Source organism: Ambystoma mexicanum, chromosome 3q (assembly GCF_040938575.1).
Source record: "Ambystoma mexicanum isolate Mex_15411 chromosome 3q, UKY_AmexF1_1, whole genome shotgun sequence".
Classification (NCBI taxonomy): Eukaryota; Metazoa; Chordata; class Amphibia; order Caudata; family Ambystomatidae; genus Ambystoma; species Ambystoma mexicanum.
The window spans coordinates 117,398,577-117,542,755 of record NC_090926.1 but is presented as its reverse complement, the minus strand read 5'-3'; the positions used below and the strand labels follow the sequence as shown (position 1 = coordinate 117,542,755).

Genomic DNA, 144,179 nt, shown 5'->3' with positions numbered 1-144,179 from the left:
AGTAGAGGGACAGGAAAAGGAGGAAAAGAGGAACACAAGAGAGTGCGAAGGGAAAAACAGAAGGCAGAAGCGTGAGAGCGCGGAAAGCGGGAGATGCAGAGACAGAGAGATATTGAGGATATGACGAGGAACAGGGCAGAAGAAGAAACGGAAAAGCAAGTGCAGATAAAAAGGAGAAGCAAAAGTTAGAATTGGAATAGCTCATTAGAGAGTGACAGTGCAAGGAAGAGGATGAGTGCACTGTGAGGGAAGTAAGAGTAAAGTTGGGTTTAGCATGTTATTGTGACAACGAGGAACAAGGAGAGCGAGACCGAGACGGGAGAGAAGGTAGGACAGTCATACTGCAAGACAGAAACAATACCGGGCCCTCCATGGGGGGGAGCATGGGAGCATGATTGACCTAGGAGAAGGAATGCACAGTAATAAGGAGGTTAAGCTACCAAGATAACACTGACAGCGATGGTGAAGATACTGGGTCAGACGATGTCAGTAGGGAGTGAGGACGAGGAGGTAGGGCGACCTACTCAGACGTCTGCAGGGAGGAGCCCAGATCATGACATGCTATGGGGAGTGGACAAGGACACGGCTGGTCTATGGGGTGACAAGGATGAGAAGGCACATCGCTCCAGGGCTATATTGCACAGAGCGGATAACATTACTCCGTATACGCAGAGGCTCAGTGACCTTCGGGCACGAAGAAGAGGAGAATTGGTGAGGGCGTTCACTACCACATAAGACACCGGGAGACAGGGTGGGAAGAGCGCACTGACGCAATTCCCCTTATTGGAAAAGGGAGGGGGTTAACCTCCATACGTACCATGGCAACAAATTGACAAAGACAACTTGAGTTGACAAAGACAACTTGAGGTGTAAGTTACCCTTGTTGACCATGGGTGCAGAGAAGTTGATATATGAAACAGAAAGGCTAACAGCAGGTATGATACTGGCAGTGGGGGATATGAAATGTTTACTTTCGGCGATTCTCAGGGAGGTTGCCGATGATGTATGGAAAAGGGACGGCAACCCCGGAGTAACCACACAGAACATGGTGCACAATGGTTCTCCGTTTAACAACTGCTCAACGGCCTGGTGGAGTGCTCTATGGGTACAGTATCCAGACACCTCAGACATTAACGCAATTCTGGCATGCAAAATGGGGGAATATTAAGACCCCTTACAGTACATTAAAGCTATCCAAAATAAATTGAGACTTGAAATGTGACAACAGTGGGACAAGACAGTGGCATTATTCTACCGCATATTATCTCAAGAGTTGCTGGAGCAGGTGCAAAGGCAGCTCAAGACGTTAGTGGGGGTGGAAGCCAAACCCTGATCAGAAATGTAACTCACTATAGAAAACTATTGTAGGCTAATGCAAGAAAATGCAAAAAAAGAAGCATTAGGAAAGGAAGCAGGAGGAGGCAAAGTTAGTGCAGAAGAAATTATTAAAATATGCCATGGAAGGGGCGATGTTAACAGGCACAGAAGAACAAGGTACCATGCATGCGCAATATGGACTGCCGCCCACAGGGGGAGGTTTAATGGGGCAGAGTGACGTGCCTCATGGGTTCAGACGACAAGGGGGCCACCTAGGGGCAGAGGATATGGGCACCAGATGTAGTACGACCAACAGGGATTTTCAGGAGGATACCTGAAAAAAATAAGGGAACCACCCCAGTTCTGGGTGTGTGGACAGATAGGACACATTACCAGAGTGTGTAGAAGCAGAGGGGGAATGCAACAGAATGGGGGATGCCATTTCAGCCCAGGTATCGGGGGAGCGGACCGAGTACTATGCTCAGGACAAAACACGACAGGTGCAGAACGCAAATGCATACCCGCAGGCATACCAACCCATGACACAGACAACCCAGATGCAGGCGCCTGCACAGCAATATTCACTAGCACCACCTGCACCGCAGATGCAGAATACGACGCGGGCACCATACACAGCACAGCAAAATGACAGGACACTGGCACGCACAGACTCCATGGGAATGACTTCCATTTGGAAATTGGGGGAGGGGTGACTGTGATGGGAGGCAACCCATTCACAGGAAAGGTAATGTCATTCTATCCAAATTAGGACAGCCCACAGACAGACCTGATGCATTACATCGTATCGATTACACCCAACCCGGCAGAGGAACCATGTACAGGGGTGACGATAGGTGACAAGACCTTCTCCTTTCTTGTAGACACAGGGGCAACTAGATCCTGCATCAGGGAGCAAAGGTTTCCAAAGTCAGGCAATGCCATGAATGTGCAAGGATTTTCTTGGGCAAAGGATTTGGTTCCTTTGACAGGCGATCTTACACTTTCTATAGGGTAACATGACTTAGCTTTACCCTTGCTGTATTCCCGATATACACCAGTAAACATAATGGGAAAAGACATCATGGGCAAACTCAACATGACCATCTCATTAACTGACAAAGGGATACGGTGTTCCACACCTGGGATTCACCTCCTAAACGTGAGGCAAATTATTCAAACCTATTGCAGACCCACGGTATGGAAGGGAGTGCCAGCAGATGAAGAGTTATTCTGAAATGGAGTGGAGGTAATATTAGCATGGCTCCCTGGGATTCAGGGAAAACTATAGCACCTACCGAATTCATACATTTTCAGACTAGAACCATCATTAGTTGAGAAGAACAAGTTACTTACCAACTGTAACGTTCTTTCGACTGTATGTTCCTCCCACATATTCCTCATCTTAGATATATTCGGCAGCTTGCTGCACCTTTCGGAAATTTTTTCGCCAGAGGGTGCTGTGCTCGAGGCCGCATAGCTTGGTCCCTCAAAGGCCGCCATCGAGCGTCAACGTCATCCGTCGTATAAAGGGCTCGAGCCGCGCCCATTAGTTCAGTTCTGTTTTTTCGATGTTAATAATCTCATCATTTGCATTCTGTGTCGGCAGATGTCAGGCTCTTAAGGAAGTACAAGTGCAACAAGCGTAAGAACTATACGGAGAGGTAGGTTGGGAGGGTCGATGAGGAATACGTGGGAGGAACATCCAGTCGAAAGAACGTTACAGTTGGTAAGTAACTTGTTCTTCGAATGGATTGTGTCCTCGCATGTATTCCTCATCTTAGATAGACTCCCATAGCAGCTGTAATTTAGAGGAGGGGGGAGTACCATAGTTCTTCATTTATGCACAGAATGAAGGACAGCTTTTGCAAAAAGGCCTCCTTGGTAAGAAGTGGTGTCCAAACAATAATGTTTTGTAAAAGTGTGTATTGATGACCAAGTGGCCGCAGCACAAATGTCTTGCACTGGGACACACCTCTGACGAGCCGTGGAAGTAGCTATGATCCTGGTTGAATGAGCCCTTAAACCATCTGGAGGCTCCTTCCCAGCCAATTTGTAACATTCAGATATTGCTAGGATAATCCATCAGGATATAGTTTGCTTGGACACACTAAGGCCCAATCTGTGTCCAGTATAACCCACAAACAATTGATATGTTTGTCTAAATCTTTCCAGTCTAGATATGTCGAAACTCAGAGCCCTTTTAGGGTCTAGTCTGTGGAATCTTTCCTCCTCTTTACTAACGTGCGGAGGAGGATAAAAGGATGGTAAAGTGATTTTCTGTGACAGATGGAAATCCAAAACTATTTTAGGTAAGAAAAAAGGGTTGACCTTTAAAACAACTTTATCCTTATGGAAAACCGTGTGAGGAGGCTTGCAAGAGAGTGCCTGCAACTCACTCACCCTGCTGGCTGAAGTTACAGACACTAGTAGAACCGTTTTTAAAGTAAGGAGCCTTAAAGCACAAGAATGTAAAGGCTCAAAAGGGGCACACATAAGAAACGTTAAGACTAAATTTAAATCCCAAATGGGAACTTGGAATGGTGTAGGAGGGAACGTATTTGTTAACCCTTTAAGAAATTGGATAACTAAAGGCATTTTGAAATATGAAACTTCTTCTGAGGAGCGCTTGAAGATAGATAGCGCTGCCAAATATCCTTTAATAGTTCCAACTTGGAGCCCTGAGTTGGCTAAATGTAATAGAAAGGAAAGCACCATGGGAGTGGTACATTGAAAAGGATCCACATTCTTATCCCTGCACCAGTTACTGAATTTCTTCCAATGACAACGGTATAAGTATTTTGTTGCTGGCCTTCTGGCCGAAAGCAAAATCTCAATAACGTCATCTGGGAGGACCCAATCCTTATATCTCAACCTCTCAGAAGCCAGGCGTGAAGGTTGAGTGTCTTGACCTCTGGATGGAGAACCCAACCTTCCTCTTGCGAGAGCAGATCCTCTCTTTGTGGAAGACGTATTGGAGGACAGATGTACCACGTCCTCCTAGCCCAGTCCGGGGCAATTAGGATCATGGTTCTCCTGAACTTTCTCAACCTCCTGATTACATGAGGAATCACGGAGACTGGAGGAAGCGCTTAAAGTTGTGGATATACCCAGTCCACTACGAACGCGTCCCCTAGAGCTCCTCTTGGAGGAAATTCCCTTGAGCAATACAGTTCGCACTTCCGGTTGGCCCCGGTCACGAACAGATTCACTTGAGGGGTTCCCCAAAGGGTGAAGATCTCTTGAAGGATTTCCTGAGCTAGCTCCCACTCATGGGAGACTGTGCTCTGCCTGCTCAGAGCATCTGCCGCCGCGTTCAGCTCTCCTGCTAGGTGAACTGCCGACAGAGAGATTCATTCTTGTATTGCCCAGAACCAGAGCTGCATTGCCTCTCTACACAGTGGGAGTGATCTTACGCCTCCTCGTTTGTTGAGGTAGTACATGGCCACTGTGTTGTCTGTCATTATCAGGACATTCTTTCCCTGTACAGAGGGCAGAAAGGCCTTGAGCGCTAGTCTGATTGCCCTCAGCTCCAACAGGTTGATGTGTAGTTTGAACTCGGATGGAGACCAACGACCGCTGATTGACAGATCATTGGTGTGGGCTCCCCATCCTGTGAGTGAGGTGTCTGTCACTACAGTTATCTCCGGCCATGGTTGCCAAAAAGGTTCCCCTCTGAGAATATTTTCCTTGTGAGCCCACAATAGGAGATCTTGAGCCACCTTGGACGGGACTTGTAAAAGATCTGACATCTCTCCTGAAAACTGGGACCTTTGAATCCTGAGGGCTCATTGAAGGGATCTCATCCCCAGTCGAGCCTCTGTACCAGAAAAATGCAGGATGCCATGAGGCCTAGCAACCTTAGAAAGTTGAATGTCGGTAGATGTCGGGCCTTCTGAAATTTTGTTACCGTCTGCAGAATGTGGTGAGCTCTTGCCTCGGGAGGCGAAGCTTTCCCTGAGGTGGTGTCCAGGACCGCTCCGATGAATTGGAGTCTTTAGCTCGGAATCATTTGTGACTTCTTGTAATTGAGGGAGAAGCCCAATTTGTGTAGGATGTGACAGGCCATGGCCAGATGTCCCTGGGCCAGTTCGGGTGAACTTGCCGTGATTAGCCAATCGTCCAAATAAGGGTAGATGTGAATCCCCTCCCTCCTGAGACTCGCTGCCACTACCGCCATTAGTTTGGAGAAGACCCTCGGGCAGAGGTCAGCCCAATTGGCAGAACTCGAAACTGATTGTGAGATCAGCCAATTGCGAACCTCAGGTACTTTCTGTGTTTGAGATGGATTGGCACATGAAAGTAAGCATCCTGAAGGTCCAATGAAACCAGCCAGTCCTGAAGCTGAAGAGCCTGAAGGATCTGAGAAAGGGTCACCATCTTGAACTTGTACTTCCTGAGGAATTTGTTCATATTTCTCAAGTCCAAGATGGGTCTCAATCCTCAGTCCTTTTTAGGAATGAGAAAATAAGGGGAGTACCAACCCTTGTTCCTCTCCGCTACAGGTACATGTTCTATTGCACCTTTCTCTAGCAGGGTTAAAATCTCCTGCACAAGGAGCGGGTCTGGAGTTTTTACAGAGTTGGCTCCCAGTGGATGATCTTGAGGCCTTTGATGAAAAGGAAGACAGTAACCATGGGTCACTATCTCTAGTGCCCAGGCATCCGACGAAATGCCCCGCCATTCGTCCAGATACTGAGTGATTCTGCCTCCCACTGGGGTTTTGTGGGTTAAGGCCTCAAAGTGGCTTTGCAGCGGCTGCAGCAGTGGCTGAGGAGGTAGTAGCCGCTGCTGTGGCTGATCTAGCACCTCTCCCTTTTCCACCATGAAAGGGTTTTCTTTGTTGTCCCCTCTGACGGGCATGCCCTCTCCCTTTTCCAAAAGAGGAATAGAAGCGAAAAGGGTGACTCTTCCAGGAAGATGACCCTGCATAAGAATGCTGCTGACGTTGCCTTATAGCAGCGCTGAGTGATTTTGCTGCCGCTTTCGAGGTCTGCAGCTTCTCCAAGCTCTCGTCTGCCTTGCTGCCAAACAACCTCAAGCCGTCAAAGGGCATATGAAGTAATCTGGATTGTACATCAGATGCAAAACCAGATTTTCTTAGCCAATGCGAATATATGCAAGACTGCGCTAGATGCCATGGATCTGCTTATACTCTCTGCAGTATCCAGTCCTGACTTGAGGCACTCCTCCATAGCCTCCTTCCTATCCTTTACTATCGCCAGGAAACCATCCCGCTCCTCACCCTCCGGGATGTGATCAGCCGCTGCATCTAAACAGCTCCACAGGGTGTAAGTGAACCTAGCTAATGTACAAGTCACATTTGTAGATTTAAGGGCCATACTACCAGAAGTAAAAGCCTTTATCGCCCAGGCATCAATCTTTTTGTCATCCCTGTCAGGGGGCATAGAGGGATAAGCCGACTGTCTGTTCGCAGTCGCAGCTTGAATCACCAAGCTTTTAGGCGAAGAGTGCTTAGATAAATATTCTGGATCTGAGGGAGCAGGTCTATACTTTCCTACAAATTTCTTATTTACAGCTGGTAGAGATTCAGGTATCTCCCAATTTGTCATAACTCTCTTTTCAAGAGCTTTTGGAAGGGGAGGACTGGGTCTTTCTGAGGTCCCTCATCAATAATATCTGTTAAGTCGTCCTTGTCATATCTTGGGGACACTGACTTCCACCCCTTAAAATCTATCACTCTTCCCATGAGGTTCCTATACCCCGGTTCAGCATGGTCTGTGGGGTCACGCCTTTCAAAATCTACCTCAGGTGCAGTATCAAGGCCACTGGCCGATTGTAAGCAGTCATAAAGTTCTGACAGTTTTTAATTGGGATCTACCAGTTCCTCAGGGACTTCTCTTGTCCCAAATCGAAAACCAGCTGATGTAATTTCCTCATCAGAGGTTTGTTCCTCAAATATAGAAGACATAGATTTAAAGAATTCTTGCCTGGGCTGAGGGTGGAAACATTTTTCTGGTAAAGGTGGAACAGACATAGCCTTAGCCATAGTTGTCGCCTTGGGAACCGGTATGAGAGATTTCCCAGACAGAGGTGTCGACGGCGTTGGCGGAATCAACACCGGCTTCGACACACGCGAAGGAATCCCCAAGGTTATCGAGGAGGGCTTCGATGTCGAGTAAGGCTTTGATGCTGAGGCTGAAGGTATCAATGCCATTTTTGGCTTCGACGGTGTCGTTGAAGGACGCATTGAGTCGACAGCCGACTTCGATGATGAGGACGCCATTTTGTCCACAGGCAACCTCGATTTATGCACCAAAGCTTTCTGAATAGTCTCATGAGGAGCTGGAGAATCATCGTCCGAGGACGCCCTCGACTTTTTGTCAGATTTAGCATGAGACGTCTTGGATTTCCCTCTGTCACCTTTATAGTGGACAGGGGCATGCTCTTCACACAACTTTTTAGAGGGGGTCGGCCGCCTTCTCAAAAATGATTAACATTGAAGCCCCAAAGGCCTCCCAATTCCTTGGGGAATCATGTTTCGAAGGACAAGAAATTAACCTTCTGTCGGGCGAGGAAGAAGAGGACGAAGATCTATGATGTCACTTTTTTTATTTTTTCGATGATGAGGAAGAGGACTTCCTTGAGAGACTTTTCGACCTGTATCGCCTCAACTCATGATGAGATTTAGTTCTCGATTCTCTCGAGCCTTTTGCAGACTTGAAAGATTCTTCCCCCGCGGCTAGCTTACCTTGGCGTTCCTTAAGAGCCTTGTTCGACATCGCCTGACACGACCCACACTCGTCGACTCTGTGATCAGGACTAAGGCACCAAAGACAGTTGCGGTGAGGATCCGTAACGGACATCTTTCTTCCGCATTTGAGACACTTTTTAAAACCCATCCTGGGTGTTGTGGGGTTCAGGAAGAAGACATTTCTCGAAGAGAAAGACTACCGCGCCGTTTTCGATACACGAAGCAGAAGCTCGGAAAAACGGAACTGAACCAACGGGCACGGCTCAAGCCCTCTATACGACGGATGACATCGACACTCGACGGCGGCCTTTGAGGGACCAAGCTACGCGGCCTCGAGCACAGCGCCCTGTGGTGAAGAAATTTCCGAAAGAAGCAGCAAGCTGCCGAAAATACCTAAGATGAGGAATACGTGGGAGAACACAATCCATTTGAAAGAGGTGACAGTGAAACCACTAGAATTAGAGGCAGTGATAGTATGGTAAGACAGAATAACACTAAATGGGACAGAAGACACTGGACGAGCATGGAGGACAGTGATTGCAGTGGCAGCAGGGTACAGATTGACTACAGTCACTGATGAGGATTTATTCAAAGACAACCGCTCTGATCATGAACTGGTGCTCAATATTAGCATTATGTACTGGGTGAAGATATACTACAGAGAAGTACTGCAGTGAATGGCGATGATGATACAGGCACCACCATCATTTCTCAAGGAGGACTTGGCCAAGGTCCCCAGTGTCTTATGGACCACAAGTCCCTATGACGTGGGGCTTTGGAAAGGGATAGGAGCTGTGAAGATAAAACTGAAGCCAGGAGCCATTCTACCAAGAGCAAGACAATACCCTGTATTGAGGGAGGCAGATGAGGGCATTAACGAAACCATTGTGACCCTAGTAAAGCAAGGCATTTTAATACCATCAGAGTGACTGTGTAACACAGCAGTGTACCGTGTGAAAAAGGCAAAAGGGGGGTTGTGGTGTTTTATACAGGATTTGCCCCCTTTGAACCATATTGTCGGGGCAGAATTTTCTCTAGTTTCGGATCCTGTTATAATTTTGTGTAGCATCCCAAGGGAGCTACCCACTTCACGGTTATAGACGTGAAGAATACCTTCTTCTCTACACCACTCCATCCAGACTCACAAGATTTGAGTTCATTTCTATATAGAAATAAGCACTGGAAACACACTCGTCTTCCACAAGGGTACTGCAAGTCCACGTCCATATTTAACAGGGTCCTCCAGATGTACTTGTAAAGTTAGAAAGTGTTGTTATACAATACGTAGACGACAGCTTGATCTGTAGCAAAATGGAAAGAGTGCAGAAATGACTCAGTGCACATGTTTACTGTGCTCGCAGAAATGGGGTACAACGTGGACAAAGCCAAACTAAAATATTGCCAAAAGGAAGTATTATACATTGGGCAACTGATATCACAAGAGGGATGAAAAAGTGACACCACAAAGGGCAGAGGCAATTCGTAAGACACCAAAACCCACAACCATAAAACAAATGAAGCAGTGTCTAGGACTATGTAATTACTGCAGAGCATGGGTGTTCGACTACAGCACATATACAAGACCCTAGTTGAGTGCACTGAAAGAAGCACAGAGAGGGGACGGTACATTACAATGGACAGAAGAAATGACCGAGGCATTCGAAGAGCTGAAGGTAGAAATATGCACAGCTTCAGTGTTCGGGATCCCAGACTATCGAAAGGGAATTTTGCTTATTCTCACACACCAACGGAGTAGTAATGACTGCAGTATTGATGCAGAAATCCTCCATGGATCACAAACCATTAGCATATTACAGCAGGAAATTAGACCCTGTGATGAGAGGAGACTACTCATGCGAGCAGGCTCTAGCTGCTGCCGCATTTGCAGTGGAGAAATCAGCAGGTATTACCATGGGATGCAGCATCACTCTTTTTGTGGAGAATGCTCTTTTTGCAATACTAGCGTGACCTAAAAGCACGCTGACCACACAAATGGCTTCTGTTTTTGAGGTGATACTGTCAAATCCAGCTATTAAAGTAGTGGGGTGCCGACTTGTGAACCCGGCGACATTCGTCGCTGAGTCATAGAGGAGGACGACTATGTACATGACTGCACCGCAAACATAGAAAACCATGATGATATCCCGAAGGTACAGAAGGATGTACTTAATAGGGGAGAAGTACTTTATATTAATGGGTCTTCTAAAATAGACCAGACCACCGGAGAAAGACATACTGGAACGGCAGTAGTGAAGCTAAAAGAGGTGATAGTAAGCGCACGCTTACCGCCACATTTCTGAGCACAAGCTTCGGAGCTAGTAGCTCTAATACTGGTGCTAGAGCAAAGCAAAAACAAGGAAGTGACAATATATACAGATTCTGCCTACCCGACGTCTACAGTGCATTCTGGGCTGTCACGTTGGCTAAGGAGGGGCTTCTGACATGCTGACGGGTCACCGGGGCAGCAAACACTCCTTTTGGGTAGACTGATAGAAGCAGTCCACATTCCACTGTGCATAGCGATTGTGATGTGCCAGGCCCACACAAGAGGGGAGGATCTTGTCTCCAGGGGCAGTTAGGCAGCAGACGTGGAAGCAAAACGCACTGCATATTTTAATTACATCTTAGACATGAACACTCCATCCCAGGCGTGCAGCCATATATGAACAGTGATGCTGAAGGAGGGTATAACACACCAACAGTGACACAAATTATGGAATTGCTGGGAGCTGCACCAAAAGAAGAGAAGAAATTATGGTTGAAAAGGGGATGTTTCATATCTCCGTCAGACGCCCTATCGCAGCATGGAAACACAGGGAAGGTGGTGATGCCATTATCACTATTACACACAGCACTGATACAACTATAGCATCCAACCCATATGGGGAAGGATGCACATGCTGCTCATATTGAAGAACAATGGTTCTGTCCCATTCTGGTGGAACATGTGGCAGAATTCATGACTAATTGCCTCGTTTGCAAGCAATTTACAGCAGGCCATTCATTAAGGGTAGTGCGAAAAGTTATACCTCCCAATGAGTCCATCCCAACACCTTCACGTCAACTATGTTGACATGCTCCAGGTATGTCAGGGTTACCGCTACATGATAGTGGTTGTGTGCCCATTTTCCAGATGGATCGAGGCCGGTCCCTGTTCCCATCCTGATGCCATTAGAGCAGAAAAATTCCTAGTTCAGGAAATGTTTCCATAATGGGGCGTGTGTGAGGTCCTGCGGTCTGACAACGGTCCTCACTTCTCCAATGAGATGTTTCCTCACATCGCAACCTGCTAGGAATAAAAATTCTCATGTGCGTATCACCCACAAGCAAACAGAATGTGTGAGCACCCCAGCGGGCTACTCAAAGAAAATATAGCCAAGATAAAGAAAATGATGAATAAAAGCTGGCTCCACTGTTTATAGTTGGCTTTATTCACATTGTGAATTTAACCCCACATGGAGTGTTAACCGGGCGGTGCCTGCAACTTCCCCTGACTCCTCCCACTAGGACATTGACCGATGCTGAGAAAATTACTGATATATTGGGATAGGAAATGGGATAGGAAATGTATGAGTACACTGCTGCCTTCATGGCTAGTGCCTCTTTTTTTTGCCAACTCCAGGGACAATGTGAGAGGCCCAAAGGTAAAGAAGAAAACAACAATACGGAAACAAATGAGGAACGACTAAAGCCTCCACAACTTTATCCTGAAGAGAAAGTCCTTTTGTGTGACTTTACAAGGACATAGTTTAAGCCCAGATTCAATGGCCCTCACACTATCAAAGAGGTAACAGATCGAGCAGTGAAGCTCCAAGGCAAAAAAGCATTGGATTACATCGGGGACATCAAGCCCTGTCGAGCAGCGGCCTCTCCTAGCAACGACAGCGAAAGGACCAACGTTCCAGAAGAAGAGCAAAATGATCACCTAGGAGCGCCACAGCCCAGCAGAAGCCAACCCATGCTTACTAGTTCCCGAGCGGGAGAGATAGAGAAGGGACTTCCTCACATCCAGGTGAGGGTATACTGTTTGTTTATTATTTTTCCGTTTGCACACTTACAGCATTCATCGTGAAAGTTGCGACTGTTCTTGCCTTATTCCAACTGTGCAAGACTCTCTCCCCATTTATTTTTTTGTTTTTTTCTGACCTATTTGTACCAAATATACCCACAACTTCATCAAGGAAGTCCATCTGTACTTGCAGTACTTTGTGACACTACAATACTCATTGGGTCGAAACAGTTGTTCTTTATTTCACTAGCACAACATCATGACTGCAGAGCTCAAAGGTAATAAGTACTAACAACATAATAATGCATGTCTAGCGCATTTCTGATGGTTCAACAATATCTTCAAAGCTGCACAAGGTTCTGAGTAATTTATTAATGCCATTATGAAAAGTGTGGTAATGTTGTCTTGGGTCTTCTTTTCATTTAGTATTTTTGCCCTTATTTTCTGGTGAATGTATTTTGTTATAGGAAATAAAGCTGTGACTCCTACTAACACAACCCCAATTCTGGTGGTGTGGCTACCATGTCAGGTGGGGAGGTAAGCACTGTAAAATCAGTAAGGAGAGGTAGACGCAGTGTTGATGTAGATGTAGAGGGGTTGACCTCTATCTCACTGATACTGCTTGAGTATTCAATAACATGTGGTACAAGCACATGAATAAAGTAGGTAAACAAACTGCTGTAGAGAGCTGCAATGTCTGCTTTATCATCTCCCATGCCATGAGTGCCTCCAGAACATGTGTGCCAAGGGAAGACGGAAACCCTAAAATGGATGTCCAAAGCAACATGTCCCTATGAAGACAGCTATATAAAGATACTAGACGTGATGGACAGTTATTGGAAAAAGGATCAGGTTATACAATGTATAACTGAGGGCCCACAGAAAGGGGAGACGAAAACAATAACATTGAAAGAATGACCATGTCTAAGAAATGCCGAGTAGAGATAGGAGGAGAACCAGAATGATATGATATGATATGGCATTTATAAGGTGCCTATGTTGGTAAAGACCACAGATGCTTGTATATGACCAGGTATACACAGCCGAAGGTTGGAAAGAAGGAGTATTGGGGAGCAAGGCACATACGCTCCTAATTTTTCCAGTGCGTAAGGTCCAAGAAGAAAATGACAAGTGCCTGAAGGAATGGGAAGCAAGTGCAAGGTTACTGACCTGGGTGGAGAATGAAGCTGGGCCAATGCCCATAATACCACTGAAGAAAGCAGCATTATGTTTCCAGAATGATGGAGCAGTGGAAGTTGGAGAAAACTAGAAATGCAAGCAGACAGTAAAAGTTCCAGGCATGAAAGTGGGGACAGCAGTATTAATAGATCATTAATGGGCATGCAGATCCAAGGCATATGAAAAACTGCCACGCAACTGGGGAGGAATATGCTGACTGGCACACATCAACATGCCAGCATTAGTAGTTTCACAGAAAGACATCAAAACAGAGGACTTCCCTAAAATGGACGATGCCAGAAGAAAGAAGAGGTCAGTAGAATTAACTAGGGCGAAAAGCAGGAACTACATATCCTCAGCAATGGAAGACTGTCTGGACGACATACCACCTGAGCACCAGTTGCTCAGTATGACAGAGATGTTCTTTGCAACAGTAGTTCTTGCAGTACAGATGTACACAAATGCCGAATGGCTCCAGATTACGAGATGGGAGCTGATGCAAAGAATAAACTCAACAGTTTACGGCTTCAACAAAATAAAATAAGAGCTCCGAGCAGTAAGGTTGATGGTCCTCCAGAACAGGTATGTTCTGGATGTCCTCACAGCAATGGAAGGAGGAGTTTGCAACAAGATTGGATCTTGTTGCTGCACTTTCATTCCAGCAAATGATGAATCTAATGGAACACTAACTGAGGCCGTTACAAGATTATCACAAATGAATGCCAAAATGGAGGAAGAAGCAAAAGGGGCAGGAAGAAAATGAAGGTTGGCTGTCATATATATTCTAATGGATACCTACATGGATGGAGAATGGACTGAAGGTGTTGCTGGCAGCACTAATACTGGTGCTACTGACCCTGTGTGTGCTCAGAATATGTATCACACAATGCCGTAAAACTACAGAAAAAACAGTAGGAATTAAAGTATTGGTAGAAACAACCTACAAAGAAGATAAGATAATAGAAGCTGGAAATACCCTGAGGACCCAAATAACAGGGTGCCCACTGTTCTGGACTGGAGTAGTGTTCGAAGATCCCAACAACTACAAGGAATATTGGGGAAAATGGGTATGGTGCAACCCCGAAGGGGACTGCTGTTACATGACATGGAGTTTAGATGATCATGCAAGGTTCTATGGACAACTGGGAGGAGTGACAAAGATTTGGCTGCAAAGGGCAATGTTGAATGGGTTTTCAGAAGTGGTCGACAGGTCGACACAAGGGGGGCTGAGGAGAGGGCCCCTGGAATGGCCCTGGTGTCCCCTATGTCCATGTCAGTCTGAAGGATGAGAAACAAGAGATGCCAGTCGCTATTTGCCCAACCCGCAGGTGGACCAGTGTATTCCACGTGTGTGAGCAGATATTCACTTAGACAACCATGCAAACCCTATCCAGCTGATGTCTTTGTGGATACAGGTGTCCCATCACTGGACCAGGTTGACTAATGATAAATGCCAGCCATGCTGATATCATTAGTGACATCATGACATAGTAATATTAGTCACAAAGTAAACTCACATCCCTGCACAAGGTTAAGCAGACACACACATGCACACATGAAGAACATGCATACACAGTTCTGTAGATAGAGGACACATACATGTATATAATGTCAGAAGCATTTTCGTTTCACTAGCCAAATGTAGAAATGCGAGAAAGCAAAATGTTATACAGACCAAGCTTGCAACCGCTTTATTGAACTAATCATATGGAGCTACAGGGACATATAAGGAACCTGGAAGAGCTGAATACTAACATCTAAAGAAAATAATGCTATATATATATGAAAACCACAGAAAGACTGTAGTCATTTTTCATGTAGCCATAGGCCTCAGAATAATGGAAGAAGTGATGCAGACTCCACAGCACGAAACAAAGGTCCAGTGCTTGCAGCCAAGGACAAGGGTGGGAGGATAATTCCTGGCTCCAATGGCAGGGAGCCACCTGCAAAATAACAGAATAAATCCTCCCTAATTGCAGACCTAATAGCTCAGTTTTGCGGTCCTCACCCACGTGACTCAGCCAAGCCGAACAATTACCATTTACCCGCGGTGAGAAGAGAAGCAGTTCCCAGAGAAGACAGACACAATTGTTACATGTGTTGTCCAACAGACATTGCAACCCGCAAGCACTCTCGCAGGCTATGTGGCTATACCAGTGGAGACAATGGGGACACACAGTCGTTCTCATTACCTTGAAAAGGTACCCTGAGTGCTGTGAAAAGAACAGGGTCCCAGGCCTGGGGAGACTCGCTCCAGCCAATTAGGGAGCACAAACCCTGGGGTGGTGTGTAATGGGGCAAGGGCCAATGGTCATCCTGCGTCCATGAAACAATGTAATAGATCGTTTTTGGGGATGTGTCAGGTGAACCCACTTGACATGGAAGGACCTGTTAGACAAATCATATAGGGGATAGCTATAGGTGCTACTACCCAAGCTACCCAATAGAGTCCGCTCTTAGGTTTTTCGGGAAGGGTTAGAGATTGTGATGTCATTACTGGATAAAAGCTCATGACACGGGCCCAGGAGTTGTGAACGCTGGAGATTTTTGTGTTTCCTGTACGAGCCCTACCTGTCTGGAAAATAAAAGACAATTCTGCTTTGCCCCATGGCGGAGTCCTCCGTCATTGCCATGGGAGAGTTTGATGGGCCTTGGGTACTCTGCTAAGCTGTGATTTTGTAGCGTGAACCCCAGGTCCTCTGGCATACCTTTTACATTGTCTTTCTGTGGCATGGCATTATTTACTCACATAAGAGGCAAGGCCAATATGATGTGTGTTCTTACGTTCGGAGGTTGGGGCACTTGCGCCGTCAGCAAGTAAATGTTTCCTTACTGTAGCATTGCATATTTTACTGGTGTTAAGGACAAAGTCAACATGATGAGTGTTCTTACGTGGTGGGTGGAGGCATGTGTGCAGCCAAGCAAGTAAATGTTTCGATATTGTATAGCATGTCTTGTTTTGCTGATGTTGAGAGTAATGTAAATATGAAGCGTATTCTTACATGGAGTTGTAAGGGGTTGGCAAGCATTTGTGCAGCCAGCAATAACATGTTTTCTTTCTGTGGCAGTAGTTTTTTACAGGCATTAAAAGCAAAGCCAACAAGAGAAAGTTTGTACATGGGGATACTCAGATTTAGTGACAGTGCCACCATGAACATGTTTTTTTTGTGGTAACATGAATGTGCATAATATTACTGGCCATTAATAGAGTTGGCCAGTATATTTGGGTGCAAGGAGCCAGGTACAGCCCCTTTGTTTCTGCACTAGGTGAAAGATTTATGGTTTGATTACGGTATAATAAAAAACAAATACATCTTTCACCGGTTGTCCATGAAATAACCGCCCATCTTAGCTCCGCCCCGCGCATCGCCCATCAGTCCTTTTCTCTGCTTGTTCGAGACTGGACCCACTTGCTTCTGTGGAAGCTTTTTCTTCCAATTCCCTTCTCTCTGGCTCTCACTTGCGAGCGTGTGATAGTCTTTCTATGCCGTTTCAGCTAGACTTCCCGAATTGTTCTTCCTGTCAGCGACGCTTCGCTAGGGCGGATCCCCATCCTCTTTGTTTAGAGTGTTTGGGTCCTGACCACCGGTGGGACAGGTGCTTTTATTGCGATTCCCTTTTGGTCCAGGCACTTCAACATCGGTTAGAGCGGTGGGAGGAGGTGTTTCAACGTACTCCTCCTATGCATTTCCAATCCTTCATCGACGAAAAGAAGAAACGCCGGGTAAATTCCTTACTTTTAAGGGCACCCCAGCCGGGGTCTCCTTCCCGGGGTCTTCCCGGTCTGGGAGGAGCGTCAAGAGCTCTGTTACCGGGGCTTGCCCCAAGGTGCCTTCTGGGCCTAAAAAGTGTACCAGAATTTTCTCTGAGGGTCTCCGTAAGGGGCCTGTTGACACCAGATCACATTCTGAGGCCCCTACTGTGGCTTCTTGATTGGAGCTTCCCTTAAAAGTACCAGGGTGCACCCTGAGGCCTCGGCTAAGATTGTTGATACTGAACGAAGGTTCGAGGCCCGGTGTGTAGAGGCTTCTACCGGACTCAGTTCCGAGGTCCCTTGTTTAGAGGCTAAGGTGACCACCGGTTCTGAGAGGCCTATTAAGGCCTTGTCGGTGAAAGCTGTTCCTCATCGTTTCCGCTCTTCCAGTGATTCCAGAACTGTTGAGGGGGCAAGGAGTGAGGTTACGAAATGTAATTCCTCCTTTACCGGCAGTGCCGAGGTACTTCCTGCGAAGGCTAATCTGGCTATTAGCATGTCACAAAAACATCCTAGGCCACACAGTACCGGCTCAGCCAAGGTTCCTTGTCTTAAAGCATAGATGAAGACCACTGATCCGACGGTGGAGATCCCTGCTTCACTTCCACATGTGTCGCAGTTCTCAGTTGCTGAAAAAATGGCAGCCGTTCCCACCAAGACCACGGCGGCCATTTCGGATACATCCCTTACAACTATGCCATCGGCTTTGGGAGTAGGGGTTGGTTCGGTAGGTGAACATCGGTTTCCTTGTGCACATCCGTTTCATCCAGTTTATGACTGGAAGCCCGGATGCCCCTTCCGCACAATGTCTCGCTGCCTTCGGGATCGGCGCCCTTGATTTATGTGGACACCTCAGGGGATGGACCTTCTTGGCAACCCTCTCCCCTGCGTCCCTGGAATTACTCCCCTCATGAGAGGCCTCCACCGGGCCGCCCTGAAATCGTCGGCGGAGGATGCCTTTTTCGGCAAGTTTCAAAAACATATGCATTCCGACCCCATGAAGGAGTACTTTCGAGGCTTGTTCAGGGAGATATGCCCGCCTGCGCCGTCGGTTCCACCTGCATCGCCGGTGGTTCCGCCGATGCCGCCTTTGCCTGTGGGGCCCTCCCCTACTCTCCCACCCTTGCCTCTGTTGTCCCCAGTGGACAAGGCCATTGTGGTGCCCGATGTGGTTCAGCTTGATCCGGATCTGTTGGACGACGCGCAGGGCGATCAGGACAGCGAAGACCAGCCCCACTCGATCAGAGCCTTTTACGACCGGGTGCTGGACATGATGTGTCTGTTGGATGTTCCAGTACCCGAGGCACCCGCTCTGCAGGAGGGTGTGCTTTCGGGGGCGTTCACGTTGTCTCCTTTGGAGCGTACCGGCTTTTTCTTGCGGAAGGAGGTTTGGCCGAGATCCGTAGAGTCTGGGAAAAACCACACTCGGGGCTGTTTGTTAATAAGAAAATCGACGCGTGCTACAAGCTTCATTCTTCGGAAGAGGTGGCCTTAGCGTCATGTCCGCCCCCCTCCTCTATGGTGGTGGCTGTGGCCACTTTGCAGTCCAGACCTGCGGCATCCTCTTTCATGATAGCTACACAGGTCCTGGGTAAGGAGGATAAGCTTCTTGACTCCCTTGGGAGGATGATTTTTGCTAACTCGGCCCTGCAATTGCGTCAAGCCAATGCAGAACTGGTGTTAGCGGGGGCGAGTATGAAGATGTGGAAAGGTCTGTCGGAGTTTGAGGAATTCATCCCTGTTGAAAAGCTTGAGGATTTCAAGGCGGGATTGTCAGACGCCAGGGTCCTGGCTCAGGATTTGCTGGAGGCTGCGGGCCTTATGCTTGGAGTGGATACTTCTCGCAAGGCTTGGCTGCACGTCAACAAATTCTCTAAGGAGGTGCAGGACAAGGTTTTGGACCTGCCGTTTGGCGGCAAGTAGCTTTTTCATTCCTCAACAGATGTGGAGCTGACCAAAACGAAGGATAGCACCCAGACCGCGAAGTCCTTGTCTGACCTGGTAAAACCACCTTTTAGGACACAGAGACCGTTGTCACAACCTCGGCCCTCCTCTGGTTTCAGGGGGTTTCTAGATCGAAAGTCCCGCAGAGTTGATAACCCTTCAGGAAATTCCCACCGGAGGCAGCAACGGAGTCAGTTTTTCTCCCACTCCTCAGCCTCCTCCTCAGGTTCAGGTGGCGCCGCCACCGAAAAACCCGCTAAATGAGGGTTCTCTGCGCTCGCACGAGACCCCGGTAGGAGGACATATTGCGTCTCATTGGGAGGCGTGGCAAACTATCACGAGGACCGGTGGGTCTTGTCAGTCACTCGAGCGGGCTTCCGCTTACCCCTTCCCCCTACCCGACCCATCAATCCTCCTTTCCAGCAGTCGGGGTCGCCCTCCCTCAGAGCCGAGATTCAGAAGTTACTGGATCTCAGAGCGGTGGAACCTGGTCCCCTCGGGGAGCGAGAGGAGGGCTTCTACTCCCGGCTGTTTACGGTGACCAAGCCCAACCAGGCTGGCCTGCGCACCATTCTAGACCTTTCCCAGTTCAATCTTTTCCTACCCCAAGAGAAATTCAAGATGATCACGGCCAGCCAGATATGGTCCTCTTTGCAGATGGGCGATTGGCTCAGTGTGGTGGATCTTCAGGATGCGTACACGCATATATCCTGATTTGGAATCCACACAGGAGATATCTCTGTTTCTCTTTGGGAGAGGAGCACTTCCAGTTTCGAGTGCTTCCTTTCAGCCTCAGCTCTGCGCCGCGTGTCTTCACAAAGATGATGTCGGTGATTGCGGCCTATCTTCGTCTGCAGGGTATCCATGTGTATCCGTATTTGGATGACTGGCTCTTATGCAGTCCTTGCCCGCTGAAAGCAGCGGGCAATCTTCAGTCTCTCCTTCAGCTCCTGTTCCATCTTGGGCTGTCGGTGAACTGGCAGAAATCTTCCATGACGGTCTTGCAGGACTTGATTTTCCTGGGTTTTCGCTGGAACACGATCGACTGCAGAGTGTACCTGACCGGGGACAGAATGGCGGATCTGTTAGCCATGTGTCACATGTTTGCGCAGTCAGAGAGCATGTCGGCCTGGTGTTCCAGAGGTTTCTGGGCCTCATGGCCTCATGCGTGTTGGCTCTTCCTCGTCTCAAGATGAGGTGGACTCAGATGGCTCTTCGGAGTTCTTGGCGTCAGGTTTTGACCCGGATTCCAAGCTGATAATGATTCCGGCTTCCATGAGAGTGGTCCTGGAGTGGTGGTCATCTCTCAGCAACCTGTCGTAGGTGGGGGGTTTCAGGACCCTGCCCCTACGGTGACGATCATGACGGACTCCTCCCTCCTGGGGTGGAGTGCGATATTAGATCTTTTCAGGTCTCGGATCTCTGGTCGCCTCAGGACAAGCTCCTCCACATAAATCATCTAGAGCTTCTGGCGATCTTCCTAGCGCTCAGGGCGTTCAGACCGATCATTGCCAACAAGGTGGTCCGCATACGCACGGACAATGTGGTGTTGATGCATTACATCAACAAACAAGGGGGAAACAAGTTTCCCCCCCTCGTGGACCTGTCCATCCAGATTTGGGAGTGGGTCGTGCTTCATGGTGTTTGGCTGCTTGCAGTGCACATCGCGGGCCAGCTGAATGTCACAGCGGATGCCCTCAGCCGGCGGACAGTGGTCAGCTATGAGTGGGAGTTGAAGGGAGAGGTCCTCTCATGGATTTTCTTGCGTTGGTGTACACCGGAGGTGGACCTCTTTGCTACGGTGGCAAACAAGAAGCTTCCTCAGTATGCCTCCAGAGGGGGGCTGGGAGCCTCCTCTCTGGGGGATGCTCTCGAGATTCCATGGCACAACATGAGAGCTTACGCCTTCCCGCCTCTGCCTCTAGTCCATCGGGCAGTTTGGAAGCTGAAGAACTCAGTGAACTGTTCCCTCTTACTTATAGCCCCGTGGTGGCCGGCCAGGTTTTGGTTCTCAGAACTTCAACACCTGTCGATGTGTCCACCGATTAGGTTACCAGTGACCCCCGATCTTCTTTATCAAGGGCAACAGCAGCTGAGGTACCCCTCCCACAATCGCTCAGCTTGGAGGCATGGTGCCTGAGTTCAAGTCTTTAGAACATCTTAACTTGTCTGCGGATAACATGCGTATTATCCAGGCAGCCAGGAAACCCTCGACTAGGTCCCAATACAGAAGTAAATGGCTCAGGTTCTGTCATTGGTGTTTGGGAAAGCAGTTGGACCGAAGGGAGGCTACGGTTGAAACTGTGCTGTCCTTTGTATCCTTCCTAGCAGAGTCGGGTGTTCACGTTCTGTCATGCAGGGCTTACCTTTCAACGTCCTCTGCTTATCTTTCTACGGACCAATGTTCTTACTCTTTGTGTGATCCAGTGGTTAAGAGGCATTTTGCAGGCCTGACACGCCTCTACCCTCCAGTTCATACTGCGCAACCGCCGTGGGATCTAAATGTAGTCCGCATGGTGTTGTGCCACAAGCCGTTTGAACCCATGGCCATAGTGGACCTCAAGTACCTATCCTGGAAAGTGTCCTTTTTGGTCGCCGTTACGTCAGCAAGGTGGGTGAGTGAGTTCCAGACCTTGTCGGTGGAACATCCCTTCTTGGTCTTTCACAAGGATAAGGCAGTCCTACGGACGAATCCTGCTTTCCTGCCGAAGATGGTGACTGAATTCCATCTGAACCAGTCGATCTCCCTTTCGGTCTTTTTTCCGAACCCTACCTCAAGAGGCAGAAAGGGTTCTGCATTGTCTCGATGTCAGAAGGGCTCTTAAGTTCTATCTGGACAGAACATCTGAGCTTAGGAGTTCTTCTCAACTATTTGTGACTTTTGGTAACCCTCAGGGTAAGCAGGCGTCTAAGGCGACTATTTCCCGGCGGAGCGCCGCCTGCATTACGGAGTCTTACACCGTCCAAGGGCTGAAACCTCCTAAAGGTATTCATGCACATCTGGTGCGGGGCAAAGCAGCCGCAGCTGCTTTTCAGAAATATGTCCCCTGGGAGTCCATCGCTAGGGCAGCTACTTGGGCCTCTCCATCTGCTTTATGTAAGCATTATTGTCTTGACATGAGCTCAAGAGCTGATGCTCAGTTTGGTCAGGCTGTGCTGAAGAACTTTTTTCAGTAATGGGTATTTCCATCCACCCGTAGTTCTTGATAGGAGTGCTTGGGCATCTCCCATAAGTATGGAGGAAAGGGGAAGGGACGTAGGAGTATAACCAGGTTACTCACCGTAGTGACCACCTTACTCCTAGTCCATAGTCCCCTTTCCTCCATACGCCCGCCCGCCGTCCCCTCTAATAAGGTTCCTCTGTTATTGCTAATAGGTCTTTGACCTGGAGATAGAAAAGGACTGATGGGCGATGCACGGGGCGGAGCCAAGGTGGGCGGAGTTACGGACGCGTGCTGGGCCCCACGCAAAAAAGAGTGGAAGGACACATTTTTGAAAACATTTTTGTATGCTCTTTACAAAGTGCTCCAGTACCATCTCACAGGACGGAGAGATGTCCCATAAGTATGGAGGAAAGGGGACTATGGACTAGGAGTAAGGTGGTCACTACGGTGAGTACCCTGGTTAATCCACTCTGCGAGATTTCCGGTCTAGGAAGCCCCTAAAGCCAGAGGAGGGTCGGCTTTGCGACAACGGTCTCTGGGTTTTGAAAGGTGTTTTAACAAGGACTGACAAAGACTTAGCTGTCTGAGTGCTATCCGTCGTCTTGGTCAGCTCTACATCTGTTGTAGAATGAAAGAGCTCCTTACCATCAAACGGAAGGTCTAACACCTTGTCCTCCACTTCTTTTGAGAATTTGGTAGCATGCAGCCACGCCTGCCGTGAGGTATCAACCCCCAGCATAAGGCCCCGAGCCGAGGTGTCTACGTGATGAGCCGCAGCCTCCAGGAGATCCTGGGCCAAGACTGTGGCATTGGATAATCCCGCTTTGAAGTCTTCCAGTTTCTCGACCGGAATGAACTCCTCAAACTCCGACGGACCTTCCCAGATCCGAATATTAGCCCCCGCTAACACCAGTTCGGCATTGGCCTGCCTGAGCTGCAAGGCCGAGTTGGCGAAAATCTTTCTCCCAAGGGAGTCAAGGAGCTTATCCTCCTTTCCCAGAACCTGAGTAGCCGCCGTGGAAGAGGATCCTGCAGGCCTGGACTGCAAAGTGGCCGCAGCCACCACTGTGGAGGAGGGGGGTAGAAGAGACGACAGGGCCACCTCTTCCGAAGAATACAGCCTGAATCGTGCGTCAATTTTCTTATTGACGAAAAGTCCAGAGTGTGGCTTTTCCCAGACCCTGCGGAGCTCGGCCAGAACGTCCTTCTGCAAGAACAGGCTGTTACACTCCAAAGGAGACAGGGTGAACGCCCCAGAAAGCACGCCCTCCTGCGGAGTGGACCGGAACATCCAAGAAGCACATCATGTCCAGTACCCAGTCATGAAAATCTCTGATAGAGCGGGGCAGGTCCTCGTTGTCCTGATCGCCTTGCGCTTCATCCGACAGGTCAGGATCCTGCTGAATCGTGTCGGGCGCTGCCTTGTCCACAAAGGATAAAGGGGGCAAAGGCGGAAGAGTCTGGGAAGGCACCGTAGGCAAGGGAGGCACCGGCGGAACCACCGGAGGTACAGGTGGAGCCGGAGGCGCGGGCGGACATATCTCCCTAAAAAGCCCTTTGAAATATTACCTCATGGGGTCGGTACGCATGAGCGTTTGAAATTTGCCGAAAAAGGTGTCCTCCAGGGACTGTTTTGGAACCAGAGGAGGCCTCTCATGAGGGGAATAATTCCACTGACCTAACGGGGAAGGGTGCCACACCGGCCCCTCCACTGACGTATCCACATAAATCAAGGGTGCCAACCCAACAGGCAACGAAACATTGTGCGGAAGGGGCATCCGGGCATTCCAATCGTAAGCTGGCCGATAAGGATGCGCACAAGGAACTCTATGTTCACCCACGGAACCAAGCCCTACACCTGAGGCCGATGGCGTAGTTGTAGGGGAGACACCCAAAATGGCCGCTGCGGTTGTGGTGGGAATGGGCGCCATTTTGTCATCGCCTGAGGGGAACTGTGGCACGTGAGGAAGTGAGGCAGGGGTCCCTGTCGATGGATCAGGGGTCTTAACCTTAGCCTTGACACAAGGAATCTCGGCAGAGTCGGTACTATGAGGCCTGGAATGTTTCTGCGACATACCAACCGCCAAAAAAGCCTTCCAAAGAAGGACCTCGGCACTGCCGGTAAAAGAAGAATTTTCCTTCTTTGCCCCTTCAACAGATCTGGTGTCGCCGCAAGATCGGGAATGGTGAGAAAAACCCTTCACAGTTAAGGCCTTGTCAGGCCTCTCAGAAATGTTGGTAGCTTTAACCTCTGTACGAGGGACCTCGGACCCAGGTCCGGTAACAGCCTTATTCACGCGGGCCTCGAACATCCGTTCGGTGACACTAAGCCCCACCAAGGCCTCGGGGGCACCCCGGTCTTATTTTTGAGGGAAGCCGATAGAGAGGCCTTAGAGCTAGCTCCGGTACCCGACGACTCAGTAGAACTGGGCCTACAAGCAGCCCCCAAAGGAGGGGCCTTGGAGCGTACTCCGGTATCCACAGGCCCCTTACGGAGACCCTCGGAGAAAACTCCAGTACAATTATTAGGCCCAACGGGCACCTCAGGGCAATCCCCGGTGACAGAGCGATCAATGCCCCTCCCGGCCCTGGAGAAACCCAGAAAGGTATCCCCCGGCCGGGGTGCTCTGAGAAGTAAAGAACTTACCGGGTGTTTCTTCTTTTCGTCGATGAACGCCTGAAAATGCGAAGGAGGAGTTCGTCGAAACACCTCCTCCCACTGCTCCAGCTGACGTTTAAGTGCCCGGACCGAAAGGGAATCGCAGTAAAAACAGGAGTCCCAACGGTGATCCGGACCCAAACACTCTAAACAAAGAGGAGGGGGATCTGCCCTCGCGAAGCGTTGGTGACACGATGAACAATCTGGAAAGTCTAGTTTGAACGACATAGACAGACTAGTACACGATCGCTAGCGAGAGCCAGAGAGGGAAAAAGGGAAGAAAATCTTCCGCGGATGCAAGTGTGTCCAGTCCCGAACGAGCGGAGAAAAGGACTGATGAGCGATGCGCAGGGCGGAGCCAAGGTGGGCGGGGTTAATGTTAAGATGGATTTCTGAACTCTGACCTGGGGGGGCAGAGGTTCAGAAGGCCAACCTAGTTTCTTGGAACAGGGTAACCTCTGGACAAGCCAGACCAATCAGGGTAGCTATGGCAGGCGGTCAAGACTAAGGGGGTCATTACGAGTCAGGTGGTAGGGGATACCGGTCACTGGTAAGGAGACCGGTGCTGGTAATCCCCTACCGCCCAATTCCAAGGTCCCCTAACGTAAACCGCAAGGGTTGTGTGGTCGGACCACACGTCCCTTACGTGTCCCGTTCGGGGACCAGGCCGCTAATTACGGACCTGCCACTAGCAGGCCCGTAAATAGCACCTTCCCCATTCCCATTGAGCCCTATAGGGGCTCAATGGGAATGGGGAATGGTTGGTGCAATGGGGACATAACGGTCCCGCCAGGGTCGGACTAGACCGGTAAGTCCCCATTGCACCACACCAGACTTGGTCCCGTTATTGGAGGCAGTCATGGCGCAAATAGCGCCATGACTAACTCCAATCTCGGAATGAGGCCCTGAGTCTCAAGAGGGGTGAGGGTGACTGAAAGACCTCAATGAGCACACAAAGCAAGGACAATTACAAATTACTCCAGACAGGTGTTATATTAAAAATATAGACACATTTATTACAAGGCCTTTGTAACATAGACCATAGCAAAGAGTCACAATAATACTGAAGTAAACCAACACATCCCAATCAACACGATATATATACAAGACCAGAGGGGTCTAACGGATTAAGAAGCACGAAACATGTAGACCACCTAGATGGGGGGGAAAACAGGCAGTGCAAGTAATCTTTAGACCCAGTTCCACATCAAGAATACACCTAACTAAGAGGCAGTCCAAGCTCTACGAGGAGAGGAGCCTTATGCTCAATAGTACATGCACACGCTTGTGCCACTGAACAAAATAGGGTCTCTTCAAGGGTCACTAGCAGCTCAGGAAGGTGGATGCGGTCGATGAAGAACAAGTCCCCACTATTCAAGCAGGACCTCCACTTGCGGGCAGAGGCAGGTTGAGAGTACGGGATAGAGTCGCTATTTCGCAACAGCGGTAGAAAAGAAATGGGCTCCTGCGCTAGGGGCCACCGGTTGGGGTATGGACTACTCACCGGTCCCCGACGCAGGCAGACCCAGACTTCGCCAGTTCAGTCCACTTCGCTGGCAGGTTCGATTGCGACAATCAGGACGCCTCGACACCGTGTAGTTTCCGCGGTAGCATTCTTCAGGGTCAAGAGGGTCACAAGTGCACCGAACTTGCACAGGTCGTTGCCACAGCAGGGCAACACGGTAACCGCGTTTACTCCGGTCCGGGGCACTCGTCTAACTTCAGACCTGGGAATGCCAAGTGTACGAAATTCGATGTGAGCGTGCCGTGGACACAGAGCAAGCGGTTTACCAATATTCAAGGGCTTCCTCGAAACCACAGCGATAACAGAGCAAACGTACTGCGTAAACTGGTCAGCCCACTGGTTGGCCCAGGGACACTTCCGAAGAGGCTTACTTGCAGGGTTTGATGAAGGTGCTGAGAATAGTTGGTCCCACTATTCCAATGGGTCGAAGCGCCTTCGCAGACCTTCTAGGACGATCAGATGCAGAGGGGTCTCGCAGGACGACAGCGGGCTCAGGGTGCCAAACCTTCCAGCGGGCCACCAGCGGTTCCTCAACTCGGCTTCTTGTTGCAGGATGCTTGGCTCCTTATCCTTTGTTCATGTGAATTTAGGAGATCGACATGGTAGTGGTGCTTTCAGCCTCCTCTTATCCAACGTTCCCTTTGCGCCAAAACGGAGAGGACCCAATGGGAGATCTGCTCACAAACACTCACTCCATATGTGGACCAATCACGGACCACGGTGGTCCCAGGCATTCATAACACTCCAGACTCTCTGGCACCCAGGATGTGGATTGGGAACAGACATCCCAGCCCACATCCTGGAGGCAAACACACAAGGCATGCAGAAGCCTGCGAAAGCTTTGGGTTTCGTGGGAAAGTGCATGACCAAATAAGGACTGACTCGGGTCGGCTCGAACTGGGGAAGGTGAAGGGGCAAGATGGCCAAAGGACAGGACAAAGAACCTTGTGGCATGGCCATTTTGGAGCCAGGCCAACTATTCGTGCCAAATGCAGTAAGCGTGGATAACATGGCAAAAAAGGGTTCAAAACATAAGAAAAACGATAGCTGCCACCAGTCCTGTGCGTGATACACCTGCACAGTTCCTAATCGGTCCAGCGAGAGTTTCTAGGGCCTTTGGAATGACTAGAGACCCAAGGGTGCTGTAAAGTAAGTTACATTGCACTCTTGTTACATGTTGCACAAAAGCTGTAACATGAGGACATGAGGAAAGGACTAAGGGAAACAAAGTCTCCCAGTACTGACTGTCTTAAGGGCATGTCAGTTTCCCCATAAGAAGTGAGCGAAAGCCCAGAGGAGTGCGGCTGAGGGCTGCGCTTCTCTGTCAAAGGTTAGATCAGGGTGTAAAACAGCAGCAAAAAGTTTAGGGGTTGACACATGGAGGGAAAATTATATTCAAATATGAAATCTTTCCTAACAGTTACGGCCGCGTGCCGGGTCCCGCGCAAGAAAGAGAGGAAGGATACATTTTTGAAAACATTTTTTTGGATGCATTTTACAAAGTGCTCCGGTCCAGTCCCACAAGACGGAGAGATGTCCCATAAGTATAGAGGAAAAGGGACGGGACGTAGGAGTATGGTAGGCTGCAAACTGAAGAAGGAGATCTTGTGCGAGGTGCACTTGTACGATGACCACCGATCAAGTTCAAGGACTATGTGTTAAGTTTGTTTGGTTGAGGGGGAAGGTGTATAGTGGGTTGCTGTGTTTGAGCAGCTGGGTCCGCATGCTCATTCTGGCTCACCGACGCTCATCGCTGTTCAATGTGCGTTGATATGCGCAGAAGCATCCTTTGAATGGTCCTAGGTGGTGTGCTGTGCGGGGGAGGGGGTCAAGTCAGGTGGCCCGCAGCAAGCCTGGTGTATGGTGTGACTCCCATGTCGGGAGTTAGGCTTGGATGAATAAAGCCTTTCAATATACCTGCAGTGCCTCTGCCTTGTATTTCCTCCTTCTTCTCTTCCTCAGTACGTCCTCAGGATGCAACATATTCCTCCTCTGTTAAGTCACACTAAGCTAAAACCTTAATTGAAGACAATCATGAGTGGGAACTAAGCCAAAAAACATGCCTGTATTCTTTTTCTCCGTAGAAGGACTCTCACATTTTTAGCAACACTATTCTTATATTTGGTGAATTATTCTTATTCTTATTCTTAATATTATTATTATTATTATTATTATTATTATTATTATTATTATTATTATTATTATTACTGTGTGTTACTTATGTGTCACATGCCCATCAGCCTCAGGGCGCACATAAAACAATGACAAGCAACAAACAGCAGTCAGGGAAAAGAGGGAAAACAAGCAACTGCACTTATACTTAATCCGGATTTAAGTTGGAAAGGCGAGTTTTCAAGGCTTTCTTAAAGACAGGAAAGGAAGGAGACATCCACAATGGCAGGGGAAGGGCATTCCATTCCCTTGTTGCCTGCATGTCAAAACTAACTAACTAAATCTAACCAACTTGAATTGTGGTTGCAGCAATTTGTGGGAGTCGCTGGAGCCGAAGGATCACCTAGGCTGAGCTGCTCTTAGTGAGCTTGTTATATAGAGTGGAGACATACGCGACTAACATTTGTAGGTTAGTGTGAGCAACGTGTGGGTTATCCTGTGCTCAACTGGGAGCCAGTGTAGGGTCTTTCTTGATGGTGCGACATGATCATTATTAGATAAGCCGTGAATGGCCCCAACGGCCTCATTTTGGGCAATCTGGAGAGAATTTAAGTTAGCACGAGATGTACCTATCAGGAGGCTGTTACAGTGATCTAGTCTAGTGTTAACCAGAGCAGATGCAAGTAAGGATACGTTTATGTCAGAAAGAAAGGTCTTATTTGATACAAAAGTTTGGTCATGTAGTGACAAGAAGAATGAAGATAGTAAGCCTGAGATTCCAGAGAGAGTTCAGCATGTAAAGGTTTATTGAGAGGCCACCCTCAACACAGGGATTTCCTTCCCTCCCCTAGCACACAATAAACGGTTAATGTCATTTCTTTTATTCAGCCCTATCACAGCCTCATATTATTCCCCTTGGATCCCTCCCCCTGAGCTACTAATGAGCCAACAACCAGATCGGTCTACAGGAAATATATTTGTATTTATTTGAATCATAGATAATGGATATCACACTAAAATTGCACAAACCACCTTCTTTGTGGGTCACAATTAAACTTCTTGTTACACAAATAAATCACCCAAGTTTTTTGGGGAAAAACACAAATCACAATACTTTACTTTATACAGAGTTCACTTGAAGAAATAATTAGCACTGGTCAATGACCAAAGCCATTTACATATTCAATGCTTTACAGTTTTGCTTTTCCAGTGCGCTTAAAAGGCTAGCAGTTTAGTTTTACAAATTTGTGCAAATGCATATAGCAATTATTATTTCACCCACACTTTTGCTTCTTTAAAATAAACACAGGGTGATTTAGCAGTTTGTTTTTCATATCCCCCTACTTTGGTCTGTGTTAGGGAAGTTGGAGAGAAAAATTAGAATAATTTGGGAATTTTGGATTTCAGACCCCCTTCCACTTAAAGGCCTGTGTTGGGGAAGCTGGATAGAACAAAATGAGATTATTAGAGAATTTTGGATTTCAGACCCCCCTCCACTTAAAGGCATGTTTTAGGGGGCTTTGGACACATAATTACCCAATTCAATTACAGTCTATAGTTTTCAGCACACACTGGAATGAGCTTTGTTAATTTTGAATTTTAACAAAAATCAGCCTGTGGTGTCCTGCCAAGGGTAATTAATAAAATTATAATGTTTAGTTAAATAGGTTAAGGATCTACACAGTTTTGCCCCTCACCCACTATAAAGGGAAAGGATTTAAGGCAAGCAGACTCCCCCATATTTTAGTTTCAAATGGCGCAATTCTACTTACTTTTAAAATCTCTGTTTAAAATGCAGGAAAGCCAGCTGCATTTCAGGACCCTCTGGAATGACAGGGAAGGGGTCTGGTCACTCCACTCTCAAGTATGGCCACCTGCTCTCCACCATAGGACCCAGTCAGATTGTATGCCTCCCCAACAAAAGACAGCTCCACCCAGATGCAATCTCAGAAATCTCCTTTGGTGTTTCCTTGTGGATGTCAAATGGTAAGTTTCAGCAGCTCTCACCGATAGTAATTTTAGCAGCTCTGTCCCCTCTTCCATAGTGCATCCACTTTATATAGCAGTGATGACACCATCAAGATGTCCGTTTTGGCCCGTGCCCCGCAAGATTTCCCGCAACCAGGATTGGACAGTTACCCTTCTCTCCCCAACCAAGTCCAGCCTCGGTCTATGGATTGGTTTAAGAGTCTGGAACAGACATATATATGGAAACTTCCATTTGAAATCCCCTTTTGCTCCCAGGCCATTTTTTGTCAAAAATCCAGTTTTGTGTCAAAAACTTTGTGATTTACTAGTAACTGCCATAATAGATATATATTCAGATTCCGCTAACCACTGTAACTAAAATAAAAGAACTGCCAGGTCTGCACCATTTTGCACGCCCGTTTGGCAATTTTCCGCCGTTTTTACAAAAATCATGATCATTAGGAACATGCAATGTATTCCCCAGATACCTAATTTTATTCACCAACAGTTCACCAATTCTTAAATATAGGAGATGTTTATAGCAGCCAGGAACACCTTTTGGCTCGCCATTGCAATTCCCTAAATCACAGTGGATGAATTTTAATGTAACAAAATCGCCTTGAAATTATATTTTAAATGATACAAAAATAATGCAGTACGACATTTGGTTGCTGTTAAAAAAAAGGCCTACACTTGTGATAGTCCATTTAAACATAAGGGGGAATCTTCATATGTGCAAATATGAGTTTCCCTTCCTCTTGGCAACCTGTCACTCTTGGCCCGTGTCTTTCTTATTCTCCTTATTGTTTGAAGTTTGTTGCAGATCATAACTACCTGGGAAGCACCGGCCAACACAGTGATTCCCCACTGCAGATATATGGCATCCTGTCCGCTTATCTGAAGGAGACCACTATTTTGATCTGAAAAGCTTCTATTTCTTGTATTGCTTTCAATGTTCCAGCTTCCCTTGATTGTAGTCCCTTTTTTCACACCTCCACACTACATTTCCTGGCACTGCAGATAAGCTACATGTTCCAGGATCTTCAGAAGTTACGTGACATTGGTAAATGGACGATAGTTTTTTACCATGCAGGGGTCCAGATTACTTTTTTTAAACAGTGGGGTGATCCAGGCTTGCTTGAGACACGAATGCATGAGGCCGTCTCTAAAGGAAGTGTTCATGATCTTTGTGAACCATGGAACCAGAAAATCAAGAGACTCCTTAAGGATGTTGGCAGGGCAAGCATCACCAATGCACGAGGTTGGTTTCAAGTTAGAGATGATGTTAAAAATGCCTTGCGTTTTGAAATGACAACATGTTTCTTCATAATGGATGAAAAAAGAAAATCCTCACAATTCCAGAGAATAATCTGTAAGTTGTTGCAGTTCTTTGTAGAAAACATAATCATTCATGTATCCCCCATCAGCTCCGTTATGTGTGCTTTTCCTTGCTAGCCACATTTCAAAATCTCTCTGCGTGTTTTGAACTGCCCTTATGGTGTTGCTTAGCAACTAGGCATGTCCAAATGACAGTCTTTGTGATGTCACAGTTGTTTCTCCTGCCCCATTTGCTTTTAATCGTGACTTACATAGGCATTCACAGAGGCTCCCTTTTATTGGGCGGTGACTGTGCAATTACCCATTAAAATGTATCATTCCTGATGATGTCACTGGGTTTAATTTACTATTATTGTCAATTGTAATATCATCATAGAGAGGGGGTAAGAGAGGCAGAGGCACAGAGAAAAAGAGATCAATAGAAAATGTACAGTATCTTCATAATCTACACTGTTCCAAGCACGTCGTTGGGAGATTATACCCCGGTTCAGGTGTAGAGGCCAAGGTGTGCAAATGGGAATCATTTACTGTAATAGGAGGATCGAGACAGAACATCTGGACTCTGATTAACTGCGTGAAATAGTGGCATGAGGTTGCACCAAGATAGTGGGTGTGTTTTCGTTCACGTGGAATATATCTTTTTAATTGCGCTTTTCAATGGATAGTTGGTTATCAATGTGCATGCACCATATGACGTAGGTTTCTATGCTTCATCATGTATAAACAAAAGTAACACGATTAGAGTCTCTTGGCTTGACCTACAAAGCATTTTTCTATGGGATTGTCCCATCGAAAAACGCTTTGCGAAGCAGACTCAGAATTGTAGTAGATATTTTATTTATTTATTTTTATTTTTTACATTTTTTTTTTTTAATTTACTTGTGTATAATCAAAAACATTTGATTTTTACAAAACGTTAATAAACAGTAAGAAAAACACATTAGATATAAGTAGAAAAGAATCAGCAATTTTGAAAAAAGATAAATAGAAAAAGAAGCGTAAATAACCAGAAAACTAACACTTGACCAAAAACAAAGGATCAGAGAACGATGTTCATTGAGTCACGCTTGAATGGATTGTAGATTCTGGTTTAAAGTCAGAGCCGCTTCTAAAATCTTTACAGTCGCTATCGACCACCTAGTTCTGTCTCCTGCAATCAGACGGCACCACCATGTGTTTTCCTCTCGTAGTGATACGTCGTAGAACAAAGGGAGTAAGTAGGCTTCCCGCAGAAACGCGGTTCTGGGGCAGGTCATGAGTAAATGTCTTAGAGTTTCCACTGTTTCTGGGTTTGAACAGAATCTACAGGTTTTTACTTTAGTTTTCGTACGAATTGCTATAATTTCTTGCGTTGGTAGTTGGTTGAATCTTATTTTCATGAAGGTTTTCTGCATTTTTTTGTTGGGAAATTTTATGCAGTAGCTCATTGGTTGATTAAGTTTATTTGTTGTAGCTGGTAAATGAGCCAGGAGTTTGTTTCCTGTTGTTAATTCTCCAGTTTTGATCCAATCTGCTTGTGCTATTTTTTCCTTGATTCTGTTTGGGTTCTCAATAAGATCTTCGACTGAACAAGCCAGATCTACTAGTATTTTTGTAAGTTTTTGAGACCAATGGTTTAGTGCTCTACAACGTCCTTGGCTGAGCTCGATCTGTACCAGTTTGCAAATTGGGAGGGTATCTGGAAGAATAATTTTCCAATAAAGTCGCATCCGACTTTGATCAACTGATGCTTGCAATGACAGTAAGCCCAATTCGCGTCTAACCGCTGCAATTGAAGAAGATTTCGGCAGACCAAGCACCGCTTTCCACAAGTAGCCTTCCAGCTTCGTCCATATGGTATGGTCGATGTTCAACGCAGCGTCATTCCGTAGATTATTGATGGCACTACCTTTTTTACATTTATAAAACGCACAAAGCAGTCCTCAGGCATTGTGGCGCTGTTACAAGCAAGGTTTACATCGTTACAGGAGACAGAAGGAAAGACAACATGAGAAGACCGTCTGTCTGTGGTTCCTGATTACAGTGAACCTAGTACCAGACAGGTAGCAGTTGAACGTGCAATGTAACAAAAAGGGTGAGGGACTCTCCGGTTTAGAGGTTACAGGGTAACCAGGTAGAACTAATATCTAATGGAGCAGATATCTGGGTGTAGCTAACTGTGTACGGAGGGCTATATAAAGAGCCTTGTTTTGAGGGCTTTCGGAAGGACATGTGAGAGGTCTCATTTCTGAGGTTATTTGGGAGGGCATTCCATTGTTTTGGAGCAATGGAGGGGAAGCTCGCGCTGCCTGCTTTGGCTCTTTTGATAATGAGAATGTTCAACTGGTTGGAGTAATTGCTTGGGTCTGGAAGAACTGGCTCTGACAAATTTCTCTGAGAGATAGGAAGGGGCTGTGAGAGCGAGGCACTTGTGGGTTATGGCTAGAGTCTTGAATATGATGTGTTCTTTGACGGGGGGCCAGTGTGCAGCGCACCTAGCATGGGAGATATGCATTCTCTTGGGAATGTTAGGGAAGCAATGAACGCATTGTTTTGAATAATTTGAAATCTGTTCAGATTTTTGGCTGAGGTGCCAGCAAAGAGAACGTTGCACTAGTCAAGGTTTGCCTCAATAGTGGCTCTGACGATTGAGATATGATATAACATTGCTGACCCAAATTTTTACAAAAGTGCAGAGGGATAAAATATAATACCATTGTCTATTGGGAGAGATTTGGTGTTATTGGGTTGTCAAACGTGTGGTCACCAGGCAGTGCCTACTACAGAGCTACGGTTAAAAGGCAAAAGCCACAGGAAATCCAGCTTTTTATTTGCAACATCTTTGCCAAAATAAGCCCTTCTTGATGAAACTTGAGGAACATAGCAGGCATGTTGTGCATGCCAAATTTGGAGGCGAATTTGCTCACAGTTATGTGGGCGAGTATGAAAATAGTGTGTAAACAACTGTGGATCTTATTACAAATGTTTTTTTTTTCAAAGAATCAATGTGCCAAGGGAGAAAGGTGTGTGTTTGAATTTGATATGCGCTACTCGTTCTTTTTTCGTCCGATAAACAACGGTGTTCAAACAAACACACACATGCACAAAATGCGATCACACACAGCCCACGTAAGAGCAGTGAACATGTTCACGCACAAACACACACAGAAACAAAAGTCGCACTTAACAATACACAGTCCCCCACTGAAACACGTACAATCCATAGGACACACGCAGAAAACACTAGCACAGAGAACTCCTCCGGCCTGTCTGTCCGTGATATCTGGAGACTTGGGGGGTGCTAGAGGGGAGGGGGGCACAGTAGGTAGTTGGCTGTATGCAGAGAAACCCGGGGAGCGGCCATCCAGAACCAGGGCTTCGGTGCCCTCCCAATCTTTGATCGTGTAATCGACTTGAAAGAGGCGCAAGGCTGTCTTTTTCTGTGTGGATCAGCATATTATTGGTGCAAAATATTCATCACATCTGTAAAACTGTTCAGCACCATTATTAGTTCGATTACTGAGTTTCCACTGAATTCATATTCATATGTAAGTGGTCGAATGATATGTACTGATTTCAAACACTTTTCTTTATGTAAAAGCACTTTATGATTTGTTCTTGAACATGCATCCCGTACTACAGTAAACTTCGCGGACCCGATCTCAGATAACGAACGGGGATTTTCCGAAGCATCTCGGGTGTTTTTCCGCTCTGGCGTCCGGGGGTTCCCGATGTTGAGGATATGTTGGCTGCCGTGTGTGGGTGAGCTGCTGAGGCGTGGGGACAGATAGAGAGGGATGAAATGTGTAGCAATGCAGACACTGGTCTTACAAATAAATGATGATGAACACATCATCATTCTCGAAAATGCCAAACGTGCAGAACGAAAGGACTTTGGATGGCTGTGTGGCACGGAAGGCTTTGACTAAAGCCCTCATGTCTTTTTATAAAATCCATCTGAATCCAAAAAACGAAGGATTGTGTGAATATCGATGATGCAGCTCCTTTGGTCTGAAAAATCCAATCTAATCCACCCGAATTCGGATGAATAGGCAAGCTTCTATCAATGCAAATGTATTCACACAGTCGGACATGAATGTAGAAAGCACGGGGATACGGGATTCGCATTCGGGGGCGGATTGTTTAAAATAAAAATGCCCCCCAAATTCGGATAGACGCAAAACTTCAATGATGCTTTTATGAATGTAAATATGTGCACGCAGGCGGATACGGGTATAGGACATGCATGTATTGTGGTGCGGACAATTTTAAGAAAAACTGGAGCAAGAAATAGGAACCGCTTTTATAAATGGAAATCTACTCGCGGGCAGCGCCATAGAAAATGAATGGCTTTAGCGACCGCATTCAAGAGCGGATCCTTTAAAGTGAAAATGCCACACACATTCGGATGGACGCATATGAGAAGCTTTTATACATGCACACATGTTCACAGAGTCGGACACATGGAATGGCGACATGACTTGTGTTTACTGACATCTCTAAAAACAATGGACCCCTAGGTGATTTCTGGTGTGTCCAAATAATTGTACACAGCTGATGTGCGTCGTCCAAAGACGGATCTTGAATTGAAGTAGGTATGGAGCTGCATACAGAGTGCAGCCCGCACTGCCTTGAACCTTATAAAGTCCCCCAACCACCATGAAATGAACGCCATGTAAGGCCGCATCCGTGTGCTTTGCATGGGCTTGCGGTCATTCGTGGGCCTGAGGCTGAAAAGAAAAATGCGGGCTGTGTGTCTGAGCACCCGCTCAGTGTAAGGTTTCGTTTTCAGGTGGGAAACAGCGTGTAATACCATGTTTTCTAAATGTACTACAATACTTATTCATGTTATGTGGTGTGACAATGAGAAGAAACCTACACTAGAAAGAAGCATGGCAATATGAACCATCCCGCTTCTTGGGTACACTCCAATATAACATTCGATTATGTTTTCGTGAGATGAAAGAAAGAAAGAAAGAAAGAAAGAAAGAAAGAAAGAAAGAAAGAAAGAAAGAAAGAAAGAAAGAAAGAAAGAAAGAAAGAAAGAAAGAAAGAAAGAAAGTTGGGTCTTTACATGGGCAGTGGTCATAGATAGAGAGCTTGATCGATAGATTTTGTGCGCTGAATCAGGCGGGTACTTTGCGCCATTTCTAAAAAGCAGTGGCGGTATTCACTGGAGCACTCGCTATTTCGTGGGCGTCCTATTTTGGGGAATTCCCCGGACCTATCCCCTCTTTTTCAGGCAGTGCTATGAAGAAGCATTCACTCGGCCTCAGGCCATTACACTCCTATCTGCCAAGTTCAAATAGGAAAACAGTGCCGAGGAATAACGCGCCCGTCGCCGTCTCTATAAAATGAGGTGCGCAATAAATAAACAGCGGGAAAAGAAAGCATGCTTTGCTTGGTATGGATCCTGGCAGCGCCCAAAAAAGCACACCAGGCGCCCGATTTGCAAAGCGTTTTTGAATGTAAGGACTTTTACCCTAGTGTGACCACACGAAGGGAGCACGTGCGTTCCGACCATTCATTATCGTGTATTTTGAAGTGCATTAAACAATACGAACGGGAAGTTATTCAGTGTGACCCCCTACTTCTAATAATAATAATAATAATAATAATTAGGCTTTTATATAGCGCTACAAACCCTCAGGTATCTGAGCGCTGCTTATTATTACCCACGGTGTGTGGTGCTCATTTATCGACCTCGGAAGGATGAAAGGCTGAGATTGGCCCCGCCGGGATTCGAACCTGCGTTAGCAGGCTCTGCACGGATGTCAAAGCGAGCGCTCTACTCGCTGTGCCACTTGACCGATTCTGTTCATCCTTCAGAGCCGTTTGCTTCTTCTAAACTGATTAACTGTGTGTTTATTCGAGCTATCGATTACGTGGTTTATACTGGGCACCGTGTGAAGAGGGCAAAATCTTTCTAGAATTCACTTCTGCTGCTCCTTGGGACAACATAACGCTTCTCGAAAGACCAATCTGTGTAATTTAAAATACCATCTGCTATTATTCCGAGCGATTCGAATGCCCTTTTTCGATGTCATTATTTGCGCTGTATGGAGCCATGGAACTAGGGGGTGTTTTATCCTGTCACCCTGGATCGAGCCATTATGGGTTGCCTTCATCTCAGAGATAAATGCCACGAACCCGTTCACGAATTCTAGTTTTGGGGACATTCTATGTTTCTAAAGCTTGCAAATCGACGCTCCCTGGAGAGAGTGGGCCCATCGACCGTTCCGATTTCCCAAGAGAACCCCCACTCATAATGCGTGATCCCCAGGGCGTACGTGGGATCCGCGGGCACTGGGCCCGGCGCAGGCGGTGACGTCACGCCCGAGCTACCCTTGACATTGACTGTGCCTGCCCAGCTGTGTTGACCTTGACATCACGTGAGTGACAATATGATCCGGCGAGCAGCCCTGCTCTTCTGGCGCAGAGAGGAGAGCGGACCGCTCAGCAGGCCAGCGTCCCCTGTTTACAGACAAACAAGATGCCCCCCATCCCCCTCCCTGTCTAGACAGGGCGTCTAATGGCCAGCCATAAAGGCTCGGAGGAAGCCCCCCCTAAAGTTATGTCCTTCCTCCCCTTTGTCTGCAAGTCGCCCCTCCAGACCCCGCTCCCCGAACTCACCCACTTTTCTCAAGGCACAGAGAAAACACGGGAAATGGCGACTTGACACCTGGCGAGCGAGCTGTCTGTGGGAGAGGCTTTGCGCGTCCGCGGGGTGAGTACACTTGCCATTGAAGGCCTTTCCGCCGCCTGCCCGCAGATAGCCAGCAGCACATTAAACTTAATGATTCTTTACCACTCCGTGCGAAATGGAGTCTGGGAAATAATAGGCAAACGGCTCTGAATTGCACCCAGGCCACACGCGCATTTCCTGACATTAGCGTGTGTTGGCGCTTTCAAAGTCAAGTTATCTCGCCCCCCTCAAACGAATGTGCCGGCCTTTGTCTCTAGCTGGTCACTTGTCTGTCTGTAAACACACGAGTGCTGTGAGCCTAACGAAGTGCATTTCAATCGTCGACTTATTCTTGCAAAAGGCCCTTTGCAGTATTCGCAAAAGCCACGTCGCAACTATAAAGCGCTGTTTCTAATTACATCAGTGTCATACCTGCTACTTGAAGAGGGTGGGGGGGGGGGGTTAGGGGCGGGCTGGGGGTTAGGGGCGGGCTTTGCTTTAAATGGAATTCAGCCGAGGAATTCAATATCGCCACAGGAAAAAAAACGGATCCAGTGGGCATGTGACGCGTCTGGCACTGTTGACATTTTGGCACAAACGAAAGGGCCGGTCTGCTACAGAAAAGAGATGGTAGCATTTTCTCTTCGTGCCCTTAAAGCACGGGGTGACGGCCCGCGCAGGGCACTCGGGCGAGCATCAGAGACAAGGGGGCCGAGTCTTTGGGCAAGGATGTGTTTAAGGAGCAGGGGCTGCATTTAAACCGCGCCCACGCCCAGCCCTGCGATAACGAATGGGGGCATTGACCAATGCTAAATAATGGCATATTGTGTTTCCTGCTGGATGAGGCTGTAGAAGTGCCCAGGGTGGATATTGTGTGTATCGTGTGTTCGTGTATTTGCATGCACATGAATGTGTGTTTCTGTGTGTTATGATTAGTCGGTGATATTTACTGGAGGAACGTGTCGTTGTGTATGTGCCCTCCCTCTTCTTGCCTGAATCCGCGCCGTCGGCCGCTCCCGCGCACACAGGCTCCTGAAAAGCACCCGGAAACACGCAGATTTCCGGTACATGAAGTGAAAGATACCCCGTCCCACTTCCAAAAGATAACAGTAGCGATCGGTCTATAATGGGCGGGTCACATTCACACCTGACTCTCGGTGGGCGCACTGGGACGCCTCTCGTGCCCTGATGCCCCACGCCAAGGCAACATGAGAACATATACCCGGGGCCTCGCCTCCGGCATCACAGTGGTGCTGCAGTCATCGCGAGTCTGTGCCCAGAAATGGCAACTTACGTGAGTCTGCGGTAATACCTCGCATACAACGCGGAACTACACTTGAGATGAGTGTAAACATTAAAGTGTACACATTAATTTCACACACCTGTGTGACCCCCTCCCTAGTTACATATCTAAGATATGGGCAATAATAATGATTTATAAATATGGCAAGGATGTCTATGTGCTGTAATCCGCTTCCCGTGCACACACACACACCACACATCCAGTTGGACAAGAACACACAAAGGGAGGTATATCTTGAGGAGCGAGGGGCACTCTCTGTTAGCGTCTCTGCCTGGCCCTGGACGCTTGTACCATCAGGCCATCCTCCAGTCACCGGTAAGTGGCCACGTCTGCGGTCAGTGCTGCCGAGCGACATAACGACCGAGTGAAGCTGGCTGAAGGCACAGGCTCCTGGCCGTCACCCGCGACATCCGCCCGGCGTCTCTCAGCCCGAGACGCCGCTCCCTCTCCCCCCACGCCAAGACAATGACCTTGAACTGCGCCCCGCGCCACTGAATTACATATCCGAACCCTGCCAGGAAGGGCGCCCCGTGTTTAAGGTTACGCCGTTCCTTCCGAGCACCGCTCAGCCTGTAACTTACTACAGCAAACGTGCCGCAATGTTGTCGGCATCATATTTTTCGAAAGCCACTTTTTACGAAATGAACTTCACAATATTTTCTTGTTCGGCGGAGCGTTAACTTTAACCCGCAAATAACGGGAAGTCAGGCGCCGATGGCGCATTCGGTAAAACACGTGACTGCGCGCTATATTTTGCTTTCTTTCGTAGTTTATTAGTTCTGGTGAGTATTAGATATTTCACAATGGTGGGGGGCTGTATGGCCCTGTTCCTTGCCATGAAGTTAACGGAATCTTAAGGTCAGGCGTGAAAAGGAAAATATCTGCCTTGCCAGCGAGTTCCCTTCACGCTGTTAGCGGGAGAGCCCGTGCCACCTGGCACCGATGTGTTGGCATACACATGGCAACGTGGAGCTCGAGCCGAGGGGAGAGGGTCAACATTCCGATCAGAGGTGCGTGCCTCTGTCCTTGCCTGTTTCTCAAAGGTTTCACAAACTTGGGGAAGGAACAGAAGAGGAAGCCCAGAGCCAAACACGCATGCATGAAAAGGATACGGCCTGCGGGCATGTTCTTTAGTCCCTTATTTTAGGATATCTTGTGATATCACCGAGAGACACCCTCCTGCAGCGCAGTGTGCTTTCATAACCGAACACCCGCTTCGCACGTCCCCGGACGATAAAGAGACTCGCGCATCTGTGACATGTGTGCAGGCTGTGCCATACATGATGCCTACAGGCACAGACTCGCAGCACATGTTATTTATGGGGTGGTAAAGGGTTGTGTTGCTGCAGCTTCGCAAAGCATGGACCTGAACGGCCATAAAGCAGTTTCAGTGGCGAAATAAATTCACCGCCTGTGACTTTTGTTTGGTGGCAAGTATGAATAGTAAGAGAGATTACAAAGGAATGCCTTTATTAAGAGATTGCACGCCATCACAATGTTTACCGAACACAGGCAGCGAGACGGAAACTCCGGGCTGGGCCTCGGGTCGGACATCACTGCCTGGTTGCGTTTCAGATGTGATTTTATTTATTTATGTATTTGTCATTTGTAAAGCGCCCACCTGTGATGTAAAGGCAACCTGAATAAACGAGTGCCGGTTTCAGAAGCCAACTTGCAGGACACCGATGGACGTTGCCATTGCATCTCACCACTGTTCCTCCCCGGCTTTGGCAGAGCTTTCTACAGGCCCTGGCAGGCATGCCAAGCGTGCAAGCTGCCGCGAGCTTGGTACCTGTAAAGTACGAGGGGGGTTAGCAGAGGCGGGAGGCAAGCAATACAGGGCTGGAGTATTGGGGAGAAAGATGTGTGAGCCGATGCAATGCTAAGGAGCAGGAGCGTGCGCGCGCGCTTTGCGCATTGCCATGGGGCGCATTGTGCCATGTGTAACTCTCCAGTGACGTCCACGAGGACGGGTTCTTTCTCCCCGGCTCTCTATCAGCCTCCTCCGACTCTTCGTGTATCTACACCCCTGTAATGTGTGTTTCAGGGCTGTGTGTCTGTTTGTGTACATTTCTGAACAAAGCTTTAACAGTTTAGCTCGAATTGCCTGATGCAGTCTTTGTGTGCGGTTGTGTGTTTACGCCGGGTCCAGCTCAGGTGTTTGTGCACATATGCTCAGAGAAAGGCGGCGTGCCGGACGTACACCGCATAGCGAGACTCCAAGTCCGGGATGTCGGTATGACATGAATAAGCATCTATGTAAAATGTAAGGCCCGAGGCTGCGTGGAGGCCTCCAGGATAGCTGCGCCTGGGCTAGCCTGTAGCGGATCCTATGGATAGCTCTCCCTTGCCCCCCCCCCCCCTCCAGGGTCCCAGGGCCACTGCAGGGGCTGCAGAAGGGTGCCACCGCGGACATGAATGCGCCAGAATGAACACCCACCACTCCTATTGGCAGTCCCGGCCCCCAACGTGCCTGTGTTGGCACTGGCGTTCGCGGGGCTTTGCGGACTTGGGGCGGTGGGCGGTGGGGGGGACGGGGGTCTTGATGAGCCTGGCGGTCTAAAGGCAAGCTTTAGCTCTGCCTGAAGGCTCCGCTGTGGCTGGGATGTTTACCGTGGCCCCACAGGCGTCACCTGGGCTGCAGGGCCGGCTCCCGTGCAGCTCCATGCAGACTCCGAAATCTAGACTGCCCTTACAGATCGGATAAAGGCTCACATTTAAGCAAAATGCCTCTCTGGCCAGAGGCGGATCTGCGGTGCTTTGCGCGCATTTATGGAGACTTGAATGTATCCAATTTGAATAGGACAGAAAATCAAGGTTGGGGCGTCTTAATGTGGCCGCCGCCTGGAGTCTGTGAAGGAAGGGGGCCGGTGGGCGCCCACAGCGCTCTGCCCGGGGCGCGAAAGCAGGCTACTCCTTAAAAGCGCATTCTTTTATTTGCAGGAATCTTGTTAAAGGCTTTAAGATGCGCGAAGGGCAGCGTCCTGTTGCGGTCGGGTGCCTTCGCCTGCCTGTTAAGGAGCCCTGTTAACTTTATATGACATGAGACCTAACGCTAATTTATTGGCAAATATTCTGGATATCCACTGTTTTTAGTTAATCAGCGGGCTAATTAATGAGGAGCCAATGCGCCCTCAGGCCAGCTGTCAGGGAGGCTCCGATGAGGGAAGGGTGGAGGGGGCTGTGCATTTTTATAGTATTACATTTGGTTGCTGGTCGTGGAGACTTCTATTTTGTATTTATTAATTGTTAAATTGTTGTCTGGTCAAGGTCCTCTTTTAAAAAAAAAAAAATGTCAGAAAGAGGCAGAGCCTAACGCCGTGTTTGGTCTCAAATTGCCAAGAAGGGGGAGGCGACCTGGCGTCGAAAGCAGGCAGAGGCCCACGTGAAGCCCGGGAGCCAATGGGGCGCACCCCTAGGTTTAACTATGTTTAATGTCAGATAGCAATAAACTAGAAGCTCTCGGTCAGGCCCGCGGAAATGGGCGAACATAACCTGCTTAATCCCGGGTTTGTGGGACCGCTGGTAAACATCCACACGGGGGACACCTTCTACTTCCCCAATTTCCGAGCATCGGGGGGCCAGCTGTCCGGTCTGCCTCCCCTCTCCTATCCCCGCAGGGACAATGTCTGCTCCCTGCCCTGGGCGCCCCCCGAGCCCTGCAACGGCTACCCCCAGTCCTACCTCGGCAGCCCGGTGTCCCTCAACCCGTCCTTCGGCCGGGCCTGCGAGCTTGCCCGGGTGGAGGAGAGCAAGTGCTACTACCGGGACGCCTGCTCCGAGAGCCCCGGCCTGAAGCGGGACGAGAGGCTGCGGGGCGACAACGTCCTCATGCCCCTGGAGCCGGGGCTCCTCAGTGGCATGGCCGGCGGCTTCAACAAGTACGACTACCCGACGGCCGAGGGGGCGCCGCACGACCCGCCCTCCTGCCAGTCCCTGGAGTCGGACTCCAGCTCGTCCCTGCTCAACGACGGCACCAAGAACTCGGCCAACGAGCCCGGCTCCATGGCGTCCCCCCTCGGCCAGGGAGGCGGCATCCCCGGCGGCGGTAAGTGGGGGCGCCCCCCCGTTCTTCCAGGTGTGTGTGTTGGGGGTTCTGGGGGCGGGGAGTCTGGGGGCGGGGGGGATGCTGCTGCAGGCAGCTTTGGATGTTTGCATTCAGCAGGACTGCCAGAATGCAGGATCTCTTCCCTGGCTCGAGCGCCTGATTGAGGCGTGCAAGTTTGCCGCAGGCCGCTAGGGGTAGCAGTAAAAAATGCCTTCATCTCATAGTAGCTGCTGCCTCTTGTAAAGGAGGGTGAGGGGGAGACAGGGAAACAAGCCATAAACATGTAAATATCCAATAAACTAGATCAGGGCACCCATATGCGCCTGGGGTGGTGGGTGGTATTCTGCCCATTGCATAAAACGCGCTGAAACTCGCGGAGTCAAAGTCACAGCCCTTTGTGTGACGAGAAAGAAGCAGGCGCAGCGCTCCGGTCCCCGCATGTGGCCTGCACACCATAGCTAACGGCAGGATGGCTCCCATGTGGAATAAATAGGGAGCCGACGGCACCAGGGTTCCCCTGTACCCCATTGGCGCACACACCTAAAGGCACCGGGCTTTCCTTTTAAACGGCAGGGTTATATATTACAAATAACTTCGACATGTACCTGATTGCGGACAGCTGGCATTAGCCACGCTGGTTTCCGCATAGCGGGCACACATGCTGACTGCAGTGCTGTTTTATTTTGGCATCTAAGACACACACAGCATTGCCTATGCTAGTTCCTGTTGCATATATACATATCTAAGCCATGCTGTTTGTCCCCGGGAAAGGCACACAGCTATAGCTGTGCTGGTTCCTGATGGGAGATGTGCTTACAGAAAGTGTAGTGTTTCCCATCAAGACGACACACACAGCAGTAGCTGTGATAGTTCCCAGCTGGCTGGCCCACATATCCAATAACGGGCCCAGATTGCTGCAGCGGCGATAATTCCTTCCAAGAGCTATGCATTCTATAGGGGATGGTGCTTTCGAATAACACACCCATACCTATAGTTCTGATAGGTCACACGTGGCTGCCTCACACACACTGCACGCCATGATGCTTTTCCGAATAGCACACGCACACAGCTCCACGTGTGCTCCTTCTATAAAAAGATATGCCTGGCCAAAAGCACGGCGTTTTCGGATGAGAGTTTCACGTACCCAGGGCTGTGGTTGTTCACACATGTCTGCCACACGCACTACATGGCACACAGTGTTTCCGTATCTCAAGCACAAGTAGCTACTGTCCTAGCAGTTCTGTATGCAACATATACGCGGAGATGAAGGGATGCCGTTTTCGCATATCAGACACATATAGCCAAAGGCAGTCTTATTTACATATAGGAGACACGCATATGCATATCTACGCTCATTTCCCTATGGGTGGCACATGAAGCATGACATATGATGCTTTGCATTTAACATGCGGACAAAGCTACGGGCTTGTGTCTTTCCTTCTAGTGAAAAGATCAGGGCTAAAGCGGGATGCTTACCCTATAAGAAACATACATTCCGCCTGTGGCCATTCCCCCATGGCTGGCACACATGGCTTAACGAATGGCGATGTTCTTGTATCGCACACACATGTCGACATGTTGCTTTCCCTACAGCAAACAGCCACAGCTAAAGGCATGAAGGGGTCCCTCCCTGTAGCACACGCACATACCCTCAACGGTGGCCATTTCCCCGCAGCTGGAACACATTGCTTAACGCATGGCGATTTCCATGTACTGGACACACATATGCCGACATATGTCGAGCATGTTGCTTTCCCCACAGCAAACAGCCACAGCTAAAGGCAGGATGGTTTCCCTACAACAGACGCCCGCGCCTCGGCCTCTCATATCTTCTGTAAAACATGCACTCACATACCCGACTCACATCAAGTAATGCATGACATGTGCTATAAAACCTGTACCCGTATCTAAGGGGATTATTATTTATTATTGCAAAATAACAATTGCTAACGAGTGTACTGGCGGTTGGACCAGACGCCCGTTCCTGAGGGGGGGCGCGGCTTTTTTTCCTAAACACTTGTGACACGGGGATGGATCGGAGTCCGTGGACATGGAAATGTAAACAAAAAAAAATAAAGAACACCAGCTAGAGACCATTACATTTATTTGAAAAGCAGGTGTTGCTTTAAAAGAGGGTTTCGCTTTAAAAGAGGGAGTCATGAAACCAACATTTGCTGCTATTCACGCAGAGATTGGGGGCGCAAAAAAAAGCATGCAGCATCGACATGAGATACTGGCATTATAAACACGAATGTTAAAACTCCCGAAGGCGGACGTGGACCCGCATATCAACTGTGCCAGCAGCAGACTCCTCGCCCCGCGTACTCGTCTCTCTGCATGCAGTGAGATATCTGAGCCTGATTTACAAACGCGCTTTTCAATGGCGCAATCCCATTGGAGAATGCTTTGTAAATCAGGCCCTTCCTTTAATACTGAAAATGACATTGGCATACGCGTGTGTGCTCGTTTTTGTGATATGCATAACTAAATAGGTGCCTGCACATGTGTGCATAGATGAACACACATGCAATCATGGTGTAACATTCACATCCCTGTATTTAATGGATGTTTTGATAACGGCTCTGCTTCAGTTTCATCAATTCGTGTGCGGGAGGGAGGAAAGGAAGGAAGGAAGGAAGGAAGGAAGGAAGGAAGGAAGGAAGGAAGGAAGGAAGGAAGGAAGGAAGGAAGGAAGGAAGGAAGGAAGGAAGGAAGGAAGGAAGGAAGGAAGGAAGGAAGGAAGGAAGGAAGGAAGGAAGGAAGGAAGGAAGGAAGGAAGGAAGGAAGGAAGGAAGGAAGGAAGGAAGGAAGGGGATACATTTAATATATGGGATAGTGAAATATAGAAAGAGGAGATGGGAAGAGAGAGGAAAAGTACAAAAGCAATCAAGAGAGCGGCGAAGGAGACAGAAAGCGATAGTAACAGAGAGCTACAGCTACAAAAATAGGGCCCGATTCCCAAAGCGTTTTGCAATAAGAAAAATCCCATTGTAAAACGCTTTGTGAATCAGACCTATAGAATGCCATAGGCATGGTGGGGGGAGGGGTGAGAGAATGGCAAAGAGATGAAGGATGGGTGACGGGCCAGGGAATACAGAGAGATGGGTAAGGAGGGGTGATGATGGATTGTGGGCAGAAGCGGGTTGCAGCGGCACATTACACGCGCGTTTATCATGTGCTAATGATTTGCAATGTAAGCACGCTCTTCTAACGCCCCCATTTTGTCTTGGTCCTCAGGGGTCCCCTGGTACCCGATGCACACCCGCTCGCGGAAGAAGCGCAAGCCCTACTCCAAGCTGCAGCTGGCCGAGCTGGAGGGCGAGTTCATGGTCAACGAGTTCATCACCCGCCAACGGAGGAGAGAGCTCTCCGACCGCCTGAACCTCAGCGATCAGCAGGTCAAGATCTGGTTCCAGAACCGGCGGATGAAGAAGAAGCGGCTGCTCCTGCGAGAGCAGGCGCTCTCCTTCTTCTGAGCCCCCCCGCCAGCAGGACCCCATCTTCTGCCAGGGACGCCCCCAGACTGTGTCCAGGCCGCGGTGCAACGTCAGTGATGTTTTCCGTTTGTTTGTACTGTCGAGAGAGAGAGAGAGAGCGAGTCATGGACCCTTTGGCGCAGATGTTACCGACACGGGGACCCAGTAAGGTGTCACACACACACACACACGGACCAGGTCATAGTGCCCGGAAATCCGGCTGCCGGGGTGGAGGGGTCCTGCGCCAGCCTGGCTGGGCAGAGCCCGAGGGGGAATCGCGCAGGCATCGTCCCGGAAAACAGCTGTCAGCCTGCTCCCCCTCGGGTCTCAGTGTGTCCCCGTGCATGTTCCACCGATGCCTTTGTTCCCCGTGCAGGGCCTAACGATCAATAAATACATGCACGCACGCCGTGTAAGGGGGTGCCGTGGGCTCGTGAACTGCAGTCACCCCTTTGTGGGGTGCTTATTTTCAGTATTAGGGGCGCCTGTTCGTCTTTCCACAGCCACGTGGCCCAGGGTCAGTCCCCCGAGGCCTAAGCAATGAGAATGTAAGGGCAGGACTCGCTGGAATGAATGCCCCGGGGGTAGGTACATGTGTGCTTGCGCCCTCCCTGCACACCCACCGTGCTCCCTTTGATGGACACAGCAGAAGGCGAATGAAACGAATGCGAAAATATAGCTCTCTTGTGTCGTGGGGCGGGGGTAGCTTCGCCCCTACACCCGCCTCGCAGCCAAACATTGTTTACACATTTCATATGCACACAACGGACATTGCCGAGGTGTGGACGCCACGTCCTTTTTCTTATTTCGAATAACGTGACTCCACAGCAGAAGACGAGATAAATGAACACCCTTTTTGAATGTGTACAGCCTACCATAAACTCCAAAATGAGGAGAGTCTCGAAACTGTAAAAAAAAACAAAAAAAAAACCCACCGATATCCTCATGGCACAAAGAATGTCTTTTTGCGGATCCGCGGGACTCAGAAAAAGTAGCATTTAATTTGACATTTATAAAGGACATTTTATTTTGTTAACTGTGTGCTGGTAATTTTCACAGGCGCGATTAGGCCTTCAGCTTGAGCTCCTGTTAAATGCGGCCCCCTTCTCCGCCGCAGTAAGTGAGTCTACAGAGAAACATTAGCTCGCTGCGTTTTTTTCCCTCCCTGTCTGTGTGCGGAGGGAAATAACCATTAGCTGAGTAATAACTGTCAGGTATGTGTGTCATAAAAAGGTTTATTGCAGTCCGGGAAACGCAAAGAAGGAACGCTGCGTTAAAGAAAGAGATGGGGAGGGGCGGGGGTGGGGGGGATTGCTGCAATGCACAGTACACACGTTAATAAGTAGCCGGCCAAGAATGCAGGACAGATAAGATGAGACAATTGAAATATTAATGTACGGGCCGCATACATCCCCACGCAGCAGGGAATGAGTAAGAACAAGACCATCGACATTAAATAAATATATACAGGACAACACGGTGGGCTTTGACGCTCTGCTTCACTTCTTTTATTTCGAAGGGGGATTCATTTTATTACAAAACGCGGGTGGGGGGTTGTCATCACGTGCTACCGGCTACTAGTGGTGGGGGAAATGAATCGTTAACGAGCTGCTAAAAGGGAGCACATCTTTCCACAACACTGCGCCTTAGCAAAGGCAAAAATAGCACCCAAACACCCCTCTCTCTCTTCAGCATGTGGATTAGTCCCTAGGCCGCGCTTTGAAAATGCTACCCGAGCCTGGTTTACAGTGGGAAAGTCCAATTAACAAAGGCTTTGTAAATGAAATGGGCCGGTCCTTCAAACCTCGACAACGGCATATGTATTTCTACGCTCAGAGAACGTGGAAAAGGGTTAACTATGAGTTCCTCGGGCAATGCACAGCATTTCAGTGCAAATTACATTCGGGCCTCGGCTGGCCGTTTGGACGAGCTCAAGCCATCCAGGGGGTGGGTGTTTTCAGGCTCTGCCGTGGAACGCAGCGGCCATGTTCGAAGATGATAAGACACCATTGAGCGCTCATTGGCACTACTCGTCAGAATACCGTGATTTCAAAAGCTCCGTTCCGTGCCGCGTTACTATTCGAACACCACCTGGCCTGCTGCAGGAACCAGCACAGGCGTCGGGCGAATCTTCTGTTGCCAAATGAATGTTTTCGTGTATTATAAAAACAACAGTCTTTTTTCCATTTCTCTTATTATTCCCCAAAGTATGTGAAAGACACTATGCACTCGGCCATTCTGCCCACATGCAGGGCCAATTTAGGAGGCGTGGGTTTAAATGTAACTCAAACAATATTTGTGGATTTCTATACTAAAATATTTACGTTATTGTTTTTAACTAAGTAGTTATGTATATTTTTTGTATTTGTCTCAGTTGTATCGGAGGAATGTGACAAAAGTAATCGACATATCCTAAATACACGAATAAATAAATACATAAACCACCAGCAAATAAATGCAACTTTAAATGTGTGGGCGATTAAAAAAAAAACATCTTCGTGCTATATCTTCAGAGGAACATGTAACATAAAAATATATATAAATGCCAAATTCTCTTTCCGATTTTGTTGTGCGTGCCCTCGACGGAGGACTCTGCTGTGCTCTTGTGATAGCGTCTCCCTTGTGCGTGACATCCGTTTTATAGCCTCTGTATAATTGAGTTTATTGCTATTGTGAATATGCTGCTGTCCACCATATAACTCCCATGTCTTGTTTACTGCTAGCTGTAGAATGTTAGTGCTCCTGTCTGTCAAAGCACGCTCGAGGCTTTATATAATAGCTCTGTACAAAACGTTTGTTTCATGGTATATAAAAATAAGAATGATGATAATATTGAATGTATCATGATGTGGTTTCTGATAATAAACGAAATGTCTCATAGCTTGTGTGGTTTTCTGACGACCGAATAGTTTTTTTTTGTTGCTGGATATTTGCCAAGAGAGGCACTATAACATTCTTTCTTTACATGTGGCTGGGCACATCTGACTGCCATTCTTATAAGAAAAGACCTTCAAACAGAAACACATGTATGTATAGTTGCAGAGAAAAAAGGGGGGCGAGTTCGGAATTTGGGATGAAGCACTAAGCTGGAGACTAGTTAGGGTTTGCAGTGCTCAGACATGGTGATCGAATTGAAAGGTAGGGATCAACGTTTATATCTAGGAACCCTGGGCATGGGGGTAAGAAGAGGGCAGTTTGAAGGTTACCAGCTCTGCCCACCCTCACCCGCCCTCCCACAAGTCATGTGACACATCTTACAAAACACTTCAGAACGGCCTTAAATGTATGCCAAAATGCTGCCCGATTCGCAGGGCGTGGGCCTAGCGCAGTCTGAGACCCGGAAGTCACATCTTTGAGCAGCAGAGGGGATGGGGTCACTCAGAGACAGTGCTTCTCTGCTCCCCAGAATGGAGAATGGCCACAATAACACAAATCAGAAGCCTTAACAGGAGGGCTCACACGCGGAAGGAAACTCCAAAACATCGACCATGTGTTGAGTGTACGAGAGGCTGGTCTGTAAGGAGATTGCTTAGCTTAATCTCAGCATATGTACCTCTCCTTGACATATGATGCGAAAGGGCGCAGGCAATATCCCCGTCACCTGTATTTCCCGCGCCCTGCTCGCTTGGGGGGGCGGGGGTGGGGGATGAAGAGTGCTTTTGAACAGGCTGATCATGAGAATTAAGCATTATTGAAACTGGAAGCTAGGTAAATGTTTCTTGTGTATGGGACCTGCGCTGTCTGACCATACATACACACGTAAACCGAATAAACACGTTACACATCTGTACCTTTCTGTTCAATTTTGAAGCGCAGAAACATAACCAGCATTCACAGAGTTGTAAAATACACGCACATTCCTGGCACGAGGCTTGGTATGCTGCGTTTTCGGACCTTTTTTAAAATTAATAATCATAGAATTTCTTAAAAAGGGCACATAAACCATAAACCATCATACTATACGTTTACAAGCCAAGCTCCATTATTACGCAAGAAACCCCAGTTTATGCATGAATGCCAATAATATTCATATGCACAGGCATGTATGGATACCCCGCAAAGTGCAAGTGCACCAATCCACACATCCGCACATGTATACCCTGCAAAATGCAGGGGCATCCATTCATATGGCAGCATACGTATACCCTGCAGAGTTCAAGTGCATCAATCCATACTGCAGTATATGCATACTCTGCACAGTGCAAGGGCCTCCATCCTTAAGCAACACACGTATACCCCACAGAGTACAAGTGCACCAATCCATACAGCTGAACATGTATACCCTGCAGAGTGTAAGTGCACGAGTGCATACAACAGCGTATGCATACCCTGCAACGCTCAAGTGCCTCAATCATGCAGCTGCACACGCATACCTTTCAGAGTGTAAGTGCATTAATCCATTTAGAAGCATACTCATACCTTTGTGAGTGCAAGTGCGCCAATCCATATAGCAGCCTATTCATTCCCTGCAACGCTCAAGTTGCTCAATCATGCAGCCGCAAACAAACATCCTGCAGCATGTAAGTACACGAGTGCATACAGCAGCATATGCATACCCTGAAAAACTCAAGTGCATCAATCATTTAGCAGCATATGCATACTGTGCAATGCTCAAGTGCCTCAATCATCAGCTGCACACGTATACCCTCCAGAGTGTAAGTGCATAAATCCATATAGCCAGGGCAGTTTCTAGTCCATTTGGTGCCCAGGACGAAACACTAGGAATGCACCCCCACACACCTCATCCCATACGCCACTCCCACTGCACCCCGCGCGCCACTCCCAAACTACACCGTTCAGCAACTCCTACCCAAAGTCAAACAGTCCGTCACACAAAGAATTAATTGCCATCTGCAACTGTGGGCCACTTTTTCATTGGTGCCCAAGACAATTGTATGCCCCAGTCCCACTTAGGCTGCAGATAATGAGGACTGGGCACATCAAGAGACCATGAATATGGCACAGGATGCAATATATACAACCAACAATGAACACAAGATGCGGAAGGGGGTTTGCAGGCAACCGAAGCCAAAAGGGCAATGACAAGGAGACACCTGAACCCAATAAACTATCAATTTAAAATTCTTTGAATGGGAATCAAGTGTATGCTTTGATACAGTAAAATCTGACTTGTTATGGAGCCGGATTATTTATTTATTCATGCAATGTTTGTCGAGTACCTGTATATTTATTTATGCAATGTTTGTCGGATGCAGGTATCCGACAAACATTCCATAAATAAATAAATAAACCAGGTCGTGGCTTAAAGAATATTTACTGAGCAACACTGGTCAAAACTATTATCAGCATAATGAAGTAACTCATCACCAATGCCATGGAAGTGGTTTAAAGTGTAATTGATGTAGTTTGGCAAAGAAGCAGCATGAAAGAAATAGCGCCGCTTTAAACTATTATTTTGGCCATTTTCTGGGCTTGCAGGGACGCAACATGGGCCTAAACGGGTCTCTGTTTGTACCGTGTCGGGCCCACGTTGCGTCCCTGCAAGGCACGCCCACTCCTCACAGCCCATGCACCTCCCCTCCCATCACGATGCCAGCAAGAAACCATTCAGTGATTAATGGCCCACTATTAGCAGTTTCCTGCTGGCATTGTGATTGGAGGGGCTGTCCTTACCTGCAGGGGGACCTCACGTGTTTCAATTGTGCTTATGCCGCCACCACGCCCCTCCCTCCCTGCACTAAAGTGGTCAGAGTGAGCCTCTGACTCATGTAATGTCAGGGCAGCGCCACCACCTGACATGCAGAACTTTTCCCCCGGAAATGTGCCGCCCCACAAAATGGGGAATTTGATCCCCTCCAGAGGCTCCAGGGACTGGGGCAATTGCGCCCCCCAGGGCTATTGCGGCCCGGGCAGCTGCCCACCTCCCCCGGGCCAAGAAACAGGCCTGCATATAGCTTCTTATGCATACCCTGCACAGTGCAAGTGCATCAATACAAATAGCAGCATAATCATACCTTGCACAGTGCAAGTGTGCCAATACGTATAGCAGTCTATTCATACCCTAGAGAGTGAAGTGCACCAATCCATACAGCTGCACATGCATAGCGCAAGGGCTTCAATCCATATAATGCCAGGTTGATCAACCCCTACTCCCTTAACTCCCAATCTTGATGTGACGCCCTGTTGAAACACTTTCACAACATCGCTATCGATAGACACTCTGCCATCCTTTCTAACATAGCCATGATGCCACTCGCCCGTCCCGTTCTCCACCCAACCCTATACCCACCTCCCTCCCTATGGCAGCCTTCTCCACTTTCTCCCCCAGCTCACACTATGAGCTCCTCACGCTCCTAGCGCAGAGCCGTGCTTCAGGCTCTCCTGGAGACCCCTGCTCCACCCACACTCCTCATGAACATCCTAACATCAACTGTGCAGTCAGCATTGCACGAAGAATCCTTAACCAGCCCCTCTCTTCAGGTATCTTCCCGAAAGCCTTCAAAACCTCCTACATCAAACCCCTGCCAAAAAAAAACTCACCTAACCCACTCAATGCCCAGAACTACAGACCCATTTCCAACACCTGCTTCATTGTCAAACTCCTTCACTGCACAGCATATAAATAGCTCTGCCTCTTCACAGAAGCCAACAACCTTCGTAACCCAGCCCAAAAAGACTTTAGTCCCCTCCAAGGAACTGAGTCCTCCCTTGTGTCAGTTTGGGATGACCTAAAAAGAACAGCAGATGCAGAAGGATGAGCAACGCTCATCCTTCTCGACCAATTTGCCGCCTTTGATACCATTGACCACACCATACTCCTAGACAAGCTACACTCCTTAGGAATCATGGACACCGCTCTAACATGGATCTCCTCCTTCATTTCGAAGCACACTCAAATCATGCTTCTTCCCCCTTTCTCCACCCCCTCTCGCCCAGTGCTGGTAGGGGTGCCGCAGAGAGCGTCCTTGTCTTTCTTCTTCAAATCTACCTTAGCCCTCTCCCTGCTCTCATCCAATTTCATAATCTCATCTGTTACAACTACGCAGACAACACCCAGATCATCCTCAAAATCCTGAAATCACTCGGTGCCACCCGCCTGGACCTCTCATCCTGCCTTTCTGATATGGACCACTGGATGATGACAACCACCTCCCCCTGTACCCTTGCAAAACAAAAATACTAGTATGTGGCAAAACCGCTCTTCTTCCACAATCAATCCCCTGGCCACACTCCTAAGAGGCCCCTGACCCTCACCCCCGACAACTTCCACTTCGGTGAAAAACCTTGGATGCACACTGGACTCAAATCTATCTCTCTCCCAACACATCAACTCTGCGGCCAAAACCTGCTTCTTCCACCTACGCATCCTCAAGCATATCTTCCTGTACCTCACCTACCCACATTCAATCTCTGCTGTTCCTGTCATCATCTTCTCCCGCATAGACTATGCAAACTGCCTTTATCTAGGCACCCCGGCATTCCAGCTCAGAAAACTCCAAAGAATCCACAACGCTGCTGCCTGTCTCCTCATTGGCCTCTCAACTAGAGCACCTGTTAGCCCAACACTCAGAGTCCTACAAGGGCTCCCTATCGGTTGACTACCCTTAAAGCCATGTGCATCACTCACCCAAATTCCTCGAGGATAATCTCATATGTTATCAACCTACCAGAAACCTCAGATCTGGGTATGCTCTTCTCCTAGTTATCCTTCACTGCACCAGATTGGGAGGATCCTCTTTCTCCATCCAAGTCAGGGCCATTTGGAACTCACTCCCTCTCCACATCCACTTTGTGCACTAGGACCCCCAAACCTGCCCATAGAGCTGGGGGTTGCCCAATAGAACTTTAAGATGAGGCAGCAGCACCCATGAGATGGATCGGGATGCAGATTCATACTCTAGCATCACATCAATAATGACAACTCAATAGTTTGGCAAAGGGAGTCCATTTAATGACAAGTACAAAAAACGGAGAGTTCATGAACATCAGCTATTGCTTGATCTTCCTTCTCGCTTCAACAACTCCAACAGACGTCATAAAAAACACATCTTTGTGGGATGTTTTTATCCACGCATCCAAGCCCTACCTCAAAACTGTGCAGTACTGACATGGAAAACATCATGATGGCCAGAGCTTCCCAGAAAATGCACAGGGAAATGCATGAAGAATAGGCTGCCACTCATTTTTGCCGATGTTATGGGCACAGAAGGGCACTGCCTAAAACCACCATTGGACTACCCACACAGTAGTCTGAAACCATTGGGAATGGCAATGCTGATTGCCAAAAGCAAACCCATAACTGTTGGGAATTCTTTTTCTTAAATCCCAAAAAGGGTTGCAGTACCAGTACTCACCACTATCAGAAAGCCGGCGTTTTAAAACCACCAGATTTTGTGTAAAACTGAATAAATGAACCCAAAGCAGGCCAAAGAAAGACTTACTGAGAGGTGGATCCAATGTAAAGTTATATTCTGAAGTGACTTGAAGGTTTATACAAGACTGGCTGAGCTGTGGATTTCAGCAGTTTAAGTAAATTTGGACTGAAAGACACTAAAAATCTAAATGTTTAAATTGACTGAGTGACCTACTTTTGAGTGTCACATAGGTTTCAATTGTTTAAATGTCATAGTTTTAAACTTAGAATCAGCATTCTAGCTGCATATGTAAAAATGTTTAGTTTTATTTGAATGCAGAAAATTGGGGAACAGAAATGACATGTAGCTAAAAACTGGCTTAAAGAGATTCCAATTTTGCCTGGCAACTACCCCCCATCAGGAGTGAAACTTGAGTCACAGCTGTGTTCCCAGGCCTATCTGCCTTTTGCTGGCCACACTAAGGATATGCCATCTCTCTGATAATTGAATTAAGGGGAGCCCCCACAGAATACAGGAGCTCTGAACAAAGCCCTGTCCTGACTCAGGCAAATGTTTTATTGGCGGGAGTCGTAAATGGAGCTTCCTCCTGGAAGGACAGGGGAGGAGCACTGCCTGTGAGAGCAAGCTGGCTTGGCAGAACTGGAAAAACCAGAAATTCAACCTTGTGCTGGGGGGAAACCACACCCCTTTGGGGCCAGAACATAACTCTAAAAAGATGAATAACTCATAGTACGGACTTGTGAAAATTATTTAAATGATACCATAATTCTTGTGATTTTTCTGCCCACATTTTAAGACGTGTTAGGACCCGGTGGTATGTTCAGGGGGGTTTTAGCGGAAAAGAGGATATTACTCAAAATGTGTGCATGTGAAAAATCTGACACTTCATCAACTAATGTCCATATTCCTTGCGCACACGTGTGTAAATTTGGGTTAATGTCCGACATTGCAAAATCAGTTAAAAAGTGAAATATGTGCCATTTCTGAATGCAAGCTCCCAGGAAGAGCAGATTTGGACAGGGTATACCTCCTGTAATGCATGAAGGGTGCATGTAATTTTAAACAAATGTGTACCTGTGCAAATATGTTTTTTGAGCAAATATAGATTGTGTGTAAAGTTGACAGGGGTGGGTTCTCTGTATCATAAACAGACCTCATCATGATGACACTTCATTTCATTCCCCCAATCAAGTGGAAGCGGATGAAGTGGCCAATGACAAGTGGAGAGGGGTAGAGCCTAGTGATGCTGCACACACACCCATTTTAAAAACAGATAAAAGCAGACAGACAGGACAGATAGGGACCTTCAAATCCATTTGCAGCTGGCCGGGAAAATCCATACTTTACCTCCCTCAACCTTCAGAGACCAGACCGCTGTTAGCAGAACCAGAGAGCTGACCCAGATCACTGTGAAGTGCAGAGACCAGAGTCCAGTCTAAAACCTGACCAGATCCGTGGCGAGGCCCATTTAATTCAAGAATATAGTGTGAGTACCTAGCAAGACTGTGCAGAACCAATCTCTTAGTTAAAATAATATAATCCAATCTATTTTAATCTAAGTAGAACTGCCTCCTAACTGTCACCTGTCATTTTCTAGTTGCAAGCTGCACTTGTCTTTTTTGAACTTTAAAATTTCAAATCTGAAAAACGACCTTTATTTAATCGCTCATATCTCTGTGACCGTTTGTCCTAGAGACTTGCAGTAACTTTCCTCTGAAGGCTGAGAATCGTGGCTTTTCTGCGAACCTAGAACTGCATTCCTACCCCCTATAGTTTTGCCGCAATCGTGAAAAACGCACTCGGAAAAATCTGCCGCGATTTGACATTTTGCCGCGATTTGCAAGTTTCTCCACGTGTAAAAATCTGCTGCTGCTTGCCTTCCGTTAAAGAAAAAATTTGTTTAACCTGCCAATCATTCCTAAATCATTGCTAGGGTGAGCCTGGACTAATATTAACTAGATACCACTCACCCTGAACCTCCTAGAGGGAATTAAAAGCATTTTAGTATATTTTTCACTTCATTGCCAGCACATATAAAAGCATTTTGGGCCTGTGTTTAAAACTCCGATCTGTAATCTAAGCTTGCTGGGGTGAACTGAATTACATTTGATTGCATTTCTGAGAACTGTGTGCTTTCCTTCCATTTCCTTGCATTGCATTAAGGGGGGAGGGGATTGCCAGAGAAAAGTGATTACATTGTTTTGTTGAAAGCATATTGAGTATTTTCTGTACTGCATTTTCATTCCACCTTGCATCCATTTGAAACCATAAAGTATTGTTGCTATCTTATCCATCCTATAACCACTCATCATTGATTATAAAGAAGTGTGCTAGTTCCAGACCATCCATTATTGATTACTGCTCAGATTCAGTGTGATATTCAATTATTAATTTATTATAAAGTGTGATATATATCTATATTGTTTACATTTTTTTCAAATAAATCTTTTAAATTTGCAAAACAAACCTACTTCTTGGCTCAGTGGGGTCAGGGGGATTCTAAGAGAGGGGTGTTATATAGGGGTAGTCATCCAGAACGCATGAACTGGACATAAAGATATATCAATAAGGGTTTCCATTCAGTATCCCAGACTAGGCATTGACTTAGCTGTAGTGTTTAATTGAATCCTCTTACATCTTTTATACTAAAAACTTGTCATCACTGACGTGTAACGCTTAAAATGTTGCATGCAATTCTATTGTTATAGGAAGGTAACTTTAATATAGATGCTATATCTGTATATGGTAATGGAGTGAGGGGATTGGATAAGCAGTGTCAGGTGGGGCATCGAAGCCCTTCCTTCAAAATGGCTACTGTAGATGTCACTAAAAGTACGACGTCTCATTGGTTCTTCTAACTATAGGACCCTAGATTACTTGGTCCACTATGATTGGGTTGGCATCAATCCCACTCATACTTTTCCACCAGCCTAGCAGCGTGCAGAGTAGCCGGCCAGGTGCGGGGAGCTCGTCTGCTCCTGCAGTTTCCCTCCAATTATTGCAACAATCACTCATCACTTCAGTGGTCATGTGTCAATTATTTCTTTGTATTTTGGCCTCGAAACTGCTTCTAGGTCTGGAAAAGTTTAGATATCTGTGCATGCCACAAGGACACGCGTAGGTGTGAAAGTTTCATTCCTTCTTGCTTAGCTAGTCACGTGATTCAGACACCGTGAAATCATCTTATGCTCCATGCAATTCGTGTATTTGGGGTTTCTTATGTGCAGGTACTTCAGTAGGTGCTGTCAGTCTGATATGTACTGGGCAGAGCCCCACTGCGCCCCTCTGCTGGTTTGTTTGCTCGTCATACGTCACATATTTTGGCGTGAATGTTCTGCTGGTACTTCAAAATGAGCGGGAGGAGTGTGAATTGGGCTTGGGACCGCCTCTACAACTGCATTGATAACCACCTCTCATTCAGAAAGGCCCTCAAAGCCTGGCTATTCCTTACCACAACTTGAAATCCTCTTCCTGCCACACTCCCATGACATTTCCTCATTCACAAGCACCACCCTCCGACTCATCAAAACACCAACAAGCCAGGTTGCAGCGGATGCCAGCCATTGTCATGCTAGCCTGCCCTGCTGAACTCAACTCCTACTCCACTCCCTGCACACGATCAAACATCAGCCCTCGGGCCTTCCTTCGCTCTGACTGGTGCGCTTTGGTTAACGGTATACAGCACAGCCCCTGACAGTCTGATGATAGCTTGAACATTAACGTTGAAATGTTTCAGGACAGCTGGTCAGGTCATGAAACATGCACAGAGGTGCTGTCCACACATCTGCTGTGGCTGCACACTAAGAGGACCCGTACTGGTAGCCCCTCTCATATCAAATATCTAAGGGGCTTGCCAAAATAACTCAGAATGCTCAATTAGATGGATTGCTGGGGGTAGGAAATGTGGTGTGCCTAGTAGGATTTTGGGAGTAGGAATTGTGATGCACTTAGACAGATTGGGGATATAAATGGTGACATACGTAGATGGATTTTGGGGGTACAAATCATCATGCACTTAGATAGTTTTGGGGGTAGGAAATATGAGGCACTTTGGTGGTAGGAAAGGTGACGTCCTTCGATTGATTCTTGGGGGTAGGAACTGGTGTGCACATGGTTTTTGGGAGTAGGACATGTGACACACTGTGGTGATTTTGGTGGTAGGAAATGTGACACACTTAGATGGAATTTTGGGGGTAGGAAAGGTGGAACACTTGGGTGGATTCTGGGGGGGGCAGAAAATGTAACACACTCAAAGGATTATAGCAGGGGTAGGCATGCTGTAGCACCGTCTCACCAGCCTCTCCTTTCACACAGATGTATTGGGAGGATATTCGCTAACACCTTGAGGATCATAGGGAGATCCAGCCCAATGCACCCAAATTCCTTTGAGGACAGACTGCTACTTGTTCCAAGAAAAGGAATGTAAATTGCCCCGGCTGTACTTAAAAAAACTGTCAGGATAGCTTGTGGCCTTAGTTTCTGGATACCAACCCACTTATACGCTTACAACACCTGTAAGGACAGTCATGGGTTTTTACCTAGATATGCGGGAGAGCCCAGCATTGTAACTAGATGAAACAAATGCAGGTTAACACATGTGTCACACTTAGAGCATCTATGCCTTATAATGTTTAGCCCACCCATGATGCTCAAAACACATGTTGTAACTCGCCATTGCACTTATTACTTCTTAGGTTAGCCATTATATCGCACAATGGTTGTATGCAGGTATCCTTGATATCAATCCTAGTACACTCTTATTATCAGCATTTGTAGAACCTGGAAGAAATGTAGTAAGACTATAAAGGTAACCTGTTGATTCTGCCTAAGAGATTCCCACTATCCTAGTTTCTAGGGCCACCTTTCTGTCCTACCTAGAAGAAGCTCTAGGTCTTCCAGCCTACTGCACTTGGCAGACCTAAGAGCAGCCTGTCCACAGTGCAAAGAAAAGTCTACAGAGGTAGCTGGCTTTTTTCTTCCCCACAGAAGATTGGACGACAAAGCAATATGAAAGATAAGCTCCACCTGAGCTTAAGGTATGTATAAATGCACCACTTCAGTGGACATCGGCCGCAGGCACGACTAGCCATCCATGCACTTTAAAATGCAGCTACGACTATGACATATTCGGTCTAACTGGTCACATAACCGATTCACACTGAAACAACAAACTTACCTCAACACAACTGCCATTAGAATACAGTGACAACCTACATCAAATTCGGTCTAACTGGTTGCATATCGACTCACTTGCACTAGCGCCCTGTCGTGACCTCCCTCAGCACCTGTCAACATGCCTAGCTTCTTGGGTTGCTTAATGGAGGCTACCCTAAATCCTAACTCTGGCCAAATGCACACACGCATCCTAAGCCTCCTCTTAGAACTTTCCCATACCTGCAGTTCGGTCATGAGGGCGTTATATGATATGATAAGGCATTTATAATGCACCTATACACAAGTGTTTCAAGGCACAAGTTTCTACCACAAAGCGCTTTGAGGCCATACAAATGGAAAAAGGGACTATATAAATGACTACTACAATACAATACAATACTCATACCTCGCAGAGTGCAAGTGCAGCCATCCACACAGTTACATATGTCTACTATGCAGAGTGCAAGCACATCAATCTACACAGTGCATATGTATGCCCTGCAAAGAGCAAGCTCTTCAATCCACGTACAAGCATACGTATACAATGCAAAGTACAAGTGCATCAATTCACACAGAAACATATTTATACCCTGCATAGTGCAAATGCACCAATCCATACAGCTACACATGTATACTCTGCAGAGTGAAAGTGCATCAATCCACACAGTCGCATATGTATATTCTGCACAGAGCAATTGCATCAATTCACACAGATGCACATGTATACCTTGAAAAGTGCAAGTACATCATTCCATGAAGCAGCATATGTATATCCTTCAGAGTGAAACTGCATAAATCCATAAAGCTGCACATGTATAGCTTGCAGAGTGCAAAAGCAGCAATCCATGAACTGCAACGTATATATACCCTGCAAAGTGCAGGTGCATCAATCCACAATGCCTCATATTTATACTCTGCAAAGTGCAACTGTATCAATCCATACTTCCTCATATGGAAACCCTGCAGAATGCAAGTGCATACATCCAACAAAAGCCTATGTATACCCTGCAAAGTACAAGGGCATCAACTCGTACAGCAGCATATTCATGCCCTGCAGAGTGCAAGTGCACCAATCCATATAACTTCACATGTATACATTGAAAAGTATAAGTACAGCAACCCACAGAGCAGCCTATCCACACCCTGCAAAGTGCAAGTGCATCCACCCATAGCAGCATATATATATATATCAAGGTTCAGAATTAAGATTCAATGACCAAGAACTTGTGGGGTTTAATGGCGGCCTCAAATTATATGAACTGAAAGGCCAAGTAGGCCTCTACTGTGAGAGGCATTGCATCTATTGGCAAGGCATCCTATCGAAAAAATGACATGCCTAAAAAACGTAACACAGTGAAAGGGCCTGGTGAATGAATATATGTGTCTTGCTGAAGAGGACACAAGGAATAGTGGATTTAGGAAAGTGTGTGTCTTTCTGAAGTTGGAACCAAGAGAATGCTGAAAAGTATAATCAGAGCTCAGATTGGAAAGGCACATCACATTGCTGGCTGAGAGATAAAGGCAACATTTTCACTGAAACTGCCACACATTAAAACGCTGTGTACACTGAAAAGTAAGGGAAACTGGGCCTCACATGTGAGAGTTAAAGCCAAGTAACATGTTCATTTAAATTGGATGAGGCCCACCTTCCAATACAGAAGTCCTTCACTTTCAGTTTTGCCACAGTAAGAAAAAAATACTGGAAGTGCAAAACAAAGAAAATACCCTGATTCAAAAATACATTTCACCATAACAGAAAGATGCAAACTGCTTAAATATGTAAGATGCAGCTTTGAGAAAAGAAAGCCTCCATTGACGAGGCTATTTTGTTTCAGATACAATAAGTGAATCTCCTTAAACACAGACAAATGTACTTCTTGATGTTGGGCAGATGCTTAAGGGACTACCTGACTCCTTATCTGGAAGGGAAATCTCTGTGAAGCTGATATACACCAAGATCACGACGGGCCAGATCAACACACACCCAGCCGTGGGTGGGTGAAAATGCTTGAAAATATACTGTATTAGATCAAAATTGTGGTCGACTCAAGATTACCAGGACACAATGCCAGATGTCAGCATGGCCTCATGACATTACAGGGCCGGTCTGACTCCTTCTCTGCAATGGGAGATGTCTGTGTGGCGGATGCATACCAACTATTTACAACCAGCAGCCCATTCACTTTTAAAGTCCAAAAGGCTAGAGGATGTATTGCAAACAGTGTCAGCATTGCTGCCCAACATACTCTGTATCATGTAGGTTTCATGAAATGAACTCCTCAGAGCTCAAGTGAAACTAGGTGTGGAATTAATTTAGAAAAAGGTAGCAGGCGCTCCTCTCCAGAAAGAACATTGCATGATGACCTGTTCTGAGATGAGACTTTGCAGCACACGCTTTTTGCTCAATGTACCTTTCACAGATGGGAAATATCCATTTGCATATCAGTCTTTGTCCCACGCACATGGGCAGTCTAGCACCGAAATGCTATGGCAATTCCCTTCTGAACAAGAGTACCAACAGCAACCCCATACACATGTTTCAGCCTTGTTGGGCTTCATCAGTGAGGTGGAGCTGTGCCTCTCTGAGCGCAGTGAGCAGGGAGTCCATGTCTGGTTGCCCCCAGGTAACTCAGGCTGACCAACCCCAAGTTCCTTGCAAATATTTCAAAAAAGGTAGCAGGCCCTCCTTTCCAGAAAGAACATGGCATGATAACCTGTTCTGAGATGAGAGTTTGCAGCACACGCTTTTTGCTCACTGTACCCTTCACAGATGGGAAATATCAATTTGCATATCAGTCTTTGTCCCACCCACATGAGTAGTCCAGCATCGAAATGCTATGGTAATTCCCTTCTGAACAAGAGTAGGTGTGGAATTAATGAGAGAAAATATGCATTATGTATTTTGCCAGTGAACTGCTCACAGGACCCCATTTTCATGATTTTCACCATCATCTTAAAGGTGAGAAAAGCCTTTGAGGTGTCATTTCAAAGCTAATTTCAACGTGGTTATGTGGGGGTAATTTGCATAAAAGCTAGAATATCAGAACTCTGGTATCTAGACAAAAAGTGGTCACAGCTCCCCAGAAAGTGGAAAGATGCTGAAACTTGGGACAATAGTGTCGATATGTATCACATAACTGGTGATAAAGTTTGATCATAATCACTGCTATAGTTTTCATGTAACTGAGAAAAAAACACCAATTGAGCAGGCAACATGGTGCGAACATGAGAGACGTCTAAATATATTTGTCACTGTGCTCTAGTACCTTGAAGCATGTGTTGTGCTGGATGGAATTACCAATAAAGCACTTTTGGACCCAATAACTGGACATACTCAAAGGAGATGGTAAAATACTGCTTTAATCTCAAGAAGTAAAGCAGGGCGAATGAACACTCATCAATTCAACTCAAGCAGGATAACACTGTCTTTTCATTTATTTGTAGCTTATATAATGCTAGATGCATCATCTATGATGTTGTGGTATGTGACAAACTTAAAAAACCTATCAAGGGGTGGGATTGGATTAGGGGATCATGTCTACTTAAAGAAAATGGGCCTAATTTAAGTTTGCCGGTCCAGTAACTACGGTACCAGTAAGCTTGCTGGTACCGTGGTTACCGGACCAGCAAACTACGAGTTCTGCTCGCGGGTGCCATTACAGCCGCCAGGTCTGACCTGCTGGCTGTACCGGCACCCACGAGCAGAGCATGTCAGAGGTAATGGCACCATTCTGAATGGTGCCGGTGCATCCAACTCCCCATTCCCATTGAGACCTATGGGGCTCAATGGGAATGGGGAGCATTCCATTCCGGCGCCCGGGAATGGGCAATTACCGGGTCCGGCAGGGCCGTGATAACTCTGTAATTGCCCATTCACAGGTTTTACTGACAAGGCTAACGCCAAACTTATAATGAGGCCCAATGTGTGTGTTAGTTCCTCATTGGTGGTCTCTGTTCTGTAAAACACACCCTGAGCTACTTCTAATCACATGGTTTAGGGTACTCGTTATAGCAGAAAATGTGGCAGCGGACTAATACTTTACAGCATTGTATGTAAAAGTGCATGGCAGGCTATTCTTATTGGTTAGTAACCCAAATACAACCTTGGACATTCGGCTTGTTCGTAGCATGTACATAGAAATAAAATCCAGGTGGTTGGATATATGTAAGCTTTCCCTTTGTTTCCCAATTAGGCCACCCTCTCTCATCGGTAGGCCTCATGCCAGTGTCTTCTGTTTGAATACTGACCTTGCCAGTCTGTATTGTCTCGGGACATTCAAGGGAGTGTAGATACACCACTATTTTAGCTCCAGACCTAATGAATAGCCCTTGTTTGCAAGCTCTTTGTCACTTGTTACAATACTATGGATTTGTCCATATGGCCAGTGATTTTAACATTAATTGATTCAATTTTTGCTGGGTGCAGTTCTCCTCTTAGCCTTTAGAGACTTGCTCATTCTATCCCATATTGACTTTATGCCTTTTTAATTGTCCAATATTTGGCATCAGTAAATATTCTTATTCCTCCTAATCTTTGGGAAATATGTCCTTGCGCATGGTCTGCTTATAGACTCTCTTCATGCTTTTCCTTAATCTCTCGAAATAGCATCCTTGGTTTAAAGCCAAGATACTCCCCTATTTCAATGCTCTGGGTTCAAATTTTTAGGTAGTTGCGTTGATTGGCATGAGCCGTTGTTTATCTTGTTCTGATGGTAGCCCTAAACATTGAATATATACCCTCATAAACTAGCATATATGTTTTCTTTCTAGCTTGCGTTTCAGTGTATTTGCAGTTATTGACCAGTGAACATTTAATTCTTCTTTGTACTTTTAAATACTGAATCACGGAGTACGTGCTTCTCTTAGTATTCCAATTACATCATCATTATTAAGTATTTTTCACATTGTTTCAACATAGGTTCATATATCTTTTTTCAGACATTCTCTTGTTTTTATTAGACTTTGTTTAACGTACATCCATGTTGAGCACCATTTTATTAATGGCTGCTTTCTGACAACTCGCAAGAGACATCTTTCTTGATAGGTTTCCTCCACTGTTTCAAAGTGAGGGTATCTTCTGAAAGGCTGCATGAGTGCATATTGTATTTCATATAGACGACGTGGTATGGACATGTCACATAAACTTATGCATGTGTTCCCAACTGTGACTCCTTGTCTGTGATTCCAATAGAGTGGGGCCACGGCGGTGTTGATTAGGGAGAATGTGTCCACTTGCTCCTCTACATTTCCCCTCTGGTCGCATTCTCAATCAGGCTCTTCGCCTCCTCCTTTGCAATTTCTGGTTCATCTTCTTCAATCATTCCATCATATTTTCCTTTCTTTGGAACCCATATTTTTGTCAGTCCCACTCAGGTGGCCAGCATTCTTTATGTGTTCATCCACACTCCAGGTGATCAAACGACAATCAACTGCTGGTGCACAAAATATCCACCATCCCACATGTTCGTTCCGATGCAGGGTATACTAGAACTTTGTTCCTGGAACTCTTCTTTATATTTTCTTGGGTACCTTCTTGTGTTTGCATCTGTTTCCAGTATGCTTTTTAATGTGAATCATTATTTTCATTCCAATAGCTTTCTTGGCTGTTTTCTGGCATAGTCCTAAGATAATCGTTATAAAACAGAATCCCAACATTACTAATAGTAGTACTGCTCCAAGTAATTTAAAAGCATTTGCCAACCAAGATGGAATCCATCCAATCAATGATGAAAACCAGTCGTCTCCTACTGTTTTATCAGCTTCATCTTCCATCTGTGTGTGCAAGGTCATCAGCATTGATTGTCATTGCTTCTGTCAATATCCTATTTTCTGCATAATAAAAAGGTATACAAATGTACAAAAAAAATCTGACCTTGGTGTACACGCCACCTTACATTGCTGTTATCAGATCCAGAACATACTTTTTCTGGATAGTCATCAGACTGATGGCTCTCAACTCTTCCTTTTTTGCATTGAAACCTTTTATTATTGCATTGATCATCTGCAGCAGCTCCCATCTTGCAATCTGGAGCCACTTGGCATTCACTACAGCTTGAAGACCTGGTATAAAAATAGATGTAATTATCATGGTGGTCTTGCTGAATAGTTTGTACTCATCAGGAATGTTGTTGTAAACCTCCATTGACTTTGATGAGAAGTAATTCTCTCTCTTTAGTTGGCGACGATGAAGTGATCTCTTCCTTCGGTTATATTCATTCATTTTTGGGAACTCTTCAATATGGAGTTCGATTTGGGGAATCACTAGTGCTGGGACATGTGCATTTACTATGGAACACACTCCTCCCCAACACATAGCCAACTGCATGTAGCCTCTGGATCCACATGCCCAATATCGATCCATCAGAACTACAGTTCCTCCATTCATTCCCGGTACTTCAATTGTTTCTCCACATGCTTTGTTCTTTCCAACATAGACTTTGCCATCATTCTTGAAGCAGGTTGTCACATGCTTCACTTGCAATATGTGCACTGGTCCTGCTTCGTTCTCAACCCAGGTTAGTAGTCTTGCATGCTTGGCCCATGATTCTAGGAATTCATCATTCACCTGCACCTCACAGATTCCTTGTTTCTTCAATAGGTGTGCAGGGCATGATATCAGTCCATCGTCCTATCCAGTGCTGGTTGCTACGTGCCCATACACTAACAGTGTTCTTTCCCAGCATCCTGACTCTCCTGATTTTCAGTCATGTCGGAGAAATTCATTTTTTTCATATCAACAACTTGTATCTTCTCTCCAAATTGGGATGGATACATACGTTTTTTGTTTGTCCACCCTAATCCATCCTCCATCCTTTTTGTCTTTACATATGTATCTTCGTATGAAAAAGTTTGTCTTGATTGGCACCTTAAGGTTGCCCACTTCCCTTCGAATTAGCCTCTTGTAGTGCAGACTGCTAGATGACTGAGATATTTTGGGTTGTGTGTAGACATTTCTCTTGCAATAAATGTTCTTGCTGCATTCATGACATATGGCATTAGGGAACAGACATAGCAACTTCTTTCTGAAATACTCGCCCACCTCTTTCATGTGCTGATACCATTGTTATTTGCCAAATTAGCCGATTCATCTAACTATGAGTTGATACTTTCATTATCTTCCCCAGCATCTCTCTTTACTCGGGGAAAGTGTTTTTTAAATATCCGAATGTAATGGGGTTCTTGGTCTCTTAATCTAGAAAATAGGAATAGTGGGGCTGGCGGAGGATGTCTCATTTTCTGGTTTCTCGCTGCTTATAATATTTGTGAATGCCAACGTTATATGGAGAATAGTCAAAATCAGAATGGCACAGAAATATCCACAAATTATTTTACGTTTGGCACATCTTTTTCTTGGAGCACCAGCTGTTACCTCTTGGAACATTCCCATTGTCACCACTTTTTTTGTGGAGTGACCTTCTTTCATCCACAAGCTCATGGGCTAGCTCATTCCTCTGTCTAGCCCCACTCCAACTTGTCAAGCCCTCAAGTAATGCCATTAACCATGACAACAATGTGATCATCAACCGACCTACCGAGGAGGCATACATAGTCAGGGGCTGTGGGTGTAACCAAGTTCTTGCAGAGCTGGCAGTTATCAGTGAACTGCTACTAACACTGCTAGAGGCCCAAAGGAAGGGAGGAGGAAATGCACAGGAGGAGCCCCTGGTCACCACAACAGCCGCTAAAGGGTATAAGATCCCACCCCCAGAACGCCACACTGAACAGGCCCCCATGGATCCAGCCATCTTCGAAGGGATTCCTGCCTGCCATAACTTGGCATCTAAGGAAACTCTCTCCAACAATCGACCCTGTGATTCCATGCAAATGTGAGATCGTGCAACAAATCAGACAAATCTACCATTGGCCTAGCCCCTTGTGGGCGACCATGTATCAGTCTTAGACAATCTCCTAGGGGAGTGTGGATCACTATGCCCCCCCTGCTCTTGTATCTCAGGGCCTTTGTGCACTGTGTTACTCCTAGATTACTCCTATCTTACTCCAATGGACATATTAACATAAGACACAAAGAAACACATGAATCGATTCAACAATAGAAACACTTTTATTCATACATAGCAACGCATGATGCAAACACTACTATAATGCAAATCACAAATTTGCACCTTTTATTCTTTTGGTGCAAATCTACCAGCAAAGTCTTACAGGCCTCTAGTGCAAGCATAGTTTGCACTCTTTCTCTAAGACCCAGTCTGATTACCTCATCTATAGCTCTGTGTGAGTGTTTGTTCTAATTCCCCATGCACATGTCTTATTCAGCAATACTTCCCTCTCCAGCTCACGCTGCCAGTCTGGTCACTTGAACTGCCTTAATGCCTCCGCTAAGCTCTCAAACTCTGCTCTAACAGAATGCTTCCCAAAGCTTCCGAACTCCCAAAGCCATTGGATTTTGCTGCACCAAAAACACTTCTCCCTCAATGGCAACTTCCTTTCATTCGCCTCTCGATCTCATGCCAACCAAATGTCTCTCTCCAAGTCATCTCCATCTAAATCTAAAAACTACAATCTCCTCACCTCTGGTTATACTATTCAATGACATACACATATCCATGGTTACATTCATTCTCTAAGCTAAAATGCCTCTCTTTCTGTCTGTCAGCAATTCCAAATATGAGCAGTGCCTAAATGTCTGTGATGCTTGTTCTGTACTTTTTCAATCACTGTGTGTTCTGTCATCGTGACATTTTCCACATATCTATACCATATCTATGCCATGGCCTTTTTCTGTCTGCGGTACCAAACACCATCTCCTCGTATTTCTCTATTCAAATCCCTCTAGCTTCCTTCTGCCTGTCTCTGCCTGCACAGCTCTCACTCTCCATGGTGCTGCCTACCCCCACCTTCTCTCTCTGCTAAGCACCAGCCAGGCTGATAAGGCCAGCATCCCTCGCCTCTCGGACAAAGGTCATGTTATCTGTCTCTGCCAAGCCAACTGTTTACGCATACTTGTACACTGTAACTCATAACAATCTCTCCGGAACGAACAGCTTCTGAATGGCTTAAGAGCCAGCTAAATGCTCTTTCTAGCGTTTGTTCTTTCTCTCGCAAACCCAAGCGCTATCTATAATTCCTCAATGCATATTCTAAGTGCACACTCAATGCGTGTCTCTCTACAATGCATGCATAATACATAACACATATCTCTACATGTGTCTCTACAAATATAACATGTGTCTCTAAATGGCACTTCAAATATAACAGGCCTCATTCTATAGCTCTTGCATACAAAGTGGCAGGATAATGTGTATAGTCTAATGTTACTATTTCATGTCACTACTAATCAGTACTAATCAGAATGTATGATGGATAACTAAACAGGATGCAATGATTGATAACTAATCCCTAAATGGGTAATGATTCACTAACAATGGGTAATGATGTCATAATAATGGGTAATGATTCTCTAATGATAACAAACCAGGCTTCTCCATACTATCTGGTTTCACAATCTCTTCCCTTATCATTATATAATCATTAGTAACGATTTGTCAAAACACGTCTCATTGTGGCATGCTAAAACCAAGCAAAATTGCAAAGGGAAAACACATTCTATCTCATAATGCAAAAAACCCTAAAATGCAAGCATTTCACTCTATCAGTGGCAAGCTAAAATTCAAATGCATAGCTGCAAATGTGTCAAAATTCAGAATAGCATATTCAAGTCTCTCATAGCAAAAAGTCAAGTCAAAAGTCAAGCCAAAAATGTGAAAGTGTGTCTACAAGCAGATTATTCAAAACGAAAATGCAATACATAGAATCAATGCATGTGTACTGTGGATTCAGTTGTATTCACATTTCAGTGTGTCAACTTTTCACAAAATGACAATATCACTTTCACAGGTGTCAAACTCATTTCATATCAGTGCATTGGTCATACAGGCCAATTCAGTTACATTTCCAGTCCAAGTTATTTCCAGGTTCACTCATGTCAGTCTGTGATCAAATCAGTTGTTGCCCAACAGAATGTATGTGTGTCCTCACATCTGTGCAAAATTCCAAGTCAGTACAAATCCAGTTCTAATGCAAATATCGCAGCCAAGGAATGTTAACAAAGCATGTCAACAAAGCGAGTGTTCACAAATGGGTCACAAATGTGTTCAACAGAATGTATAGATGTTCAGCAAACATGTGTATGGGCATCAAAGCATAGCCCAAAGCAAAAAAGTAGTTCCAGCTGCAAACGGAACTCAAATGTGTGTCCTGCAAATGGACAATTCCAGCGACAAATTCCAGAGCCTCACTGCTGCAAGCTCTTCTCACAATAGGTGACAGATCTTTTCTTCAGAGCAATCCCTGCTCACTGCTACAAGTTTCCTTCTCGATGCCTCAACTTTTCCTATTCCAAAGCTTTCCCTAGTCTATCCTCTTTTGATACCGATGTATCATTCACGTGGCACTCATTCAGAGTGTTTGCAAAACAATGCAGATGGCAACTCTCCTTTGGCAATTCCATGCAATTTCACATAGGCCCTTCACACAGGCCAAAATTCCATGTTCAAATTCACTCCTTCCTTGCCAGGTAATGCTGTTGCCATGCCAGTTGTTGGCATGCCATGCCATGCCAGTATTCCAGTTCATGCCATGCTAGTCCCTGCTCTTCTCATGAGGGACCAGCCAACGTTGGATGCAAGTGCAGATTTCAAAGGACATTGGTGTCAGATCAATGCTCTCTCTCTCTCACTCCCACAAGAGTCAAAGAACTTCACTGCTTTTCAAACGTGGTTAGCACCAGGAATTCAAATGCTTTCAGAGCGCGTCTTCCTGTTCATTCTCATTTTTCTCATTCTCCTCAGGCCCAAACTTGTGTCTGGTTCTGATTCACAAGATAAGGCATTCCAAATGGATTCTCTTCTCGCTGCGGATTACAAAACAGCCCACAAAATGATTTCTCTCCTTTTGCTGAACATCTTTCACTCTCTTGGCACAGAATTCTGCAAGGTGTTGGTTCATATCTACAGTTAGTCACAATCTTCACTTTCCAAGGCTTTAGTTGCATGCCAGGAAATCAGACAGCAGACCGGTCTTCTGGGTACCTTCTCAGAGCACAGCCATAGACAAAGCTACACCCTAAGGCCTCAAATCGGTCGTTCGGCATTCCCCAGATGTGCTGCTGCAAAACGCAGGTGTCAGTACCAATGTCTCATCATTTCTGCTACAGCCATGATGCAAAGTCACATGGTTTCATCAAGGTCTGGTCAATCTGGTCTGGTCAGTCTATCATTCTGGTCATGCTGCTGCCAATCATGATCTGGTCAATTCATGCGATGCAATCTGGTCAGTCATCAAATGCGATCTACAAGGTCTCACTGACTGCAAATCTCGGTCTGGTCAAGGTGTCTCTCCAGATGTAATGCAAAGAAAATAAAAGTGCAAGTATCAGTTTTCCCATCAGTTTCAGGTGTATTCAAAGCCAAAATCAAAACAGCATTCTCAATCTATTCTTCAGTGCACATAGCTAGTTCTAAACTCCCCATGTCTCTCAAAAGACCTCAACGCTAGTTCCTCTCAGTGTATGCAATATCAGTTCTAGTGTATCAGTCTAACCAGTGCCTCTATCTCTCAATGTTGCATGATGCATTTCTCCTGCCTCCACCTTGATCCTTCTCAAAACAAAACAGGACAGCCCACTTCACATAGCCCAAAAAATGCAACTTCAAATGCTGCACAACTGCATTCCTCTCATTCAATTGCACTCTATTTCCTGTAAAAGCATTGCTTCATGTGTTCTATCCACAGACTCCCCTTTCAACATAATGTATTCACGAAGCTGAATCACTAAATCTTGACAAAACAAATCAATTTCATTCAAATAGACACTGCTTCCCGCATGTGCAATACAATTCAGATTCAATAAACATTCCTTCCCTTCACTGTTTATTCCGTCTTCAAATAAACAGTCTGCTAAACCCACGCAATGTTTCTGCATAACGACCTTTCTTTCCATGCACTCATTCAAACTCAAAATATTCAAACAATGCTGTGTCTCAGAACATCCAACTTTTGCATGATTCACTATATTCACATTCTCCTCCAATGCTATCCAAGTTTCTATGTCGATAGACAAAATAATATTTTCACTCCCTAACATAGGCAAAGTACTATTGTTATCAATCCTGCAAAAAATGTCATTACAAATGCCATTTCTATTAAAATCAAAGATTTTCACATAATTGCCTCCATGCACATAACTGCTTCCATGCAAAGGTATCTCCAATGATACAGTTTCACAATGCAAATCTTCATAGGCAAACCCTCTATGCATTCTACACATATCTGTCAAAAATGCACTCTCCATTTCCTCTTCATAGGAAACATCTCATTCAATCTGTTGTTCTGCTGTTGCTGCAATCTCTTTATCTATTGCTGCACTATCAGTGGAACAAACTGCTTTCTGGGTCACACTATTTCTGTAATTATTCTGAGGTAACTCTTTCTCCCCACGAATAATATTCAAATCTTCTCCATGCACTACTTCGTGCTGCACCCATACCAGATTTTCTCTAGGAACTCTGTTCCCACCTATCACTGCTGTTGACAAAGACTTCAATGGGTAATTCAAAGCTGCTGGGACATCTTCCCAATTATCAATTACATGTCTAAGATGATATTATTATTCCTCGCAAGTCACTAATATATGGTGTAATTTCTGTTCCTGCTTCTTCACTATTCACTTTCAATTCTTCAATCATTATGGTTAATGCCGGTGAAACTTCCCAGGCATCAAGCATATTTCTAAGCCGATTTCTTATTGCTTTCAAGTCACCAAAAAATGAGCTCATTTTGCAGTTTTAATTATTTCAACCCTTGGGATTTCTCTTCCAACCAAACCTCACCTCACGACACTTAAGTGAGTTCCAAAAAAACAAGTTCCAAGACTTCTCTAAACATGCAGATACAGTCGTCGACTTGCCAAAAATGTGCACAAATTCCAACCAATAGGAATCCAAAACAAAGCTCAGATTTCCCCAAAAAGTGCCAGTCTCTGCGGAGTTCCAAACAAACAAAATACCACAAGCGTCGTCTCTAGCTCGGCCAAATGGATGTACATTCATTCCCAAAAAATTGCCAGTAATGAAAAACTGCTCTGGACCAATTCCAATTCATATTCGGGATTCAAAGTCAGTCAGACAGTTGCGTTCCCCATCCTGCGGTGAACAAAATTCTGGACAAAGCATGCTCTAATTCATAACATCTCCAAGACAGACAAAAAACCAAACATAGAATATCTATTCCCACAAACTAACAGAAAACACAGCTGCACACAATGTTCAAACTTCTACTTCAGCTCATCGATAAGTGGATCAAAGTCAGCTGCAAAACTCTGCAGACTAAACCCTCTGTTCCATGTTATCAATCCGCATTAATGAAGTCCCGTGTTATTTGTGCCATTTGTGAGATCGTGCAACAAACTAGACAAATCTACCATTGGCCTAGCCCCTAATGGGTGACCATGTATCAGTCTTAGACAATCTCCTAGGGGAGTGTGGATCACTATGCCCCCCTGCTCTGGTATCTCAGGACCTTTGTGCACTGTGTTACTCCTAGATTACTCCTATTTTACTCCAATGGACACATTAACATAAGACACAAAGAAAACACATGAATCGATTCAACAATACACACACCTTATTCATACATAGCAATGCATGATGCAAACACTACTATAATGCAAATCTTGAATTTGCACCTTTTATTCTTTTGGTGAAAATCTACCAGCAATGCAATAACTATATGCCTTAGAGGCTTCTAATGCAAGCATACTTCACACTCTCTCTCTAAGACAAACCCTGTCTGATTACCCCATCTATAGCTCTGTGTGAGTGCCTGTTCTAATTCCCTATGCACATGTCTTATTCAGCAATACTTCCCTCTCCAGCTCACTCTGCCAGTCTGGTCACTCGAACTGCTTCAATGCCTCTGCCAAGCTCTCGAACTCTGCTTTCATCAGAATGCTTTCCCAAGCTTCCGAACTCCCAGAGCCAATGGATTCTGCGGCACCAAAAACACTTCTCCCTTAATGGCAACTTCCTTTCATTCGCCTCTCGATCTCATGCCAACCAAACGTCTCTCTCCACGTCATCTCCATCTACATCTAAAAACTACAATCTCCTCACCTCTGGTTATACTATTCAATGATGTGCACATATCCATGGTTACACTCATTCTCGCTAAGCTAAAATGGCCTCTCTTTCTGTCGGTCAGCAATTCTAAATATGAGCAGTGCCTAAATGTCTGTGATGCATGTACTGTACTTTTTCAATCACTGCGTGTTCTGTCATTGTGACATTTTTTACATATCTATACCATATCTATGCCATGGCCTCTTCTATCTGCGGTACCAAACATCATCTCCTCGTATTTCTCCATTCAAATCCCTCTATCCTCCTTCTTCCTGTCTCTGCCTGCACAGCTCTCCCTCACCATGGTTCTGCCTATCCCCACCGTCTCTCTCTGCGAAGCACCAGCCATGCTGATAAGGCCAGCATCCCTCTCCTCTCGGACAAAGGTCATGTTATCTGTCTCTGCTAAGCAAACTGTTTATGCATACTTGTACACTGTAACTCATAACAATCTCTCTGGAACAAACAGCTTCTGAATGGCTTCAGAGACAGCTAAATGCTCTGTCTAGCGTTTACTCTTTCTCTCGCAAACCCAAGCGCTATCTATAATGCCTCAATGCATATTTTAAGTGCACACTCAATGCGTGTCTCTCTACAATGCATACATAATACATAACAACATATCTCTACATGTGTCTCTACAAATATAACATGTGTCTCTAAATGGCACTTCAAATATAACAGGCCTCTTTCTATAGCTCTTGCATACAAAGTTGCAGAATAATGTGGATAGTCTAATGTTACTATTTCATGTAACTACTAAACAGTACCAATCAGAATGTATGATGGATAACTAAACAGTATGCAATGATGGATAACTAATCCCTAAATGGGTAATGATTCTCTAACAATAGGTAATGATTCCATAATAATGGGTAATGATTCTCTAATGATAACAAACCAGGCTTCTCCATACTATCTGGTTTCACACAAAGACCAGGGAGAGTAGGAGGGTTTCCAACCCGTGGTTAATGATTCCATCACCTGTGGCTCAGGTCCCAACCACCATGTGCACTGAACGCTCCAGAAAGAATGAGACTAGAGCCCAGGGTTCATTTAAGACTAGGGGGGTCATTACGACCCTGGCGCTAAGGGGTTAACGGCGCTGTAAAAGGCTGCAGTGCCGTTAACCCCTTAGCGCCTAATTACGAGGTCCCTTTGCGGGTCCCGACCTTAACAGCTGGCCTGGACCAGCTGTTAAAGTAGGGACCCGCAAAGGGACTTACGAGGTAATTACGGTACCACAATTTGCAGTACCGTAATTACCGCCTTCCCCAGTCCCATTGAGCCCCATGGGGCAAAAATGGGAATGGGGAAGGGCCAATGTTAAATGGGGAATTACCACCCCGCCAACCTTGGAATAGGGCGGTATTTCCCCATTTAACATTGACGGACTCGTTACAATACTGGCAGCAACCATGGTGCTAATAGTGCCATTGGTTACCGCCAGTGTTGTAATGAGGGCCTGGGGGTATGTATACGCCCTTTGATGAAGGAAGGCCTAAACGTGCCATAGTTTATCTTCATGGGGTACCCAAATTGGCAGCAAATAAAATAGAGCCAAGTGATGCTCTTCTAAATAAATGCTTATTTTGGTTGAGGACTTCTGGAGGCTGCCCCTTTGTATTTAGAGAATCTTTGGCGGGGTGTTGTAGAATTCCAAGCAAGGGCAAGAACACACCTGACAGCATTATCACAAAATAGTAAACAGGGTCCTGGTAAGTAGTGGGTGGGCAGGCTAAATGACTGTGAGTGGGATTTTAAACAGCTTGCACCCTGTCCCTGATTCTGTTGCCCCATACAGAACTGCCACAGCCAATACACACCTAACTAGGTCACCTCTTCCATCCTTAGGTCAGCGTCAAATGGGGGCAAAAGTGGCATATCCCATGGAATTTGTGGTATTTTGAAAGGGGATGGATTTTCTCTTTAATTGTGTTTAATCTGGTTGTTTACTAGCTTTTGTATTGGGATGTACTTTGATGGTCTTATGACCGAATTAAGTTATTATGATGATGATTGTTACCACTTCATTTTTAATATATCAGATTTTATTGTGTTAACCGTAAGTCATACATTTATAATAAATACTGCAAAATGATTGCCAAAACAATTCTTAAAACAATGAAGCCATTTATTGGATCTCCGAAAAATTTCACAATATTTCTCCATAGTAAAGCTGGATAAGATTGAAGTATGTAAGGGAAAACAGCAAGTAAAAATGTACGGACGATCGGCAACATAAAAGCTCAAATATTCTTTTCCCTCTTTGATTATTTCATAGTTTTTTCTATTCCAGTCTAGAGAAGATGTTTCAAGATTACTGCAGCTGAATTAATCCATAAATCAATTCTAATCTAAGTGTTTTGTTTTCTTTATCCAAGTTGTTGACCATTGATTGTGTAGTCATTCTTTGTTGTTCTTCTCTTGCTTCACTACCAGGACTTGCTTTGCGGGAAATGCTTGCTTCACTAAGAACATTTTCTTCACTGCGGACGGTTGCAGGAGAGGTCAATGTTGCTTCACATTTGTAAGATTTGACATTGTGCAGGTGGATCCATGCCCTTCTTCCTTTTAACTTCACTGCAGTAGGGCTTATGTCCTCCACCTTGTGTGGGCCTTCAAATCGAGGGGTACTCCAAGTGCGTACATATTTGCGCACTAACACTTAGTTCCCTATATATATATACTGTCAGTGCCTTTAATGCATTTTCCAAATTGTTAAGCACATTTTCCTCTTTGTTTACATTTGACCCCTCCTGTTGACGCTTGATCTGTTGAGAAATAAAATAGATACTTTGAGTCAGCATTTTTAAATAATCGTGCATTTCGTCACATAGTGCCCTTGCTACACTGTGGGCATCTGTATTTGCCCTTGTTGGGGGGGGGGTGAGAGGAGTTCTCATTTGGCATCCATTCACAAGCTCATGGGGCATTAAATGTTGATCTGAACATGTTGGTTCCTCAGTGCATACAATGCAAGAGGTAAGCAATGTAACCATCCTTTCTTTAATGTTAATTTGAGCTTTGCTATCCTTTCATTCAGAGGTCCATTTAATCGCTCATGCAACCCTTTGGCTTGTGGGTGATATGCCAAAACAATCTTATGCTTAATGCCTAAAAGCAAGACTACATTTTCAAAGAGTTAATTCACAAAATGTGGTCCAATACTTGATTGCAAAACCTCACACACCCCCCATCTTGGAAAGACCTTGTGGACCAAAAACCTTGCAGTGCGTGCAGCATCAGGATGCATGCACGGACCTGCCTCAATCCATCTGGAAAAGGGACAAACTACAACTATCATGTATTGATAGCTATTACATATTTGCAACATATCCACAAAGTCTGTGTGCAAATGCTGGAAGGGGGCACTAGGACTGGGGATTACTCCTCTCACCGTTCGCAGGGTGTGCCTTACTGTGAATTCTCTGCACACAATGCAGTTTACAATGAACTGTGCCACATGCTCACTGAGGTTTGGTACGAACCAGTCTTCTGCTATAATAGCAGCTAGACTCTTTCGAGTCACATGTGTAGGGTAGTGGAGTTGCTCCGATGCTTCTCTCAATAATGCTAGAGGCATAACTGGCCATGCTTTCCTGCCTCCAAATTGCCACTGTGGGGGATAAAGAACACCCCCGCTTTTTCCATAGCTCCTTTTCTTACGGTGTGCTCGTCCTTTTATTTCAATTAACTGTACAATGGACATCATATTAAATCCTTTTTTAACCAACATGCATCGCCTTTTTGCTTTCTTCAAATTTTGAACTCATCTTCAGCCATAGTTGAATAATATGCAGCACGTTTGGCCTCTATGTCTGCAGCTTCATTTCCACAAGAGATTAAATCTGTTCTTTTTGAAGGCACTGCACATTTTGCAATGGCTTCTGTTGCTGGAAAGTTTAAGGCTTCAATATGTTTGTCTAATGGACCAGCATGTTGCACTAGAGTGCCGTCTGCACGGAGGAATCCCCTCCACTTCTAACATGCTATGCCTGCATGTACAGTCAACGTCATATAGGTGGAGTCAGAGTACATGTGACTTCTTCATCCTCAAAGCTTCACAGTGCATCAACAGGCACAGTTAATTCTGCAGCCTGTGCTTAATAGGTTGATGATTATCGGCTGCTCATTAGTACTTCAAAAGGTGCCCGCTCGGGTCATCTTTACTACTGCCAATCCCGAATGTCTCACTGCAGTCTGCTGATCGATTTTGGATGAACCATCAATGAAAACCACTGCCCCTCTTCCTAGAGAATTCTCTCTAGCATGGGGAATATAGTTATAACATCAGTATAAGTAACACAGTCATGCACATCATCATCTTCTCCCACAGTTTCAGCTATGAATGTTGCTGGATTCACTTTACTACACCTTACAATTTTAATCACAGGATTTCAAATAATGACTTCATACCCCCGATGCTCTTTGAGTCATCAACGTGGTTTTGGACGTTTATGAAATTTCAAATAATGCATGCTCTACAAATAGAGGTACAGAACACCTCATAGTTATACCTGACTAAGCATCCATGCCTTATAGACTGGATCTTCTTTTTCATTCTGGTACATTTTCCAAAGCTCTAATACTGCCAATCTCTTCTCTAGCTTCTTTCCCATATATGTGGCATGCAAATATGTCATCAGATTTGGTAATACTATATTTGATAAAGAACCTCCTGGAGGCCAGGGCATAGATGTCTTGTTGGTCGTGCCCTTAATCCATCCGGAATGGTACTGCATAATCATAGCTGTATATCTAGGCACAGGTGCGTAAGAGGTGTCTCCTCCATTACGAAAAGCTGATTCAGGCTGTCAATACTTAATCAAATTTTTCTCTTACTTCAAAATTAATTAAATATATAATTTCAATATTTTTGAGTCGACACCATCAATCACCACTCGTATTCCAGAAGATCAGGAAATTGCCCCTATCTTCGTTTATTTTATTTTTTTAAATGTATTCAACATTATTCTTGTAACTCAGTGGTCTTCAAACTGTGGGGCTTGCCAGGGCGTGGGGGAGTGCAAGCTCTTCGAAAAGGGGGTCTGATGCCTGCTTACAATTGAAAATATTATCAGATATGGCAATTAGTGGGGCCCGGCAACACTGTTTTTACTCCAGGGGGGCTCAGCATAAACAGGTTTGAATACCACTGTTCTAACTCCTTCGTTTACACTTTCCGTTAATAATTTTTATATTGTTCTTGGTATTATACTAGCTTTAAACTGTCTTCTTTTCTTCTATTTCAGATTTGTCTAATTCTAACCTTTTGATCGATGTTGATCCTTTGTCAATAAAGTGTACGGAAAAAATTGTTATTTATTTCTTTATTTATCCTGCAGTATTCTTTCTTTGTTTGGCTGTTCGTTTTAAACAAATTATCTTTTATACAATCACAACCCTATATATATATATATATATATATATATATATATATATATATATATATATATATATATATGCACTTTTAATATATAATATATATATATACACATATATTGTTGTGATCAAGCGGCGAGGCAAGCCGCGAAACGCGTTAACGTTCCAAACGCGCACGGATACTTGCACTTTGGGAGAGCCTTACCTTTATGGCTTTTTAAATTGAATTTTGCCACTTGCAAGGCATTAATAAAGAATACAAATTTTTTTCAACCTGGATGTCCGGACTTTGTTTATTTCTGAAACTATGAAGAGTGCTACTCACCCAGCCTGACGTCTTTCAGTGCTTTGAAGATATATATATATATATATATATATATATATATTTATATATATATATATATATATATATATCTTCAAAGCACTGAAAACGTCAGGCAGGGTGAGTAGCACTCTTCACTTTTCCAAAAATAGTAAGGTCCGGACATCAAAGTTGAAAATAAAATATAGTCTTTATTTATGCCTTGCAAAGTGGCAAAAAGGTTAAAAAGCCATTACAGTAAGGCTCTTCCAAAGTGCAAAATATCCGTGTGCGTTATGAACGTTAACACGTTTCACGGTTTGGCTCACCGCTTGATCACAACAATACGTTCCCATTAAACCACAGAGTTTTAAAACATTGTGCAGAGTTAATGGCAACCATTTTTGCCGACATCAAAGAGGGACTCCATTTGAAATCGCAGCCCATTCTGAGCTGACCCATGGCGGACATCTTTGAAATATTGGTGCCACAAAGGTGGATGGGATGCTGATGCATACCAATACCCACTAATTGGACTGTGAGGTCCCTATTAGCTGCCTTTTTTACGGGGATCGATCCGGATTTAGCCTGATTTAATTCAACCCAATATTTGTCCACCATAGTCTGCCGCGGAAGGTGACCGCGTGTCAATGGGGCCCCTCGATGCCGCCTATTCTGTTTAGAATGCATTACATGAGTTTATTGACATCCTGTTTTTTCTAAGATGCCAGACACATTAAGCATACATTCGACATTTACCTAGTTTGCAAGTCATAAAAGTCCACTTTCTCAATTTGCTTTTCCCAGTTCCATAATTGATAGCATGAATGCTTAATCAACCCTTTATGTTGTGATCTCGATAGATCAGTCTTTCAGCAATAATGTGATGGAAATGGGATCCTTCATAAGCAAGGTAATTTTATGCCAAATCACATCGTTAGGTGCATCAATAGGCTTAAAATACACTGTGTATATGCCCATTAGCAGTTAACTTCAAACAGTGTTACTGGCTTAGATGTTAACACAAGACCTGTTCGTTGTAGATTTTACAAAGAGGTCCTAAATGCGTTGCCTATTAGCAGATTGCCAATCTGATGGCTGCGCAACTGAAAACGCACACCTTCCGTGCCATCTCCGTTTGCCATACATTGTGTTACCTCCAACCCAGCCATGCATATGCCACTGGAAATAGAATTGCTTAGTGAAATGCAGAGATCACTATAAAGTGCATAATGCAAAAAGCATAGTAAAGTGTGTTGGTCACTGTAAAGTGCATAGTGCAAAAAGGTTTTTGGTAAAATGTATTATTATAAAGTGCGAAGTGCACAATTTGGCAATCTGGCACTTATCTGATTTAAACTGAATGCCTATTATGTCGTCTCATACGAATTCTAACTCGGCAGTTATTTGCACAGGCTCTGGATTACAAGTTCAAAATCAAACTCTGATTTAAAAAAAAACAAAATCAAATATCACACATGTGTAAAATTATTGATAAAAAGACAACCACCTGGTGGAATAAAATCGTACTTAGATACGGAATAAAACAATGTTCAAATGTCCGTTTTAAAAATCTGGAGGGGCAAAGCTAGTTACTATGCTCCTCATCCATTGTCTTTCATAGTAGAAAAATGAGGATCCTAAAATGCTTTTGGACAGGACATTAACAGAATAACATAGATTCCCTTATCTTGTTGTTAATACACTCCGAAACTTACAGGAAGAAAAGAAACAGGGGAACAAAGAAAAGGAGCAAAGGAGGAAAGAGAAGAGGAAAGAAAGAACAAAAGTAGGAGACAACGAAAACAGCAAAGTTTACTACTTGCCACTTGATCACTGGCCTAAAAATGTATAAAGTTCCTCGTCTATATTGTGTCCATAAGGGGTTTTACTTTCAAAGTCCAATATGTAGCGAGTCTCTCTCTGTCTCAGGATTTTTTCTTTGTCACCATCTCTTGGTCCTGTCACAATTTTATGCACACCAAAGAACCCGAAACTACCCATGTTTTTCTCATGAAATTCTGCGAAATGTTTGGCCATCGGGTAGTTGGCATCATTGTTGACAATGGCCCGTACATGCTGTTGGATATGTGTCTTTAATTTACATTTGGTGCTACCTATGTACCACTTGTCACATGCACAGGACAGCACATAGACAACATATTCTGTTTCGCAGGTGATTTTGCCCGATATGCAAACAGTTTGACCAGTGATGGAATGTTTGAAAGAGCTCTGAAGTTTAGCATATTTACAGATGTTGCAGTGGGTGCATTTGAAAAAGCCCTCTTTTTTGTTGTTGGATAACCGATTCGCCTTGTTGATCTCCTCGTCCTGAGTCATAAACCTCTGCACCAAGACATCCCTTATAGATCGATTTCTTCTAAAGGTTATCTGTGGGCTGCTTCGGAGATTTCTATTGAGATCTTGGTCCGCCATGAGGATTCTCCAATGATTAGTTAAAATGCGCCTGATCTTTGGTGCCTGAGTGTCAAAAGTTAGAATTAGTCGAGGGCTGTCTTTCTCCAAATTCTTCCTCTCATTATGTTCGGTTCCTGCTATGAGACTAGAACGTTCCTTGGCTCTGGCTTTGAGATATGCTCTTTCAACCACTCTCTTTGGGTATTTTTGTCTGACAAACCCTTGAGCAGTGATTCTGCTCTCCATATCATATATATATATATATATATATATATAGATATATATATATATATATATATATTCAGTAAAAAAAACTTTGTTAAGGGGACATTATGGTTAAGTAGCGCTACTAAAAACCTGTGAAATTCACTAAATAAACTTCAGAAATGTGACATTATGGTTCAAAGTAAAACCGAAAAACCCCTGAAATTCGCCAGTTATGGTAGGCTAAGCAACCATACCTGCCCGCACCACTGTGCACTGCTAACACTAACACCCAGGACATGAAAGATGGCATCACAAATGTCATTGATGACATCATTGTTGATATCACATGTGTAGCCCCTTTTTTTGTTCACTGCCATATATATATATATAATTCAGTAAAAAACCTTTGTTAAAGGGACTTTATGGTTCAAAGTAAAACTGAAAAACCCTTGACATTCGCTAGTTATGGTAAGCTAAGCAACCATAAATCGCGCCACCTACGTGCATTGCTAAGAATAACACCCAGGACATCAAAGATGACATCACAAATGTCACATTGCATACTTTCAGGAAAAGTTTTAGTGACATCAGCTAAGGCCATCCATCCTCCCCAGGAAACAACAGCACTACTGTAATGAAGGACCATGACAAACACTGCCCCAACCTTAGAAATAACAAACGCACAATATTTTTGCACCAGCCACCCACTCCCCCATATCACTGATTGATACGTCTTTCCTCATTTCCGTTCGCAAATGGCCTTATTAGCTGTCCTACCAAAAAAGAAAGCCATCCGTTAACAAAGTATTGCGTTAAGAACCTTTCACAGTAAAGGACATAGACGCAATAAGATTTGACAATAATAGATGTGCAAAGCATTAAAGTGTGCTACGGAAAAATAGGATTTCTGGTTATAATCTGGCCTGCCGCAGGCCGAATTACAAAACAAAATCCTTTTTCAAGATGGCCACCATCGAAAGGAAAGGCGGTTGTTCCATACATAGCCCCTCTTCGCTTTCCATGACAGCAGGAAAAAGCAACAGTATGTACCGTGATGCAGAACTTGTAAATAAACATACAGTGATGTATAACGTGGTACTTTACATTTTGAAATGATACACGTGATTTTAAAAGAAAAAGGTAACAGTTTAGAATTTGGAAAGTACTTTTATTTAACAAACAACTGTCAGAGATCAACTGACTAATTCCATTTCCAAATAATTTTTAACAATGAGTCTAAGGCCGACATTGAAAATGTTCTTGGAGAGACACATGCAGTTAATTTTGCATACACAAAGTATGCGTTTCTGTTAAAGCATGCGTCTTTCCTCATTTCCGTTCGCAAATGGCCTTATTAGCTGTCCTACCAAAAAAGAAAGCCATCCGTTAACAAAGTAAATGTTGCGTTAAGAACCACCTTTCACAGTAAAGGACATAGACGCAATAAGATTTGACAATAATAGGGTAGATGTGCAAAGCATTAATGTATGCTACGGAAAAATAGGATTTCTGGTTATAATCCGGCCCGCCGCGGGCCGCATTACAAAACAAAATCCTTTTTCAAGATGGCCACCATCGAAAGGAAAGGCGGTTGTTCCATACATAGCCCCTCTTCGCTTTCCATGACAGCAAGGAAAAAGCAACAGTATGTACCATGACGCAGAACCTGTAAATAAACATACAGCGACGTATAACGTGGTACTTTACATTTTGAAATGATACACATGATTTTAAAAGAAAACGGTAACATTTTAGAATTTGGAAAGTACTTTTATTTAACAAACAACTGCCAGAGATCAACGGACTAATTCCATTTCCAAATAATTTGTAGCAATGACTCTAAGGCCGACATTGAAAATGTTCATGGAGAGACACATGCAGTTAATTTCGCTTACACAAAGTATGCGTTTCTGTAAAAGCACCCGCTTTGTTTGCGCAGGTATTTCCAACATCGCGGCATCTCCGTTGCCTTACACCACCATAACTGATGGTATGTCGCTCCTTGTCGCTAGTTCAGCGTAGGGACAGAGCAGCCCTGGCCTGTCATCCCATAACATTATAATGGACAGGCACCCGGTCACCAGCAGTTGCATCTGGCGTGGAAAGAAGCCGTCACTAGGTATCTGGAAACCATGGCATGCACAGTATGGCAAAATGTAGCTAGGCGGAAAACGTAAGAGAAAATCTGTGTCAATACCCAACCTTTAGGAAAAAATACCAAAACAGACACAAAGATTGTGGAAAGTACTACACAAATGTAAGTGGCCAAACATGACATTTTAAAGAAATATTAGAGTTGACCATGGGTACATATAATGACCTACAAACGCAGATAAACAGCACTCACCGTAAGGGTTAAAAAAAGGACAACTACACAGTGAGATGGTAATTCAGTTATGAAGGCAGCATGAATGGACAAGCAAGAAAAAAATACATGTTGTAATGTTACACAAGACCAAAAAAATGTGCAAACTGATACACAAAGCTATGTGGGCAAGCATAACATTTGAAAGAAAAAGAAGTAACGGTCACCAACTGTGACTCTAGTCATAGCCTGCAAACGCGAACAATGTACGCTCTCTGTTATTGAAGGAAAATTACAACTGCGCAAAAATATAATACTTCAGTTACATTGTCACAATTAGTATACAGTCATCAAAATTAAATTTACATCATCTTCACAGCCTCCATTATTTTTGCCAAAGTCAGACAGCAAAGTGTTTGCATCAAAGAATATTCGTGAACTGATATTTCATGTTCCTTACAAGCATTTTTAAAATATAACCTTAACAAATAGTATTTTTTTTCCAAGCTTTCATTCCTTGCGTAGCTTTTAAAGTTTCCCTTTCGCTCAAGGTAAAAAAACAATAAACCCTTATGAATTGACTTGGATGCGTGGACTTACTGAGCTCTCAACCAAAAAAGCAAATCAACTGACCTTCACTCAGAAGGAAAATACATTCTCACTTTGCAACAACATATGAGCATCCTATCATGAGAACCGCTACTCCCATAGGGCGCGTAAACCACTGTTTCCATCAAACACTCCAGGTGGCCGCCTCAGATTTCAAAACATAGGACGCCAGTCCGACTTCAATATTAATCTGAAAACATTGTAACACAGACGCAGGCATTAGTCGGCATGCATTGAGCACCAACTTCCACTTTACCGTATGAATTTGGTGTCAAGAAAACACCACAATTTTCCGCAGCCACATTCCATTCCAACCTACGTAAAGCTCACCTTCGGAAACAGTATTTCATAATTGTAACAAGTGCATTTGTGTCTTGTTTTCTATGTGTTACCGGCGATGTCCGTGTACACCAAAACATGAACCAAATATGGCGGAGTGCGCAAAGAAATCTAACACACTTCATGGTGTTCCACAACCAATCAGTGAAAGCGCCACACGTCCACGGACATGACGCTACGGATTAGCCAATTGATTTCTTGTCTGCTGAGCAAATAGGGAAGTGTGACCGTGGAGCGGACATAGATAGCACACATTTTTCCTGGTCTACTTTTTCATTGTTTTAAGGAAAAGTACTGGACGGATTTTCACCAAATTTAGAAAAGCACGCTTTCGGGACCAAGCCACTGCTCCTACCGCAAATTTGATAAAAATCCGTCCAGCGGTTTTGGCTATAGGCGTGCACAAAGTTTTTTCCCCATTCAGTCTTAGTGGGAAAAAAAGACATTTTGGGACCCCCCGTATAACTTTCCCCCCCGGACCAAACTTCACCAAACTTTGCAAAAAAATGAGTGGCCATATACCTTTTTTGCAAAGTTTGGTAAGGATTTGTCCAGGGAGAGCGAAGTTATAAGCCACCCAAAAGTGCTCTTCCTATGGAAACAGCAACTTAACCATAACTACACGGCCATTACCGTGTAATAATATATATGAAACATATAACTGTAGCATGTATTCAATTTGTACCCAGGACTGTAGGCCCTGCTCACACCTACCAGATACATAATCGAATGTATGGGTGTGATGTATGAATGTGATATTCTGCAGTGCTTGTGGGCCGGGTCTACACTCTTGGGTGTATGGCGTACAGCCTGCAGCCATGCACCCAAAAGTGTACGTCCTGCCCACAACCACCGCACTATATAAAACCCATGTTGGCTTATAACTTTAGAGCTTTAGAGCCATGCACCTGAAGTGGGAAAAGTGAACAAAAGGCTCCCACCAATCCCCTCTCAACCATGGCCTAGAGGATCACGGCCCAGACACCCGCCACGAGAGGAGTTTGCCCATCTCCCAGACGACCAAATACCCTGGTACAAGAACATACGGATGTGCCCACTCGCATGCCCACCCGCATGCCCACCTGCCTGCCCTGCACATGCCGACACCTGCGGCATGGATGAACTCGACTAAACCATCCAGCACCAAATCAACACATCGTTAGAGATGCCATGACGACCTAGCTAACGGTCAGCACACTCGTGCAACATACACACCGGACACTCCCACACCAATCCACACGAAGAACATACTCAGTGCTATGACGTAGGCGACGGACACACCCACGGACGTGCATCTTATTATTTTTAACATAGGCTTTTCAAATGCAGAAACGCAAGACGCATAATGAACTTATCTAAAAAGGCTTGCTCACGCTTCTTCTAAAACCATGTACCATAATGAGGAATATAACGGAGACACGATACTGGAGATAGAGCAATATGATACCGTAACCTAAAGCGCTCTGCATCAAATGGTTCCACCCATGCACCAGGCCCAAGTAGGCCACAAGCAAAAGCTTCCATGAACATTAAATGAGCAAGGGTTCGGTTGCTGACCCTGCAGAATGAGCCCAGTGAAAGCAGACAGTCAAGGGCACAACGTTGCAAACTCTCACTTCGCAAGCCGACGCCAAGGTCGCACCTGCAAGATAAGCCAGGCACACAGTGAGAAACGCAATATTAATTGTGCAGAATTCTGCCTCAACCACGGTCCCCACCTCACGTGACCAAGCCGAACTTGATAGTGTGCCAAGCCCAGGAGGAAGAAGGCGTCTGGATCCCCCCGTCTCAAGACACAGGCAGATACAATTAAGCGACTCAATGGACATCTGCGGCGGTGGGAGTAGTCAGCCTTCCTGCTTATGAATAAATCCTCACATTGTCTGCACATACCCATAGTGAAACATTGTTGCAAATGACAGGTGCACCGCGAGCTGGGAACGGCGATGGTCCCAGACTGGGGGGTTCGCGGGTGAACCAATCAGAACATGGGACCCTTATCACTGACGCCATTAACATTGACCAATCCTCAGGGGTCTTCATGTAACAATTTTTATGTATCAAACTGAAGGGACAACCCAAGTATACCACCTGACTGACCCTTAACCAATAACCACGTCCTCTATATGTATGCTATACTAACCCTACCACTCGGGGAACCAATCCAGAGTGGCGATAGGTTTTTTGCTAATTTTGCTAAGGTGACGCAAGTAGCGCGTCATGCTAAGGTAAAAAGGGCCTGCGAGCCCCACGCTGCTGAGTGAGTGTCAGGACGGACGCGTACGATCCTTGACCATCCCTGCCGTTTTGTTTAATAAACAGAATCACCTTGCTTCTTGCGTGTGTCTCATACTCTATCTCTTTGAGATATACGGGAGGAGTTGGGGCCTCCCTGCCCGGAGGTCCGCAGACGGCCCAGCCGGCCCCGGGAGAATTTACCCCCCGACAAGTTGGAGGCACTGCTGAGATCTGTTTAAGGTCCGCTTTTATTTTTATTTTTCCAAGTACTCCCGTTGCGAGGAGGCCCGGCGGCGCGGCCCCCTCTGCCGCTGCCCCCTTTTGAGGACTACAGGACCATCGCGGAACTGCGAGAAGACCGGACAGCGCAATCCAGATATTGGCCCTCGGGAGCCGGTTGAGAAGTATCCCGCCCGCGGTTGGCGAGTGTCCAGACGTAGTCCAGACGAGGGGAGGTGGCGAGCCACTTGGAGGGGTGCACGCAGTCGAGCGGCCCCGCATCAAGAGAACTTGGTGAGTATGCCACGCCCAACAAGGAATGTGAAATTGTGAGGGAGGGGGGAGGAATTGAATACGGGAGGTGGGAGGTGTTGCACAGGTGCGCGGCGAAGGTTTGATAATTTAGTGTTGGCAATGAAATGAATGGTAGCCGGACGAGTGCAAGAGCAGTCCGCTACGTTACGGGAGAGAAGGGGGCGGAGCACGAAAACATCACGTGCGGCCGCTCATAGACACTGATTGGCCTAGGTCGCGACCACGTGTAAGGGTGTGTGTGTGCGGTTTCCTACGATTTGGCAATTATTGATCATTGAGTAGATGAGGATCCCTATTGTTCGAGCAGGAAACTCGATAGATAGATGACGTTTCCCTGTAGGTGGTAGCTAGCTAGTTGCCCAATACGGAAGATAATTGGCTGGTTAAGCCCTCCTGTCGAGTGGCGTATCACACGCGAGGCGACGCAGCGTGCGCAGTCCGATTATATTATTGATTACCTTGTTCCAGGAGTGACAGGAAGACAGCTGTGGGGTAACGGGGGTAGATTGCAAGTGTATTTTGGACTTAAAGAATATATGAAGAACTTACCAGTAGTCTGAAGGGATCGGTGACATCACCAGCAGGGCTTACATAGGACATCTCGAGAACCAGGCATCTTTTATTTTTGAGTGGCGGGGAGGAGAGCTGCGTTAAGGGCGTGGAAACGGAGGTAGACGGTAATGAGTTGATCGGGGGAAGGGGAAAGGAGGTACGTTGCTGCGCACAGAGAACGCCGGCCACGGCAAGTGCAGAGGAGGGAGGAGGAGCGAGTGAAAGTAGGACGGGGGTATAAGAACGTAACAAGGGGCACGCAGCCGCAAGGGGCTGCGTGCGCCCCGGCCGCAGGGGGCCGTAAGGGTGTTGTATAAAGGAAGAAACGAAAGAAAAGAATATACAAATGTAAATACTATATTTTACTAATTTTTCTTAGCGGACTATCACAAGTCCCCAAACTTACGGGGCCAGGTAAATATACAAGGCTGTATATTGTAAACTGCTAGTGAGATAACCGCTACCAAATAGGGGAAGGGTAACAAGTGGAGCACTACTATGTCATACGGGACAGGATCGGGGGGGTGGGGGAACACCCTCACTACCCCGCTGCAACACATATGTAAAACACTATCACCCCATAGGGAGAAATTGATCAAGTACAGCATAGAATGGACACAGGGGACGGACAACAAAATGACGACACCATGGCCGCCTAATGGTAGCTTCGATCCATATACCCAACACTCACTATTAAACCATCTGCACAATACATACAAGGGGAAGAAGTTAACGCACCACGTGGAGGTGTTCAACTTATGGAGGATGTTCCAAGGGTCCCGACCAGGACCGAACGGAATGTTCATTGTAGGGGAAACAACGGGAGATAAGGAGATTAACGAGGAGGGAGAGAATGGGGAAAAGGAAAGTGAAGGAACACAGAACACGGGGAAAGGACAAGAGGGAGGAGAAAAGAGTGACAACTCAACCGAAAATGAAATAAAAAAGGAACAGAGCGACGATATACCTCTAGCGAAGGTAGTGAAAACAGAGGGAGGGGGGTTGTATCCTTTAAGAGAACTAGGGGAAATAGCAAGAGAACAATTAAGGGCGGCTGAGGGGTACTCGAACCCGGCATACAGCCCGCCTCCATATACAGTTACAGGTGGCCACACGGGAGGGGAGCGGACTAGTACAACGGGATCAGCACATGGGAAGATGCTAGTAGGGGAGGGGAGGACTGAAGAAGAGCAGACTACGGACATAGGAAATGATGAGTGGGTAGCTGCGCAGATACTATTAAAATTACGAGGTTCATTAACAGGAGAAGAGAAGGAGGTGGTGAGGAAAATGGAGGAGGATAATGCCAGGGAGAGTGAAATGGAAGGGGAAGAGGGGAAAGGAAAGGGGGAAGAGCCGTTAAGACAAAAGGAAGAGACCTTGGATGAACGATTAGCAGAATTAAGGGATGAACAGAATGCACTGATCAAGCAGCTCGAGAGGGGGGAAAGAGAGAGAGCACGGGAAAGGAAAGAAGGTAAGAATGAGTTGGGAAAAATGAGAGAACGAACTGAGGAGCAAAGGAGAGAAGCCGAAAGGTTAAAGGCAGCGGCAGAAAGGGTATCAAGAGCAGCACTGCGCGACAGGAAAAAAGAGGAAGAGGAGAAAGAAAAAGAAATGGCAATATGGAAGAGGAGATTACTGTCAGAAACGACAAGGAAATACGAAGAAGGGAGGATGATAGAGAGTATATTAGAAAGGGAGAGGGAGAGATGGGAAAGGAAGAAAGAAGATGAAAAGATATTGGAAAAAATGAGTTGTGAAGTAATGGAAGAATTAAAAAAGAAAAGAGAGGAAATTGGTAGAGGAATAGCAGAGAGAAACGAAGGGGAAAGAGAAGATAGGAGGGGGGAGAGTGAAGTAAGGAGGAATGTATATAGAGGCAGAGAAGTAGCAACAACATCGGCACAAAGGGGAGCGATTAGCAAAGAAGAAAAGGGAGGAACGGACCTAATAGACTTAAGAACAGTAACGATTGGGGGGAAAAAGACAGTTTGGGGGTTGCCATTTATGAATGACTTTTGTAGTGAGGAAGAGGAAGGAATGGAGAAGGAAGGAAGAAACAGTGAAAGGGAAAGCCTAGATAAACTACACACCACCCGGACAAATAAAGACTCACCATGGATCTGCAGGAGAAAGGAAGAACTGCAGAGAAGTGAGGAGGAGGAGCATGGAATGGCGGAGGGGCAGACACGTGAAGCCACGCCGTCACCGTCCCGTCATGCATGCTCCACCACCCCACGCCCATTGCGTGCAACATGCCCATCTAAACTCGCGCCCTTCACAAACGAACGGACACCCTATGCAGGAAGGCTTAGAGACCTCCCTGGACGCAGGCAGGGAGAACGAGTACACACGCCCACAATAAATAAAGGAAATAATGAAAGAAGGGGTAGTGGTGGAGGAGAAAGAGTAAAGACCAGGAGAAATATGGACGAAGCTGACGATGTAGAAGAGACGGAAGAAGAGGAGGGGTGTGAGGACTCGATTTTGTGGAACCCAGGGGGTAAAACGGGCCACAACTTAATGCCTCTTCTAGAGAGGAGAGGGGTTAGACCACAATACGTCCCTTGGAAGCATGCAGACAAGGAAAATATAAAATGCAGACTCCCATCATTAAGTGGAGGTGCGGGTAAATGGATATATGAAATGGAAAAACACACCGCAGGACAGAAGTTGGCAGTGGGAGATGTAAAGGGCCTTCTCATATCAATATTAGGTGATGCTGCGGATGACATCTGGAAGAGAGCGGGCTTCCCCGGGGTAACAATAACAAACACATCTCACGATGGGGCACCATTCGCAAACTGCAGACATGCATTATGGCAGGCACTGAGGGTACAGTATCCGGACACATCGGACATAGGAGCTATTACCTCGCGCAAGATGCGTGAGAACGAAGATCCTGTTGATTATATCCAGGAAATTCAAGAGAAGTGGCGTATGGAAACTAGAGAACAATGGGACAAAACACCAGCAATATTCTATCATATACTAGTACAGGGGCTCCCAGAAGCAGTCCAGAAACAACTGAAGAAAGTAGTGGGGGTGGAAGCAAAAGCATGGCCAGAAATACAACTGACTATAGTGCATCATTGCAGGACATGGCAAGAAAAAATGAAAAAAAAGGAAGAGGATAGGAAAACGGAAGAGGCTAAACTAGTACAGAAGAAACTCACTAAATACACGATGGAAGGCGCACTAATAACTACACCTGCCACAATAACTCAAAGCCCCACACAAGTAGTGGCTGCACAAGACCACTCCCAAATACAATCATCGCAGACTGTAACACAACAGATGCCGCCACTCCAACCATACACGACTAACATGGGAGGAGGATACTCAACGCCAGGAGCTGGGTATTATAATTACAACAGGGGAAGGGGAGGAGTAATGAGAGGGAGAGGATACGGATTTAACACACAACAACAGGTGGGGGGACTTAGAAATTCCTACCCCACCGGGCACCCAGTATACCAGGACAACACAGGAAGCTTTCCATGGCAGAACAGGGAACCACCGGTGTGTTGGATTTGTGGATTGGTGGGCCACATGTCACGTACGTGTAGAGTGAGACCAGGCACACCATTGTGGAATGAACAGGGACAACAAGAGCTCCCACAGGAACAGCAGGGCATCCAGCAACAGCAGACATTGCAACAGGGAAATGGACAGCAACAACTAGTAACACAACAACAGCCACGGACATACCCACCGCCTCAACAACAGGTAGCGATTACACAACAACCCCTAGCACAGCAAGTACAGCCACCTGCACAAGTCCAAGACCATAACATAACCTCAACCAATACCCAACTACAGCAAACACAACTGGGTAGGGTGACAGTGCTGGGACACAACCCTTACACGGGAAGTGGTCAATCATTATACCCCCAATAGGACAGCCCACAGACGACCTTGGTGTGTCCCATCCTGTCGGTAACACCTAATAGTGCGGAGGAACCACGCATAGAGGTAACGATAGGTGACAAAAAATTATCATTCCTTGTTGACACCGGGGCGACCCGGTCTTGCATAAGGGAAGGTAAATTTAAGATGTCAGGTGAAGCCATGAACACCCAAGGATTCTCTGGGGCTAGGGGGTTGGTTCCCTTTACTGATAACATTCCCTTATCAATAGGGGATTATGACATGTCAGTCCCACTTTTATATCCTAGGGCCTCACCAGTAAATATAATGGGGAGAGACATAATGAGCAGGTTGAATATGACAATCTCCTTTACGGAGGACGGCATAATTTGCTCCACTCCAGGAATTAACATGCTCACTGCGCGACAGATCATGCAGGCATACTGTGGACAGACGGTGATTAGGGCTGAGCCAGTAGATGGTGAACTGTTCCAGTACGGGACGGACATGGCATTTGCATGGATGCCAGGGATAGAGGGAAAGATCTGGAGGAGGCCAGCAGCCTACTTGTTTAGACCAGAAACGCCAGCCAACGAACCAGAAGGAAAGGTGATTTCAGTGGACATAGAGAGCATTATAGCAACCGCTGATTACATTGCAGTGCATGCCCAAGACAGAGAAGGAAGAGCGTGGAGGGCAGTGATAGCACTAGCAGAGGGATGTAGACTCACCCAGGTGTCAGATGAGGAGCTCTTCTCAGGAGAAAAGGAAGAAGGTGAAATGGTATTTATGATGAGTGTGGAAATATGGCTAAGGGTGACATACAAACAAGTGGCACAGAAAATTGCAATGGCACTTGAGGCACCCACGTCCACCCCAGTTCCCTTTTTTGAGGAAGACATGGCAAAAGTACCCACATCATTATGGACTACTAGCCCCTATGACGTGGGGTGCATAAAAAGCATAGGGGGGGTAAGAATAAAATTAAAAAAGGGTGCAATACTCCCCAGAGTAAAACAGTACCCACTATCAAAAGAGGCAGATGAGGGCATATATGAAACAATAGCGGCCCTTATAAATAATGGCATATTGGTCCCATCAGAATCTCCATGCAACACAGCCGTATACCCAGTGCGCAAGGCTAGAGGTGGATCTTGGCGCTTCATACAGGACCTCAGGCCTTTGAACAACATAGTGGAAGCAGAATACCCCATAGCAGCAAACCCGGCCACAATATTGTGCGGCATTCCGGCAGAGGCATCACGGTTTACAGTGATCGACCTTAAAAATGCCTTTTTCTCAATACCACTGGACCCAGACTCACAAGATCTGACAAGCTTCACTTACAGAAACACAAAGTGGAAACACACCAGATTGCCACAAGGGTACTGCGAGTCACCCTCAATATTCAACAGAGTAATACAGATGGATTTGGGTAACATTGAGGTAGAAAGCACAGTGTTACAGTATGTTGACGACATAATCATTTGCAGCACAAACGAAAAAAGATGCAGAGAGGACTCATTAAAGATGCTGACAATATTGGCTGAAAAAGGTTACAAGGTGGACAAGAAAAAGCTACAATACTGTCAGGAACAAGTACTTTACATTGGACAGCTCATATCCCAACATGGAAGACAGATTGCACCACAAAGAGCACATGCAATTTTAAAAACACCATTGCCACAAACAGTGAGAGAATTACAGCAGTTCCTTGGCCTGTGCAACTACTGCAGAGCATGGGTATTTGATTACAGCTCATACATAGGACCCCTACTTGAGGGGTTAAAAGAAGCTAACAAAGGGGAGAAAAAGTTGGGGTGGACAATGGAAATGAAAGAGGCTTTTGATGAACTGAAAGATGCAATATCAACCGCTCCAGTACTGGCCACCCCAGATTATGAACGACAATTTTTTATATTTTCACATTGCGACTCAACAGTGATGAAAGCAGTGTTGGCTCAAAAAACAAGCATGGGCTACAAACCAGTAGCGTTTTACAGGGGCCACTTGGATCCCGTGATGCTAGGTCATTTCCCTTGCGAACAAGGTCTCGCCGCAGCTGCCTTTGCGGTAGAGAAAGCATCAGCAATCACCATGGGGTGCCCAACCACACTATTTGTGGAACATGCACTATTTGCAATATTGAACAAGCCTAAGTCCACACTAACAACGCAGAGGGCGTCAGGTTATGAGATAATATTATCTAGAGCTGAACTATCAATTGTTAGATGCAGCACGGTCAACCCTGCAAGGTTTATAGCAGAAGCAATTGAGGAAGGAGACTATGCACACGATTGTACAAAGGTTACTGAAATGTATTCATGCACTAGAAGGGTTGAAGAGAATGCACTAGATGGAGGTGATCTCTTGTTCATTGATGGGTCATCAACAATTGACCAAAGTGACGGGATTAGGAGAACTGGGGCAGCAGTGGTAAAAATGACAGAGGTACCGGTGTGTGTGGCGATGAAATGCGTACAATTACCACAGCATTACTCTGCCCAAGCAGCGGAATTGGTCGCACTGATCTTGGCGTTGAAGGAAAGCTTTGACAAGCGAGTGACCATATATTCCGACAGTGCATATGTCACATCTACTGTCCATTCCGGGTTGTCCAAGTGGAGGAGAAGAGGGTTTAGGAGAGCTGACGGCACCCCAGTACAGCATGCCCTCTTATTAGCTGAACTAATTGAAGTAATAAATGACCCCCAAGAATTAGCCTTGGTCAAATGCACCGCACACACTAATGGAGAAGATCATATTTCAAAAGGGAATGCAGCAGCAGACGCACACGCGAAGTATGCTGCATATTTTGGCGAGCTATGGAACCCCCCAGAGTCAGAGAGAGGGAGAGGGAGGGGAATAGCTAAGGAGCTGTTAATAAGAGAAGGGTACACCCATCTCCCAGCCACACAGATTATGGAGCTACAAGCGGCTGCACCAATGACAGAAAAAGAAATATGGGTAAAAAGAGGATGTACAATGTCGCCAACTGACGCACTATGGCGCCAGGGTAGCACTGGAAAGATGGTAATGCCACTGGCACTATTGAACATCGCCCTGAGCCAACTACACCACCCAGCCCACACAGGCAAGGAAGTCATCGCAGCACGAATTAGGGAAGATTGGTTCTGGCCCGAGTTAAATTCCCATGTGTCAAATTTTGTCAGCAATTGTCTCACATGTCAGCAGTTCATGGCCGGTCACACGCTGAAGGTGATAAAAGGTACTATACCCCGGCCAGAGGGACCCTTCCGACACATCCATATTGACTATGTTGATATGATCAACGTATGTCAAGGAAATAGGTATATGATTGTAGTTGTGTGCCCATTCTCGAGGTGGATCGAGGCAGGGCCCTGCTCACACCCAGATGCATTCCGAGCAGCTAAATTCCTAGTTAGGGATGTCTTCCCCAGGTGGGGAGTGTGCGAAATACTGCGGTCAGACAATGGGCCGCATTTCGCCAATGAAATGTTCCAGCATATCACGTCCTTACTGAACATCAAGCATAAATTTGCATGTGCATATCACCCGCAGGCCAACGGTGTATGCGAACGCCTGAATGGCCTATTAAAAGAGGCAATTGCAAAAATACAGCAAACAACAAAGAAGAGTTGGCTGTATTGCCTTCCGCTAGCCCTATTTGAGTTAAGGAATAGACCATGCTCCGACCACCACCTCACCCCTCACGAGGTGGTGACCGGACGCCAAATGCGCCTTCCTCTGACGCCAACATCAAGAGCATTTACCGACCATGAGAGTACTGCAAGTGTCCTTGGTGATGAAATGTACCAATATGTGTCTTCTTTGATTACTAGTGTAGTGTTTGTGTCTCAACAGCTCGAGCGCACGCGGGGCGGGTCTAAGAGTGATCAACAAGAAGACGCGGATGAAGAATTGGAAAAGGGAAAACTGTGCAAAATTGCCAAAGGTGACCACGTACTACTCCGCAATTTCAACAGAAAGTGGAACAGCCCACGCTTCACTGGCCCCCACCTGGTAGAGGAGGTATCAACGAGAGCAGTAAAGCTACAGGACAAACGTGCTTGGAACCACCTACACGACGTAAAGATCTGCAAACTCCAGACCCGCCCTAGCGTCACCGACAGGGCCATTGGAAGAGCAGCAACAGCATCGCCAACGGAGGAAGGGACTTCTACCGCAACTAACGGCCAAAGTGTCCCCATACCCTGCCACCCCCCTGATTCCCCAGAGACAACTACCGAAATAAAGAGGGGTAATTACCATACCGCCCACCCCATGGTCAAACGTTCAAAGAGTAAAGGAACCACTACCAGTTGAACCCCAAACCCTCTGCCCATTGACCCCCTACCCACTGCAATAATAACCCAACTGAAGGACATTGTTTTGCACATACACATGTAAACACTTGAATGTTCTCTTTTTTTTCTCTCGCACATGCAGGTACGGTGTATTATTGTACTGTTAAGAAAACAGATAACTAACAAAGTTCACTGCCCAGGAGGAGTAGATGATACCCTCAGACAATAACTACCCTGAAGAATTATTGCACCAATTTGTCTATTACATAAAAAGGCCAAAGCACCTGAAAAGGAGAAGGGTACGTGTCTACTACACAGCACTTCTCTTGGCCATAGAACAATCAATGCCCCACATCCAACCATACTTGCCTGTCCTAAGAGATAGATCGCTTAGATTGGCGTGGGAACAGCTCTTCGCCTGGGCACTGAACGACTACTTGATAGGGAGAGCTTGAAAACAACAACTAACACTAATAACAAGCATATTGAGAATTTTCAGGCGGGAAACTTTAACGTCGCAAGAATTAGCTGCCGGACTGCAGCAAGGTAAGAGCAAAATGCTGGTGAAACTAGCCTCTGTAATAAAGATGATAGGGATTTTGATGATCACCGGGTTTGTGGCTGCCTCTGTATGGCGGAACAGTTATGCTATCAATATTTTTGCTGTACCCAAACCTAATATACCCCCACCCCCAGCTGAAACAGGTGTTACGTCAGGTGGTACTAGCAAAATTCCACACAAGGGAAATAGAGTTAAACGCAGCACATACTCAGAGAATAAAGATATTGACAACTACATACAAAATTCAGCACACGTCTCTAACAACATGTGGTACCAACACATGACCAAAATAGGCAAACAAACAACAGAAGACAGCTGCTACGTCTGCTCATTGATCCCATACGCCATGAGTGCTTCCCGAACTTTTGTTGCCACGGAAATAGATGAAAAAACAGCATGGTGTATAATATACCTGGCACTGTTCCAAACAAAAGGGAGATTTCAAGGGAACACGGTGCACCTGGTATGGAAATCACGAGACACATACCCGTACGAAAATAACTTCCTTAAGAGTTATTTGAGCTACCACAAGGCCAGTTTACATGCCGAAGCATTCAGATACATAACAAGTGGCCCTGAAAAAGGAGAAACAAAGAAAGTTACACTACAGTATCTACCATGTGATTGGTACGCCACTGAAGCTCCTGGTAAACAAGGATGTTGGGAAAGACCACTGATAATAATAACAGGGAAGGTGTACCTGGGTGACAAATGGGACACAGGAGTGGTTGGCAGCAACATGATAACGAGAGAAGATACTACAACTATTGCAGAGCACAACAACAGATGTTGGATGACTTGGGTCAAGTACGTACCCATGCTAACGTGGATAGAGAAGGATGAAGACCCAATAACAATACTGCCGATGACTGCACCTAAGGTATGCTACCAACACAAAGGAGAAGTGGACGTAGGATACAACACCAACTGTGCAAGCGTGACAGAGCTACCTGAGGGGGGAGCAGGAACAGCAGTAGTAATGGACCATTACTGGGCCTGTGGAGACAAGGCATACCACACACTGCCCCCTCTGTGGAATGGTGTATGCACAATAGTACACGTTAATGTACCATCACTAGTGGTGCCCCAGAAACATGTGAATGTGGCGAACTTCCCCAAAATGGATGAAGGAAACAAAAGGAAGAAGAGATCTGCACAGCTTCAGAAAGGGCCAGAGAACCGAAACAACGGCAACAACACCGTCCTGAACAGAAGGAAAAGACAAGGAGAACCTCTGACAGGAAATTACCTGTGGGGAAGGTCGGAAACAGCACTCACTTCAATCCCGCCAGAACACAGACTATTCAGCAGAGCAGCTATGTTCTTCTCCTCAATAATACATCCTGGACTACAGGCCTACGCAAATGCAAAATGGCTCCAGATAACTAGGTGGGAACTAATGATGACAATTAACTCTACAGTAAATGTATTCAACGCAATAAAAGAGGAATTGCGAGCAGTGAGGATGGTAGCACTACAGAACAGATATGTACTGGACCTTCTCACAGCAATGGAAGGAGGAGTTTGCGCGAAGATAGGACAATCATGCTGCACATTCATTCCTGCTAACGATGCTGACAATGGTACACTGACAGAAGCAGTATCACAATTGGCCCAGATGCACTCCAAAATGATGGATGAAAGTAAAGGTGTAAAAAAGGATGAGAGCTGGTTTTCGACGCTATGGTCATGGATGCCATCTTGGCTGTCAGATGGACTGAAGATCATAGTTGGATGCATTATTTTGGCTGGAGCTGCACTTATCATAATAAGATTTTGGAAGGCCCGGAAGGCACGCACCACAGACGAGATGATTGAAATGGTCGGTATGCACCCCTTGATGCCAGCAGATGACGGCCAACACGCAGGCACAATAATAGAAGAGAGAGAGAGGTTGCTCAACCAGATCATCACTAACCACCTGGACCCACCATCTGTGAAGCTCGAAAACCCAAGAAACCCAAGGAGCTACATAGGGAAATGGGTATACTGCACACCTGGAGGAACCTGTGTCTATATGTACTGGTCGTTTGAGGACCATGTCAACCACTATGGACATTTGGGAGGAGTAACTAAAATATGGAGAGTGAGAGGAGATAAGGAAAAGGATATGTTTGTGGTCGACAAGTCGACCAGAGGGGGGACTGAAGTGGGAAAAGTGAACAAAAGGCTCCCACCAATCCCCTCTCAACCATGGCCTAGAGGATCACGGCCCAGACACCCGCCACGAGAGGAGTTTGCCCATCTCCCAGACGACCAAATACCCTGGTACAAGAACATACGGATGTGCCCACTCGCATGCCCACCCGCATGCCCCCCTGCCTGCCCTGCACATGCCGACACCTGCGACATGGATGAACTCGACTAAACCATCCAGCACCAAATCAACACATCGTTAGAGATGCCCTGACGACCTAGCTAACGGTCAGCACACTCGTGCAACATACACACCGGACACTCCCACACCAATCCACACGAAGAACATACTCAGTGCTATGACGTAGGCGACGGACACACCCACGGACGTGCATCTTTATTATTTTTAACATAGGCTTTTCAAATGCAGAAACGCAAGACGCATAATGAACTTATTTAAAAAGGCTTGCTCACGCTTCTTCTAAAACCATGTACCATAATGAGGAATATAACGGAGACACGATACTGGGGATAGAGCAATATGATACCGTAACCTAAAGCGCTCTGCATCAAATGGTTCCACCCATGCACCAGGCCCAAGTAGGCCACAAGCAAAAGCTTCCATGAACATTAAATGAGCAAGGGTTCGGTTGCTGACCCTGCAGAATGAGCCCAGTGAAAGCAGACAGTCAAGGGCACAACGTTGCAAACTCTCACTCCGCAAGCCGACGCCAAGGTCGCACCTGCAAGATAAGCCAGGCACACAGTGAGAAACGCAATATTAATTGTGCAGAATTCTGCCTCAACCATGGTCCCCACCTCACGTGACCAAGCCGAACTTGATAGGGTGCCAAGCCCAGGAGGAAGAAGGTGTCTGGATCCCCCCGTCTCAAGACACAGGCAGATACAATTAAGCGACTCAATGGATATCTGCGGCGGTGGGAGTAGTCGGCCTTCCTGCTTATGAATAAATCCTCACATTGTCTGCACATACCCATAGTGAAACATTGTTGCAAATGACAGGTGCACCGCGAGCTGGGAACAGCGATGGTCCCAGACTGGGGGGCTCGCGGGTGAACCAATCAGAACATGGGACCCTTATCACTGACGCCATTAACATTGACCAATCCTCAGGGGTCTTCATGTAACAATTTTTATGTATCAAACTGAAGGGACAACCCAAGTATACCACCTGACTGACCCTTAACCAATAACCACGTCCTCTATATGTATGCTATACTAACCCTACCACTCGGGGAACCAATCCAGAGTGGCGATAGGTTTTTTGCTAATTTTGCTAAGGTGACGCAAGTAGCGCGTCATGCTAAGGTAAAAAGGGCCTGCGAGCCCCACGCTGCTGAGTGAGTGTCAGGACGGACGCGTACGATCCTTGGCCATCCCTGCCGTTTTGTTTAATAAACAGCAGAATCACCTTGCTTCTTGCGTGTGTCTCATACTCTATCTCTTTGGGATATACGGGAGGAGTTGGGGCCTCCCTGCCCGGAGGTCCGCGGACGGCCCAGCCGGCCCCAGGAGAATTTACCCCCCGACACACCCAAGACTGCAGGCCCTCCCCACAATCACCTGAGTGATGTGTGGTAGTACGGGTGTATCTATAGGTGTGGTATGCTTCAGTGGTTGTGGCCAGAGGCTAGACTCCTAGCTGTATGTCCATAGATATTACAATGTATGGGTGTGTAGTGGCTTATACCTCCAGTGCTTATAACTTTGTTCTTGGGTGCATGGCCACGCCTAATGAATAGCCTTGTTTGTAAGCTCTATATCATGTGCTAAAAGACTGTGAATTTGTTCACATTGACAGTGCTTTTAACATTATTTTTTTGCTGGGTGCATTTCTCCTCTTAGCCTTTCGAGGCTAGCTCACTCTATCCCATATTGACTTTATGCCTTTTTACTTGGCCAATATTTGGCATCAGTAAAAATAAATAAATAAATAAATAAATGTGTTTTATTTTTATCTGTTTTTAGTCAATTGTTTTGTATTTCGTTTTTGTATTTTGATATGCTATGTATTGATGTACTATTTTGATATGCTATGTATTGATGTACTATTTTGTAAAGGTTCTTTGAACCATATACAAATAAAAAATAAAACAAATGTTCTTATTCCTCCTAAACTTTGGGAAATATGTCCTTGCACATGTTCTGCTTGTAGACTCCCTTCGTGCTTTTCCTTAATCTCTTGAAATAGCATCCTTGGTTCAAAGCCAATATGCTGCCCTATTTCGCAAGGAAACTGCTTCTTCATCGTCTTTCTATATTAAAGCTCTGGGCTTGTTTTTTGAGGTAGTTGGGTTGATTGACATGAGCCATCGTCCATCTTGTTCTGATTGTAGTCCTAAACGTTGAATATATACCTCTCATAAGCAAGCGTCTATGTATTCTCTGTACCTTGTGTTTCAGCGTATTTACACTTATTGACCAGTGAACATTTCATTCTTCTTTGTACTTGTAAATACTGCATCACGGAGTACATATTTCTCTTATTATTCCAATTACATAATCATTCTTAAGTATTTTCACATTGTTTCAACATAGGTTCATATATCTTCTTTCGTACATTCTTTTGTTGTTATTAGACTTTGTTTAATGTACATCCATGTCATGCACCATTTTATTCATGGCTGCTTTCCGATAACTCAGCAAGGGACACCCTTCTTCATAGGTTTCATCCACTGTTTCAACATGAGAGTATCTTCTGAATGGCTGCCTGAGTGCATATCGTTTTTCATATTGTCGACGTGGTATGGACATGCTGCATAAACGTGTGCATGGGTTCCAAATTGTGGCTCCTCATCTGTCATTCCAATAGGGTGGGGGCCAGGGGGCATTGACTAGGGAGAATGGGTCACTTGCTCCTCTACATCACGGTGAGAGGAGCACAAACATATTTACATTACGATGATTATTTGTAAAATAAAAATAGTTACCGTGTAGGGACCTCTTTAGGTGCAATTTTGAAAATGAACATATAAACAAAAGTCACTCTAGACAGTGGATTTATCTCCTCCCTTCCTTTTTCCATAATTTAAATGTTGCCACCCCCGGAATCTATCGGTAGTCAGGGGGTGGAGAGAGAAGTGTAACTGTAAAATCCTGGTTGCAAGATAATACCTTGGCACCTCCTTAGATGATTACGTTTCTGGGTGTGATGAGTGGTATATAAAGTGGATGCACTATGAGCGGCGGGGGGGGCTCCTAAAAATTACCAACATACGGCTACCAAAAAAATCACCAAAAGAGATCTGCTGAAATTGCCTGCGGGTGGAAATCTTGTAAACATGCTGGAGCTGTTCATTTCTGGAGAGACTTGAAAACAGAGGCTGTGAAACCTCTCTGAAGCCATAGAGGGAGGATTGCTGTGGAATTCCATTTGATTGAAATGCTAGCCAAAATCCTGTTTTTCCCTAAGAGCGAAGCCCTGCTCAGTTTCCATGAGTGCAGAGCCCAGAAATTCCAAAAGTAAGTAGATTTTCCAACAAAATGTCAGCATGGGGATTTATTTAATTCAGCTTTCATGGTGGGTTCTCTTCTATTAGTGGGTGGGGAGAAAATTGTGTAGACCCTTAGCATCTTAGACTGTAGATTGGCAAGAGGGGAGTTTGGAAGAATTATAAACTTTCACACTATCTTCTAGCGGGAAGATACAAGATAGTCAATTAAAGTAACTGGGTTGCCTTGATTTTCCTGTTCACTCTAATGAGAAGGGGTGTGCCTCCCTAAAATGAAAATTCCCAACTTAACCCCTACCAAAACATGTTTTTAAACAAAAGATATACTTGCCACCAAAACAAAACTGATAACTGTCACCATTCACCAACTTTGCCTTTCAAACCAAGGGATCCTAGTCCCTAAACCGAAAATTCCCCACTGAAACCCATTCCCAAAACTGTTTTTTATATAAAAGGTATTCTCATGTAAAAAATGAAATTCCCAATTGTCACCACTCTTTCCACATTGTATTTAACCACAGGGCGCCCTTGGCCCCACATAAAAAACGTTAAACTGCCCAACATCCCCAACACAGGCCTTTAAGGGAAGGAGGGTCAGAAACATCAAAATTAATAATCATCCCTATTTTACTGTCCAAACATCCCCAACACTGGCCTTTAGGTGAGGGGGATCTGCAAAGCAAAATTCCTAAACTGTCCCCACTCCCTAGACCTGGGCTTTGGACAGAAGGATGCTGCATGTCATTGAGGCTTTGGTGTTTTGGGGCTGGGGGGAGAAGTGCTTTGCTAAAGTGAGAGCTCATGTATCCAGCACTGAGTCTGTGATATATGTCTTGTTTTAAATTAGCCCTGTGTCTTTTCATAAGATAAATTCTGTTGAAGTCTTATTTGCTCAATGCATTTTTACAAAAATGTGTGATTTAAACCACTAGCAGTTTGAGTGCGCAGAGAACTCCATATAGCAAGCTTGAAGGTGAACTAGTTGCCACAAAAAGAAAATGGTTCTTATATTTTGATACTATATCTCTCAGCCAATAGTGTTAAAGATTATGTCCTAGCATTGTGCCATATTAGTAATACTGATATTCAACTTTCCTCTGGGTTCATGGGAAAAGAGTTTTGACCAGTTTATTTAGCTTGTGTTCTTTGTTTGTGAGACAAAAGTATATGTAGGGAAAGTGTGTTTGTAATTGAAGCTGTGTTTTCTGCCACAAAGAAGGTGGTAGCTGTGATTGAACAAATTATTATTAATTTAGCATATAATTAAAATGAATATATATTCTTTCAACACCCCGGCCTGCTGCTTGGCTCACTGTGGGCACAGGGGGGAGATTTAGGCGGCTCTATATGATTCTTCAGTAAGGCCAGCGCAACAAAAATGTAAGCAAGTGTTGTAGAGCCCCTTTGTTGGGGGTGGGAAGGAACTCACCAGGTTAAAGATGGTCACAATATAACTCGGCAAACTTAGAGGAATAGTGCGCTCAAAAATATTACTGTCCTGATCGTTCGGGCAAGTCGTTATAAGCATAAGGTGATCGATTGTAAACATTTTTCCTATGCATCATACCTTAGGTTTCCTCACTTTTACAAATGCGAAAGCAACGCGTTGTGCATGGCCATCTTGTGCTAATCTTATCCGTGGATCCATCACCCCAAGTTCAAGTGCACCTGTGGCAATAAATCAAAACACCCGCCTCCGATGCTGACCTCACTAAACGTGTTCGGCCCTTTCCACAACGCCAATGTACGTCTCGTTTGTACGTTCTCTGTCTGCAAGTTATTGACGTGTCTCCATGGAAATGGCAGGACACCGCTTTACTCAAGAAGTATAAACAGACCCTTTTGGATCAGACAACACTCTAGTTTCTTATTCAACAGTTTCACTGTATTTAGTTTCGATCCCCCTGTGTCTCGTTTCTGCTCGGTTGAGCTGTTTTACTAGTACAAAGCCCCTGCAAACCGCTACTTACAGTAGCAGAACCAATTTTACTCATTACTTATGTTTCAGTTAAATCTTTTTCGTACAATGTCAACAATACAGCCCTACCAGTACGAGCCTGAGTATTCATAGGAGGAACTGATGGAAAGAGAAGGCTGCCAAAACGATGGGGAATCAGACAATAGTTTGCTTGATCAATCACCCGAGCATGAGCCGCAGCCGAGTCGCATGGAAGACGTTTCAACATGGTGTATCTGAAATCGTTGCGAAGTCATGCCAACTGAGGTGGAGAACTGCTGCTGCCAAGAAAACTCTGGATGCTCGGCCTACATAGATGAACAAGACACACCACTGCTTTGCGTTACCGAGCTGCATGACTTCAGGGCAGCCTGCCTCACAAGTTCTGTGTTGAGGATTATGATGGTGCTTATGCACAAACTTCGTGGAACAGTTTGGCCACGCAATCCAATTAGCGAGTAAGTATACTCTAGATCTGATGTAATTTTTACTACTGGTACTATTTGAATATCATGTTTTTCTCCTACCTTTTCAGAATTGTGATCTATCTCTCTGTTGAAATGCAGCTCTACCGTTCCCAGTGCCTTGCACAGCAAGCCCCCAAACACCATCGCCTCCCATATCAGCTCCGAGGGCGAAAGTCTGCCATGCTGTTGTTACAATTCTGTACTGTCATTACCGAAGAATGTGCTCTGCAGAGAGCACATTCTCAAGTGTACCATATCCCAAGTGTACATTCATCTTGACTAAACTGCCTGGGCCTCATTACGACCCAGGCGTTAAGGGTTAACGCCGTCGTTAACTCTTAACGCCTGATTCTGATTTTAACGGCTGCTTTTAGCAGCCGTTAAAATCCATGGCGCTAACCTGCCATGATGCTAATTACGCCACCGTAATTTACGGTGGCGTAATTAGCGCCTTCCCCACTCCCATTATGCCCTATGGGGCAAAAATGGGAATGGGGAAGGGAAAATGGGAAATGGGGATTTACCGCCCCACTCACCTTGGAATGGGGCGGTAAATCCGCCATCCACCATGGTGTAAACATAGTTTACACCATGGTGGAAAAGTTGGCGCAATTAGCGCCTGGGTCGTAATGACCCCCCCTGTGCCCTCTCAACCCCAAACCTTTCTAGTCCTGGGTCCCACCAGCCCCGACCCCCCAGTTGCTTTCATGCTGATATTCATCTGACCCCCACCGACTGACCATTTCAGAACACCCACCACAGCCCTAATGCTGTGCATCAGTATATTCTGCCAAATGCAACACACATCCACCTATATGCCTAGGATCCAAGCAAGGCAGATGATAGATCAAACATCTGTGCTGTGTTATAATTATTTCTTTTAGCAGATACTGGGGACATGTGCTGTAAGAGTTCCAGCCTTCATTTTTCTAAGGGCAACTATCCTTTCGAATTTTCGGATGCACTTTTTTGAAGTTGGCTGCTACACTTATCAAGTTCATTCAATTTAAATATGTATGTTTCGCTTTCTCAGGTGGTTCAGGCTGGTGGCCTATCGTTCATTTACATGGTGGCTTTATGGGAGGCTTGGATACCACAATCGACGAGTAATACCCGCCGGTGTTGTTCGAGCCATTCGCCACAAATTCCCCAGTGACAGCGGACAGTACAGGGGATTTTATCATACTGTACTTCAACCTAAAGTATACAATTTATAATTTGTTGGTGCCATCAACATCACCCAATTAAATAAAATACAACTGAGTAAATAAGGATATTTTTGAGTCAAGAACACGCGCAATCGTCTATGAGTGCCATGCTAGAATGGTTGTTGCCCCGGTGGACTGTGAACAAATCGAGGCACTGGAAATAATTTGCAAAGTGGTCCCATATTACGCATGTTGATCTAGCTCCACCCTTTTCCTATAATATAATGTGAAAATAAAATACAAAAGAGGCACAGAGTGCAGAGACACAGCGGGAAATCTCCACAGTACCCAGAGGCCCAGTCCAGCCTGGTTGGTGCACTTTTGCACTCACCTTGTCCCCATCCACCCCCCTTCCAGTATCAATGGCATTTCACACCTATGACCGTGCACTCCCAAGGAGGCTGGGTGGGTGTGACCGCTCAAGTTGTCAAACACCATGTACACTTCAAAGGGATCTTCTGCACAGTCACCATTGCCCATATGGCCTCCCCAGACCCTGTGTCTCCAGACTCCCCTCTTCAAAGCCCATGCCCTGCCATCAACAAACGTTTGTGTCCCTTCAGCATTGTTCTGGTCTTTTCGCGCTCGCCTCACGCCCATCCACCTACCCTTCCAGTATCAAAGGCATTTCCCACCTATGACCGTGCCCTCCCAAGGGACCTGGGTGGGTGTGACCGCTCAAGTTGTCAAACACCATGTACACTTGAAAGGGATCTTCCGCACGGTGACCATTGTCCACATAGCCTCCCCAGACCCTGTGTCTCCAGACTCACCTCTTCAAAGCTCATGCCCTGCAATCAACAAACGATTGTCAATGGCATTTCGCACCTATGATTTTCGTAGGCCTATGCCTGTGCGCTGGAAAGGCGATAGGGTGGGTTTATATGGCAGATGGGAACCATTGGGATGGAGACAGAGTGGGTGTCTATGAACACGTCATCCATTCACATACACACCCACTTGTGTAAGTCTTTATAAACACCTTGACATTTACCTTGAGAACATCTGGGAGATCTACTAAGTATATTGTCATCGAGCTACCTGTTCACCGGATACTTGTTCCTCAGCTTGCTGAATTTGCTCATCTGTTTGCCAAAGGTAAGGGTAAGTCAACTAATTACTTCCCTCTGTTCATCGAACGTTACTATGAATGTTTATGTTAATTTCTTCAAAATGTACCCAGGATTTTAATGTTCATGTATCTCAAAGACTTATACATTAGCGATTAGTTCAGGTATTTTCTTCTCGATAACTACCACAACCCATCACTGTGCTTTGTAGTAGAATGTGCAGTATAAAAATTGTATTATAAAGTTGTCGCAGAGTTCACTGGGCTAGGTCACACAGCTTTTCTGTCTTTATTCTAATCAAACTTGAAAGACAAATCTCTGGTCCAAATTGCTTTATTCACATTCATCCTGTGTTATTCGTGCTAATAGTTCATATTTCTTTATACAGATCTCACATACTTTTCAAGAATGACATCATGTGTGGTTCTCGGTTGCACTTATGCAAGCCACGCCAAAGATCCGGGTAATATCATGGATGTATTCCCAAAGGATATTGATTTAATAAGAAGATTGCTTAGAAATTGCGGTTATAAAATGGACAAGATTGAAATTAGGGCCCAGGAAATCTTGGCCGATGTGAGGGCCAATCGATTCCCCATCTGCAGCCTGCACTTTACCCATGATATGTATGACCATTCAAGGTACACAAAAAACGTCGACTGCGAGTTCTTCCTAAATTTCTTCCAAATGCACCCCAACTCGATTTCTGCATGCGGCGGGTGAGGTGAATCGCGAACGTTGAGTTTGTTATTTTTGTTGGTATGTATGGTCTGCATTAATGAGTATTATCTTCCATCTGTTTATATACATCACTGTTCTATTACTCAATTTTCCATAGTCACCGGATTCAACACAAGTCTAAAATATTTTATCTTAGTATATTTCATCTTTACCCGCTTTGTGGGGCCTCTAACCAGTAAACGTGATCCTTGACTAAAACCTCTGACACGCCTTCTATCCCAATGGTGAGCCCTTCCGACCTGCACAAAGTGAACTTTTATCTCATTGCATAAGTCCACGTACTCATTTTCCTTTTCCATTGCATTTTCTTCGGACAATGGGCTGAAAATGAAGGGGCAAGCTTCTGCATCTATTTCTGTTCCTGAGTTAACATCAACTTCATACATATACCAAGTAATGATATTACACTACTCTTTGTATGCGATTGAACTTCTTGCATGTGGTATGCTTTCAATGTAAACATATCAAAATGCATTATGTGCAGTACTTGCTATTTATACAAAGTGGCAGGTATGTGTTTGTGTATGTGTCTACCATTGTCTGCATTTCAGTTCAGTATGTACTTTCTTCTGCATTGCATTTTGTCTGTTTGATTTCGCTTTTTAATCCGTATCAAAACAAGTGCTGTATTATAGGAGGATGGTGGAACTTCAACTACTATCTCTTCCTCCTTTGGAACAGGTCCACTGCTTGAGTTATTTCTATTCACATTTCACTTTCAAAAATCACAGTACATACGACATTGGATATACTTTGATACATAAATGTATGTAACCGTGCACTGTTTAAAACATTTCTGATTTTGGTAGTAACGTTGGACTTCTCCCCTAATGCAGAACAGTTACCAAGGACACATTACAAAGCAAAATACTTTGCAGAGCAACATTTTGATTACTATGTTTTACCGGGTGACCTCAAATCAAGTCCATGTTTGAACTCAGATGGATATCAGGTGAAATATGAACTGAATGTTATGATCAAGTCACGTGCACTTGTTTCGCGGTTTTATCCATTCTAATGTTCTATTTGTGTTGCGACAGCAACCCTAACAGTATATGGTTCAAAGTCTATGTAAAATACTTACCTTGGAGGTGTTCTGTCGAATGCAAACTTTTATTGTGCTCTTTGGCTGACATTGTATTTTTTGGTATATTACTCTATTCAAGGAATGTGCTCCAGATGTGGACTTAGAAGAGGTGCGTGGAACTGAGGTATACATATATGAAGTAGAATTGGGCATCACATTGCATTATGAATAGATTTTAATTATGTTGCAATCTTTTCCAGTCTGTCTAGTTTATTTCGATTCATAGATATGTACATAGGGTTGTTTGCTTTGAAATTAAATTTGCTGTATTAAAACCATTTAAAACCTTTTTTTTGCAGCTTGATGTCGCCGTCCCAAAGCGAAGGCCACTGTTTCGAAGCAAATCAAGAAACCAAGGGTAAAGAACGTACCCGTTTCTTTTTCACAAGCCTTTGAGCAGATGTTTTGGTCTTTCAATGTTTTTAGTTGCAACATCGTATGTTCTGTATGTGTGCAATACATTCAGCATCTTCTTCTATTTATTCTTCTAGAAGCCCAGAAGTAAGATGAGTATAAATTCACAGACATCGCTTGAAACCAAAGATGTCGCTTGCCAAACCGATTTCACATTGGAGCAACTAATATCTCAGGCGCAGCGTGGCACAGTCAACAAGCAGACTAATGATGCATTTGTCCAGTGGCCGGAAAATGAATGGAATGTCACATGCAACCCTTCAAAAGTCAGCCAGGACCATTGCTACTTTATGCCAGGTCGAACACATGAAACTGAAGAAAGTTATGATGAATTGCAACTGCTTTCCGACCCATCACACAATCTACACACGCTAAAAATTTTCTACCAAAAAAAAACTCAAAGTTAGCTGTATCTCCAATTCATTTTGAATGATCACATCATGAACTGACAGAGGTTGAAGCTTCAACGAAATTGACCGATGATCTTGAACAAGATCTGGACTTAAGTTTGCAAAGTCTTGAGGATTTGTCCACCAAAAATCAGTACTGAAGCACGATTGGCTACTAAAAGGAGCAAAAGTACATTGTGTTTGATAGCCACCTGATAGAGATTGTACACATGCGCAAATGTGAACATACAATCGGGGCCAAGAGATGCGGGGAGCCATTGGTGAATGTGCCTCACCTATTACAAGGCACCAACCTGAAAATCCAAGCAACCTTTGTCAACCTCCATCATACATTGACATGGTCTGCTCAACCGATGCTCGGCAAAGTGTCAGCTGGGAATCTACTTTGTTCAGCAGCTTTACTGTTCAGCAGATCTACTTTCAGCAAGATTTCCAGTTTTTGTCAGTTTGTAGGTCTTGAGTTCCTTGCTAAAACTAAATACTACAAATACCAAAAGGAATTCTTATTCCATGCTATTAGTCATGCTTGGAATGTTGAACAGAGGTCAGTGGACAGTACATTCTCTGGCAAACGTTTCTGGCTAGCTGGCGACGGACAGTGTAAAAGTCCAGGATTTTCTGCAAAGTACTGTACTGCACTTACTACTTTTAAGACCTGGAAAGTAAAAAAATGGTGTGTTCTGTCGTGGTGGAGGTGTCTGAATGTTCATCGTCTGTTGCCATGGAGAAACATGGCTTCATCAAATCCATTTAACTTCTGCAATCCAGAGGAATGCAAATAGACGTGATAGCCACCGACAGGCACGTTTTGATAGCGAAGGTAATGCAAGAGCAGTTTCCACACATTCAGCATCAATTTGATGTATGGCACATTGCTAAATCAATCAATAAAAAAATGACAGCTGCTGGGAAAAAGAAGGGTTCCGAAAACCTTCTAAAATTGTGTCAGTCCATCAGCAACCATCTTTGGTGGCACTCCAAAAATTGTAATGGATCTGTGGAAATTCTACCTGAGAAATGGCGCTCATTTATGCACCATTGTACCAACGTACATGCATGGACAGAAAACCAACAAAAACCAACATTTTCACGAATGTGCACATGGACTGTTGGCAAGGGAGGAGGAACGGAAGAAGAAGGGGTTGGTGCCATGTTCACCTCCACACAAAGCAGTTGAAAAGATTGTGTGCGATAAAACGCTTTCCAGAGACCTCAATGGACTCACCGATTTCTGTCACACTGGAGATTTGGAGGTGTTCCATAATATGTGCCTAAAGTACAGGCCCAAAAGGTTGCACTTCGCCATAGACAGTATGGAGGCGAGAATGAGATTAGCCGTACTTGCCCATAACAGTAACGTTAGCAGGGCTCAAGCGAGAACTTCAGGAAAACTGGGTGTGCCACGCTATTACAAGGCCTTTACAAAACAAAGCAAACAACGGTGGCCAAGCCAATATACGAGGAAATGGATCTTGAAATGTCAAAGATCTGACATTGACTGTGTTGGCCATGCATACTCATGGACTGGAAGCTGATTTTTTTTTTCAGAACCCATACAATGCCACAAAACATTGCAAACGAGCCTTGTCCTCCAAAATCCGAACCTGTCATAAAGCGTAGTTCTAGATTCAAATGATTTGTAGCTCTCTGTAAAATGCGTTCACATTCACATCTGGAGATGTTATCAATGCCAAATCATAAATGCCAAAAAATAACATTTGAATTCAAAAGAAACTGTAATTGAATATTGAATTGAATGTGAATTGAATGTGAATCTAAAGAAGTAAGATTCCTTTGTTCACCAGACTTAAATAGCACACATCAGGATATTTTATGGCATGTTGCTGAGGCTCTAAACCTATTGCCTGTCTGATTTGGCAAGTACATTCTGCCTCAGTCAATTCATCATGTAATACTTTCTGTGTTCACTGTGGTATATTGGGAATTATGTTGATCATGTGCAATAGCCAATTTTGAAATGCATATTGGTAAATTGAGTGCCACAATGGTTCAGAAGTTAGCTCAGTGTGTTAAGCTCTCATTTCAGAAATGTGTGTTCCTATGCAATATTAGAATAGCACATTACTGTAAAGCTGGCTGAGCCTTTCCTAGGTCAGAAGTTTATAAACCTGCCTACACATGTACTTGGTCTTGCAGCACAACAGGTGCTATTGTAAGCAATGTATGTCCACCAGATAGGGGCGCGATTAAATAAACCATGTCATCCTTATGGTGATGGTCCAGAAATTGGTTTGTTCAGATGGGGTGTTGTAAAATCTAGGTAATCACCTCCTATGATTAGCATAAACTGTTAGTCCAAGGGATGAATAAGTATCCAAATTTGGAACCAACACATTTGTGCTTGTATCCCGTCTTTGCCAGTGGACAATACAGTGATCCTAGTCGAATCATCTAATATCTCGTACATTACTGTACTGTCTTCTGTGAGGTTTGCGTCTTCGCATGCTGGTGACATCGTTTAGCTCATTACTTGATCTTTCTTCTTATATAGGCCATTTGAGTGGAAGGGGTGTTAGACAAAATGGAGTGGACCAGATGGTGCAGGACTCAGGCAAGCATATTTTAAAGTCTTACCAATGAATGGTGCATGTTCAGACACAGTGTGTCACACACAGTGTCTGAACATGCACCATTCATTGGTAAGACAGTGTATGTAACAGTATTACATCAGGGGTGGAAGGGTATAATAGTTTTTTTGCTCATCCGTCTATTGATTGCAGCGTGTGTAAGCTAGGATCATCTCTACATGTAGCTAATGCTAAGGTCTATCTAACTCACATAAGTTACATTGCCAAAGACACAATAGTATGCTAGAGCTGGCTACTCCATCAACAGGTAATCTGCTTGGTTGAATTAAACAGTTCTGGAGGAGGATGAGGTTAACTTTATTTGGAATTTCATTTTAGGGCTGATGAACACTTGTGTGTTGCATCAACACACACAATTCGTGAATGTGGACACGTTACATTGATGTTTGAAGATGTGCTTCCTGTTCTGAAACACTGTACCGCCTCAATGCATTTCTTTTCCCACATTTGTTGCCGAAATTGAACGCTAAACGTCTCTGTCTTTGAATAGGACAAGTGCCTTATTGTAAATTTGCCTTGATCGCTAGGCAGCAATTGCTCGAAGGACATACGCTGTGGGGAATACAAAAAAAAGATAACTTCAACTATATTGAGAGTAGACATGTACTGCCAATTTAGTGTGAAAGTGTGTGATACATCGTATAGAGCGGTTGCTTGTGGACTAACCATGGAATTTCCAGAAATCATGTAAATTCAAGTTTACATAACATTTTTACTGGGATTCAAAACGAGTAGGGTGCAGTGCTGTATGCATAATAATTGATTGGCGGTGGGGTAAACATTGTCCTTTTGCATTGTAGTCACTTTTCGAACAGTAATCTTGAAAGCTTCATTACAATGACATCTGTCTGGAGTTTAAGCTGAATGGTTGCTATGTTTGTTCTCCGTTTTCTCCCTGTGGTTCTCCATCCCATTGTGAGCTATGCCTACTTCACAGCGCTCAAATTGTACGCAACTTGTGGTCTCAAGTACTACACGTTGTTTTCATTTGTGTGTTAAATATTGGTTGTGTTGTGCTTATGATTAGCTTACAAACAGTTATGAGTTATACGGTAACTTGCTATATTAAAATAAAAAATGGATACTGAAATGTATTTTTATTGTGTTTTGTGCGCAGATACTTTGTACCGTACTGCCCATGCCAGAGCTTCAAGGTGCCAGCAGACGGCTTCTGGAATCAACACTGGAGGATTACCATAAGCAGTGTTTTTTCGATCAGCGTTATGTTGGACGATCGATATGGCCATATAAGTCCATTTGCGTTTCCGGCAATAAGGAGTGATATGTCAGCATTCATGATGTAAGAACGTTCGCCTTTGAAATTTCAAAAAAGCCATGTCTTCACCCACACGGAGCACCAAGGGAGGTCATTGAATTGTTTTGCTGATGTGCCATATGGCAAGACAAGGACGCAAAAGGACAAAGAACATTGAGCGTTCATCGTAATCTTCGTAGCTCGAGAGTCATGCAATCTCCGTCAGCTCGAAACTTACCTGCAAAATTAAAAATTGTTTGTTGCTGGAGTTTATCATTTCTTGTGAAAATTCTTTGAAAAAAAAGCACTTGCAACATTGCAGACTATTGTTGATGTATTATTGAAATAGTCTATACGCAAATGCTATTTAGGGCAAGACAGCGAAGGTACGCTCTGTATGAGGAAATCTGTGTATTTATCTTATGTTTATCTTCCTGTTTCTGCAGGGTGGGTGATGACGTGGCACGTTTGGCTACGCTGGCCATGAACGTAATAAAAATAGGTGGAGCAGATCATTGGAACAAGTGATGTCAGTATCAGGGGCGAGTGTTTTGATTTATTGGTGCGAGCGCACTTGAGCTTAGGGCGATCGATCCACGGATAAGATTAGCACAAGATAGCCGCACCCAACACATTGTTTTTGTATGTGTTAAAGTGAGGAAAACTAAGGTAAGATGCATAGGATTTTCTTTTGCGATCGATCACTGTATGCTTATAATGACTTTCCCGAACGATCGGGACAATAAAGTTTGTGAGCGCACTATTCCTTTAAATCAGATCATTGGAGTCAGGCATCACCCAGTAGGCAGGAGCTACCAATGATATGATATGATAGTTTATTTATATAGGGCCTATACACAATGTGTTTCAAAGCGCTTCAAGGCAAGGGAGGGAACAAGGGAAAATACAATGACATTCTTACAGGCCATGAACAGTAAGGATGTGAAATTAACCATTGTACTCGGCCTGACAACATTTCAGATAGTGCAAGAGCTATGACATAGATAAGGAAGGGAGGGGGAGAGTGGGAAGGAAATGGAAACAGACATGCGACTACCATACTAGGCCAGACAATATTTCTGGTAGAGCCAGAGAAAACAAAAAGTGAGAGAGGGGTGCAGAAAGGGAGGGGAGGAACAAAACAAGAGACTACCATACTAGGCCTGACGACATTTCAGATAGTGCTGGGGGGGGGGTGTTGAGGAAAAAAACAGTAATGGGAGGGTGGAGGAAACAGACGAGGTTGCTATCATATTAGGTTCAGGGACAATTCTGATAGAGTAAGTGCATAGAAGAAAGTAAGGGGAGGAGATAGGAAAAGGGAGAAGGGAAAGGAAGAGAGAACAGAGAGTAAGCAGTCAAAAAGAGTGGAGAAGCAAGAGTGGAGAGCGAATACAATTGCAGAAGTCAGTAGTAACACATAATGTTGCAAGCTAGGATACAAGATGAAGATGAGAACAGCATGATTCAGGGCCACCATGAGTACAAGATACAAAGGAAGTCCAGCATGAGAGTTGAGAAACGGTGACACGCCGTGAATGAATGAAGTCTATAAAAGTCAATCCAGCATTGGCCACAAGACTGTGATTTTGAAACCAGAATGTATCAGGACAGACTCCTGCAGAAGTAGGCTGGAGGAGCTTAAGTGGGACCAGGGTAGAATAATCAAGCAAAACAGGCAACATCTGTGTGCAAGAAGGGGGGGGCACAAGGGAACATCATAGGGGGACAAGAGAGGTTGGGGATGGACTTTGGGAACAGAGGGGGTAGCATGTTTACCTGCTGTTTGGGCAGGGGGTCGGGCCCTGGGTCCTCCTGGTCCAAACAGGAATTGCCCTTTTCTTCATCTGCCCTTCGCTCTAGATGCCCGGGCGAGAGACGCCCTTGATCTAAGAGCAGGAAGGAAGAGGCAGGGCTAAAGGTGGGTGGGGCTTAGGCCAGGTGACCTAGATCCACTTGCACCTGCTCCCCATCTGCAAAGGAAAAGAGGCTGGAGGGCTCCTTGAGTAGGAAAAAAGAGCGGCAAGCAGGAAGGCACCAGGTGGGCGGGGCTTGCTAAGTGGTGAAAAGGAGCAGCAAGTAGGAAGGCACCAGGTGGGCGGGGCTTGCTAAGTGGTGAAAAGGAACGGCAAGCAGGAAGGCACTAGGTAGGCGGGGCTTAGGCCATGTGACCTAGATCCCCTTGCACCTGCTCCCCATCTGCAAAGGAAAAGAGGCTGGAGGGCTCCTTAAGTAGGAAAAAGAGCATCATGCAGGAAGGCACCAGGTGGGTGGGGCTTGCTAAGTGGTGAAAAGGAGAGGCAAACAGGAAGGCACCAGGTGGGTGGGCTTGCTAAGTGGTGAAAAGGAATGGCAAGCAGGAAGGCACCAGGTGGGTGGGGCTTGCTAAGTGGTGAAAAAGAGCGGCAGGCAGGAAGGTAGGAGGTGGGCAGGGCTTAGGCCAGGTGACCTAGATCCACTTGCACTTGCTCTCCATCTGCAGCATCAATGAGAGGACACTGCAAGCAAGAGCTAGATAGGAAGAGGAACTCCACAGGACCTTCACTGATGAGGAGTGGAGCAGGATACTTCAGTATGTGAAAAATAAAAGTCTCCAGAAATGCGAGATTCAAGCAAATGCAGCTGTACCTCATGCACAGGGCAAATCTCACACCCAAGAGAATGTCGCATATGGGATGCGACCAGACCCGCTGCTGCCCACTTTGTGCAACAGAAGAGGCGGATATGACACATATGTTCTAGTCCTGCCCGGTGCCACTTGACTTTTGGAATGCAGTCAAAATGAGGGCAGAGGCAGGAGGGATCCAAATGCAAATGTGGTTGAGTTATCTCCTCAGGCTGTTCCCGAGGGGCGGCAAACAAAGGACACTTAGCGAGAATGAAAGACTTGATGTGTATTCTGGCGAAACGCCGCATAGCGATGGCTTGGATTTCGAGCACAGGGCCATCATTGGAAATGTGGTGGGCAGACCTGAAAAAATTGACGATAGCAGAGACATCAGTGTGGACCAGAGCGATGCAGAGGGGAGAGGGGAGAGCGGGGCCAAACTAGGTTGTAGGTCAAAGGATAGAAAATAAAGGATTGACTGGTAAAAGGATCGATTCAAAAGGATCGAATACAAAAGGGTGGAATTGTTTTTTATTTAATTTTTTCATTTTTTTTTCATTTTTTTAGGGGGTCCCCCCCAAACCACCTTTTTTTGTGGTAAAAAAACACTTTTTTTTCCAAAACGGAAACCAAAAAATATATATATTTTGAAAAAAAAATGTTCAACCCTTTTGTATTCGATACTTTTGAGTCGATCCTTTGACTTTCGATAGTCCTTTAACTGGACACCGCCAAACTACTTGCATAGAACTCTCTCTTTCAGGAACTCTTTAGCAACAGGCGGGGCAAGACACGACAGGCCCTACCGGGCCGGAGAAGGATTGAACCCCCGGTGACAGTGTAAGCGAGGGAGCTTGATGGGGGCTGTGGACAAGCCGCAAGGGGCCTAAAGCGGGAGCTAGAGATGACTAAATACTGGACATTATGGACCGACTGTGGGTACAAACATTAGTAAGTCCATGCACATGTTGTAGCAAGATGAATCCTGTAGAGCCCCAGAGTAGAAAAGGGAGATTACGTGTGACTAGGCAATGTTGCTAAATTTGTTTTCTTGTTAATCAGATGTCAAATTCCAAGAAGAAGGGAAGGGCAGGGGGTGGTAAAGGCCTGGCACGACAGATACAAGATAGCCATGAACAGCAGAAGTGGATTCTCTGAAGAGGGCCCCTGAGATGCCGAGAAGGGCGTAATAACTGTGCAGTTTTAGGCTTATGAGCTCACCCCAGGAGTGTGTTTACGAGGAACTCTTCTGCACGAAGGAGGGATGGGGGAGGAAGATTACGTGACTAACTGCTATGCTTATGTAAACTCCTTCTTTGTGCACGTGCTAGAGATTGGAACCAATGATATTTGAAAATGTATATAAACCCTGCAGACCTAATGCTTATCAGCTCACTTCCCTGTTCTCTCAAAGATGCTGAAGTCATGCCCTTCCGCGCAAGATTGACAAATAAACCTTTGTGACTTGACCAGCCGTCTGAGTCTTTTTGGAGTGGGGTCCCCTTTGACGGAAGTGGGGTGAGCGAAAGTGTACCTCCATTTACTGGCGACCGCGAAGGGGCCCAAAGGTGTGGCAGCCCTGCACTGGGTGAGGCCTTCCAGGGTGAGGCTGGAGGAGTAATGGTATCGAGGCCCCAACGAATGAAGAAGCACCATTCACTGCACAAATGCATTACCCTTCCTCTGCCAGCCCCGCTGGACGACAGGACAGCAGGCTGCTGCCCTTTGATTCCAGCAGACTTCGAGGCGAAGACCCCACAGGAGGTGAGTGATTTAGGGATACGGTTGGTAAGGCCGTTAAAGAAAGGAGTATCAGTTATATGGTACGTATTAGTCTGAGATCTGTTATGGAGATCGTTCATGAAAAGGGTAATTAATGGATGAAATGAATATGTTTAAGTAAGGACTGGTCCGTTAAAAGGAATTAGTAGCATATATGTTGATTGTTTATGGTTTAAGGATCATGGGAAACTTGACTTCCCGCGGGAGGGGAATAGCGAAGCCACACTATGCCCCTCTCGAGGGAACTCCGGCATTTGTAATTCTGGTCAAATATGGGTTGAATTCGAATTTGTTCCTAAAACAATGGGTAGAATACACAAAAGGGTTGCTTGAACACAAGTGGATGGAACATGGAATATTTGACTTGGACGCTATAGCAACTGTAGAAATAGAACTGGCAAAACGAAGAGTCCGTCCGGCTCAGTTTGAGGCTATAAGATTGTGGCGGGTAGAGGCGATTAGGAGGAAGAATGCACAGAATAAAAATGAGAGAAAGCAGCAGAAGCGGTCTGCAAATCAGAAGGCGTGGGAGTTAGACAATAAGGAAATACATGAGAAGTGTGAACAAATGGATAGACATATGTTGATAAAGGAAAGTGGAGGTATGTACCCATCCGTACCGGCGCCCCGCTATCAGGACATAGCACAGGAAGCCGAAATAATTACAAATGACTTATTATTCCCGGGGGCCTCTGCCCCGGCTATAATAACTAGAGCCGTGGAAGAGAGTGAGTACCCCATGAAGTATGGTGCGGATGTCACTGATGTAGGTTTAACAAGGACCACCCAGAAAGGTGAGGAACGGCGAAAGGAGCTGAGGACCATAGCGAACGATATATATAAGGAAAGGATAGGAGACTATGTTAAGAACATGCTGGGAAGACTAAGGCCTGTGGAATTTAAACAAGTAGCTAGAACTCTAGTTGAAGATTATGATTATAACAGGAGACAATGTGGGGTAAGTGAACATCTCCCCGAGAGTTACCGTGATGCTACAAAGGGAATAGACCTAGCCCGTACTAATAAACAGTTGTGGGAGTACATGGAAGTTATCATGACAGAAATATACCTAGGGGAACAAAGGCACGATCAACAAATGAAGGAAAACATAGAGAAACGGGCTGACAGGAAGAAAAGGTTAAAAGAAGCCCGACCATTAGGCAGGGATTTGGCAGACAGAATAGAGAAATGCGCAATTAATAAATCAGTCACCAAAGCAGGGGAAGAAATAATGACCCATAACTGGGCAGAACAATTGGCATGCCTCCAGCATCTGTTTAACAACACTCAAGACTTGATTGAACAGGAAGGGCAAGAGGAAAAATATGATTTGACAGGAACGGAAACTTTCTTAGGAGCTGAGGTAAGTTTGGATGTGGATCTGAACGCTAAGCCCCAGCAAAGCAAAAGAAAGGGGCAGTTCAACAAGGTCTTGAAAGCCTTTGTAGAACTGAAATCTAGAGCTACACAGGAAGAATGAAATAGACATGAGAAGAGTTTCCCACTACGAGAATGTCAGCCCACTCCAGGTAATAACCCCAATAATGAGCCATTAAAGACCTATGTATATGTTCCCTTAACCCATATGGAACTTATGCAAATAACTAAAAGTATACCTGACCCACGAATAGACCCTGCTGGGTTTTAGAAGGAGATGAGGAAACTATTTGGGCCAGGCCAGTATACAGTAGAAGATGTGGATAATATCATGATGGCGTTGGTCCCTGAAGAGATATGGGTACCCTTTAGGCAGAGAAATTATTTAGGAATAATATGGAAAACCATAGAAGACGACGACAATGGCAGGAAACCCAAGAACCCCTATCAATGTAAAAGGGCATGGGTTACGGGTATTAAAAGCTCTTGAGGAGATATTAAAACCCCAAGATGTGAACATGGAGAAATTAGCCGCAGTGGCGCAAGGACCCGCTGAGGATGTTGCAGCTTATTTCCTGAGATTCGAGGCAGCGTTCAAAGCTCACAGCGGATTGGACTTAGTGACTGAAACAGGCCAGAGATATTTTGCTTGGAGTTTCGTCGAAGGTTTACACGCCCCGATTCAGAAAGGTTTGAGGAGCGCTGAGTCTACCTGGCAGTCGAGGTCACCCAAAGATATACTAGAAATGGTGCGATATTACGAGCGTAGTGAACAAGTAAAAACCCAGACAAAGACGCGAGCAGAAAAGGAACTTAAAAATAGGGTATTAATGCAGCAGTTACAGCAGGGCTCCCAAGGGGTTAGGGGTAACCAGCCGAACGGAAATTGACAATGGAACGCTCAAGGTATGGGCGGAGGACAGGTAAGTACATATTCACGGCCGGATGGACTGGCCCAAAATGTTTGCGTCTTCTGTAAAAAAAACAGGACATTGGAAAAACCAGTCTCCGGTAAGTGTAGGATGAGGGAGGGGTGTTCCACGAGGAGGACCAGGGCAGACTATGCAACAGCAAGGGATGGCACCAGTACCAAGAGCGAACTTCTCCCCACCAGGTCCAAACGTGTTTGATCAGGGGCTTAGGCAAATGGCACAGTTTGAACAGTGTGAAGGTGAGGACTGCATGCTATTTGGGGAAAGACCAGAGAAGTTTTAAGACCCGTCTAGTGGGCTGTTGTGAAGGGGCCGAGGTGGAGCTGGGGGAGCGGTGTTTGTGCCAGTCGATCAGAGGGGTCCATATGTATCTGTGCGACTGGGACAGCATCCTGTAGTGAAATGTTTGGTGGATACTGGTGCTGCAAACAGCTCGGTAGATATTAAAACCGCCCCCTCAGCGCCACTATCGGGAACAAGTAAAACATCAATTGGGTTTGGCGGGGAACCCATAGTGACCCCAGTAAGTAAGGAGATAGAGGCAGAGGTGGAAGGAGTGAAATGGAGCAATGGGTGGTTGCTGACAGATAAATGTCCAGAAAACGTATTGGGAATTGATGCATTAAAAGCATTGTACGCAACCATCTATTGTTCTCCAAGCAGAGTGCGCATGACCATAAATGACCCAGGTAACCACATTGTAATGGCACTCAGTCAGCCTCTACCAGTGCAAATGCAGGGTCTTCCAGAGCATCTATGGGCGGCACATGGTAATGACGTAGGAACACTATTGGTGGACCCGATTGTGATAAAACTCAAAGCGGGTGCTAGACTCCCCAGAGTAAAACAATATAAGATATCTGTGGAGGGAGAAGAAGCCTTGGTAAAGATTGTGAGTGATATGATAACCCTGGGAGTGGTGGAAGAGTGTAATGATAGTCCTTGCAACTCTCCGGTTCTTCCTGTTCACAAGAAAGGGGGTGAGACACTGCCTTATCGGTTTATTATTGATTTAAGCGAGATTAACAAAATCATGGAGGCACGATTCCCAGTGGTGCCTAGTATTGCCAGTATTTTGACCCTAATACCAAGCACGGCTGAATGGTTCAGTGTAATTGATTTGAAAAATGCATTTTTTAGTTTGCCCATTGCCCCAGAGTCAAGATATCTGTTTAGATTTACTTTGAGACAACAGCAATACCGTTTTACAAGAGCCCCGCAGGGTTACACAGAAAGCCCAGCTATCTTTAGCCAGGTATTAAAAGCCCAGTTAGATGAACTTGTGCTACCAACAGGGACGTCCTTAGTTCAGTATGTGGATGATACATTGATCAGTGCAGAGTCACAGGAAGGGTGCAGAGAAGCAACTGTTTTGGTGTTGTCCCATTTGGCTAAGCATAATTATAAAGTGTCCCTGGCAAAGATGCAGTATGTACAACAAAAGGTTGACTACTTGGGCTATGTTTTGTCAAAAGAGGGAAGAGCATTGTCAATTGATTGCATATCATTAGTGCAATCTATACCATATCCCAAGACATATAAAGATTTGCGGAAAGCATTGGGAGTACTGTCATATTGTAGACACTGGATACCAGAGTTTTCAATAACAGCAAAACCATTATTGACAGCACTCAAAACAGAAAAAGAGGGTGGAGCATGTTGTTGGATAGTGGAAATGGAGCAGGCCTTTTGTACACTGTAAAGCGCCCTATGTAACGCACCAGCTCTGGGAACACCTGATTATGGGAAATTGTTTTATTTATTTGTAGATGAGGTAGATGGGTGTTCTGTGTCAGTGTTGACCCAATAGCAGGGTGGGAGGCAGAGGCCTTGTGCTTACTTCTTGACAGGGTTAGATGCAGTTGCTCGCAGACTACCACCATGTATGAGGGCGGTGGCAGCGGCGGCCCTGGCGCTCAAGCAAAGCGCAGGAATAATTTTAGGGAATGATGTCATTGTTAAAGTACCACATGTTTTAGATGTATTATTAAATAGGACTCAGACCCAACACCTCATAGCTGCCAGATTGACACAGTATGAGATGTACCTATTCAGCACGAACGTCAAGATCGAACAATGCAATGTGTTAAACCTGTCATGATGCCTACCTCCAAGGAGCCAGGTCCGACCCAGCAACCCCAGAGGCAGGCATCATTTCCCCCAGGGAAGTGCCAGCGGGCCCAAGCTGGGGCCCTTTGGACACAGACCTGGCGCCTTAGGCGCCAGGCTCATGTTGGACCCCTGTGCTGGTGCCTTAGGCGCCAGGCTCATAAAGCTAGACATGTGTTCAAGTGTTTTAAGGTGCACTTACCTGATGCAGACCATGCTGCTACATCCAGACCCTCTTGAGGCCTGAATGGAACTACTTTACCTGTGGAACTACTTTCCCCTGGGTGTGGTCGGGGAAGGATACATACCTGATCGGTGGAAGGATACATACCTGGAACTTCTTCCAAAGCTATTTAAACCACGCCCGATCAGCAACTCACGCTTCGCGTTGTTCTGCTCCTCGCAGCTGGACGCTCACTGTGTCAGCTCCTGCATCTGGACTTCAGCCACGCCTGTCAGCACCCTGGGTCACCTGCTAAGAGAGAATTGGAGAGAAAGAAGACCTTACCTGCTAAAGCTGCATCACGGAGACTTCACACCGACGATCCTGAAAGGGAAGACATCATTTTAAAAGCATTTCGCTTCGATCGCTGCAGCGCTGCATTTCACTCACCCTTCCTGGGCACCTCCATCTTCAGCAGCGATCATCAGGATCCGCAGCCACTTCCCAGAGCCTAGAGAGAAAAAGACAAGAACACAAGGTGAGAGAAGGAAGGGAATAGGAAAAGCTCAGTTTCCTTCTAAGACTTACCTGTTGGGTCATTCCCATTTCATTTTGGGTCCTGCTGCTTCCTGGCATTCCGGACCCCGGCCCCTATGGGGAAAAAGACATAAGCGTTAGCGCTTGCAGCAATAAGACAATGAACATTATTATTAAGCTTGAACTTTTGAACTTGCTACAGAACTCTTACAGCGCCTTACCTGAATAGTCAAGCTTATTTGAACTCCCATCAAACCTCAATCCAGTGAAGTAACTGGGTTTCAACGCGCCCCTGCATCTGAAGCAGGATGGAGAACTCATCCTTCCAGACCCTAAGGTGAGACTTCACGGGGAATCGAGGAAGGGTATCGTGGAGGGTTGGAAGGGAGTGGGAGGCTTGAGCATTATTCCGTCAATAGGTAATACTTCCTTTTCACGCACAGGGGAATATTCCTGCGAGCCAGTGAGTCCATCTTCAGAGTCCTGCGCTTCACCATAGAAGAAGCATCAGCACTCGAAGCCAGACCTGCGCCTCCGTGGGAATCAGGTGAGCGTGACAAACCCAGCATCTCTTTTACCAGTGCAAGCAAATGGGGATGAAGTAATGCATGATTGTGTGATCAGGGTAGAAGAAAGTACGAAAGGGAGGATTGATTTACAGGACATGCCTCTGGAGGATGGAGAGGGTATATTGTTTTGTGATGGGTCTTGCTATAAATTAGATTCAGGGGACACGGTGGCAGGTTATGCAGTGACAACAGGTGAAACTATAGCAGACATGGGAAAGGTACCAGAGAAATCTGCACAGGTGGCAGAATTGCATGGGGTAATCAAAGCACTAAGACATAGTGAGGGAAAATGTCTAACCATATACACTGATTCAGTTTATGCACATGGGGTGGTAACCAATTTTGGGAGGCTCTGGGCCAAAAGGGGATTTCTAACATTGCAAGGTACAAAGGTAAAACATGCAGCATTAATATGTGAACTGCTGGATGCTTTGACATTACCCACAAGGGTAGCAGTGGTAAAATGCACAGCCCACCAGAAAGTACTTGATTATGTATCCCAGGGTAACAATTTAGCAGACATGACAGCAAAATATGCAGCAGAAAATTGTGTAAATAATGAGTTTGGACAATATATGTGTGAACCTGAATGAGGGTAATTGGGTGTGGGGGAGCAGGTAGTAGGAATCCAGGAAGATGCAACAGAAGAAGAAAGGAAAACCTGGCACTCGGATGAAAATATAAGACAACTGGAGAGTGGGGCATGGGCAAATGTGAATACAAGGAGGTGGATGTTACCAGATGCATACCTCCCTGTTGTAGTAAGCGTGGCACATGGGCCAACACATGTAAACTCTAGAACAATGGAAAGTGTGCTAAAAACTGTCTGGGAAAACAAAAGAATTGGTGCCTATTGCAGGCAATGGGCAAAGCAGTGCGAGATCTGTTTAATGTACAATGTTGGAAAGGGTGTGCCGGGCCCAGCAGGACACTGTAAACTGCCCACACAAACCTTTGAAGTGGTGTATATGGATTTTATACATCTGGAACCTGTAAACAAGTTTGCTTATTGCCTGATAATGAAATGTGGTTATTCAGGATGGGTGGAAGCCTTTCCCCTCCGAGACAACAGTGCTCCCTCAACTGCAAAATGCATATTGAAACAATGGGTACCCCTGTACACGGTCCCTACCTATTTATGGTCAGACAATGGGTCACATTTCACAGGGGAGGTGGTGGAAAAGGTATGCAAAGCACTGGGGATTGATCAAAGGTTCCATGCCGTATTCCACCCCCAGTCAGCAAGGATTATTGAGGGTGCCAATAAGACATTGAAGAACAAATTGGCAAAGGCATGCGCAGAAACAGGTTTGAAGTGGCCCGATGCCTTGCCATTGGCATTGCTGAGCATGAGAACTGCGCCCAAACGCACCCGTGGACTATCCCCATTCGAAATAGTAATGGGCCGGCCACCTAGCATTGGTACTCCTGTAAACCCAAAAAGATTGTCTGAACAAACCTGGCCAGCGTTGCAACAATATTGTATTGCATTGACTAACAGGCTTCTTTCTATACATACGCAGTTGAAAAATGCGGCCCCAGTACCACCAAATGGGCCAGGCCATGATGTGAAACCCAGGGACTGGGTTGTAATTAAAGCCTTTGACAGATATAGCCGCCTGCAGCCGCGCTGGAAAGGGCCCTACCAGGTATTGCTGACAATTCAGACAGCACTGAAAGTTGACGGCAAACCACACTGGTATCATGCAAGTCATGTGAAGAAAGCTGCTGATATAGAACCATTGCAATCAACCGTGGTACAAACAAGCCTGTTGGAATCATCCCAGACCCCTCTCCCAACAGATGTCCTCAGGTACAACCTGAGATCACGGAAAGTATATGTGCCAGGCAACGAGTAAGGACTGTGAATTGAACTTTGATTGTTAGAGAGACACAAACTCTTTTGTCGGTCAGAGCAGTGCACAGCCTTGGTGAAGACAATGAGCAGAGTGAGAGGCTGCTCACTTTGGTAGAACGCTAGGCGCTAGGACCCAGCCAAGCCACAGAACTTAACCTGCAAGTGTCAGCATAAACTCAGGTAAGGTGCAGAAGCAATGATAAGTGAGATGGAACTGCAGGATTTAGCTCTGCCCACCCAAGAGGACGGATGAAGGTGGACAAATATGGGTGTAAAACGAAGGAAAAGACTGTTTTATGTATGGCAGGTGTTTTGGTGGTGACAGGGCTTGGTGTATTTTTATGGTATCTGGAACACCCTTCAATGTATGAATTCAAGAATATATTTCCTGTGGCGAACTCCCCAAATGATACAAATATTACTTATGTATATAGTAACGATAGGCATGGGCATGATGGCCATGTAGATGAAGAGTATAGTAGGAATGCATATATACACTTAATGAATACAACACAGAAGGCGTTGAATTTGTCAAATTGTTGGATATGTAGTCATGTTCCCCGCCATGCAGGAGATGGAATACTTATGTATTCTTTTGCGGTACCAGAAGTTGACAGTTGTATTTTGCTTTGGATGAGGGTTCTCTCACTAGACAAGTATATGCCAAATACTTTACAATGAAATGGTCAGACATATGAGCAGGTATAGTTCATAAAATGAAACAGGAGGGAGTAACCTACTCTTCAAGACACCTTGTAGGTCAGGCAAGGGTAGGGAAATTACCTCCCCCTTTCCCCTCTTGATGGTAACCAGAGAATACTCAAGCAAGAATATTTGTTTCAAGAGAATGAAAGGAGAAACTATTTTGGGATGTAGTATAATATACGATCTTTCTAGGTATAGTAGGGGTATAGGTGAGATTGAAGGGTACGCTTATGTTTGTAATAAAAAGGCTTATCTATGGCTTCCCAGGAACTTTTTGGGAACATGTTATTTTGCAAGGATAATACCTGCTGCTATGACTTATACTGCTAAAGAAATGTATGCTAAACACAGGTATAAGAGAGAGACGAGGAAAGGGCTTGACCAATCAGACACTGATCTGGATATATTTATTGACATAGTAAAGGCAATGACACTCCCTGTAGGAATATTCCTGAACTTCCAAGAGGTACGCAGACTAAGTAGGGCAGTGGAGACCATGATTAGTGAAACAGCTGATATTGTCACTAATATTACATATGAGATGAAGGCCATACGGTTAGTTGCATTACAGAATAGGTACGTGTTGGATGTGTTGACAGCAGAAAGGGGCGGAGTTTGCACTATGGTGGGTTCCCAATGTTGCATCTATATATTCCCGATGCAAGTGGGGCAGTGTTGTCCGGGATATCCTGGTTACATAAGATAGCTGAGACAATCCACTATGAGGAGGGGGTCGGAGATACTTGGTGGATGAAGTTACTGAAAGATCTTGGCTGGAAGTTGCTAACCCCAATACTGGTAGTGATAGGATTAGTCCTGGTTTGCTGCCTATGCATACAATGTTCTCCAATGCTTATTGGAGGTTGTATGGATTGCTGTAGCAGGACAGCCCTCAAGGTACAGGTTACCCCCTGTCATCAGGAAAAGGAGCATTTGCGGATAATGTGGTTGAAGGAAATGGAGGATTTGAATAAGATTGACATATAATCTTGCTCAACGTGAGCAAAAGGGGCAAATTGTGGATACAAAAATTAGTAAGTCCATGTACATGTTGTAGCAAGATGAATCCTGTAGAGCCCCAGAGTAGAAAAGGGAGATTACGTGCGACTAGGCAGTGTTGCAAAATGTGTTTTCTTGTTAATCAGATGTCAAATTCCAAGAAGAAGGGAAGGACAGCGGGTGGTAAAGGCCTAGCACGACAGATACAAGATAGTCATGAACAGCAGAAGTGGATTCCCTGAAGAGGGCCCCTGAGATGCCGAGAACGGCGTAATGACTGTGCAGTTTTAGGCTTATCAGCTCACCCCAGGAGTGTGTTTACGAGGAACTCTTCTGCACGAAGGAGGGATGGGGGGAGGAAGATTACGTGACTAACTGCTATGCTTATGTAAACTCCTTCTTTGTGCATGTGCTAGAGATTGTAACCAATGATATTTGAAAATGTATATAAACCCTGCAGAACTAATGCTTATCAGATCACTTCCCCGTTCTCTCAAGGACGCTGAAGTCATGCCCTTCCACGGAAGATTGACAAATAAACCTTTGTGACTTGACCAGCGTCTGAGTCGTTTTGGAGTGGGGTCCCCTTTGACGGAAGTGGGGTGAGCGAAAGTGTACCCCCTGGACAAGGAGGGAGCCGTGCCAATGCACCAAGGAGACGGATGATAGAGTGCGGACCCCAACACGAAGTGCCAGTCAGTGTGCAGTGTTTGTTGTTGTTGAGGTTTGTTTGTTATGGGTTGGAAATTAAAAAGAGTTAAAAAAAATTATAAGTTTGCCTGTGCATACCACCTACAAGCAAATGGGATGTGTGAACGTCTGAATGTGTCGGTCTGAAAAAACCAAACCCCTAACCATCGTGTTGCCCCCCCTTTTTGGGCAAGCACGCTCTCCGGTCTTCAGACAATCTTTGACAATCTCCTAGGGGGTTATGGATCACTATCCCCCCCTTGACTGCATTCGTATCAGGCCCTATGTGCACTGTGGTTACTTACACAAATAACAAATAACATTAAGACACAAAGAAAACACAAAGAATCAATTCAATTTATAACAATGGGATACATTTATTTATATACACACAGCTAAGCATAATGCATAACAATGCAAGCAGTTCTAATGCTATGTCTAATTTGCACCTTTTATACTTCTGGTTCAAAGCTACCATGCAGTAACTATGTAATCCTGTGCTGCAAGTGTGTGGTTCTAATGCAATCTAATGCAAGTTTCAAGCATCCAATCCACTCCATCTTCACACTACACAATCTAAACAATCCCCTTTCTGGTTTCCCCTTCACCCAAAACTCTTTGTGTGTTTGTGTGTGTGTCTGTTCCCCTCAGTTTAACCTATGCCAAAACCATACTTCCCATTCTGTTGTCAATCAGTCAGTGGCAGGCCTCAAGACTACCAACTGCCAAGCTCTCTCAAGCTCTCTCTCTGCCTCATTGATCTCATCAAGGCCCATCAGTCTGCTGCACCAAGCACCATCTCCAGCCAACTCTCTCTCTGTGGCTCTCCCGATCTCTCTGGCCAACTCTCGATCTCTCGTGCAGTCCCCTGTCGTGCAGACTCCTCTCGTGCAGACTCACAACTCTTCAGTCTCCCTCCTGCCCATTCTAGCCTCCTTGGTTATAGTCTTCCATGACACACCACATTTCTATAATTACTTGCATTCTAAGAATGTCTCTCTCTGTGTCAGCATATATGCCTGCCTGTCTGTGTGTGTGCGTGTTCCTTGCACGGCATGTCCTGTTACTGCATGTCAAAGTGACATTGGAACATCATATCTTTCTTTCATGGCCATTCTGTGTGCGAAACACCATCTATTCCCTCTATTCACTGTTCATACCCTTTCTCTCCACTGTAGGCTTCACTCTGTATTACAAAATGCACTCTTAGGCCCCGTCTCTCTCATGCAAAAGCACTCCCTCCATCTCTCCATGTCACTCCCTTCACGCAGCCCACACCTTTGGGTTGTCTCTGCGAAGCACACCAGCCAAGCTGAGAAGCTTCCTAGGCCGTCTCTACTAGGACAAGGGTCCATGTTATCTGTACTCTCTGCCAATGTTTACAAAACAATTCTCCGCACTGAGCCCAGTGTCTTTCTCCATCAGCAAATGGATTCAAATGCCAGCCTAATGCTTTCTAGCGTTTATGATTTCTCTCACAATACAAGCACTACATAATGCAGACTCATTCTAAGTGACTCAACATACATACATACATACATACATGACATACCAAATATATCTCTAAATGTGTCTCTACAAAGCATAACAATGTGTGTATGGCTTTACGTGCATTTCAAATATGACAGTGTGTGTGTGGTGCAAGCAATGCATTTTCTCTCTCAGCCTAAGTGCTATTTCTGATGCAAACATAGATGAACAGCAAATCATGGTGAGTATATGTTGTGTCTCCAAAACACTACATGGCACTTCAAATATGTGCAAGTGCAAGTGTCATTCTATTTCAAATGGTAAAGTGCAAAGTGGCAGCATGTTTCTCTATCATTCTAAATGGCAAGCACTATATGCAAACATATCAATCTATAAGCACATATGCAAATGCATACAAAGGTGACAGTCTAATATGTAGATAGTGTCTACTTCAGCAATGTACTATGGATAGCTAAACAGAATGCAATAATGGAATGATTCCATAGAAAAGTAATGGATGATTCTAATGATTCTCTAACAGTGAGTCAAATAATGAGTAATGGTTCTCTACAGATAGTACTATGATTTCTAATAATGATAACAATTCCAGGCTACTCATTTCACCCAATTCCACAATCCTCCCTTTTATCATAAGATAAATCATAACATAACAAAACATAGCATAGCAATCGTGGTATGCTAATACCAAGCAAAGTTACTGAAAGGAAAAAAGCAAATATTTCATGATGCAAAGAACCATTCTAAAAAATGCAAGCATTTCACTCTATCAGTGGCAAGCTAAAATATCAAATGCAAAGCTGTCAGATGTGTCAAAATCAGAATAACAGCCAAATGTCAAAGGTCAAAAGTCAAGCCAAAAAGTGTCTACAAGCCAAAAGCGTGATAGTGTCTCTACAAGCAGAAATCGGAAATGCAATGCATAGAATCAATACATAAGTACTGCGTATACAGGTGTTTCCAATTCAATGTGTCAAGCACAATATATGACAATCACTTTCACAGTTGTCAAAGGTCAGTACAGATGTCAGTAGCCAAACAGGCCAAACATTCCATAGATCAATGCATATATATCAGTGTATACATGTAGTGTATTCATCATATATTGCACTCCAAGGTATTTCCAAGTCACTCATGAGGTATGTGTGTCCTCACAACCGTGCACAGTACCAATTCAGTACAAATCAATTCTGATGCAAAAAGTTCAGCCAAGGAATGTCAACAAAGATGCAATGTCAACAAAGCGAGTGTTCACAAACGATCATATGTTCACAACGAGCATATCAGTGTTCAGCAAAAGGTCAAAGTTCAGGCAGCGAAGTGTTCTCCACAACAGCAAAGTGTGAAGCAAACGTGAAGCAGCAAAGTGTTCAAGCCAATAGTGTTCAGGTAATCAATAGTCAGGCAGCAGAAACATGTACAAGCCAATTCAGGTTGGCCTGCTTGATAAATGGCAGCAAGCTAAATGAGATTTCCACACAGGGCTCCATCAAGGGGCAAGCAAGTGTCAGGTACCATATGTGCCCCATTCGTTCTCCATGGAGTGATCAACATGCCCTTCACTTCAAAGGTAGCACAGGGAAAAACCGCGTGTCAGAACTTTCAATTGATGCCAATCGATGCTTACGCTCCCTTTTTCCCTTCGCTTCATGAACAAAGGCGACAGGTGCACTCATTCAGAGTGTTTGCAAGACATTGCAGGTGGTTACTCTCCTCTGGACACAGTGGCCCTTCTCCATAGGCCAATCTCTAGCAGGTTCAAATTCTCTCCTCTCTTGCCAGGTCATGCTGTTGTCATGCTGTTGCCATGCCAGCCAGCCCCATGCTCTTCAAATGAGGGACAGCCAAAGTTAAATGCAAGTGCAAATGTGTTCAAAGCACCATACTCTGTCTCCTTCTCTCAAGAGAACAAGAGCTTCACTGCATTTCCAAACGTGGATCAGGCAAGAAATGCTTTCAGAGCGTGTCTTCCTGCTCATTGCTGCATTTTTCTCACTTTCTCTGCTCAGGCCCAAACTTGTCTGGTGCAAAAGGCATTCCAAATGGATTCTCTTCTCACTGCAGATTACAAAAGCTGCTCACAAAGCAATTCAAATTTCTTCTCCTACTCTCCTCTGCTGCTGCTTCACTGCTGAACAATTTCTCACTGCTCTTTCACTTGGCACAAGATGCTGGAAGGTGTATCTCTCTCTGCACAGTCGGTCACAATCTTCACTTCCCATGGCAATAGGTGTCATGTCACAAAGTCTCTCTGGCAGCAGATTTTCTGGGTACATTCACAGAGCACAGCCATTGGAAAAGGCAACACCCTAAGGCCTCAAGTCGGTCGGTCGGCATTCCCCAAAAGTCCTGCTGCAAAGCGTCAATGTCAGATGCCAATGTCTCATCATTGCTGCAAACAAACAGCCATGATGCAAAGTCACATTGCACTGTGACACAAGCCAGTCTCTTTCTGCGTGCTGCTTCAAAACAGCCATGCAAAGTCACAAGGTGTCAGCCATCATCAAAGTCTGGTCATTGCCGGTCATCTGGTGTGGTCATTTCATGCGGCAATGCCATCTCATCTGGTCATTAATGCGATCTCGGTCTGTGCGATCTCGGTCTAGTCAAGGTGTCTCTCCTTGTAAAGAAACAAAAGTGCAAGTATCAGCCTTACACAGTTTCAGGTGTTTTTCAAAACCAAAAATAAAACAGCATTTCTCATTGTGCGTTGAAGTGCACATCTCTATCTCTACACTTTCCCATGTCTCTCAATGACATCCATTCTATCTCCCCTGTGTCTCATCAATGTGTCAGTGCATATAACTACTGTTGTTCCTGTCTAACCATGCCTCATAATGCATGCATGCTTAATGCATGACTCCTGCCATTCCATCCCTATCCTTTTCAAAACAAAACAAAACAATCAATTTCACATACTTCAACCATGTCACATTCAAATGCTCCACATTCAAAAATGTCACAACTGCATTCAATTTCACTCCTTCTGTGTCACTTCCATGTCCTCTAAATGTCACAACACTCTCCCCATTTTTCTTCATTAAGAATTCACAAAGCTGAATAATTACATGCTGAAAAATCAAATCAGTTTCATTCAAAAAACCTCTCTCATATACAATGCAATTCACATTCACACATGCACTGCTAACTTGTGCTTCAAATACATAGTCTGCCAGTCCCGCGCATTCTCCAATGTCATCAAACATGCTTTCCATGCACACATTCAAACTACAAAAATTCCAGGAATGCAAGCTTTCAAAACACCCAAATTTAGCACGATTCCTTTTATCTGTCTTCCCTCTCAATGTTGTGAAAATATCTAGGTCATTGGACAATATTTATTTTTCACTCGAAAACGTAGGCAAAGTGCTGATGTTACCACTGCTGCAAAAACTGTCTCTCTCTCTGTTCAAATCAAAGATCTGCACATAACTCTGTTCAGGCACATAACTCTGTTCATGCAACATGCTCTCTAATGACACAGTTTCACAATGAATGCCTCAAGTTTTCATAGGCAAACTCTCTATGCATTCCTCTAGCTAATTCTCTTGGCACACTGCACATGTCTGTCAAATCTGCACTATCTCTTCCATTGTTCCGAGGTAACTTTTTCTCCCCATGAACAACATGCATTACTATATTCCTGCCCATCACTGCTGATGTAATTGCTGCTTTTAATGGGACATTTTCCCAGTTACTAATCACATCTCTGAGACGATATATTACTGAGTGCAAGTCAACAATATATGGGCTCCATTCTGTAGCTACACTTTTCACTTTCAATACAGTTGATCCCTGTGATACATCCCAGGATGCAAGTGTATTTTTAAGCCGATTTCTTATTGCCTTCAGGTCACTAGGAAATGAACTCATTCTGCAGTTTCAATAATCCCAAGCGTCTTCAATAAAAAAAAAACTGGTTCTCTCACTCAGTGAATTAATGTACATTTATTCATAAAACATTTGTCAACTAATGTCAACCAATTCCGGCAACCAAGGTCAAACAATTACGTTCCCCTTCCTACGACGAACGAAATTGCAGACAGCATGCTCTAAAGACAGACAAAGCATGAAACAAAACAAATCTCTATTCCCACGACGAACGAACAGAAAAAAAACAAAACACAGTGGCACAGACAAGATGTTCAAACTTCGACTCTTGCAAAACCGATAAGTGTGCCAGCAGACCAGCTGCAAAACATCCTATCTCTATCAGTCCGCATTGAGTGAGGATCTGGGTGTCCCCTCCATTTTGTCAGTCTGAAAAAACCAAACCCCTAACCGTCGTGTTGCCCCCCCCCCCTTTTTGGGCAAGCACGCTCTCCGGTCTTCAGACAATCTTTGACAATCTCCTAGGGGGTTATGGATCATTATATCACCCTACCCCCTTGACTGCATTCGTATCAGGCCCTATGTGCACTGTGGTTACTTACACAAATAACAAATAACATTAAGACACAAAGAAACCACAAAGAATCGATTCAATTTATTACAATGGGACACATTTATTTATATACACACAGCTAAGCATAATGCATAACAATGCAAGCAGTTCTAATGCTATGTCTAATTTGCTCCTTTTATACTTCTGGTTCAAAGCTACCATGCAGTAACTATGTAAGCCTGTGCTGCAAGTGTGTGGTTCTAATGCAATCTAATGCAAGCTTCAAGCATCCAATCCACACCATCTTCACACTACACAATCTAAACAATCCCCTGTCTGGTTTCCCCTTCACCCAAAACTGTGTGTGTGTGTGTGTCTGTCTGTTCCCCTCAGTTTAGCCTATGCCAAAACCATACTTCTCATTCTGTTGTCAATCAGTCAGTGGCAGGCCTCAAGACTGCCAACTGCCAAGCTCTCTCAAGCTCTCTCTCTGCCTCATCGATCTCATCAAGGCCCATCAGTCTGCTGCACCAAGCACCATTTCCAGCCAACTCTTTCTCTCTGGCTCTCTTGATCTCTCGGGCCAACTCTCGATCTCTCGTGCAGTCCCCTCTCGTGCAGACTCCTCTCGTGCAGACTCACAACTCTTCAGTCTCCCTCCTGCCCATTCTAGCCTCCTTGGTTATAGTCTTCCATGACGCACCATATTTCTATAATTACTTGCATTCTAAGAATGTCTCTCTCTGTGTCAGCATATATGCCTGCCTGTCTGTGTGCGTGGGTGTTCCTTGCACGGCATGTCCTGTTACTGCGTGTCAAAGTGACATTGGAACATCATATCTTTCTTTCATGGCCATTCTGTGTGCGAAACACCATCTATTCCCTCTATTCACTGTTCATACCCATTCTCTCCACTGTAGGCTTCACTCTGTCTTACAAAATGCACTCTTAGGCCCTGTCTCTCTCATGCAAAAGCAGTCCCTCCATCTCTCCATGTCACTCCCTTCACACAGCCCACACCTTTGGGTTGTCTCCGTGAAGCACACCAGCCAAGCTGATAAGCTTCCTAGGCCGTCTCTACTAGGACAAGGGTCCATGTTTTCTGTAATCTCTGCCAATGTTTACAAAACAATTCTCCACACTGAGCCCAGTGTCTTTCTTCATCAGCAAATGGATTCAAATGCCAGCCTAATTAATGCTTTCTAGCGTTTACGATTTCTCTCACAATACAAGCACTACATAATGCACACTCATTCTAAGTGACTCAACATACATACATACATACATGACATACCAAACATATCTCTAAATGTGTCTCTACAAAGCATAACAATGTGTGTATGGCTTTACATGCATTTCAAATATGACAGTGTGTGTGTGGTGCAAGCAATGCATTTTCTCTCTCAGCCTAAGTGCTATTTCTGATGCAAACATAGATGAACAGCAAATCATGGTGAGTATATGTTGTGTCTCCAAAACACTACATGGCACTTCAAATATGTGCAAGTGCAAGTGTCATTCTATTTCAAATGGCAAAGTGCAAAGTGGCAGCATGTTTCTCTATCATTCTAAATGGCAAGCACTATATGCAAACATATCAATCTATAAGCAAATCTGAAAATGCATACAAATGTGACAGTCTAATATGTGGATAGTGTCTACTTCAGCAATGTACTATGGATAGCTAAACAGAATGCAATAATGGAATGATTCCATAGCAAAGTAATGGATGATTCTAATGATTTTCTAAAAGTGAGTCTAATAATGGGTAATGGTTCTCTACAGATAGTACTATGATTTCTAATAATGATAACAATTCCAGGCTACTCATTTCACCCAATTCCACAAATGGACTCCTAAAGGAGTGCATCGCCAAGACCCAGCAAAGCACTAGGAAAAATTGGTTGCACTGTTCGCATTGTTCGCATTACGCAATAAGCCATGTTCTGGCCACCATTGAACGCCCCATGAGGTGGTGACATGACGGCACAAGCATCTTCCCCGGGCTGTTCCTACAAGAGCACTGAAGGACAGAGTAATGCAGATGTGTTGGGACAGGAAATGTATGAATACATTACTTCTCCGGTGGCTAGCGCTTCTTTCATTGTTCGCCAGATACGGCAAATCCAGGGAGGCCCAGAAGACAGTGAAGATATCGACTGAGACAACACACCACAAGATTGAATTCAAAAATACTGAACGTTGGGGACATCGTCCTCCAGAGGAATTTTATTAGGTGCTAGAATGCACCCTGTTCAACAGCCCAAATGTCGTAGAACGAGTGGCCAACCGTGCTGTCAAGGTAGTCGGTAAAACGGTCTGGACCCACTTGCAAGACGTCAAGCCCTACGAAGCAGTGGCCTCACCTGGCAACAAAGTCTCCATGACTGACAGGGCCAACGTTCAGCATCTAGGAGAGCTACAATTGCGTTCTGAACTTACATGACTAGGGAGACCAGGGTATCCCATGGTCACACGCTCCCATGCAGCAGAAGTGGCGACCAGAACACTTGATAGATTAGGATACACGGTCTGTTATTTTTCTCTTCCGCACACACAGGGTTTACGTAAACACTGTTTTGATCACACTGCTTGTTTTTATTCATGTTGCCCTCTGCCCATCACCTAGATACCTTCTCGAACCAATTTGTCCCAACTGTGAGGAGATCCACTAAATTCCGAGCCCGATCCCCTGGAGCTTATTATTTATCTTTGTAGAGTATTTGGCCCAAACATACCCACAGCTCGAGTACAGCGAACAACCTGGCCTTGTCACACTAAAAGACCAATCAGTAAAGAAGCTCTGGGAAGAAGTTTTTGCTTTTGCCATCAGTGATTATCTGGTCTGCGGGGCTTGAGAGCAATTACAATACTAACAACGCATTGCATCGCACATTTCAGGCAGGCAACTATATCTTCAAGCTGCAAGAATAAAGCAGCGCAAGTGGGGATGAGTGAAAGCAAGAACATTATCCTTAGGTTGGGTCTATTACTTCTGAGTGGGTTGATGGCGTTTGTATTTTGGAAATATGTTGTTAGCCCTACCGATGTACCCTCTTACTAATATTCCACCCGACCCAAGCAGGTGGAATGACCATGTCAGGTGGACGGGAGAACACTGCTGATAAGGGAAGGACAGGTAAGCACAGTGTTGACACAGACCTAAGGGGGTAGACACATATCTCACTGACACTGCTCGAGTGTCTAATAACATGTAGTACAAACACATGACTAAAGTAGGTAAGGAAACCACCGGGGAGAGCAGTTATGGCTGCTCTTTAATCCCCTATGCAATGAGTGCCTCCAGAACGTTCATAGCAACTGAAATACCAGCAGCAAGAGCACAATACCTAATGTGTCTCTAGATGGTTCAAACACAAGGAAGATTTCAAGGGAACTCAGCAACTTGGAGATGTCCAAAGGAACGTTCCCGTACAAAGATAATTACATAAAGGCACTAGACATGATGGACAATTATTGGCAGCTAGATGAAGCTATACAGTACACAACTGACGAACCTAAAAAGGGGAAACAAAGACTATCACCTTGCACAAACTGCCATGTCCCTGGACAAGAGTGAGGGGAAACAGGAGAGTCTGGTTGCTGGGAAAGACGACAGATCCTAGTGTATGGTCAAGTGTATGCAAATGAAGGATGGCAAGTTGGAGTGGCAGGAAGCAAAGCACTGACATTAGCACGGTCGCCAGTGAACAAGGTGCAGGAAGAAAATAACAAATGCCAGAAAGAATGCGAAGCAAGGGCTAAATTACTGACATGGGTGGAAAATGAAGCTGGCCCGATGCCGATAATCCCTCTGAAGACACCAGCACTGTGCTATTATAAAAATTGTAAAGTTGAGGTTGGCGAGAATGTGGGGAGCGGAAGCATTGAGCAACTTGCAGCTATGAAGACGGGAACATCAGTACTGATGGACCATTATTGGGCCTGCAGATGCAAAGCGTATGAGAAGCTTCCCCAACTGGCAAGGAGTTTGCTCGCTGATACACATCAACATGCCTTTGTGGGTCGTGTCGAGAAAGGATGTAATGCTCAATGAGCTCCTGAGAATGGACAACAGAAGAAAGAAGAGATCAGTCGAAGTGGCACCAACTGCTACGACAAAAAAGGCAGGATTGAGCAGAGTAAAGAGAGGGCAAAATTACTTCTCCAGAGCATCAGAAGCAGCTCTAGAGGAGGTTCCAGTGGAACACAGGCTTTTCAGCAGTACACAAATGTTCTTTGCATCAATAATACCCTCTGTGCTTACGTAAACAAAACAGCAAGTGGTCACAGATCACTCGATGGGAGCGCATGGTAATGATTGATTCTACAGTCAATGGGTTGAACGTCAAAGTAAGAGCTCAGAGCAATAAGGTTGGTGGCGCTTCAGAATAGATACGTTCTGGACTTCCACACAGCCATGGAAGGAGGAGTTTGACAAAAATAGGGAGTTCATGTTGCACATTCACACCTGCCAATGATGAAGATAACAGAACTATCAGATGCAGCGGCGCAGCTGGCACAAATGCATGCCAAGATGGAAGATCGGCCAGGGGGACACGAAAGGACCAGAGCTGGATAGCGTACATATGGTGCTGGATGCCATCATGGCTGTCAGATGGACTAAAGGAGATAATGGGAGCACTGGCACTGGCAGCAACATAAATGTGTGGGAGCAAGGTGCTTGAAAACAGCAGAGGAAGTAGTGGAGATGCAGATCCTGATGGATGTAAATATAGTAGGAACAAAGGATGAGATTGTCGCAGGGACAAGATAAGAAAAAGAATTGCACAATGCCATCTGTTCCCAACAAGCGCAATGAAATTGGATAACCCATTTAATGCTAAGTACTATGAAGGGAAGTGGGTTTGGTGCAACCCCAAAGGAGTGTGCAGTTACATGAACTGGTCGTTCAACGACCACATAAACTACTATGGACACCTTGGAGGAATAACAAAGATATGGCAGCACAGAGCAAAAGGACTGTCGTACAGGGATGTGGTTGACAGGTCAGGAATGAAGAGGGATGGGGAATGTTACCACCCCCTCCCCCAAAATTCATGACAATGAAGTAGGCCAGGAAATACCGCAATCACCAATTCTGTTTCAGACGGATTGCCAAATGGGCCCATGATTGTTAAGTAAGTCGAGAGGTATGCCCTCAGCCAGCCATTCTGATGCAGGGACGTACAGATCCATCCACGTCTGGATGAAGAGTCACAGGCCATTATCAAGGACACCTCTATTGACAGTCTGGACTGAACACCAAGAAGCCGTGTTGCTAACGTTGTTAGAGACACTGTGACATAGCAGCGTTAGACATGAAGCACACATGCCATCCGCACTCCATGACAAACATGCACTCGAATACATAAAGAACACAAGCGTACAGTTCTATACTTAGAGGACAGACACATACATACTGTCATTGCTTTTATTATTTTGCCATTAGCAACACGCAGAAACCGCAAGAAGCAGGAGATCCCAGGCAAAGCTTGCGGCTGCTTACATGCAAATAACCCTATGCAACTGCAAGAGCACCTATGGGGCCTGACAGAACCAAGCATGACTAAACCTATGGAGAATGTAGTATAGCATGGATGCTGTAGAAACTGCATTATAATGGTTTAGGAAAATTACAACATGCCACAGGCCTCTCAGCAAGAGACGAGCTGAGCGGATTCAGAGTGGACAGGGAGCAAGATGTGCCAGACAGGACCCACCCACCACACTGCAACATTGCTATAAATAGTGACTTGGGGATGGACAGGGCCAGCTACCTGACATGCAAGGACCAGTAGAATAACCTCTATACTGTCCACTACTCAATACCCAATCATGGAGCCCATAGGTTTTCTGGAGAATGGCCCAAGTTGTGACGTGGTGCTGAAGCCACACTAGAGTAAAACCGGCCTGCGAGCCGAGGAAGAGCACAATGTACATGCATTTTCCTTGTTCCTGTGCTGATCCCGGTTGGTGGTCTGTAATAAACCGCAGTTGGAACTTGCCGTTGACCGAGTCATACGTTTATCCTGGGGAGGGTGTTGGGCCTTCCAAGAGTCCGCAGACTTTCAGTTTTTTACTGCTTTGCGGAACCTAGGAAAAGACTCCGGTTTCCTGATCTCCAAAGGGAGACTGTTCCATTCTTTGGGGCCCAAGTCTGAAAGTCTCTAGTCACCTCTGAACGCACAGGACGAAGGAGGAACCGTCAAAAGAAATGTGTCCTGAGAAACTTGGCCTGCGATCAGATGGCCCGCGTTGGCAGATGAGGCTGTAAACTTTCAGTAAGATATGCCAGAGCCAATTTAATCAAACATTTATATATCAGGCAGATGATCTTAAACCTGACCCAATCCTCCACAGCTAGGCAGTGTACAGATCACTAACACCAAGATGGATGTGGATTTACTAACCCCAAACACCATTCGGATTCTGACATGTTGCACCTTTTGAAGTCTTTAACCCGTTTTCCCAGAACTCCAGGCAAAGGCTATTACAATAGTCCAACTGTGAGTCAACCATAGCGCCCACCACTACCGCATGATCACTCACTGAGACAAAAAGGAAGATCTTTGAGTAGTCGCAAAGAGGAAAAAAAACAGCCTTTACTTTGGCTCAGATTTTATCTTTACAGCACAAATCATTCTGCCACATGCAGCCGAGATATTTTAATCTGGGTGTGAATTTTAATTCTGTGCCCAACAGGGCCGGAGGCAAGGGACATCTATCCTTTGCAAGGAGATGTTTTGATCAGGACAGGGCAATTTCCGTCTTGTTGAAATCAAGTAACAGGGAGTTAGCGGACATCCAACTCCCGATTTCGTCCAGGCAAACTTATCCTTGCGAAGGCTTCATCCACATGGTGAAGTCTTGTGTACACCTGCATGTCATCAGCATATGACTGGAACCCCACAGTAGGCTTACACATTATGTTCGTAAGTGGCCTCGGGTATAAATTAAATGATAGAGAGCATCCCTGCACACCTGTCTCATGGAGTCTGACAGAAAACCTCCCAATCTTACATGTTGGCAGCACTCTGACAAATGATTTAAACCAACTTATGGCCTTGGCTGAGACCATCCCCACTTGCCTTAGGCAGTTGGCAAGGATGGCATGATGCACCATGTCAAACGCAGCAGACAGGTCAAACATCACCAGCAACTTGAGTTACCTCTGGTCTGCTACCCGCAGCAGTTCATACCATACCGCTACTAGTCCAGTTATCACCCCAAAGACTCCTTGTCCACAAATTCTTCCTACAATTGAGTAGTGATGATCTTCTCCAACATTTTTGCCGGCCATGGCAAGCCTGCCAATAGGCAGTAATACTTTAAATTCTAAGTGTCCAAATCTGATGTTTTCAAAAGCAGGAAAATAAGGGATTTCTTTAAGTCGGCAGGAACAAATCCATGCTCCAAAGATTAGTTGACAAAAAAGTTTTTAAAAGGGGGATATCTGCTGCCAGGCAAGTTGCACTCCATGCAGTTCTTCCAACATCGGTTTGAAATTAAAGACTGCCCTACTATGGTGGGGGATTTCCGACCCGCTAATCCCTCCACCCCCACAACACCACCAGTATTTGATCTTGCTCTGGCATCAGATGACTAAGGAAATGTTTGCTTGAATACTTTTAATTTTATCGCAGAAAAATAAGTTAAGCCACTTTATATTCCCTTAGTGCGTGTTTTACCCTAGCAGCCCACTCATGCATCCTATGTTTTCTTCATTTCCATTCCAGTGCTCTATATTCTTTAAGAGTGCCCAATAGTGGGGTAAATCATTGTTTTCAGATTTTATTTTTAGCATCTTCTGGTCTCAGCTGAGCAGGTGTTCTCCATAGTGTCTACACCAAGCCTCACAACCAGGGATTTACCTTTCGATTGTTGTGCCTTATTTTGCTCCCAAGAAAGATCAACCCTCGCAGCCAAACATCTCATCTCTGGACGCAAGACTCATTAACAGATCATGGGATCATTTTTTGGAAACTAGATGGTTTAACACCAAATCAGATCCAGCATCCCAGTACAAGGAAGCCATATTGAGTAATTGCATTTTACTCTTGTAAACAATTGGAGACAGACCAAATGTTAGCCACAAGAATCACAATCGCATAGTCTCTCATGGCAGAGCATCCAAAGGGTATGTCTGTGTACAGATGAACAAATTCCATTGAAGGCAGAACCATCAACCTCCTTTCTAGCCCTCAGTTTCCAAAGACTTTCAAAGTGGGGAACCAGGAGCAAGTAACCGGCGCACCGCAAATTTAACTTCCACATGAGATGCACACTTTACCTTTTTATCCATTTTGTATGATTCATTATGCTTAAATATGTAGTAGATGTGCACCAATTTTTCTTTATAAGCATTCTTGAATCCTATGTTAATGTCGGATATGTATGTTTGTAAGGCACTAGTTGGCGTTGGGAGCTAAAAATAGCTCCTGATAACTGTTGGTTTTAAGCTAATCAGGCTCTCCTAGGCTAGAAGCAGCAGCTAAATAGCTCCCAGCTTCCCTCAATTTCGAAACCTGTATATCCTTCAGAGTGCAAGTGCATCAATCAATACAGCGGCACATGCAAACCCTGCAGAGTTCATCAACCCACACAGCCTCATATGTATAATCTGCAAAGAGCAAGTGCATTAATCTACATTTCCTCATATGTATTCCCTGGATGGTGCTAGTGTTTTTAATCACACATTGGCATATGTATACCCTGCAAAGTGCAAGCACACCACTT

The 144,179-nt window shown here is 45.3% G+C and overlaps 1 protein-coding gene and 1 long non-coding RNA gene across 3 annotated transcripts; both read left to right on the top strand.

Annotated features, from left to right (window-relative positions):
• Positions 1-38,086: 38,086 nt before the first annotated feature.
• On the top strand, positions 38,087-115,507 carry LOC138582196 (uncharacterized). Its single transcript, XR_011304971.1, has 2 exons — positions 38,087-38,387; positions 115,102-115,507. It is a non-coding gene; the product is annotated as an uncharacterized lncRNA (long non-coding RNA).
• HOXC12 (homeobox C12) lies at positions 42,990-50,052 on the top strand. 2 transcript variants are annotated; one of them, XM_069653271.1, is made up of 2 exons: positions 42,990-43,726; positions 46,934-50,052. In XM_069653271.1, the coding sequence occupies exons 1-2, from the start codon at positions 43,129-43,131 to the stop codon at positions 47,170-47,172; spliced, it is 837 nt and encodes a 278-aa protein (XP_069509372.1). In that variant the 5' UTR covers positions 42,990-43,128; the 3' UTR covers positions 47,173-50,052. The 2 variants fall into 2 exon arrangements, with proteins under 2 accessions (XP_069509372.1, XP_069509373.1); XM_069653272.1 differs by having other exon boundaries at positions 43,025-43,696.
• Positions 115,508-144,179: the final 28,672 nt, after the last annotated feature.

Coding starts and splice junctions, on each gene's coding strand:
- HOXC12 (XM_069653271.1), top strand. CDS start 43,129: ATGGGCGAACATAACCTGCTTAATCCCGGGTTTGTGGGACCGCTGGTA. Junction 43,727..46,933: donor GCGCCCCCCCGTTCTTCCAG/GTGTGTGTGTTG, acceptor CTTGGTCCTCAG/GGGTCCCCTGGTACCCGATG.